At 42.8% G+C, this 141,126-nt stretch overlaps 1 protein-coding gene and 4 non-coding genes across 8 annotated transcripts; 1 reads left to right on the top strand and 4 right to left on the bottom strand.

The window, feature by feature from the left end:
• Positions 1 to 89,039: 89,039 nt before the first annotated feature.
• Positions 89,040 to 89,112, bottom strand: trnav-uac (transfer RNA valine (anticodon UAC)). Its single transcript has one exon. It is a non-coding gene; the product is annotated as a tRNA-Val (tRNA).
• A 770-nt stretch (positions 89,113 to 89,882) lies between these two features.
• trnav-uac (transfer RNA valine (anticodon UAC)) lies at positions 89,883 to 89,955 on the bottom strand. The gene has a single exon. It is a non-coding gene; the product is annotated as a tRNA-Val (tRNA).
• Positions 89,956 to 90,301: 346 nt separating this feature from the next.
• Positions 90,302 to 90,374, bottom strand: trnav-uac (transfer RNA valine (anticodon UAC)). The gene has a single exon. It is a non-coding gene; the product is annotated as a tRNA-Val (tRNA).
• Positions 90,375 to 91,463: 1,089 nt separating this feature from the next.
• On the bottom strand, positions 91,464 to 91,536 carry trnav-uac (transfer RNA valine (anticodon UAC)). Its single transcript has one exon. It is a non-coding gene; the product is annotated as a tRNA-Val (tRNA).
• Positions 91,537 to 107,951: 16,415 nt separating this feature from the next.
• Positions 107,952 to 140,852, top strand: nsd1b (nuclear receptor binding SET domain protein 1b). 4 transcript variants are annotated; one of them, XM_030746138.1, is made up of 25 exons: positions 107,952 to 107,980; positions 108,076 to 108,166; positions 109,947 to 110,857; positions 114,992 to 115,136; positions 117,445 to 117,617; positions 117,763 to 120,778; positions 124,382 to 124,494; positions 124,620 to 124,875; positions 126,783 to 126,883; positions 128,969 to 129,011; positions 129,232 to 129,485; positions 129,573 to 129,710; positions 129,934 to 130,057; positions 131,485 to 131,685; positions 131,769 to 131,948; positions 132,060 to 132,216; positions 132,320 to 132,525; positions 132,609 to 132,721; positions 133,048 to 133,194; positions 133,874 to 133,996; positions 134,101 to 134,217; positions 136,759 to 136,900; positions 137,026 to 137,132; positions 137,215 to 137,416; positions 139,839 to 140,852. In XM_030746138.1, the coding sequence occupies exons 3-25, from the start codon at positions 109,964 to 109,966 to the stop codon at positions 140,516 to 140,518; spliced, it is 7,632 nt and encodes a 2,543-aa protein (XP_030601998.1). In that variant the 5' UTR covers positions 107,952 to 107,980; positions 108,076 to 108,166; positions 109,947 to 109,963; the 3' UTR covers positions 140,519 to 140,852. The 4 variants fall into 4 exon arrangements, 3 of the variants coding, with proteins under 3 accessions (XP_030601998.1, XP_030601999.1, XP_030601997.1); XM_030746139.1 differs by lacking the exons at positions 107,952 to 107,980; positions 108,076 to 108,166 and adding an exon at positions 108,871 to 108,986 and having other exon boundaries at positions 114,995 to 115,136; XM_030746137.1 differs by lacking the exons at positions 107,952 to 107,980; positions 108,076 to 108,166 and adding an exon at positions 108,871 to 108,986.
• Positions 140,853 to 141,126: the final 274 nt, after the last annotated feature.

The following is a 141,126-nucleotide window of genomic DNA, read 5'->3' as shown; positions in this document are numbered from 1 at the left end:
TGATTGCTATTTTTCATCTTAATTTAACTCTCATAAGTGAGTAAGATGTTTCCCAAAATATTCTTTAACATACAGTTGTGGTTAGAAGTTTCCATCCACTCATCATGGGCATGAATGTTGTGGTAATTTTGGGCTTTTAATGATTTCTTTGAGCTGTCCTTTATCCAGGGTGGAATGATTGTACAGCACACATCTTTACTGAGTTTAAAAAAAATAGCAAGAGACAAGGATTGGGTGCACAAGTTTGAATTTTCTCTGATCTACATAGGGTCAAAAGTTTACATACAGGCTCAAATATATATACACACACCCTCACTAATATTAGTGAAATTAAATGGCTCTTAGCAGACCAGATGCTTTTGGTAGCCATCAACAAGCCTCTGGTATAATCCTGGCTGACGTTTGACCACTCTTCTGGTCAGAACTGGTAGGGTTCATTTAAACTGGTTGGTTTCCTGGCACAGACCCAGCTTTTAAGTATAGTCCACAAATTTTCAGTAGGGTTGAGGTCAGGGCTTTGGGAAGTCCATCCCAGAAGCTTAATGTTAGCCTGCTTTATCCATTCTAAAACCAGCTCTGATGTGTTTGTGTTTTGGGGATCTTTGTCCTGTCGGAACATCCAACTGTGTCCAAGTTTCAACCACCTAGCTGTTGATTTGAGGTGAAGTTGAAGGATTTAGAGGTTTGGTGGTTCCCAAATATCCTAATTTCCTCTCATCTGAGGGTGACAGTTTGGGTCTCTTCCAGACTTTGGGAAAGTGCTGACACATCTGAATAACTTGTACTTACTTACAGTTGTTTGAACGGATGATCTTGGAATCTGCAGTTGTTCAGAAATGGCTCAGAGATTTTCCCAACTTATATAAATCTACAATTTTCCTTCTTAGATCTTCACTGAGTTCCTCTGATTTTCCCATTGTTCTGCATATTGATGAGTCCAATGAATGCTGTCAAACAAATCCTTTTCCTGCTGGCAAAGAGAAACTACCAGCTCCAGTCAATCATAATCACTAACGAGAAGTTAACAGGACTTGGCCTTGTCACATTAGAAGACACGGTAGAACCTTTAGCACCACTTATTAAAAGATTTAGGTTAGTGTATGTATATGTTTGAGCCTGTATGTATACTTTTGACCACGTGTGGATCAGAGGAAAGCCAAAATAAATTCAAACTTGTGCACCCAGTTCTTGTTTTTTAAACTCATTACGGATGCGTGCGGTACAATTATTCCACCCTGGGAAAAGAACAGTTCAAAGAAATGATTAAGAGCCCAAAACTACCATTGAAATTCATGCCCATGATGGGTGGATGTAAACGTCTGACCACAGCTGTATGTGGCACATCCATACAGGACAACTTTGTCCTTATTTTCTGCAAAATCAGAATAGACATAAACCACTGTAATGTCACAGATTACTCTGAGTTTTTAGTATATAAATACAAATCAGCTGATAGAATCACCTCAGACTGAGACTCCATCCCCCTCCACCAGGACCCAGCCTCCCATATCACCTCTTTATCTGATGACATCAGTGATATGGCAGATCCCTCCTGACCCTCCTGGAGCCTCCAGGTCCAGATAACTTTGATAGCCTGCTGCCTGCAGATGTTAATCGGGAATACCAGGGCTGGTTGGTGCCTGACAGCTGATAACAGATTGGAAAGGAGGAGGGGCAATATTGGGGTGAATGCTAATCATTTGGGTTATGTTAGGTTAAGAGGGTGTGTGCATGGAGGGAAAGGGAGGTGGAACAGGGGTCAGGAAGAATGTGTGAGGTGTGGCTGGTGACCCATTAGTCTGTTTCACCTAACAGGAACTCATTATAGAAACATCAAGTCCCATTTATATTTAAATTTTGGCCTATTTAACTGATGCTTCTCTTAAAAATGACCATTTTAAAGAGATAGTTTAACATGTTTTTCCTTTATTTACATGTTGTAGCGCCCATTATCCATTTGAATTGTTTTGGAGTGAGTCGGCCAGCTTGGGCGATGAGAAACGTTTTCCTTCTCTTAAATATAACTGGGGTTAGACTGCACTCACCAAAAAATACATTTGAACTGGTCAGCAGGAATCATGACCTGTTACTGAAGGAAAAGAAGAATCCACAAATCTTCCTGTGAGCTTTCTCACGTAGGAACTGTTTTCTTTCTATGAAGCTATCCCCACCAAACATATCACAGTGATGAGCGTGGACAGTGTCAGGACGTAAACATCACCAAGCTACACTACGTGTCCCTGTACAGGTATATTTGACTCAGGGCTGAACTGCCTCTTTAAGTTGAAACCATTTTTTTTTTCTTCTGGCCCTGCATACAGATTAAAGGCTGAATCATCATAATATCAGGTTAAAAGTTGCTGCTTTGAGGGAAAAGTGGAGGTAGAAGCCAGCGGCAGAAGAAAGTTTTGGCCCCAAAGATAAATAGACTTGCCCACGTTTCTGGTCGCTGAAGGCTCAAACATGTGATTACAATGGAGGAAAACTCACAGATGCTTTGTTTTCTTTTCATTTAGATTATTTTATAACGACTTTGTGATATTTGGAAGTGCGTTAGCTCCTGAAGTTGCAAATATGGTGACTATCTAGTGATCAGCTGTTCACTCTGCCGCCATGATTATGTTTGAATCATAGCTGAGACTGCTAAACTGTTTTATAATCAATAACTCCTCTTGTTCTCTCCATGTGTCTTTTCTATTTGTTGACTGAAAACTCTGTGTGTTCAAAAACACTGAGAACAGAGGTAGAATCACAGGCTCGTGAACTACAGAGTGAGGATTTCATTTTTTTACTTCACATCCTTTAACAAAAAACTGAGTGAAACTGAACTGTTGGCTTGTGGCTTCAGCACAGGTCAGCAGACTCCCACACAGACTGGTGAAGCTTACATTGTTGTGTATTTTTGTTAATCATTACCTGCGATGTTTGCAACACAATGGGATGAGCTGAGAACATGGGCTTTGTGATTCAGAGGGGCGCTGCTTCCAAAACACTGAGCTGAAAGAGACACAGAGCAGAGAGGCAGAGAGGGAGGGAGAAGAAGAAGAAGAAGAAGAAGAAGAAGAAGAAGAAGGGGGTAGGGAGGAGGTTCCACAGAGATCTACAGCTTCAACATGCTGTCTGGTATCTTGGCAGTTTAAACATATCCTTTGCAGCAAAAGTTTAAGTTGAAAGTGAAGATCACAACTTTTCTAAAAACACAAAAATGTGTTGATTTGGGGAAATCATATATAAACTGTACACCCCTCATTTCTTTGTGCTTTGCTTCCAGGGAGAAGCTCCAGCAAAGACCTGACAGGACCTGACAGATGCATCTACTGTTCACTGAAGCCTCAGCAGAGATGCTCTCAGTGGAAGGGCCTCTGGCAGGAAGCTTTTCCTAAGGAAGGGAAACAGGAAGGAAAGGCTGAGGTATGTCACATTATCCAAGACCTAGGCTGAAAATCAGTGGCAGCAGGTCTGATTTTTGGTTAAAATTGTCATCAGTATGCACAGAAGAGGTCGGGAGAGGTTCAACAGTGGGTGCAGCCATGTGTAGAACACAGTGGAAGTTCGTGGGCTGCAGTTCAGCTGCTGGTTTGGGGGATCTTGTCAAAACTGATGGAATTATGAACACAGAAAAGAGCTGTCAGATTTTGATCCACCATGCAGTAACACCTGGAAAGCTTCTGGTTGGTGACAGAGTCACTTTTCAGCATGACAATGATCCCAAACACACTGCCAAAGCAGTAAAACACACTATCATAGATCGGCCTCCTCAGTGTGGGATCATCCTCAGTGTGCCTGGAGGAAGGAAGCCTGGAGAGCCATTCCTGAAGACAGCTTAAAGAAAGCTGCCTCAGAGAGTTCAGGCCATTGTGGTCACACCAAGTATGGACTTTCAAGCTTGTTAGAACTGTACAAACTCTGTATTTGCCTCATATTCTGTATTTACACGCATGTTTTCATCACAAGTTGTTGCACCCGTTTCTCATTTTTTCTAGCAAAGTATGAAGAAATGAGGGGTGGCTCAAGACTTTTGCACAATACTATGAAATAATGCAAAAATGTCCAGAATATTTATACCAGTAACAATAATGATTTTATAGGCATAATTAAACCACTTAAAGGAAAATAAAAGCAGTTAAAATTTCAATAAATTTTAAAAGTTAATAGAGGCTCAAGACTTGCAAACGTTCATCATGCAGTCTTGTTCATACAATTACATATTTTATTTTATTAAAATGTTTTTAAACTAATGACAGAGTGCAGGAAATATTTGTGGCAGGATGAGATGAAACATTATTTCATTTGAAAGATTTGTTTCTACGGCAGTGCAAGAACGGGACAGATATACATAAATACACAGTTAGAAAACAATTTACATTTACACAACAATGATGCCATTATCTGTGTGTTTTTTGTACTGAATGAGACACCATTATGAATTCACACACAGTCACAGGTCTGACATTAACCTCTTCACCTTACTCTTATTTGAAGCTCAATAGAAGGCTTCTCAATGGAGAGTTTTCCTCTTACTCCCCAACGCAGCACCTACATACACCCAGCTGTTTCCATGAAGATGGATATCTCCGACAGCCACTGTTTTCCCTCGCTTCTTCTCCCTTTCTTCTTTGGTTCCCTAATCGCATCCAGCAGGGAACTTCTGCCCCCCCTTCCCCACACACACACACACACACACACACATACACAGAAGGCTGAACCCTGCCTGAACCCTGCTGCTTTAATTAATCTCACTGACTTTGTTAATTATTTGTTTGGCTGACTCACTGCCTCTCTCTTTCTGTGTGTGTGTGTGTGTGTGTGTGTGTATACGTCCCTCTTTGAAGTATTTGGGATGTATGCCACGGCTGAGAATAGCCTCACCCCGCCGGCCCAGCAGTGATAACCTCGAGCAGAGGAGGACGAGTTCCACTTTCTCTTCCCTGTGCTAAGGGCCAAAACGAAACAGGAATTCCAATTCAGGCTGGGAATTGAATTCCATCCCAGGCTGCCAGAGTCCTAAATTTGTGTTGATGTAAGGGGTCCCAGAGTGTTTCATCTGGGAGGAACATTATCTAAATCACAAAATATAATAATCTGGACCAGAAAGCGTGTCTGATTCCAAAGTTTTCATGGAATCCTACCCCAGCAAAAACTCACAATGAGTAATACACCAATCATAGCATCAAAACTGGCTCATTTACTAATGGTACCTGGACAAAATACTAAGCATCAGGTTACCACCACTGCACCTGCAGTCACACAACTTGTAGTGCTGCACTTACTCATGTACACGTCCATGACTACAGCCAATTTAGAATCACCAATTAATCCAAAATGTGTTTGTGCTGCGGGAGGAAGCCAGAGTACCCTAGAAACTCCTCACAGAAAGGTGCCATTAAAAGTACCCCCCCCCCCCCCAAAAAAAGAAAATTCACTGCATTTAATCCCCCCCCCCCCCCCCTCCCCCCCTCTGCTCCACCTTTCGTTCCACGGAACCACAGTCCACAGAATCCACAGTCACCTGCAGAGATCCACAGAAGCGCTGTGCTGTGCCTGGCACATGGATGGAAACCTGTCAGCTCATTCCTGCTGGTTACATCACTGCTGGTTTAGCGCCTTGGAGCCGTCATGACGTCATGTGACTGGGGTCTCGTGATCTCACAGCATGCATTATTCTGTTAGGTGTAAATTTTGGCACACTGCGGGTGAGTCAGGCGACTAAAGAAGCTCATTAAAGCCACTCTTTGTTGTTCCTGTGTTAAAGCGCTCGTTCTCACATCAGGTTGTGACGCCGTGAACTTTATAAACACTTCACAGCTCAGCTAATAAGAAAAGAACATACAGGATTCTTCAGGAACTTGTTTGATTTTCCAGTATTAGAAATATTGACTTCGTTCATCATTTGGCCTATTAGCGGTCAGCCTTTGTGGATCTCTTTTCAAGCTGTGATTGGACCTTGTTGTTTATTATTGGTGGAAAGCTGCATTATTGAATATATATTTCTATATCACGGTGCATTATCACAAACTCTTCTGTCTTCTCAGGAGTGTTTCAGCCTCTTTCAGCTCATCGTCGTTGTTTTACAGGATTTGACTGTTATGTTCTCATTACTCCAGCATTTTAGGATCTTTAAAGGAGGCCTTTGGAAATAATGCCGTTTCCATTTTGAAACCTCCAGATGGCACACACACACACACACACACACACTCAGCTTTGCTGCCGCCTGATCCATTTTGTTTTAAAATGAACATGTGTGATTGTTGCCTCACCATCAACAGAAATCAATCATACCCACAGTGACACGGAGAGACAATCAAGGAAATCAGTTCTTTTGTGGAGCTTTTTTTTGATCACTCTTTGTCTTCAGGCCTACAATGTGCTGGTTTACTCATTCACCCAACAAGCAAACAGCTGACAGGTCAGTTCTGGGAGGAGACACAAATCCCTCGGGGGGGTACCTCAAGGAACGGCACTGGGTATTAAAAACAAAATGTGGCTGTATTCAGTTGAATTGATTTTGCCTTCAGCATAAAGCGTTTAATAAATATTTCTGAAGAGACCAAATTTTTGTACAGTTCATATTGTGCATCATATTTCTATAAGGACTGAGGGCAATATCTGCTTAATCAAAGTAAAGTGTGATTAACTTTTTGTCAACCTGCTTGGTTAGTATTATATAACCCACAACCAACTGTATTACCTTACAACAAGTGCAGTTCAGGACAGCATACCTACACAAAAGGCAAGAAATTCTCTCCTCCAGAAAGATATCAGATCTGGAAAAGTCCATATGACATGAAATGTTAAATTAATTGTCTTATTACCACCTTCATCCTCTTCTATCCCCCAGCTCAAAGATATCAAATTATACACTCACATCTCTGTTCCCCTCCACACTGAGCTGGTGGAGAGCCAGTACTGACATTTCCCACATTTCCGCAGGAAGAAAATCCCAGTGAGCCGGAACCTCCAGGATACACCAGCAAATCATCTGTGAATTTCTGCCTTTCTCATTTCCACGACTCTGAGCCCGTCAGCACTGCGGTGCCATTCTGGTATCACCGGTCACCGCCACACATCTTATTTCAGCAGGTAACGGATCCATGTTGGTGGAAAAGGGTTCAACACACTGACGTGAACTGATATCCAGGCACGACCTCTTAAAGGCTGCTGGTTATCGAAATTTCCTGCACGTTTCATTCCCATCATCCAAAACAACCATCTCCCTAAAGCCTTCATAAGGAACAGGTGTGATTCACTTTAACAGTTTTCTGCTGTACATACAGAACTGTTTGTTCCATGCAAACTGCTGTTGCACTCACTGTATACGGCTTACTTTGTAAAGAGAAATGTGCGCGTGTATAAAGACATATTTTTATGTTATTAATGGACTTGTGCGTTGTTACTAATGTTTGGCTGGCGATGGAGGGATTACTGTCGCCCAGATACACAGCGTGTGACATTCCCAGGATACGTGCAGAGACATGTTTGGTTAACCTCAACACTCGGGCTGAGTGAACGCAGACCCCCGGCTGCTGTATTCTGGAGGAAATCCGGTAACGTGTTACATATGGAAGGTATTATTCATGATTACAGTTCAATAAACAGAAAGAGAGGATGGAAAGGGTTCTGTGGTCTGGCTCTTCCTCCTGACCTCACTTAACTGGAAATCATTTACTGTCTCTTCTCCCTCTTTCTGACATCTTAAAGACCTCTGTCTGAGGATATTTGAGCAGCTATTTCTCAAAGATATCAGATCATTTTCATGTCTTCAGGGCTCAACTTGAATATGTCGGAATGATGTCAGCTTTACTGAAACAGTAAAGTTAATAAAGCTGATGCATTAAGTGGCATTAAACTTCCTTTTTGAACCTTTTTGTCATGCAGGAGCTCAGAATTCCCTGTTTTCTGACAGATAATGCAGTGAATTGGGGACACACCGGGTCTCCTCTTTGAAACCTCGCAGGTCTTTTCTCCTGCACCACCGCAGCCTGCTGCTATGAAGACATCAAAGGTGTTGAACACTCAGTGTCACAGTAGCTTTTGCTAATGGATCCGCCCTCTCCATTGGACCAAGAAGCGAGAAATTCCCCCCCCCGTTTCACATTAAGAGGCACGCTCTCCAGCCCTCCAATGAATGACCCTCACACACCATGTAGTCCCTGTTGGCCTCCATTGATCTAAAGCCTCATTTTAAAACCCAGGGTTCATTATTCCAGGAATTTATCAGTATTTATATAGAAGGTGTCAAACATGAGAAAGTTATCTTTAAAATGATCTGTGCTGATAAATCAATAGCAGAAAAAACAGATTCACTTATATTTCACTGGTTAGAAAAACATATCATTATCTCTCAGATTAATGCTTCCCCTTTACAACAGAAGCTGCATGGGTTCAGTGATCCTTTTACATATTTGGAGTAACTTTTTTAAATGTCTAAGTTAAAGCATGCTGGAGCGCTGTTCCATCTACTGCAGGTTTGTTAAGTTGAGCATCTTTTGCTACACACCTCCATCTCCAACAGGGAGCTAAGAATGACAACAACAACAACAACAACAAGAAAAGCATTTACTTTGATTAATCCGATGTTTTGTTTGTTTTTTTGTTTTTCTTTTTTGCTTAGTTTGGATTTGTTTTATGGTTTTATATATATATTTTTCCCAGCTATACTGGGGCAGCAGAAGGGATTTAAGATTGAAAAAGAGGGATGGTGGAACGGGGGTTAAGAGGCAGCTTTAAGCAGGGGATGAAGGAAGGGATTGGGACTGAGAGGCTAGACCTCTGTAACTCTTCGGACTCTTTTTGTTCACTCTTGTTATGAAACCAAATGAAGATGCTTCATGCTTGGCTGGCATGCTTCACCCTTTGCTCAGTACTCAGGGGCCAAAGTATGCAAAGCAGAGATTTTGCAATTTTTTGCAATTGTATATTTCAGATTTTAATGTGTGGATAAAATCCATCCACACACACGTGAACAATTCAATTCAATTCAATTTTATTTATATAGCACCAAATCACAACAAACAGTCACCTCAAGGCGCTTTGTATTGCGAATAAGACCCGACAATAATACAGAGAAAACCCAACAGTCAAACACCTGCTGAAGCACTTAAAACGGCCTTTGCTCTGTAGCACTTTCTGCCACAGTAGGTTTTTCTCAGGAACCACATTTTGTCCTCATGAAACATACACATAGACACACACTGACTCACAAGGTGAAGACAATACTAGTCACGCAGTCACAGCCTATAAAAAGCATTATAGAGGTCACTAATGGTGTTCTTTGAATACAGTAATTATTCTAATGTCTCAAAAGGAAAATGACTGTAATTATTATTTTTTAGGGTTGCACATCCAACCACAGCAGCAACAAAAACTCTGCATGCGTCCTCATCGGCTTCACGTTACTCTTCACCTTTCTCCTATACGCCCACCTTCATGCACAATTTAATGACCTCCTGATTAACCTCACACTGAAGCAGGAGCCCTGAAATGGCTCCTTCAGCATCAGGTTTGGCAGCTGGTCATTTCTACATCTTACTATTCATCATTAATTGAAGAAAATAAGAAGAACTCCAGGTTTGTTTTCAGCACCGTAGCCAGGCTGACAAAGAGTCAGAGCTCTGTAGAGCCGAGTATTCCTTTCACTTTAACTAGTAGTGACTTCATGAATAAAATTTTAGACATTAGAGAAAAAATCATTCATAACCATCTTAAAGATCTTCATGTTCGGCTGCTTTCAGCACTGCTGGTATTTGTTTAGACTCTTTTGCTCCAGTTGATTTTTCAGAGTTAACTTCAATAGTTACTTCCTCCAAACCAGCAACATGTCTGTTAGATCCCATTCCTACTAGACTGTTCAAAGAAGTCTTTCCAATTATTGATTCTTGAATCTTAAAAATGATCAATCAGTCTTTATTAGTTGGCTATGTACCACAGACCTTCAAGGTGGCTGTAATTAAACCTCTACTTAAAAAGCCATCACTGACCCAGCTGTCTTAGCTAATTATAGGCCAATCTCCAACCTTCCTTTTCTCTCAAAGATTCTTGAAAGAGAAGTTGTAAAACAGCTAACTGATCATCTGCAGAGGAACGGTTTATTTGAAGAGTTTCAGTCAGGTTTCAGAATTCATCCCAGTACAGAAACAGCATTAGTGAAGGTTACCAATGATCTTCTTACAGCCTCTGACAGTGGACTCATCTCTGTACTTGTCCTGTTGGACCTCAGTGCAGCTTTTGATACTGTTGACCATAACATTTTGTTACAGAGTGGTTTGAATCATATTTATCTCATAGACTCCAATTTGTTCATGTAAATGGGGAGTCTTCTTCACACACTAAGGTTAATTATGGAGTTCCACAGGGTTCTGTGCTAGGACCAATTCTATTTACATTATACATGCTTCCCTTAGGCAGTATTATTAGAAAGCACTGCATCAATTTTCATTGTTATGCAGATGATACTCAGCTTTACCTATCAATGAAGCCAGATGACACACATCAATTAGTCAAACTGCAGGAATGTCTTAAAGACATTAAGGCCTGGATGACCTCTAATTTCCTGCTTCTAAATTCAGATAAAACTGAAATTCTTGTTCTCGGCCCCACAAATCTTAGAAACATGGTGTCTAACCAGATACTTACTCTGGATGGCATTACTTTGGCCTCCAGTAACACTGTGAGAAATCTTGGAGTCATTTTTGACCAGGATATGTCCTTCAATGCACATATTAAACAAATATGCAGGACCGCTTTTTTGCATTTGCGCAATATTTCAAAAATTAGAAACATCCTTTCTCAGAGTGATGCTGAAAAACTCATTCATGCATTTATTACTTCTAGGCTGGACTATTGTAATTCATTATTATCAGGCTGTCCTAAAAGCTTCCTGAAAAGCCTTCAGCTGATCCAAAATGCTGCAGCTAGAGTACTGACAGGGACTAGAACGAGAGAGCAGATTTCTCCCATATTGGCTTCTCTTCATTGGCTCCCTGTTAAATCTAGAATAGAATTTAAAATCCTTCTCCTCACATACAAGGTCTTGAATAATCAGGCCCCGTCTTATCTCAAAGACCTCATAGTACCATATCACCCCAACAGAGCACTTCGCTCTCAGACTGCTGGCTTACTTGTGGTTCCTAGGATACTTAAGAGTAGAATGGGAGGCAGAGCCTTCAGCTTTCAGGCGCCTCTTCTGTGGAACCAGCTTCCAGCTTGGATTCAGGAGACAGACACCCTCTCTATTTTTAAGATTAGGCTTAAAACTTTCCTTTATGATAAAGCTTATAGTTAGGGCTGGATCAGGTGACCCTGAACCATCCCTTAGTTATGCTGCTATAGGCCTAGTCTGCTGGGGGGTTCACATAATGCACTGTTTCTCATTCACCTTATTTACTCTGTTTATACTCCACTCTGCATTTAATCATTAATTGTTATTAATCTCTGGCTCTCTTCCACAGCATGTCTTTTCTCCCCCCTCAGCCCAACCAGTCTCAGCAGATGACCCCCCCTCCCTGAGCCTGGTTCTGCTGGAGGTTTCTTCCTGTTAAAAGGAGTTTTTCCTTCCCACTGTCACCAAGTGCTGCTCATAGGGGGTCGTTTTGACTGTTGAGTTTTCTCTGTATTATTGTAGGGTCTTTACCCACAATACAAAGCGCCTTGAGGCGACTGTTTGCTGTGATTTGGCGCTATATAAATAAAATTGAATTGAATTGAATTCTACTTCATGTATTTGATAAGTGAAGAAAACATATTATAAAGCAACCTTTATAATATTTGTTGTGCTCCAACACTACAGATTTACAGAGCACTAGAAATGAAACCTACAAATTACTGTTCTCTGTTCACACGAGTGTGTGCAGCTAAACGTCACTGGAAGGCCAAACCAATTTTAAACATTTTACATGTTGGTCTAATAGTTTAATGAGTGCCCCAAAAGTCACAGTGGGAATCATCTGAAGGCAGACCAGCTGCTGTTCCTGTAACACTGAATCTGATCAGAAATGCTGCAGAACAACAAAGTCAAATATAGACATAGATGAAATGTACATTTCATTTCACGATTGTGGGGACACTGTGTTTATTTTACAGCATAAACATAAGAAAAGTCAACAATGCTCAACAAAAGTATAAAACACTGCTGAGCATAATAACGTACGAGGTGCAGAAGAGCCAAAATGTCCCACATGAGGATGCAGAGTTTCAGCACATAGTTATGTCGTGTATATACAGCAGGTGTCCATAAAGTACTTATTCAGACATATAGATTGATCTACATCTGCTATATTGTGTTTTAAGCATTATTAATCTAGTCTGTGTTAATCTGCGAGCACACGTATAAAATATTAAATAAATTGATCTAAAAACCTTTTTAAGCAGATTTTTAAAGAATAGGAAATGAAAAATGGCAGAAAAGCTGCTGCAGTAAGAATGGATAACACAGTTAAAGGACTAATTCCAGAGAAACTCAGTCATTTACATAAACAGTGACCCCCGTTAGAGAAGAGTCGATGAACACGTTGCTGATTTTGTACCCACTGGTTTGATAAAACAGCTGTTTTGTGGAATAATTCTTGATTTTCTGCAACACAAACCCATCAGGGAAATTCACCAAACATGCACTCTCATTACAACCTCCATCACTCCTCCTCCTCCATCTTTCTCCACACCCCCAACACCCCCAGCCATCTCCTACACCATTCAGAGGCCCTCTCTCCAGCGTAGATCTCTCTCAGTAATCCCTTGGATCAGTCCATCCACCCCCCTCATCTCAACCCTCCTTTGCTTATTAGATCAGGCTCTCTGTCAAAAAGCAGGGATCTGGGGCCTCATTGTTTGGCCCCTGATTAAGAGCTTCACACAGTGGAGGATCAGGCTTTTGCACCGAGTGAAGGAGAAGGAGTTAAGAGTAAGAAAGAGAGAGGATCTTTGTTTCTTATCGTCTTGGGGCGGTCTTATGGGCCACATTGTCGCAGGGCTCAGAGAGGGCTTCTTTTAAAGGTAGGCTGGATTTAGAGGACAATGGGATGTTAGACGATGAGGGATTTAAAACTTAAGCTTATATTTTTTTGGCCTGACGCCTTACACTCGTGCACAGCTCAGAGACGTGCCCCGTTCATAGATGTGAAGTGAGCTGCTTTGGCAGAAACTGGGCGAAACATCTTAATTCAAACTGAGTGATGATGTCAAATCCTGCAAGCAGTGTTGTCGTGTGCAAAGGAGGAAGTTGAAAGCTGGCAGCTTTGTGTCGTATGGACCGTATGGATCAGTTTTATCTGATCGCGGTCATCGCTGATAAATAATCGCTGGCATGTCCAAATAAGGTGCAACAAATAATGAATAGCTTGTGTTCTTACGGAGGTAGAAGCAAACTTTGGGACTAAATCCCACACACTAATGAAAAGAAAGGCATTATTTTGAAATGACAGTGATGCAGCATTCCAGAGGGATCAGGAGGCCATGTGGGAAAAGTAAACCAAAGATTATTCTCAAGAAAGTTCTTCCCTTTGTGTTCCTTCCTTCTCCAGGAGGACATTGTTAATCCCACAGTCTCGTACTGAGCCTTCTTCACCACCATCACATGCACAAAGGGTTAATTATAGCTGCTCCGCGTGGAATGATTGTGGACGTCAGAGTTGCTCTTAAATGCTGATCAGTTTTTGTAGGAACAGCCTCACGCCGCAGCTGGACACTGAACGTGGAGGAGAGTGTGTTTATTTTAAAGTTATAAAGCTGGACTCAAGCCATACGTTACAATCTCTGGTAAAGAAGGCAGCTCATATCCATATTTAACTCACTCAGTTTAAGTGGCTTTACATCCCTTCACACCTCTGTGTTTTCACTACAGACTTCAGACGCGTCGACTTCTGTGTCAAACCGACCGAACGTTCATGGTGAGGATCACATGTGATGAGTAGGGTTGGGTATCTGACCCCAATAGTTCAGTGAAGGAGTCCACAATACCAGTACACGTACATGATTCTCAATACCCCCATGTACTCAAACTTAAACTCCCAGCAGACTTTATTTAAAATACTAATATTGTATCTTGTTGACAGATGTAAATATTAGGATGGCTGCAGAGTAACCTGTAACAATCCTACAAGGTCGGTTACTTTATATTAGCTCAACATTTAAGCTGATTGTACAAAGGCAATGGTAACCTGTATTTCAGGAAAACAATGCCAAGTACTTACATTCTTACATACCAAACTTACTGATTTTCATATTAGTAAGATACATCATCCTGGAGCTCTACTGGCAGGTTCATAAGTTATTCTATTAAAATATGAAACAGTATTTTTCAGATAGTTCATTTTTTCTTCTGTTTTATCCCACAGTTTGATGCTTTGGCCTGACATGAGATGAGTTATTTGGGCTTATTTACATTGTTTCTCCTCCACGTTCCAAACAGATGAAGGACAACTGTGTGGTATGATGAGTGGGTAAATATCTGTATCTCTCTCTGTCTGTGTGGACACATTTTCATTCAGAATCATTGTAGTGAGAATATTCCTGCATTGTGAGGTCATTTTAGTTCATTGTCACAAGTTCAAACGGGCTGTTCCAGGTTTGTAATACCTGTAAGACTGAGGTTAGACCCAAGATCAGGTTAGCAGTAGGTCAGGTTAGAGAAAGGCATTGTTTTGGGAAAGTAACTGTTTTATGAAGGAGCTCGGGAATGCATCATATCAATGAATGTCCTCACAAGAGTAGAAGGCCTGTATGTGTGTGTAATTATATTTCTTACACACACACACACACACACACAACACACACACACACACACACACACACACACACACACACAGGTGGATTCCCGCTCAGTGACAGAGACAAAGAGTTGGTGACAGAGGCGGAAACGAGCCTTCCTCTGACTGTGTGAGTCTAGAAGACAAAGCTGGTGGTGACAAACATGGAGCAGGATTTCTGTGGATGTTTGGCTTCTGCTGCTCCTCCAAGCGTAGAAAAATAAAGTGCAGAAACAGCTGGGAGAGTATCAGAGCCCCCATCATGTCACCAGAAGCTACGCTCAGATTCACCTCATTCTCTCCCCATATAACCACACAGCAAGGTTGTAAATACGATGGTCAGATACTGTGAAGACTGAGAGCAGGAGAAACAGCGAGCCTCTCTGTGGCCCACATTTATGCTGATGGTGATCTTGTGACTGTATAGCAACTCAAAAGGTCATCCTTCTGTTTTCCTGAATACATGTGAGCTGCAATATGTGTTCGACTATCATATTGTGTGTCTGACTCCAGCTTGAAAGGGGCTTGGAGCACATCAGTTCATATATTTTCCATTTTCAGGCTTCTTCAGCACTGAAACCAAAAGGTGGAGAGTCCCAGGTATTTAAACCCTAGTGAGGTTTGTTTGGATGTGGCGGTTGACCCATTGTTATTCATGTGCGTCATCACACGAGCCGAGGTGTGAAACATTTTGGACCAAGGAGACAGATTGTTTGAACGGGGAGTAAACTCTGAACGACCATCACTGAACTGAGGAGGTGGCTTACGGCACCAACTTTTGCATTGCTTGAGGCAAGACTGTGTGAGCAAGCCTGCCTGTGCAGGCATTTACATGACACACACATGCAGGGATGGCACAGAACTCATGCAGGGAGGGAGATCCCTGCAACAGTGCTGAAGAAGACTGCAAATGGACCAAATGGATGCGGCCGTGTGACGGTGTCCAGCGAGCCAGCACCGTCTCCTGCCTCATCATTTCATGCCAGAACACAACATAGCCAACATCAGGTAAAACTCACATGCAGGTTACACAAGCATGCTAATGTGCCATGCAGCCTCAGAGAGCAGCTAGTCTTTAGGTCCATTTCACCCGTAAACATTAGCTATAGTAAAGTGTGAGTCATTTTTAACAGATACTCGCAGCACCGGACAGCATGACTGCAGTATTCCTGTATTTCTAGCTACAGAAAAGCTCCACATGAGCAACAGGGAGTAAAATGCTTTTCTCAAGGGCAGATTACTGGTAGCTCTCTCCCTCAAACTATTCTTCTCGTGGCTCACCAGAGTATCAAAGCTTGAGAATCATAATTTCTTTCCCATCCCTGACAAAGGAAACCCGTCGCTTCCCTCCACACTACCATCATAAATATCTCAGTTCAGAGGTTGACAGCTCAAGCTTGATTCATTTTCACGCATGTACATATTTGGACTGGATCCCTGTCAAAAACAATTATAATGGTCCCACCAGGATTTCAAACCCACCCCCTCCCTCCTGAGAGGCGTCTGCTGTCAAGACTGCTTGGATGATTTTCCGGAGTCGGGGTGTCCACATCTGTGCCTGATTAGCACAACAATAAGGCCCAGCACCCCCGACTTAATGAGAAGGCATCTTCGGCGTGGACTCGAGAACCCCTCTGACAAAGATGCCATGCAGCCACTACACACAAGTGTTTTCCTCCAGCTCCATTAGGCAGAAACCTGCCATCCCTGGAAAACAGACATTTAACCAAAGAAAAAATCCTCAAAGTTTGAGTCCGTAGTAATTCTCCAGAAAAAAAAGGCTCTTTGTGCTCTCACTGGACAATAAAGTAAACTGGAAAATAAAATTAGGGTAGACGTGGAACCGAGCGGAAAATGAAAACATCACCCACCGCCAAAATTAGAGGGGAAACCTGGCTCTGCATTGTCCTACCCTCCACCTTTTCATTTAAGCAGCAGCTTGTGATGCTTTGTTTCTCTAAAACCAAATTACCAGAAAACTTTCCCATCTGTGCAGCGTGTAGTTAACGTTCCCTGAAATGCTTTTTTGTGTAAATTGGAAATAAAATTACACAGGAGATGCTCACAAATATAAAGACACGTACTGTATGTTTAAACTCCTGGTGTTCCACCGAAGCTGTGAGAGCAGCTCGGTCAGTGGTAGACGCAGACAACAAAGGCCTCTGTGTGTGCGTGTTTGAGAGTGTAGCTGTATTACTCATGTTTGGGAGACATTAATCTTTTTATGGAGTAACAATGCCTTCCTTTTGGGGAAAAAGAAAACACCATTAAGCATTAGGATTTTGTTGAAGGCACAGTCTGTAATTTTTTTTAGGTTATTTAATAGAAAAAAGGATATTGTGCTCATAAATATGCACAGATTTGTGTGCAGTTATGTCTGAAGTAAGTAAAGTTTATTTATTAAGCGCTTTTCACAGACAGCAGTCAGAAAGTGTTGTACGTGGTAAATAACAAAAACAGTAATTAAATAACATAATCGCTAAAAACTAATAATTCAGTTCTTTCAATAAACTGATGCATTCTCATAAACTCAGCATTGATCAGTTAAAAACACATAGGAGCAGGCACCAGTTTGTGGAAGCCGCCATGGTCCCCCACCATATTTAAATACAGTGGTCAGGAAGGACCGGACTGGGCACATGTGTAGTACACAAAGAAGTAGTCGGGAAAACCTAGAGAGAAGACAATGGTACCAAACAGGCAGCTGTAGGCTGCGTCGATACAGCATCTAGTTACATTTCTAGGCAGATCTGCATCAGGTTATGGCAAAAGTTAGGTCATAGGGTTTCAGATGGGTTTGTGGCCTATGGTGTAGATTTATTGCAGGAACATACATCCCACTTAAGGACTGAGAACACCATTCTGCGAAGCATTCTTGTCAAGAAGCCGACTGACTTGGGGTTCCCATCCCTCACCTGTGACTGGATCTACAGCTTCCTGACAGACCGCCCACAGACACTGAGAGTGGGCTCCTCCAGCCCTCTCTGTGATTTGTGAAGCTGGATCTGGTGTACCACGGCCGCTGATGAACTTCCACCACTATCAGCGAACTGATTTGGCTAGGAGCTGGCATCTGGGCTCCACAATGCCCCCACCCTCTCGTCTCCGTCTGCATCCCCTCCTGACCCTGACCTTACCCACCATATTGCTATCCTGGCTTTAAATGTGCAAATATGCTTTTGCTGAGGTGTTTTTTGGAACTTCGTACGGTGTTTATAATGAATACAGTACGAGATGATTTTTTTGAACCTACCTATCCCAGTGTATCTCTTTCTGTTCTTCTGCTAAAGGTAGCGCTGGGAAGATGGCTGCATGACCTCAGACACCTGTCCCCCCATGTTTGTGTTTGTGTTTGTTGTATTCTTGGATGGGTGCTCTGTTAACTGCAATTTCCAATGTGTGAACCTGCTCACCCACATGGCAATAAAACCTTCATTCTTTCAAACACTCAGCACCGGCTCCCCCCAGGGCTGTGTGTAAACCCCCTTCCTCTATGCTCTATACATACATGACTGTGTCCCCCACCACATCATAGCTGAATTTGCAGATGATATAATGGTGGTGGGTCTCATGTCTGGTGGCGATGAGACAGAGTACAGGGAAGAGGTCAAGAGGCTGGTATCCTGGTGTTCAGCAAACAATCTTCTGCTGAACAACAGCAAAACCAAGGAAATGGTGATGGACTGGAGGAAGAAGAGAGTGGACCACGCCCCACTGCACATAGATGGTGTCTGTGTGGAGAGAGTCTTGTATTTCAAGTTTCTTGGGATGCATGTGGCTGACAACCTAACTTGGGCCCCGTTTACACGGCACCTTTTCAAAATGAAATCAGTGTAGTTCTGATGTGTTTCAGCCTCCCATTTACACGAGAACGGAGTGAAATTAATACTTTTTGGAGACGGCCTCCAGAGTGGTGCGTATCTGAAACGTTCCGGCCTCTGTCTCCATGTAAACAGACGAATACGATGCTTTTTGGCAATCAGAGTGCAAGTGCTCCCCCTCTACAACCCTGGAAACGTTGTTGTGTAAACAGGGCCTTGGTCTATATATATATATATATATATATATATATATATATATATATATATATATATATATATATACCAGCCCATTGCACTAACTCCAATCATGATGAAGTGCTTTGAGAGGCTGGTTAAGGAGCACATCACCTCCAGACTACCCACCACATTTGACCCCTTCCAGTTTTCCTACCGACCAAACCGCTCCACTGAGGACACCATCTCCTCTGCTCTTCACCTGAGCCTTGCACATCTGGAGGAGAAAAACACTCATGTGCGGATGCTGTTCCTAGACTTCAGCTCGGCGTTTAACACCATAATTCCACAGCATCTCGTGAACAAACTGGAATCCCTGGGCTTCAGCACCTCCCTGTGGAACTGGCTGCTAGACTTCCTCACTGGATGACCACAGTCGATAAGGGTTGGGCAGAACATCTCCCGTGCCATCACCCTCAGCACAGGATCCCCTCAAGGAAGTGTACTGAGCCCCCTGCTGTTCACCTTGATGACACACGACTGTGTCCCTAGGTCTGCCACCAACCACATCGTGAAGTACGCGGACGACACTACAGCGGTGGGCCTCATCAAGGATGACAATGACCTGGCATACAGAGAGGAAGTCGAGCTGTTGGTGGGTTGGTGCGGGTTGGTGCCAACAACTTGATCCTGAATGTGGATAAAACAAGAGATCGTCATCGACTTCAGAAAGAACCAACCCAGACGTGCTCCACTTTACATTAACACCAAGGCTGTGGAGGTGGTCAGCAGCGTAAAGTTCCTGGGGGTGCACATCACAGACAACCTCACCTGGTCTGTAAACACCACGTCACTGGTCAAGAGGGCACAGCGGCGTCTGCACTTCCTGCGTAGACTGAGGAGAGTCCACCTGCCCCCACCCATGCCCATCACATTTTACAGAAGCACCATAGAGAGGATTCTGACGAGCTGGATCTCTGTGTGGTGTGGAGGCTGCAGTGCCTCTGACTGGAAGAATGTGAGGAGAGTGGTGAGGACAGCGGAGGAAATCATCGGGTCTTCACTTTCCTCCATTCAGGACCTCACATCAATGTGCTGCTTACCCCGAGCACACAACATCATCAGTGACCCCTCGCATCCTCACTGTGGACTCTTTTCCCTGCTGGCTTCTGGTAAAAGATTCAGGAGTATTTGGTGCAGGACCACCAGGTTCTGTAACAGTTTTTTTCCCCCCCACGCCATTAGACTGCTGAACTCTTACCACGTTTTCAAGGATTACTGAGCCACATGCCATCTAATTATCTATAACTAATTATCTACCCCCTACAATATGTATATGAACAATTTTTAACTCCACTAGCCACTTAATTTATATTTATTCATGCTGTTATTTATAGGTGTGTGTGTATATTATATATATATATATATATATATATATATATATATATATATATATATATATATATATATATATATATATATATATATATATATATATATATATATACACTATATGTTCCTGCTGCTACATCTTTACATTTTTAAATATTTATATACTTTTTACTTATTGACAGAATTTGTCTCATTGCTGCACAATGACAATAAAGGATATTCTGATTCTGAGAAAGCCTTTACAAAGGTTCAGCTATGATGTATGGAGAGTTTGCATCTTCAGAAGTGTATATTTTACAAGTAGGGAGCCATAGAAAACCTCTTTTATGCATTATTAATTTTCCCAAGCTCTTCTGTCTCTTGTTAGTACTCGTTAGTACTGTCTCTTGTACTCAGTTGAGTACAACTACCACTGCAGTAATAAACAATAGCACCTCCACACCGTGAACAAGCCCTTACTTGGGTGAAAATCAAGGTTGGATCTAGCAACTGAATAATGTTATGGAAGGTTATTGTAAATGAAGCATGTGTCTCTTTTTTAATCCCAAGTTAATTGGCTAAATGAATTTGATTTCTTCATCAGGACAGTTTTGAGTTATTTCATTTGGCTAACGTCACATATCAGGCAGATTTTCTGTTTCCACCAAATGCCTCCCTAAAGTAATCCTTCAAAGCTGCAGAGCTTCTGCCTCCACATCTCCAACTCTACCAAAAATCACAGCAGCGACTGTTTAGAAAGTGATATAATATTTAATTCTGCATAATAGCACAAACTTCAAATTAGGCTTAAACAAAGATACCCTAAATGAAAAGGTGCAGAGTAGGTTTGTATGGTGGCATGTTTGTTTCTGAGGAAACGCACCAAAACATACCAACACATCGTTCCATGATGAATGCGAACGGCCTGCAGCAAATGTTTCTGAGGGAGAAAAATGTGTGAAGGCCAATCATGAAGAGCGGAGATGAGACAAAATGTAAACACGAGTATTATCCCATAAAACATTCACAAGAAGATGATACACGCAGGAGACTGCATTTCTGTATGGCGGCTTTCTCCATTCTCCTGTAACAGGACAGTGAATAAATGAATAAACCATCACATTTTTTTAAACTCACAATGAATGTTGGCAAGTCTAGGCTCAGTCTATTCTAGAAATATTAAGTTATAAAAGTATTTTTTACTGGCTCAAATCCTTTGACCTCTGTCCCTCTTGGCTTGTAGTATTTTGACAGGCAGCTTAAGTCATCCCAGCTGATTTGGTGAGCAGGGCTTACCCAGCCTGCCTCCTCCCTTGGTTGTAAATGGTTAATTAATCTAACTCTCTGTGTTTATTGGTCTCTGTTGGCTAAATGAGACTAGACTTCTCCTCCCTGTTCGGGGCTGTAAAATGAAAAAAATGGTGTTAAAAACAGAGACTTGCTGATTGGCACTGGCGCCCTGTGTGGCCATGGAGGAGTGAAGGGAGGTGGGAGGAGGTGGGCTTCCCTGTCATAGGGGATTTTTATGAGCCCCTGTAATCACCAGGCGTTAAACTCAACAATTAGGAGCTGCTATTTTGTCGCAGGTTTATGGCAAGAGGCTAGCTAGTGGCTCCGCCGGTTCGGCAGGGAGGTGGGAGGACTGTCTGAGCTGGAGTATGTGCAAGTATTGAAAACATTGCACTTAATCAAAACTCAGAATCTATTTTGTGGTCATATAAATACACCTAGTGTTTACTGAAAATAATCCAAGTTAAAGAGCTGTCATACATCATTTTCATCATTAGGGTCTGCTCAACTGATGGTAAAATCATCATTATTCCTTTTTATGCAAACACTCTTACACGCACTCACTTACTTTGTTCAGTACATCTTGCATGAACCACCTTTTTCCTTCAGAGCTGCCTTAATTCTTCATGACGTAGATTCAGCGTGGTGCTGAAAACATTCCTCAGAGATTTTGTTGCAGTTTCTGCAGATTTGTTGGCATCCATGATGTGAATCTCCCGTTTCACCACATCCCAAAGATGCTTCACTGGATTGAGATCTGGTGACTGTGGAGGCCATTTGCTTATAGTAAACTCATTATAATGTTCAAGAAACCAGTTTACAATGATTTGAGCTTTGTGGCATTTAAACGGTGCTCGGTTGGTACTGAGGGGCCCGATTAAATATCCCCCACACCATCACACCACCAGCAGCCTGAACTTTGACACAAGGAGTCTGGTCATTCTCCTCTGGCATCAGCAGAACTGCCGCTCACTATCAGCAGTTTCTGAAATACTCAGAGCAGCACACCTGGCACCAAAAACCATGCCATCAAAGTCACTTCAGCCACCTTACTTCCCTGATCTGGTGCTCAGTTTGAACTTCAGCTGCTCATCTTGACCATGTCTGCATGCCCAAATGTATTGAGTCGCTGCCGTGTGATCGGCTGTTTAGATATTTTTGTTAATAAGCAGCCGAACAGGTGTACCTAACAAAGTGGATGGAGAGTGTATGTTAGATGGGATTCATCAACCTAGTACAGAAGAAAATTGAGATGCTTCTAATATTTAGTTTTTTTGTTTGTTTCTGTTTTGTTTTGTTTTTTTCTTCTGATTGGCTGCGCCTCAAAAACAGAAGGGTTGAACAGCAGGTGGGTTGGACCTCAGTGTTCACAGCATGAACATGTTAGAGATATCCCCTTTCTCTGACATCACACATCTGAAAAGGAGCGGTAAAAGTTTTTGGCTAATACGGATCACTCACACTCGCATCATTATTTGAAACTTTTCTTACTGTTAGCCTGCACTAAGAAAATAAAGAAAAGCATAATAGACCCCCTTTAAAGATAAACCAGTGTCAGTCTGAACCTCACAGAACATGATGTCATTCAAAGGAACAATCCCCATTCAAACAGCTAATTACAGGTGCAGTTACCTGGGCTCACTGAGGCCTCGGAGGCAGGAATGTTGGATAATTAGGTGTGTCATTGTGATGAGAGGCAATTACGCTCAGCAGCTCATCACCGTCAGCTGATCGCCTTTTTACCTTACACAACTTTCAGATCAGCTGACTTACTCTCAGGAAGGTTCAAATAAAATTTGTAGCTGGCTTCAAACTTTCTGTAAATGCATCCAAAGCAGCAACATTTCAGTTTCTAAATGAAGTCTTGAATTATAGAATCTGAATTATACATAATGTGCCAGTGTGACATGCTTGTTTCTGTTGACATCTATCTCGGCTGTCGCCATTCTTCAAATAAAAGTCTTACCGCTGTCTGAACATGCAAAGTGCTGCCAAACAAAAGTAGCATCCAGTATGCAAATTATGTCCAACTTTAGTGGAGCACCAGCAAATAGGCAAACACGAGTAAGGTCCCTGTAACATATGTTGTTAGCCTGTAGCTATACAGGTGCAATATTTCTATACAGTGCCTGCAAACGTCTATCAAGAACTTAATGAGCAAATATTGTTGCCAGTGTTACCGTGCCAAATGATTCCAGACACGCTGATATCTGTTTTTCATACCTGTCAGATCTGTGAAAGGCGAGCTTCCATTATTTGACTAAAAACAGAGCACGGGTTAGCTTACACGTCTTAAATTATTGCTGTTGTTTTGTCTTTTGATATGGTAGTAACGCAATCCTGAAGAAACATTTTCCTACCTGACCTCTGCTTATCTAATGTGGCCTCACCCTGCCCTAACCTGCCCCAGCCCTGCTCACCTGCCTCCCTTGGGTGACACTGCTCATACATCTGTCACCAAAGGGTGCTCTGAGCTAAAACTGCCTCAGAACCACATCTTTCTTCCTTTGTTTCCCATATTCATGATGCAAGATCAGCAGCTTTAGGATTTGCATTTTTAAGGTTACTTTTTCAGTACAGGGTACCATGTTCGACACTGTAGGTTAGCTGCACCGCAGCAGCGCGTTCCTGTCATATTTTACGGTATGATTTTAGTAGCTTGAAAGCATTCTGAATTCATGTCTGCTTCTCATTTAAACCTTTAAATCTCACACAGTAACCAGCAGGTTAGTGTTACCCACTTTTTTAAATGTCTCTAAAACTATTAGTGTGCATTTATTATCCAACACTAAACTTCTTTTCACCAGGAAAACAGAAAAACACATGAAATAGAACAATTATGCTGTGAGTCACTATCAGTCTGGTATTGGTCTCCTGTCACTGGTCAATGTGTGTGTGTTTGCATGTGTGTTTTCTGAGTGTAGTTGATTGGCCAGAAATGGGAGGCAGGTGCTCCAGGCTGACCAGCTAAATTCTCCTAGGAGGCCCTCTGGTCAAAGAGGTCAGGGGTCAGTGTGCTCTTGTTTGCACATGTGCACTATTCCACGTATTTTAGGCTATAGGTAGATCTGTGTGGATAAGTGACATGTTGTCATCAGTGTGCACAGACCCACAGCTGCAGTGCGGCTGATTGGTCCTCTGGGAGAACAACAGAGGAACTTTTTGTTCGGTCAAACAGAGCACACACTTGTACGCTCCCCATCCAAAAAAAAGGTCACACATTCTAATATTGTGCTGGACCACCTTTAGCTGTGATGATGGCACGCATTCATCAATAAGCTCATGCAATGTCGCAACATTTGTTTCCATCCTGAGTTGCGATACTTTTTCAGTAAGTTCTTGTATTGATGATAGGAGAGATGAAGACTTCAGCAGATCCCAGAGATTCTCAGTGGAGATAAGATCTGGACTCCTCCCTGAACCACTCTTTCACACTTTGAGCCTGATGAATCCTGCCACTGTCTCCTTGGACTCTGCCTGAAATTCAATTCAATTCAGATCTATTTATAGAACACCAAATCACAACAACAGTTGCCTCAAGTTGCTTTATATTGTGAGGTAAATACAATAATATAATACAGAAAAAAAAAACAGCAATCCCTTGTGAGTGAGCACTTGGCAGCAGTGGGAAGGAAGAAAGTTTTAAGCCTAATCTTAAAAATAGAGAGGGTGTCTGTCTCCTGAATCCAAACTGGGAGCTGGTTCCACAGAAGAGGGGCCTGAAAGCTGAAGGCTCTGCCTCCCATTCTACTCTTAAGTATCCTAGGAACCACAAGAAAGCCAGCAGTCTGAGAGTGAAGTGCTCTGTTGGGGTGATACGGTACTATGAGGTCTTTGAGATAAGATGGGGCCTGATTATTGAAGGTGAGGAGAAGGATTTTAAATTCTATTCTAGATTTAACAGGGAGCCAATGAAGAGAAGCCAATATGGGAGAAATATGCTCTCTCTTTCTAGTCCCTGTCAGGACTCTAGCTGCAGCATTTTGGATCAGCTGAAGGCTTTTCAGGGAGCAACAAGATGTTTATAATTTTAGAAATAATGCAAAAAATAATGCAAAAAAGCCATCCTACACCATCAGGTGTGAATTTTTGTCTTTGAAATAAACAACATGTTGACTGCAGTTGGAAAGTGAGTAGCAGGATCCTTTTCAGAGACAGGAAGCAACAGGATTTATGGGAAATGTGGTTTTGGTTTGGAAACATCTGTCAGCCAAGAAACTATTTTTGTATCAGTGTCTAAAGATAGACAATGATTGACACTGAACAGGGACAGCAAACCCATGTTGTTTTATATATTAATATCAGCAGAGATCTCTTACAGAAGAGAATGATGCTCAAAGAATCCTGAATATAAATCTGTGGGAGAATTCAGTAACAGCAAAGATCTGCGACTCTCGGAGCTTCCAGTGTCACTGGGGCACCTATGGAGCTGTAGCACAAAAACATCCTGGATAATACACATACTTGCATTTTTAAACCTTTGTACAGGTTTTAGGGATGTCACAGCACCAGAAGCCACTTTACAGCATTTGGATTTCACACCTAAATTAAGCAATAGTAGAGAATTTCTAGCAGCGGTCCCCTGAGACCTATGACCTTCAACCTCCTCAATACAGGAACCAAAAGAGAGGTTAAAACCATTGTAACCTCTCTTTTGGTTCCTGTATTGAGATGGGTGACATCATGGGTGGATGCCCTGTTATAAATCCTTAGCCAAACAGTCAGTCTTGATTAGCAGAATGCTAATGCTATCATTTTCTGGTTTCATTGGCTTTATAAGGCTACAGACACACTAGGGAAAACAGTGATTGGAGACTGCAGCCATCTTCAGAGAAACTTTGGTATGTCAAGACTGTGATAAAAATGGCAATAAGATGGAGTCAGTCTGCTGTCAGATTGAAATAAATGGGTCAAGTTGGCAGTTATATGTAATCTGTTTGTGATTCAAATGTGATAAATCGGCAAAAAACCAAAAACATTCACATGAAGCAGAGATTCATATTAACTACTCACATTCAGAGTCCAACCAGAACCTCATAGATTTGAAACAGAAATTTAAAAATTTCTCCATAATTTGTGGCATAGTTGCTGCAGGGTGATTATATAAGAGTATAACAAGAATACAACCAGTTGACAGCTAATTGAGTTGAGTCTCATCACGGATGAGTTGCGCTCATTGGTGCAGACGGACTCAGACTGATTGCTTCGTGTTGTCAGTCTTTCTGCATTTATAAATTGAATGCCAATCATTTGCAAACCTTCCCCAATCTGTCTAAGAGTGATTGCAGTCAGCCCGAGTTGGACTGTGATTGTTTGGAGACTGGTTGCCTCCCACCAGATGACTTGCACAATTGCCTTGCTATCAAAAGTTGTCACCAGAGGTTAACGGTTTTGCACCGTCAATCTCTACGCACTGGCAAAAACTTCAGTGCAATCACCAGGCAAACAAGAAGTCACAAGAAGTCTCCAGCCCAGTTTTACTTTAATGTGACTGAGCCACAAACAAATTTAAATGCCAATGTGTTTCAGGTATGGCCAACTATTAATACATGCAAAACCATGAAACATGTGTAAATAATGATTTTTAACCATTTGCCTCCATTTGGTGCTCAGTTTCACTGAAATGTATGCAGCTTCCATCCAGTGGAGTTATTAGGAACAGGAGTGGCTCCCCTAAATTGGCTCTGGTAACATTAAAGTTGGTGGTGGTCCCGCCCCTGCCTCTCAGATGTAATTATAACAGCCACATTGGTAAGTATTTGAGCCAGTAGTGCTTTCGCACTGATGCATGTGCATACTACAGTTTCAAAACAGTTTTGGCTGTTCAGGTGCTCTGAGCCTTTAATGAAGCCATAATGATGTGAAACTTTGCGCAAGCTTAGTAGACGTTTATGTTTTAAACTTTAATTTGGAGCAAAGTCACTAAAGTTTTTAAGAAGTTTTTATCAGATTTGACATGTAATTCTATAACTGCACCTTTGATGGCTTAATAACAACTAAAGCTATAGTTACAGGATCATTCTTACATTTTTATGATCTTCAAATGTGTATAGACTACTGATAACAGAAGCTTTTTAATACAAAAAAAAGTTAAAGGTCAAACAAGAAGCCTCGAGGGCATCTGTGTTGAGGGGATTTTAACATTACAGGTGACATGAAGTCTCAAAGGTAGATTTCATTCTTCATATATACTGCAGATGAAGTAAAGGTAACAGCAAACAGCATGCAGCATAATCTGACAGTTTAAAAGCCTCTGACTGAGCTGATTTCAGTATGGAAGCAGTTTGAGCTCTTGGCCTGAGTGCTGAACCGTGTAGTTTTGTGGTGCCACGCGTCTTTCCTGTGTTGGTTTATGGATGTGTGGTAACATAAGTGATTCCAGGTCTGTGTGGTAGTGCCATGACGCAGATGCAGCCAAGGAAAACCCTTCAGACAGACAGTGTGTGTGTGTGTGTGTGTGTGTGTGTGTGTGTGTGTGTGTGTGTGTGTGTGTGTGTGTGTAGTGCAAAAAAGAAAACACTGTAGTCAGTGTTCCATATTGTGAAAGTGAGAACAGTTTGGTTGTGTATTAGCGTTTAAATAAGGAGAATTTTGTAAGGGGATCTATTTTTAAAGTCTTAATATTTGTTTTTTGGGTGTTTTCTTATTTTTTCACAATTTAAGAACTGTAAAAGCTACATTTTGGTCAGATGTGCAGAATGATATCACTGCAGAGTGGCAAGATAACTGAAAATCATATCCTGGCTTTATCCGTGCCTTTGTGTGTGGATCACTATGTTTGTGCATTTACAAGAGCAACCCACACTCTCCTTTTCCCCCTGGAATTGTAGTCATTATGTCCATTAATTACCTGTGAAATGGCTCTCAGGCAGAGGCAGGCCCTCTGCATTCAGGCTGCCAGCAGGCGATTTGGGTTGGCATTGAGCCACTAGGCCAGATATCCAGGGCAACACATGCATTCACATTAAGATTTTAAATTTCAGCCTGGTACCACATAACCCACACTGATATACTGTGACAGCAAGACAGGAAAAGCTGCTTTGACCAGGGTGGCTCAGAATATGTATCAAGTAAACAAAAAGTGAAAATAAAAGAGCTGCTTAATTTTCATTAAAATGCTCAACGGTTGAATAAGTTTATCATAATTTTTTCTATTGTTTTAGGTTTTGTCCAGCTGTGAGCGCTGTTCCTTATGAGGACAATTTCTTAATAATACTGAGCTTTACTCTGCTCCATACCGCATGCTTGGTGCAGAATTGGCATGAATCCTTTTTTAGCAGAAAACGCTAACAGTTCAAGATTGGCTCACTACTGGAAATATAACATTATTTTATAACATTAATGCAAACGGAGAACGTAACATTGCATTCTCAGGGGGATGATGAACATAACATACAGGAAATTCAAAAGAATTGGGATTTATAATGAATCTTTTTTTAAAAAACAGCATATAGATGATAATAATTGCTGTATGTGTGACAATGTTCATGCAAAGTTGCATTCAGACTGGCTCACCTGTTAAGGAGGAGATGGGGTACATACAGACATATGTTATAGTACGACGCTGACTGTTATCAAATTATCCATCCATCCATCCTCTTCTGCTGTCCTAGCTGATACAGGGCGAGGTACACCCTGTACAGGTCACCAGCCTGTCACAGGGCTAACACAGAGAGACAACCATTCACACCTGTGGGAAATTTAGAATCACCAGTTAACCTAACCCCATTAACTGCATGTCTTTGGACTGTGGGAGGAAATCGGAGTACCTGGAGAAAACCCACAGGGAGAAAGGCCCAGCCCAAGGTGGATTTGAACCTTGCTGTGAGGCAGCAGTGATAACCATCATATGTCGTGAACTGGATGGAGGAAGCACTCACTTGTGGGACACAGAATCCAGAGAAAGCAGACAATTTATTGTGGGGGCAGATTAAAAACGGGAGAAAGCAAACAAAGTTTCCCTCCAAAGTCTCCTCTTGTACTGGTTTGGAGGATTCGTGGGCACACACAGACACACACTAAAAGTTTCCTCAACTTGAATGTCTCCTGAAATGGGCTGGGTCTGCACAGACATAATGGTTATAGCAGGGAATCGGACCTGAATTCAAAATCACTGAGCTAGAGTACTGCACCTTGCAGCCACAACAATCTGACAGTGAATGAAGAGCTTCTCCCATCATGAATAGGCTACCCCCTGACGAGCCTTCATCTGCGGCAGGTGTGCGAGTCAGGTGAGCTCCCACAGGTGAAGCACCAGCTACAGGGAGGACATCTTCCACAGCTGCATGCAACCAAGACACGCCCACAAACACACAAACACAGGATGGGATGTGGAGCAGGATAAGAAAGAAAAAAAAAAAATTGTGGCCAGCCAGGGAGAGCTCCAGGGGCCATGACACCACGCCTCCATGCTGCCCTCAGGAAAACTTTTGTATTGCTGATGGTTGATGTGTTTAACCCTTCACTGTCAGTCTAGAAAAATGATTTACCCCTTCTCTATATGTGCTGAGCATGGCCTGGAAGTTCAAGGTCAAAATGGGATACACACCAAGGGTGGTTGAGAATTACTAAGCTAAGATCCTGTTGGACTAAGCTTGATAAATACCAAAAGGCTCAGGCAAGAGCTAGAGAGGATGTGGAAGGTGAAGCTAACAGTGGTGCCCGTGGTAATCGTAACTCTTGGGGCAGTGACCCCCAAACTGGGAGAATGACTCCAGCCTATTCCAGGAATGACATCTGAGATCTCTGTCCCGAAGAGCGCAGTCCTGGGAACAACTAAGATACTGTGCAGGACCCTCAAACTCCCAGGCCTCTGGTAGAGGACACGAGCTTGGAGGACAAAGACCGTCCAAGAGGGTGGGGAATTTTTTTTTGTATACACTGTATATAAACCAATCAAGTGTAACCGCTGACCACTGACAGTTGAAGGGAATAACACTGACTATCTCATCATCATGGCACCTGTTAGGGGGTTGGATATATTAGGGAGCAAGTGAACATTTTGTCCTCAAAGCTGATGTGTTAGGAGCAGGAAAAAATAAGCGAGTGTAAGGATTTGAGCGAGTTTGACAAAGGCCCAAGGGTGGCTAGACAACTGGGTCAGAGCACTTCAAAACTGCTGCTCTTGTGGGGTGTTCCCAGTCTGCAGTGGTCAGTATGTATCCTCTGACATCAACGAGGCACCTTCACCCAGAGAACTGTCACTCGCTGGATGATTTCTCTTTTTCATTTCTCTGCAAACCTTAGAGATGGCTGTGTGGGAAAATCCCAGTAGGTCAAGAGTTTCTGAAATACTCAGATCAGCCTGTCTGGCACCAACAAGCATTTTACATTCAAAGTCACTTAAATCACCTTTAATTCTGATGCTCACTTTGAACTTATGGAGGTCGTCTTGACCGCGTCTACACAACCTCCATAAATGCACTGAATAGCTGCCATGTTATTGGCTGACTAGAGGGAAAAATTAACTTTAAAAACCGCTCAGCCATAGGTACTGTATACACTACAAATGCTATTAGCTTTGAATCACACACACACGAAACACACGTGTAGCTCATATTCATGAGTTGGTTGAAAACAACTTTACTTGGCAGGCACAAACACACACATACGGATGCACATGTACACAACACAGACTACATGATGACCACAAGTGTTGACTCATTTCTACACAGTAGCCAGCAGCAAATATGTCTGTGATATTGTGACCACACATGGAGAAACACTGTGGCCTGAGCCACTTGTGTTTGAAGTATCGCACACAAGCTCCACACAGAGACTCAGAGTTTCACCGAAACGCAGTTCAAGCCACCTTAATATAACTGCAGTTCAAATACGCTGGCCATTCTCAGTAGGTGCTCTTGTTTCCGTTTGTGTCTGAAAAGTGTTTTGTGCCTGAGTGTTGTGGGGCCGATTGTTGTCATCCCGGAGGATAGAGTTTGGTCCCAGACTGTGGAGATATGGGATTGTCACTGGTTGCAGAACCACATCTTGATATCTTTCTGCACTCAGATTGCCTCCAGTGATGGCAAGTCTTTGCCAACAGCGTGAGATTTAAGAAGAATTGTTACAACAAAGAAATAATCGATTAAACATAAATTAAAATAGAGAGGGTGTCTGTCTCCTGAATCCAAGCTGGGAGCTGGTTCCACAGAAGAGGGGCCTGAAAGCTGAAGGCTCTGCCTCCCATTCTACTCTTAAGTATCCGAGGAACCACAAGAAAGCCAGCAGTCTGAGAGCAAAGTGCTCTGTTGGGGTGATATGGGACTATGAGGTCTCTGAGATAAGATGGGGCCTAATTATTCAAGACTTTGTATGTGAAAAGAATTTTGAATTATATTCTGGATTTAACAGGGAGCCACTGAAGAGGGCAGAATAGGGGAAATATGATCTCCCTTCCTAATCTGTACTTTTGCTGCAGCATTTTTGAAACAATTGAAGACTTCCATCCTCCCATCCATTTATCCATTTTCTGTCACCTATCTGGGTCCAGGTCATAGCAGAGGACAGCGAAGCATCCTCAAGGCCAGATTGCTCTGTATCTGCCCCAGTATCTCCTCCCCCTTAAACATATCTGAAACACCACATCTCATATATGTGTATAGAGTTTTTGATATCTGTATATAGTGTTTTGATGTATATATATATGTGTGTGTGTCTGTGTGCTGATATATTTTTTTATGTATATAGTGTTTCCTATTTTATTTTAATTAATCCCCCTTCTCTGTACTTGAGCTGCTGTAATGTGCAAATCTATCTTATCTTATTTTATATGTATTCGGGGGGGGCTCCCGAGACAGATGCACTACCTTACCCAGCCACGAACAACACTGCGAGGTACTTGTGAGGGAAACACCTCCTTTTCCTTCATAAACGCCTCTCAGGTCAGATGTAATTTCTAACTACAACTATAATGACAACAACAGATTCAAATACCATGAAGCTATAAAGAAAGAGATGCTCAAGTTTTTTTTTAAAAAGTACATTTAAATAGTGCACTGACATTTAGACTGATTTTCTGCCCTTTACAGAGCTGGTATCATAAGTTACGCATTAGTTTGCCCAAATTCTCATTAAATGTAAACTGGAGTGTACTTTTGTTTCAGCGGCTGTCTGTGGCCAAACCCCTCCCAGCATGCAGTGCAAGGAGGCCCCCAACAGCATGCATCCTCTCACTGAAAGAGCAGCCAGGTGGAGGGGCCTATTCACAGCAAACTGACCTTGACAGGGTTTGATTGAATCCCGCTTCCTCTGGCAGCTTCTCTCACTGCTGCACAGACGGCAGGAGTTTCTCAGTCCCCTTCTCCCCTCCTCCACCTTTCATTCACCTCCACTGACATGTCCGATCAATGCGCTTTTTGTTCCGGGCTGAGAAGCCTCTGTCTCTCGGTTTCATTTGCTTCTCTGTCTATCTTGTTTATCTCCTTTCTCAGCCCCCCCCCCCCCTTCCCTCTCCCTCTCACTACTTTCTCTTCCACAACAGGACGAAGATATTTATCGCGCTCCACTGATTCCTGTCTGTTTCTTCTTTCTCTCCCCATCCGTGTATCTCTGTTTCCTGTCTGTTTCTTCTTTCTCTCCCCATCCGTGTATCTCTGTTTCCTGTCTGTTTCTTTCTCTGCCTCTCCCTCTTCTGACAGATGAAGATATCTGTGGCATCAACTGTTTCTGCTTCTTTTTTTTAATTTTATTCCTCTGTTATAATCTTTTTCTCTTTTTTTATGTTTTTTTTTTTTTAGTAACAGATAATTTTTAAAATGAGTCTTAGTAAAAGAAACAAAAAAAAAAAACTCTCATATCTTTTATAAAGTATGTCTGGCATATTTGTTGACTGGTCAACTTTATCAATAAAATATCACTCAAACATGAAAACACTGCAGTCATAGACGGACAGGACAAGCATGTGCGCAAAGGAGGACACCAGTGCAGGAGATTTTGATGGTTTTGAACACATTTGTGTACCAAGATGGACAGAATTAAAGGAACAGCATTGCATAAGCACAAATACCTACACAAATGGACACAAACTGAGTACCATAAATAGCTGAATGAAAACTGATCTCAAGAGCAGCAGTATACTGCAGCTGTTTTTGTCCTTTGACCTTTGTAACACAAGTAGCAAAATAATTGTAGCTGCAATTACTGAATTTACTAGAGTAATGCGTTACATTACTGTGTTACATAAAAATGTAATGTGATTATGCATCACTGTAATTACAGAGGAACGCGTTACACCCGACGCTGCGCACTGTGCCTAAACTGTGATTTGGGACCAAGTCTTCTGTGAGTGTATCTGTGGAGAAGATACAGTTGTAACAACAAACTGTTGTTTTTTAGCAGCGTTGAAGCTTTACAAACGCTCTTACACCACTTTACATATGAAGTGGGTTAAAACCTGAAGAGTGTAATTTGCAGTGTTTCCCCTTTACCGGTTGTTGTTGGGTCATAACCCATTTTCACACGTGCACTGCAGCCCTGAACCTTTCTACTCATTGCATGTGAGAGCGTAAATGTACCATGTAGTCAGATGAAACATTAGCTGGTTTTAATCCTGCCAGCTCTCTATTATACAGTCTGTGAGATGTCAGATTGCACCACTGTGAAAATAGTGCAGCTGACTGTCTGGTGCATTTACTGCTTGCACATGGGTGACATGTAAATGGTAAATGGACTGGTTCTTATGTAGCACTTTTTTTACTCTATTTGAGCACTCAAAGCTTTATACACCATGCCTCATTTACCCATTCACACAGGCACTTTTTCTACACCTAAGTGCTTTCTATCTGCACACACTCTGATGGACACAACGGAGAGCAACTTCATGTTCAGTATCTTGCCCAATGACGCTTTGGCATGCAGACTGGAGTGGCCAGGGATTGAACTACCAACCTAGTAGATGACATGCTGTACCTCCTGAGCTACAGCCTCCCCATCTGTGCTGCCATGTTCAGGCTCCATCAGGGCAGTTCCTTTACCTGCACAACCAAATATTTAACTAGTTCCTGCTACAAGTGAGACCAGAAATCAGGGTAAAATACTCACAGGCCACCATGTATACACACAGCTTATATCCTACTTTAAAACAGCATGCATGTTCTATTTCATCAATGTTCAGGGCACTTTATTTTCAGCGCTTCAGGATTAGAAAACTCAGACCCTAAAACTGTTCACTTGGTAATGGGAAGGATTTTTAGTTGTCTGTAGAAAACTTAAAGAAAACTGACAGCTTGTTCAAAATATTTCAGCCCTGCCAGGATAAACCCACAAATACTGCTTTCTTTAGATGGGTCAGTGTTTGGAAAAATCACATGATCTACCAACATCAGGTTGTTGCTTCTCATGATGTAAGCAGACCAAAAGGCCAGTCTCCCAACAACATGCTGTATTTCACATGGACAGTGGGAAAGTTTGGGTTCTTTATGCCTCCCTGCAGGCCTCTCTGCAGTATCTGTGTTATCACTCTAAGGAAGTCTTAACGTTAGACTTTCATTACGTTTATCTGTGATACTCAGTATCTGCAGTCATGACACAGGGAATGATAACCAGCACTGTACCTCATGGCTGCTTGTGCTGGTTACAGGTGATGTCACTGATTTGCTTTTTGGGCCAAGATAAATGTATTACACAGTGAACAAACAGGGATGGATGGCTATTTCCAGTACTGAAAAACAAAGTTTGTGAATATTGTTAAAGTTCCAAAATAAACATATATATTCCTGTTTTTGCATAGTTTATGCTACATGTCAGCTTTCTCACGGGCAATTTGTATGCATTAATGATTGCTCTAGCTCTTTCTGGCCTAATATGGATCCAAACACAACAACTGAATATCTGGAGCTACATGTCAAAGTGAAAGGACTTACACAGAGGGGTGTAACTGAGCACTGCGTATCAGGAGCTGAATCTGCTTCTCACTCACACATTCTGTGTTTGCATGGAAGGAAAATCCCGTAAAACAAGTGACAACATTTATTTATTTTTTTATCCTCAGAGAAATTTCATTTTCAGTTAAATATATCATATAGCAGATGAACACAGTGATATTTGAGAAGTGAAATGAAGTTTATAGGATTTACAGAAAGTGTGCAATAAGGATTTAAACAAAATTAGGCAAGTGCATAATTTTGGGCACCCTTGTGGTTTTATTGATTTGAATACCTTTAGCACTAATTATTGGAACACAAAATTTGTTTTGTAAGCTCATTGACCTTTGACCTACATACACAAGTGAATCCAATTATGAGAAAAGGTTAAGGTGGCCAGTTGCAAGTGTTTCTCCTCTTTGCATCTTCTCTGAAGAGTGGCAACATGGGAGCCTCAAAACAACTCTCAAAACAAAGATTGTCCAACATCATGGTTTAGGGGAAGGATCCAAAAAGCTCTGTCAGAGATTTCAGCTGTCAGTTTCCACTGTGAAGAACATAGTGAGGAAATGGAAGAGCACAGGCACAGTTCTAGTTAAGGCCCGAAGTGGCAGGCCAAGAAAAACCTCAGATAGGCAGAGGAGAAGGATGGTGAGAACAGTCACAGTCAACCCACAGAGCAGCTCCAAAGACCTACAACATCATCTTGCTGCAGATGGTGTCACTGTGCATCATTCAACTATTCAGCGCACTTTGCACAAGGCTGTATGGGAGAGTAATGCAGAAGAAGCCTTTTCTGCACACACACCACAAACAGAGTGTCTGAGGTCTGCTAAAGCACATTTGGAGAAGCCAGCTTCATTTTGGAATAAGGTGCTGTGGACTGATGAAACTAAGATTGAGTTATTTGGACATAACAAGGGGCGGTATGCACGGCAGAAAAAGAACACAGCATTCCAAGACAAACACTTGGTACCCACAGTAACATTTGGTGGTGGTCCCATCATGCTGTGGGGCTGTGGGGCCAGTGCAGGTACTGGGAATCTTGTTAAAGTTGAGGGTCGCATGGATTCCAGTCAATATCAGCAGATTCTTGAGAACAATGTTCAAGAATCAGTGACAAAGTTGAAGTTGCTCCGGGGCTGGATACTTCAACAAGACAACGACCCTAAACACTGCTCAGAATCTACTGAGGCGTTCATGCAGAGGAACAAGTACAACGTTCTGGAACGGCCATCTCAGTCCCAGACCTGAATATTATTGAACATCTGTGGTGGGATTTATTGTCCGTGCTCAGAAACCATCAAACCTGACTGAACTGGAGATGTTTTGGAAAGCAGAACGGTCCAAAATACCTTCAACCAGAAGCCAGACTCTCATTGGAAGCTATAGGAAGCATTTAGAGGCTGTTATTTGTGCAAAAGGAGGCTCTACTAAATATTGATGTAATTTTTCTGTTGGGGTGTCCAAACTTATGCACCTTCCTAATTTTGTTTAAATAATTATTGCACACTTTCTGTAAATCCTATAAACTTCATTTCACTTCTCAAATATCCCTGTGTTCATCTGCTATATGATCTATTTAACTGAAACTGCTGATCTGAACAACCAATGATTTATAAAGGAAAATCATCATCAAACTTTTTCATACCACTGTACATATTTAAATTCGAACCCATTAGTGTTGCATTTGACCTTTGATGTTATTTTTGTAGCATGCAGACTTAATGTTGTGAAGGAGCAAATTTAATTCAAATCACAATCTTTTCCTAAATCCAGCCAAATATGTCTAAAACCTCAGTCACACAGACCAAGAGACCAGTTGGCAACCAGTTGTGAGAGGTTGCCAGAGGTTAGTGACAGTCACAGTGAAATCAATTGCTGAAGCACCAGTTACACAGTCATAGAGACTCATGAGGGACAAACGTGCCTTCCCTAACCAGCTGGCATGTAGTTTCTGGCAGTCACAAGGTGAAACTGGTCACAGAGAGGCATATGGTGCAGCACTTATGATTTCTTTGGGTGCTGGCAGTTTGGTTTGCATGGAAGACATTGACTTGTCTGCAAACACCAACTACTCGCTGAGCAATAGTGAAACTGAACAGTGTGACTCTAACCAGAAACAGAGAACGTCAACCTTCAGAGTAAAACTTGTGCCATTTCCAGCTGCATCACACGTGTTTGAGTTTTACCACCACTCAGCTAGTAGTTAGCAAGTGTTTCCAGACTACAGGCAACCACAGCAATCTGCTAGGGACCAACATGACAGCCAGCAACCTGCAGCAATCGCTCGGGGGATACACATTGTTCCGTAGCAACTGGAGGTTGCCAGGGGGTCACCAACCGGTCTCTAGGCCTGTGTGACTGAGGCCTAAATGTAACCAAACAGAGAGCACAACAAAGTAAATCTGGAGCCAAATCAAATCAAAACTACAGTGATAACAAATCTAAAAGCAACAAGACATAAACAACAGTGTCCTGGTTTGCAGTCGTATATAATTTGTGGCATCTTCATTCCTCCAGCTTCCTTTCCTGGTCTCTGTTGAGCTTTCAAACTTGACCATTTCCTGCAGCAGATTTGTCAATGCGCGGACAACAAACAGTGTCTTGGGTGTACTTCTGTTACTGACAAAACACAAGAAAAATAGTGAGTTTTGACTGGTAACGAACAGGAAATGAACAGGAAATGTTTTAAAGGCGTTTTGTTGACCTTCCTTCCACTTTTATCTCCTCCCTCTCTGGACTTCTTAGCCTTATAATAATGTCAGCTGACTTCTTATTTTTTCTCCTGATAACAAAATATTGTTTTGGAGCATTCTTCATTTTTTTTCACTTCATTGTTTGTCATGCATGTGTGTGAGTGTTAAAATAATTTAATCCCCACCATCACAGGCATGTTAGTATCAGAGAGTCGCCAAGTTTGGCATTAATTAGATGAATAGTTGCTAAAATATGTGGAGAACAAATAAATAAAAAGGCGTGGTCAAATAGAGTAGACACAAAAATTATTTCTCTTATAGTGAAAGCAAAAAAAAGAAAAATTAATTAATTAATTACATCACTGTCATTTGATCTGAAAAATGTTTTTTAAAGCTCAGCGTGGGAAAAAAAAAACCTTCTGATGCATTAGATTTCTTTGCCTCAGTGTAAAGCTCCAGAGGGGGGCAAGTTAGAAGAGTGCAGACAGCAAAGTGAAAGTGGAAAGTGTGAGGGTTGAACCCTGATGACAGATGTCTGTCAACTGCAGCTTGTTGCTAGAGGACAAAAACTGGAACAGACAGAAAGACCAATAAAAAACAGACAGAAAGGAGGCAGAGACAGAGCGACTGAGTGCTGGTTAATGATACAGATAATGCTGATGTTTCTCTGAGTCAAGGCCTGAAATATAACTATGCTGCAGTTTTGTGCTTACGTACTGACCACAGGGCTCCTGTGCTCATTCATATAAATCTTAATCCAAAGTGTGGAACCATGCAGACATTGGTCAAACTTATTTCACATTTTTATGCAACGTGCAGTTCAACACAGGTGGCCGTCTGGAGCAAATGTGTAACAACTTACATTGTTGTAACTTGCATCAGTAAAAAGCGCTACACTGTGTCTAATATTTTAGATACATCTGGGCAGTTTGGCAAAACCAAATCTCAGCTCAGTTTGTTTCAGTGTACTCTAACGATGGAGTTTTCCCATTCATTTCACTAGAGAGGTCAGTCATCACGTTGGTCCTCTCTGCTGAGAACCTTGGTATTCTTTTTTGAACAGCACTTGAATTTTGAAGCTCATCCAGTCTTTTTAGAGCGACATCACTCCAGAGTTCTTTCCAGTAGTAAAGTCAGAAAAGATGAGAAAAAAATGGAATTTGTAAAAAGAGACAGTCGTGCATCACTAGTAAAACATTGCAATGCTTGGTTTTTTTGTGCTTAAACACATTCATGGATAGAGCCTGGTCAGTGCTCTGTGAGTGGCTTATTTAACAAATACACAACAGCGGTAGAACAGATCCAAACTTTTACCATTCTTTACGTTCACTGCTGCCATCTTGGATTAACTTGGGGTTGGTGTGGCTGCTCTGACTTTCCGTGTTGGAAATCCGAGTTGAGGAAAATCCAAATTGACTCGGAAATGACAACTTCTGACTTAATCTGGAACCCACTATCAGTTATATTATTGAAGTCCACTGTCAACAAGTGTGTGCGTGTTGTGTTTGGGTTCTCTCTCTGCTCTCCTGTTATTTTAAGAGAGCGCGTTTGTGGCCCAGCAGTTGTTATCAGCCCTGCCTGTGGTCACTGATGGTCTGCAGCTGCTTCAACAAGCCTGCTTATCAAAGAGGGCTCGTGTTCCTGTGATGTAGCCCTTCAGGCAGCTATCAGAAGAGCAGAGTCACCCCCCACCCCCCACCCGCCCACCTCCTGAGCCCCCAGTCAAGATGCCCTGGAGATGGGCAGCTTTATCAAGTAGAGTAGAGGTGTGGTTGGTGGGGAGTTGGAGGAGGGGTTCAGAGCTGCAGCCGAGGTGCTGCAAAAATTTGTTCTCTTGAGTAATTTGCAGAAACAGACTCTCATTTGAAAAAGTTTAAGGATACTCTAATAAATCAACATCAGAATCAATAAACTGCAGACATTTGATATCCTGAATGTTTGTTTTTGTCAGATTTTCTTTCCAGGAAATGGTTTTGCTGCATAACCTTCATGTTAAAGCATTTTTTGGTGTAAAGTTTCATTTTTGATTCAATGTCCTACAATCAGTGTATGTGCTCACTGTGTCACTGAAACTGACCTAATATTCTCCCTGTTCCCAGGGAAACTTTTAATATCTCATTATGCTTCTTAGTTTCATTTATAATACAAACCATTCTTCTGAATTTACAATAACAAATATCTTCTGAAGGAAACACGATGCTGGGCAGATTTTTCTTTTCTAAAGTGAATAAATGTTGATATTTTTTTATCTTCTTTTCCACTGAACTGAAAGAGTTTGCAGTACAATATCTGCTAGTATCCCCTGTAAAGACTGAGGTCCAGTTTAATACAGAAAAAGATCACGATGACAAAAGGAAATGCCATTATATTAGCATCATTATATATCCACGTCCACCATCTTACCTTAGCTTTTGTTGCCTAAATGTAACACAGATGGGACTCAGAATGATAATCTGAGTCTTTTAGGAAGCTGGAGGACAAACAGCCAATGGCATCATGGTACTTAGAGCCACACGCAGAAAAATCAGCTAAAAAATCATCTAAAAGAGCAGCAAACAAGAATTCAGTATGAATGTATCCAATATGTTAGCAAAACTTTTTTAAAACTACAATCATGAGAAAAAGGTTTTCACAGGAGTCATGCCAAAAACTACCTCATGATTCGATAGCTGTAAACACCAGCTTAACCTTCAATATCAGAGCCATGCTAATCAAAAACTTCAACCAGTAATTATCAATCTGTACATGAGCTACTTTTGGCTGTGTCCCCAGAGGAGCAGAGAAAAACACCACAGGAGGAAGATCGTGATATTCAGCACCAGCAGTGATTTAGATCTGATCTCTGTTGGGTTAGATGAGTTTTGTTCCGCTGTTGTTTCCCAGTGAAAAAAAAAAAAGGGTGACAGATAAACCAGGAAGAGGCCTGAGATAAGCTGTGGTGTGCCCAGCACACACACACACACATGCACACACACACATGCACACACACAGCACTGATAGCACTCTGCGCTTTGATGTGACTCCTGGAGGGAAGAAAGCGTTATTGAGAGGGAAAAGAGAAAAGGATGATTGAGTGGGAGGGAAATTGAGAGAGATTACAGGAATCGCTTCAGGGTCATTGTTTTGTCCCGTGTTACACACACACACACACACACACACACACACACACACACACACACACACACACACAGTTTTAATCCTTATCAGTCTCTTTTCCTTTCAGGTGGAAATGGACGAGGAGCTGCTTTAGACCAATTTTAATATCGATGGTGTTTGCTGGCCGGCGTCCTGCCCTGTGTACAAACAGGATAAATTAAGTAAACAGTAAAATGTTTCTGTAATCAGCAAAAATCTTGATTTATCCACTGTCTTCCCTCCTCCCTGTTTCTCTCTTTGTGTGCTGAAGTATAAATTTGAAACAGGAACTGTTGTATTTGTATGAACTTAATAACTAAAAGAAAAAGAAAGACCAACATTTTTCTTCGTTTTAGTTCACATTTACCATTTCAGAGGAGCCAAAAATTAAATTGATGGTTTTCTGCCTTTTTGTCTTTTTTCCTAGCAAACATAAATATGAGGGGAAAAAAATGATTTCACTGCAGCGTTTGAAAGCAGATAGGTGGGATGTTTCCTTGTATGTAACTCAGTGCAGTTTTCCCATCTCTAATCCGAGCCTCTCCTGAATGACTGAGCTCCTCACCCTGTCTCTAAAGAAGAGAGCAGACGCGCTTCAGAGGAAGCAACTTTCCAACATTTCTATCTGTAATCTTTTCCTTTCCCACAGCTCGTAGCCACAGGTGAGGGTGGGACCGCAGACTGACCAATAAATCAATAACCTCACTTCTGCCCTAAGCTCTCTCTTAACCACGATGGACCACTACAGTTTGTCTTTAAAGCGCTCTTGTGTGAAATACACTTTAATGATGATTTAAAGAACGCATTAAATCAAAGTCAAAACTTCACTCTGCAAGAGGAAAAATGTGATGGATGATGTGGAGTGTAAAACTGAGGCTCTTTTTTTTTTTTTGAAATTCTTGACCTTCCCTCAGCATCCCTGATTGATTACTGCACATGTCATAGATAACTTACCAATCAGTGTAATCTGTAATGCTGGGATCCCTGAATTACATACCTGAAGCTGAAATGTTTCAAATATTTGAAACATGCAGCTATTGTTGTAACCAGTTTCCGAATATCTACAAACTGTTGTTAAGTAATGAGGTGATGAAACACAGTGGGAAGGACTGTGACCCAGGCTCTCTGGAAACAGAGCTGTAGTTTAAAACTGTGATGGGCTACATTCCCATGAGTCTTCCTACAGGATGTTATGCTGTGAAACTTGAGCATAGACATGAGAAAAAAGGGGGAAAGGTGTGTGTGTGTGTGTGTGTGTGTGTGTTTACTTCCTGTAGGATGTTATACTGTGACCTCTGAGGATGAACCTGGGGTTAGGGTAGAGGCTACTCACAGCATCCTGACACTAATAAGATGCCTCCGTTTGTCTTGTGTGTGCATGGCTGAAAACACTAAGGCAAATCTGTCTGTGTGTGAGTGGAGTGTGTGTCAGAAGTATCCCAATAAACCTCTGAAACTCAAGGGCCTTTGTGCCTGAGTGGAGGGGAGTTCTTCAGGAGACCGATAGTGTCCATGTGCTTGTGTGTGTACAGAGGACAGTATGCCCTCAGCACTTGGTCCAGAGTTCAGACGTGAGGACATTTTAAAATTCTCATGTAATTTCCATGTTTTTCATCCATCACACAGATGCTTTTATTTAGTAGACTTGAATTTGATCTTTTTTGTATGGAAGCTCATTTCTGCCACTGAAAAATAAATTTGTCATACATAAGTCAAAAGTCAACTTACTAACTCATTGCTGAGAAAACTCAAACTTGAGCAAAAAAAAAAAAAAAAAAAAAAAAAAGCTCTTTAAATTTTCCAGTTATGAAGTCAAAATTTTGAGATAACCTGAAAATCTGACTTATGGAAAAAAATGTGGAAAAAAAAAAGAAGTTTTTTTTTCAGTGGTAGAAACAAAATTAAAGCTTATTAAAAACAAAATTAAGTGACAGAAACAAGTTTCCATATTTCTGCATAGAAACACCTCTGTGTTCAGATGTGCTCAGAGATTAGTGTTACCTTTTACTGACTATGCAGGAATCTACCACAACCACATGCACCAGGGGTATTCAACTCCAGGCCTCGAGGGCCGGTGTCCCGCAGGTTTTAGATGTGTCTCTGCTTCAACACACCTGAGTCAAATATAGAAGTCATTAGCAGGACTCTGGAGAACCTGACTGCAGGAGGTAATTCAGCCATTTGATTCAGGTGTGTTCGATCAGGGACACATCTAAAACCTACAGCACACCGGCCCCTCGAGGCCTGGAGTTGAATACCCCTGACATACACTTAAATGCTTGTACATGTTCCTGATAAGTACCAGAGGAAATACTGTGCTGCATTTGCCACCGTGCTAATGGCATCTGATGCAGGAAATTGTTCTGTTCTCATACTGCTTGACCTCAGTGCTGCCTTTGATACCATTGACCATATTTTCTTAAATAGGCTTAAAATTTTGGCTGGTATCTCTGGCTCAGTGTTAGACTGGTTTTCCTCCTATTTATCTGAGAGGACTTTCATTGTTAGGGCGGGCACGTTCTCCTCTAGTACTGCTTCTTTAACCTGTGGGGTTCCACAAGGTTCAATACTGGGTCCATTGTTACTCTCTGTTTGCATCTGTCCGTTAGCTGGTATCATTCAGTCTTTCTCTGGCATTTCTTACCATTTTTATGCTGATGACATTCAGCTGTACATGTCTTTTAAGCCTCATCAGTTGGATAGGCTGTTCACCCTAGTTGCCTGTTTATCCCGGATCAATGATTGGCTCTCCAGTAATTCCCTTGTATTAAACTCAGACAAGAACAAGGCCATGATTATATAGCGCCTCCCGATATTCATTCAAGTATCAGTCAGGTGATACTTTCTTTTGCTCACGTGCAAAAACCACTCTTTGTAATCTTGGTGTAGTATTTGAGTCCTCCTTGGGATTTGACTCACATATAAAATCTATCACATGTTCCTGTTTCTTTCACTTATGGAATATTTCTAAATTGAGAGCTATAGTCTCCTCCTCTAATCTGGAAAATATTGTTCATGCATTTGTGTCATTGCACCTAGATTGTTGTAATGCCCTTTTTTAACAGTTTAGCACCAGTTTAAATGCAGCAGCTAGACTCCTAACCCACTCTAGCAAATGAGCACACATTACCCCTATTTTATTCTCTTTACACTGGCTCCCAGTTTTATTCTTTTTAATATGGTAATGTTAATAAGTTTTATCTTGTGTTTTATCTATTTTTTTTATATTGTGTTTTAATTGTTGTACAGCGCTTTGTGTAACTTTTTGTCTGTGAAAAGCGCCATATAAATAAACTTTAATTACTTACGTTGCTTCTGTACTGTTGTACACCCATCTGAGCACAACTCAGACTGCTGATTGTCAAAGATCTGGAAATAATGTGCCTGAAAACAGTAATTAACCTAAACATTATCAAACACAGAGAACACAGAAGGACTGAATGCAGATGCTTCAAAAGTCTGAGTCAGCGTTCAGGAGTCTCGGACAGCAGCACGTGAGTCAGCTGTCAATCACAGCTGCTTCTGTTGCCTTCGGTACTTCTTAACTGAGCATTAACTTCTGAAATGATCACCCACACGCTTCAGAGGGGTTAACTAACTTTTTTATATATAAAACTATTGGCTTCATACAATTTCAGGACAACCAGGTTGTACTATCTCACATGCAGGACAAAGCCACCTCAGCATTCACATTCAGACCTGAACTCTTCTAGGCATTACCCAACAGAGCTGCATGTAAGAATGCAAAAATGTGCAGTAAGAAAAACATTAGCAAAACATCACCTCTTGACCTGTTTACTAAGCCATGGTAGTGATGGTGAATTGGTATAATTGACTTTACTTTTTAGATCTGTGCTTTTCCTACAGGGTTCGAGTCTGTTCTGTGGTGAAAAGAGTATTTTGAGGCAAAGGACCCTCACTTCTTAGAGGCTGAACTTCGATCTTCATCTTGTTTGCTTGATTTCAAATCCACTGGTGTGGTGTACAGAAAGAAAACCTAGCTGTAACTTTTATGAGCCTGAGCTATGGTCAAATCAAGCATATTCAAGCAAATTCATTTAAATATATAACCAAACCACAAGACATACACAATATAAAAAAACAATAATTAGAAAGTGACAAGAACATGACATCACGAGTATGTTAAGGAGATTGTACCAGTTAAATCTTATTTGTTTGACCCTCTTCCTTCCCTTTTCCTTTGCCGGAAAAAATAAACTTGATCCCTGCATCCCAGTGAGATGTGACCTCTCCACCTCAGCATCCCCTAAAAACACACAGCCACACACAGCAACACATAAACATCAGCTTCCCTTTCACTCCCCTTTATCGATTTCTTCATTTTGACCTCAACGTTCTGCCCTGTCAGCAGTCTCTGTCACCTTAATATTCATTTCATTTTTGGTTTTTATTTACTGGCCTCTCCCGAGGGAAAAGTGGAAAAGAAGGAGCCAGAATTTCTTAAGCCGTTTAATTCCAGGCATGTCCTTAAGACTTAATTGGCTGTCATGTGAGGTTTGAGCAGTTCCACAGTGTGGTTTCCCACATGGTTCAGTTATAACCTGTAGGAAGCTTGTTTTATTATTATTGCAGGAGTGTTTTGCATGCCGTGGCACTTATATTCAGAGTCCAGCCAGAACCTCATAGATTTGTAACAGAAACTGAGGAATACCTCCAGAAATACTGACGTGGTCACTGAGAGACGGTGACTTGACTGCAGAATGATGCAGGTGCTCAGCAACCCTCTTGTTTATTTAATAGGAATCTAACCAGAATACAACAAGATGAGTTGAGTCCCCTGTTGCAAAGATTATACGGTATTATCTGCAAACCTTCAACAATCTATCTGAGAGTGATTGCAGTCATTCTAAGTTGGACTGCAACTGTTTGGAGACTGGTTGCCACCCACTGGACAACCCGTGCAATCGACTTGTGAGTGAAAGTGGTCACCCAAGCCGCTTTTCCACTGATGGGGTTCCGGTGCCAGTATTTGAATCATTCAACGGTTTTTCCACCACGAACGCACTCGGTGCTCGGCCGAAAAACGGGTTCAACTCGGGCCCTGCAAACTAGCTGGTCTGGAACCAAGAATGCGTGACGAAAGCAGCAGAGGGGCGTGACTCTGCCGTCTCAACATACAGTTTTCTACCATATTACATGTGTATTACATGAGAAAAGCGAAGCGATTTTCACGGCTGTGAATTAGGTTGGGCTCTAAGGCTGAACTTGCTGCTTTGTATCAGTTCATATCACAGATAAAAGGACACAAAGTGTGTACTTGTCGTCTTGCTCTAATCGCTGTCTGTGTTTCCCTCTGTGCTGCACACAGATGCTGCAGTAGTTTGGTTTGGACCCTAAAACGTATTTGCAGCACAGAAAGGGGAGCGTGTTCTCCCACGTTTGCGCGCTTCGGTTTCCGTGTCCAGACGAGGACCCACCCACGCTCATACATAAAGGAACGGTTCACAAGCACGGTGGAAACGCAGGCCCGTTCCTAAGCTTTTCGCCAGTTCTTTTGGGAACAGCACCGGCACCAGCACCGGCACCGGAACCCCGGCCCTCTGGGTCACCAGTTGTTCACCACAGCTACTTGCAATTGCTAAAAAAAAAATCACAGATTTTTCCTAGTCACACAGAGGTTCTATTTTTTACTCTAATGTGACTGTGCCATTGAAAAAAATTGATTCTGCTCATGTTTTTGAGGGCATGGCCATCTTATTTTCTATTATTTATTATTTATTTCAAATTATTCATACAGTGCGTGCAAAAAGGTTGCCATTTCACTTTTGGCTTTGTAGAAAAGTCCATTATGCCCACATCATACAAGTTAGGTGTGTGGAGGTTAAAAAGTATTCAAAACACCATGACTGTTCACAAGGGGAGACTGTGGAATATAAAGAAAAACTGAATTATAGTACCCGTGTTTTGTGCAGTTGATAAGGGGGGTATTTAGGATGAGGAGTGTAGAAAGAAGAAGAGAAGAAGGAGGACTACAGCAGCAACACATGGTCCCAATTTCACAGTTGTGGACGGAGGAGTGCCGGCGGATGCGGGGGCAGGAACAAGGTTTGCAATCTGGAGACATTAAAAGCTCAGTAATAGTCACATTCACTTCCACAACCAGGAAACTACTGCTCTGCTCCTTCTATACACGCATGTGTGTAAAAATAGACCTCTGCCTTTGTGAGGACCAATTAGAGCTCTAAGACTTGTAACGAAGGGCATTTTGACTGGTGGTCACTTCGAGGGTTAGAATTCGGTTTAAGTTTGTTTGGGGGGGGGGTCGGATTTAGCTGTGATTGTTAAGTTTAGAGTGTGTGTGTCTTCTCTCATGCATTCACTCTCCTTCAGTTTCTGCACACACACACACACACACACACACACACACACACACACACACACACACACACACACACACACACACACACACAAAGCTGAGAAAGACCAGACCACAACAGGGTAGTAAAAGGCATGCCACAGGGCAGAGCAGGACACTAGATTCCTGAGTTCCTGATGCCTTGCGTTCTTCCAGAGCCACAATCTCCACTTTCAGTTTATCTGATCACTCATACCCACGAGCCCTCCTCTCCTCTCTTGCTTGTGATCATACTGAGGTTCTGCAATTTATAGAATTGAGTTGACAACTTTTAAGTTTGCTGTTGTTCCAGCTTTTTATTAAATCCATAAGATGATTATTAGAAAAATGCTAAAGGGCAAACAGAAATACAGCACCCTCCTCTAAAAGTCAGACAATCAGACTGTTATTCCAAATATATAAAAAGCATTAAATTGCATTTGGCAGCTACCTGGAAAAATGTTTTCTCCCAATGTAAGTGTGGATTCAAAGTTTCATGCATCAAATAGGTCCCTGTTTGCCAAGCGACGTTTGAAAAACTACTTAGTCATAAACACAGAGACACACACATAGACTCATGGTCTCAGTCAGCACTCTCACCGCGGTGTGTTTAACTAAAGCTCCTGGACTCTACCGGAGGTGTTTCATCAATGTCAGGGCTGGTTTGAAAACGTCCTCTGTCAGGCCACACTCGCTGGAGATGCAGGCTGCTAAAAAAGAGCCTCAGACATGAAGGCATGCTAAAAGAGGCCCTTGGTATGTCAATGGGCCGCTCACTGGGAGAGAGAGGGGGGGGGGTGTTTAGGCTGAGCGAAGGAAGCAAGGAGAGAACTGTCTGTAAACAGGGAGAGACGTCAGTGGACTGAATTGATAACAACAGAAAACAGGGTCTGTTCCATTTTCTGCTGCACTTCTCTGAATTTCTGGTGTTTTCATTTACATGATCTCAACAAAAAATTTGATATATCCATCCATCCACCTTTCTTCATGTATCCAATTCAGGGTCACGGGGTGGGGGTGATGGTGGTGGTGGTGGTGGTGTGTGTGTGTGTGTGTGTGGGGGGGTGCTGGAGCATATCCCAGCTGTTGAGAGGCAGGAACACCCTGTGCAGGTCGCCAGTCTGTCACAGGGCTTGATGCAACCATGTGGTGGAAAATTATTTGAACACATTTTTAAACAGATTTAAGGTTCAAACTATTTGCTGGACAACGAAAGAGTCGCTTTGAGGCTTTGATTTTGTTTTCCCTTTTTTCCTAAATTCTGATCAAATCAAATGATCACATGAAAAATAATCACAACAATGCATTATTCATTCAAGTTTGATTCAACCTGGTGCATTTCTAATAATGTGGCGACTGAGGGTCATACTTTGCAGGACGTATAGATATTGCCGGGTAGTTCAAGATACTCCATCCATTCATCCATCCATCCATCCATCCATCCATCCATCCATCCATCCATCCATCCATCCATCCATTCTCTTCTGCTTATCCTGTTCAGGGTGTACCTGCCTCTCACCCTATGTCAGCTGGGATAGCAACCCTGAACAGGATAAGCAGAAGAGAATGAATGGATGGATGAATGAATGAATGAATGAATGGATGGATGGATGGATGGATTGATTGACGTGTCTTTGGACTGTGGAGGGAAGCCAGAGTACCTGGAGGGGAGAACACACAGAAAGGCTCCAGCCGGGGTTCAAACCCATGCTGACCACTTTATAATGTGGCTAAACACACTTTTCTTGACAAACAAGATTTATTTACTCTCTTCCTGTGATTGTTGACATGAGGGGCAAGCATAAAATTCTGTGACTGAGCCCAAAAATAAAATGCACACTTGCATAATACATGCCGAATCTCATCCAGTGTGTCAAAATTGTGGATGGTCTGGTATTTATATAGCAGTTTTTTACACTTACTGAGCACTCAAAGTACTTTTGCAAGTTGCACAGGGTTTTATTATATGTCTTTAAACACTTTAACCTACCACACACACACACACACACACTGGCACACTGTTGGCTGTATCACAGGGAATCTGGGTTTCAGTATCTTACTCAATGGGACTGTGTGACTCAGGGATCAAACCTCCAGCTAGAGGACCCGCTCTACCTCCTGAGCCACAGCTGCGCCTAACGGTGACCCTTTAAGTTGAGTTTTATTTGGGAGAAGTCGACCAAGCCTAGGCCAGGTCTGGCCACTGAAATAAAAGCTGAGCATGTTCCTGATCATGCTCCTGGCCTGATAGACACCATTCGACCACAGCAGACACGCAGCAATAGAAAACTGTGAAGGAAAGACAGTTTAAGGTTTTTAGGGCTGAAGTCACAGAACTTTATGTTCACACCCCATTTGTAATACTAAATAAAATGCTTTCAAAGCATTACTGTGTCTCTGGGTCAGTGTGGGTTAATCCCGACGTGCCAGAAGTTTTGGGTCAAATTTTCCTGTAGCCAAACAGACGAAGCATTTGATACAAAGGACAGAGAGGGAGTCTCTTTGGCTTTACTTTGAGTTGTGTCCAACACAGACCCTTGACCATGCCGGTCAGGTCTCCATCCCAGTGAGAACAGTTAAATTAAGAATTTGGATTAGGGTTAATCTGCGTACAATAACATGATGCTTTAGCATGCCCTTCCCCACCCACTGCTTCTCCGTCCGCTCCCCCCCTCCCCACACCCACCCAATAACCACATGGCTTAGATCTTAGTGTGGTGCAGCTGTGTCAGCCCAGGCCCGTATGGCGTCCTGCATACTGTTAGTTCAGACCACAAAACCATGCTCTTCAATGGCATCCCTTCAATCAGAGCACCCACACAGACTCCCACAGCACTCCTAAGCCTTTAATGATTAAAATAGCCTCTGAACACTGAGAGAAGAGGCCGGTGGTGGAAGAGGAGCTCTGAAGGTTTGTTTTCACTGTCTACTTTGGTCTATCAAAACATTTGCCTTTTTTTTTTTTAATATGGGTTTGATTTTAGCATTAACAAACAAGCCAATCAGCACAGATGAAACAAAAAAAAAGGGTAAAGTAGTACATTAAAATCACATCAACACTAATCAACGTGTTTAAATCAAGAACGATAGAAGAAGAAGAAGATAAGAGTCATCAGACAGCAGCTCCAGACACGGCGGCAACGTCGAGGACTGAAAAATGAGGCCAGAGTAAAATTGTGGATCTTCTAACGGCCTTTTTGTAGTCTGTCTTCAAAAAACCTCATAAAATACTTCAGAGTGGAAATAAAGACATTTACAGCCGAGCAGAAAAACAAAAACCCTTCTGGCCTCCATCGCTAATTAACCTCTTCATAACAACTGTACAGGGGCTGAATTCATTTTATATGCTGCAAATGAAGGTCAATAAAGTTACCATGTGAGACACTTATGGATATTGTTAGGGCTGGGGGTTAGGATTAGATGACATAATGACAGTATCTGTGGTTTGGCTGATCTTTGCTGATTGGCTGGAAGAAATCCATTCAGTTCTGTTCGCCCAGTTCAGTTACCAAATACAGTTTCTGGCTCGATCAGCTGTTAATGTGAGGGCCACTTTGGGTGATTAAAAAGGCTTCAGCTAATCCGAGTCACTGAGAACTGGACCTTTCAACATTTTTAATGCAATTATCTGCCACAAAGCTTAATATGGCTCACTGCTAATTCTACTAACAATCAACTCACTTAGCTCTACTATATGTTAGCAGTCATTAGCACTCATAGTCTTTACAATGGTTTCGTGAGGCACAGGCCAGGCATTCAATGAGGTGAGCAGCAGGCAAGAGGCAAAGTCCAAATAACTGTATAAAAGGTCACAAATGAGAGGAAACTGACAAAAACCAGGAGGAAAACTAGGAGCAAAAGAAAACGGGGAGAACACCAACCAGGAAAGTGGCTCGACTGAGAAGTACACAGTGGAGTATTTGCATCTTTCCTGATTTTTTTTTTTTTAAGTTTTTTGCATATTTGTCACACTTACATGTTTCAGATCATCAAACCAATTTTAATATTAAACAAAGAATAATCCGATTAAATACAAAACGCAGCTTTTTGGATTTAGGTAACTTCATTTCTCTTAATAAACAAAATCGTTATTTAAAGGCTGAATTTTGTATTTACTCGGGTTATCTTTGTCTAATATGACTTCAAGCAAATAAACGTGAATTTAAACAATGCAGGTTGGAAACTTTTTAGGAAAAAAAAATCCATTTTACAGATATTATATTAAGGGAGGAAACGCATGCAAAAATATTTGTCAGGCTGCAAGCATGAAATGATGTTCAATGAGCAGCAGTAACTGGAAGCAGAAACTTGCTTCAAAGCATCTGAGCCTATAGATCATTTTGTTAATTTTTTTGATTTCATTCAACCAAACGTGTTGCAGTCAGATCTCATCAGACCCGGATATTTACACACAAAAGCCTCACGGGCACTGCACAGAATTATGGGACAAAAACATTCATCCATCCCCAAAAATCTGCAGAAACTAAGAAGTAAGCTTAGGTCTGCATCAAGTTCAAGTTAGGTATCTTTACCCTGCACTCTGCAGCTGAAGGAGGACCTCTGTACTAACTGACTGACATCCCTGTTTCCACTTAAAGCAAAGAGGCGTCAGGGGTCCTTAAGGACAGTTCGGAGTACAGTTGAACCTCTGTGGAGCTGACATGCTCACAAACATCAGAGGAAGATTTGTGTGGCTTTTACAGTGAGGTAACAGTTTTTTAAACCATCTATCTATTTATTGATGCATGAATATTACACGAAAGACCCATTTTAAAAAAGAGGAGGTGTCACAGAGGAAGGGATGTCGGGAAGGAGGTCTGGGTTTGATTTATGGCCCTAATAAATCCCCACTCTTTACCCTCTAACCCCTGAACCAGCCAGGCAGCTCCCTAAAATCTTAATTACTCCCCTGCCGACCCCCTCTATATCCTCATGGAGCACGAGAGAAAGGAAAGAGAGTGAACAGTGGCCATATTATTCCGCTGTAAAACCAAATGGCGTCCTTGTAATCACCTGACTGTCTCATCAGCCAGAAAGCCAGTGCGGCAGTTGGCCAGTGAGACAGTTCGTTATTCAGTGACTTCTATGGCCGGTGGCCTGGCTGGATGAATTAGAGAGGCCCTTCTAGCTTCACCACACAAACACACACTGGTTTATTCTTGGTCCAAACTTAATGGGAGGAATCTGAAGTCTTTTCTTTTTTTTTCTTCTGTTTTTACTTTTACAACCAAAAACTGAACTTTTTCTCAGGGATAAATTGGGCTTCATTGTGAAGACAGACACTGAGTCGTTGTCTTTCTTCAGATTTTTCCAGGTCATTTTCTGCCCTTTCGCACGGCTTTATGTTTGATTTCAAAGGGGTTTAAAAAGTTAGCGTATAGTCAAATAACCCATCTTCTCTAATAAATATAGACATAAATGGCTGATTATCTAGTTAAAAATTTAAAAAACAGATCAACAAATGTCTCACGTGTCATTTTTTTTTTCTTTACACATAAATTACTAATTTGTTTGTTGTTCTTCCTCACAACTGCTCACAAGGAATGATTTTTCAAGGAACCCTGTCGAGAAATTTGACAGATTGACTGATTTGCAGCAGAGCTACTCAGGCCTCAAAGATGGATCAACCAAAAACACAGCAGAGCAGCATTAGATTCATGCTCATTGTTCCCAGATATGGTAGAAATACTTACCACATTCAGCCTGATCAATTCAAGAAGTCATTAATGTGGTCTGAGAGAAAGTAAATGAATTGTCTTTTTAATATGACATTAAATCTGTTTCACTTATAAGTATGTTTTGTGCCATAATCACATGTTGTTGAGACTCTAATAGGACATAGAAAAAGGAGATTTGTGCAGATTTCTTACCTCAACAGCTGTTTAGGATTAACAGCAGAATTAACCTATCTTTGAGTGAAAGTTTAAAACGATTTAATTTAATCAATAAATTAAATCAAGAAATCACTTAAATAGAAGTGGACAAAGCTCAAAGACCTGAAAGAGCAACTCATCATGCCCCAATCTACAGAAACAGCTGAGAAACAAAGTCACTGACATCTATCAGTCTGGACAGGGTTACAAAGTCATTTCTGAGGCTTTGGGACTCCAGTGAACCACAGTTATTATCCACAAACAGTGGTGAACCTTCCCAGGAGCAGCCGGCCTACCAAAATTACTCCAAGAGCGCATCGATGACTCATCCAGGAGGTCACAGAAGAACCCAGAACAACATCTGAAGAACTGATTCAACAGTGAGAGATTAGGCGAAAATAAAAAAATGGCTTCCATGGGAGAGTTCCAAAGAGAAACCCACTGCTGACCAACAACACAAACGATCGTCTCACGTTCACCAAAAACCATCTTGATGATCTCCAAGACTTTTGGGGAAATATTCTGTGGACTGATGAGACAAAGGTTCAGCTTCTTGGAAGGTTTGAGTTCTGCCACATCTGCATAAACTAACTCGTAAAAAAGATCATCACACCAACAAACGGGGTGGTGGTAGCGTGATGGTCTGCGGCTGCTTTGCTGCTTAACCCTTCAAAGTGACATTTTGGAGGGGCCTAGTCAAAGTCTGGACTTTAATCTGATCGAGATGCTTTGACGTGACCTTAAACAGGCCGTTCATGCTGGAAAACCCTCCAATGTGGCTGAATTAAAATAATTCTACAAAGACGAGTGGGCCAGAATTCCTCCACAGGAAAGACTCACTGACAGTTATCACAAATGCCTGATTGCAGTTCTTCCTGCCAAGAGCAGCACAACCAGTTTTTAAGTTTAAGGGGCAGGAAATTTTTCACACAGGGCACGTAGGTTTGGATAACCTTTCTCCCTTAAATGAAATCATCTTTTAAAAGCTGCATATTGTATTTACTCAGGTTTTCTTTGTCTAATATTAAAATGTATCTGATGAGCTGAAACATTTAAGTGTGACAAATATGCAAAAAATTAAGAACTCAGCAAGGGTGCGAATACTTTTTCATGGCTCCGCACTTGCAACCTATAGTATTTAGATTTTTTTGTTCCCTGCACTGCTGCTGTTGACAGTGTGAAATAACTGAATCGCTAACATTACTCCTTCAGCGCTTGCTGGCAGCAGTTCTAACTCAGCCAGTGTCCCGAATCCCGCTCGTCCGGCCGCCCAGTCGGCCAATCAGTCCATTCGGCTGTCGGCTTTGGACGCACTCACTGACTGATTTGTTTCCTGGCTGGCAGAGTCATGTCAGAGTAGATTTATGTCTGTGGTGATAACTCATTTCAGACGTACTGAGTTCCCCATGGGGGAGCAATAAAACCATTCACTGTGCTAACCTGTTTTCCCCTGAATTCAGTGGAAACACTGAGGCTTTGTTGGTGTTTACATTTTCATTTTTGGGCCCCAGCTTCTGTTTACTGACTACAACATTCCAATAATCCCAAATTAATCTTTGCTGTCGGTGCAGCAGATATCAGATTCTTATAAGGAGATGTGATTCAGCAGATCCAAGCATTACTGAGTTTTAAATATTGACACTGAATTCAGAAGAGAGCACTTTTTACTACTGATATCCAAGATACAAAATCAGCGATTGCTTAAGCAGAAATATATCTTGGAATATTATATAACACTGTGTAAATTCTAATATCTCTGCAACATTGTTATCCAGCTCTCATTAGAATTAGAACAAGCAGGTACTCATCTTCTCAACTCTATTAAATTTGACAGTTGAGTCCAGAAACAGTTCAAGAATTTGTTGCACTTTTTCCAGGATCGGTAAGCCCGAGTCCTCGGCTTTAACGCACAGAAAGACAAAGGATGAAGCCTTTCAAGTGTCTAAGAGACACTCAGTCGAGACGAAACCACAGCTGTAAAGACAAAAAAGGGAACCCAGAGTTCTCATAAATCACTTTTTAAAAAATGCAGCACTCACACCCACTTTCAGCAACAATGACAACCACTTCCTTCAACCACATGAACCAATAACAAGCTAGAAGGAGGCTTCTTTAAAAGAAAGACACAGATGTTTGTGTCAGTTGTCCACAGAGGGTAAACCAAGGCGTGAACACTGGAAAAGTTGAAAGTGTCAAAGGGTCCAAAATCATTATCCCTACATGCACAGACACAGATAGAGTCCCTGTGATCAGCTCTTCCTGTTGGCTTTAATTGCTTAACTAATTAAAATGCATACCGGTGGTTTGGTTTGCATTGACGTGTCCACAGATCATCAGATTTTTTTTTAAATAAGCTTTTTAGTAGTAGTCGCACAGAGGCTTATATAGAAAATCTGCAGTCACAAGCATGGATTTTTTTTCCCCCCCAAAAATCATGTGCTTTCTCTCAAATATCTGACATATATTAAAAACTCATCCATCTCTATAAATGTACATATTATATAGGGCTGCAGTCTTCTAAAATTTAACTAAATGAAGAGTTAGAGTAACAATAAAGGACTAAATGTGACTGAAACAGAACTAAATAAAAATGTCTTCATTGTCTCAATTTTGCTATATTTAGGCCCCATTTACAAGTTTTGATGCGTTTAAGATCCCCTGTCCTGCAGGTTTTAGATGTGTCCCTGATCCAACACGCCTGAATCAAATGGCTGAATTACCTCCTCAGTATGCAGTCACGTTCTCCAGAGTCCTGCTAAAGGTGTGTTGAAGCAGAGACACATCTAAAACCTGCAGGACAGGGGCTCTCGAGGCCTGGAGTTGAAGAGCCCTGGTTTACACGATAGCGTTTCAGAAACGATCTGCGTTTACACGGTAACATGTGAAACGATGGAAACGATGTAGTTCCCATGCCAGGCCACAAGTTGGCGTTGGTTTTTTCTTTGCAAAGCTTGTTTACGGAAGAAGCGCATGCGTGGAGGGGCACAGTAGGTAGTGCGGCAAATTGTTCATTACTTACAAAACGGCCAATGTGAGAGGTTTTGTGTGGACTGATGATGAGGTTGGATCGCTGCTGCACACAACGCTGAATTACAAAATGGTAAAAACACAAGAAAAGCACAAGAAGCACTCGTGAATCCACGAGTACTGTTTATCAATTTGGGCATGCGTGGAAAACTGTGGCCGTCGCAACCATAGCGCGCATGTGCGAGTCACCCGTTTTCAAATCACCCCGGTTTCAAGCAAGCCGGTGCGTTTCTGAAACGCTCCACTCTGGACCCCGTTTCCAAAACACATCATTTTCACTCCGTTGTCACGTAAACAGAAGGGCGAAACAATGCCGTTTTCATTTTAAAACGACGTAAACGGGGCCTTAGTCCCATTCATTGACTCACTATAGCTACTTCCCCTCCACTAACAGACTTTCTTGCTTTTCTGGTCACCTGACTCCAAGTGTTCTCTCCTCCCCCTCATTACTCTACACTACCATAAGCAATCAATCAGGAGAGCACCTGAACACCACCTAATGTGTCCAATCACCTGTCAGCAGCACTCTGCATGATTTCCCACCACTTCTGGCCAAGAACTTCAGTAAATGTTTACATCAAATATCAGAAAACTGTGACTGCAGTTACTTTGCCCTGTGCCAGGATTGTTGAACATACCGAACAGTACTTCATACTCCCCCGGTGTCATTCTTGTAGTCTTTATATAAGCTGTGAATCTCTGAACTTCTGTACTGATAGATCATTAAAATGATGCTAAAAACCGACTCGATCGTAGACACGTGTCTTCAACCCAGCGGCAGGAGCACAACCTGGTACAGGTTACAAAATTCGAGAGATGGCAGAAACGCTGGTTTGCAACAGCGGATCCAACGTCAGTTTGACGTCATCTTTGTTGTACGTCAGACACTGACTTCCATTATTTTCAACATCTTAAATATATTGTTTCATGATGTCACTGTTGTGTTTAGGAACAAATGACTTAAGCTGTTACTGACTGTTGGCATTAACTCAGTGACAGAAGGCTTTATTTACTTTATTTTTTGTTTTTAATATAGATCATGTTTTACTTTGAAACCTAACCATGTTTCTGAGTTATTACATTTTGTAGAAATATCTGTGAGGGGAACTTTGTTTCTGGGACAATTAACACATTTATATGTGGGTCACTTTCCACCATATATGTTCTCCACACTCTCAGGACAGCATACATTATAAATTAGTGTTTTTAAAGGAAAACTAAAAAAAAAAAGAAAAAGGTAACTTAAAAGTGTGCATTTGTGTCAGTGTGGGTTTTTAAGTTTAACCACATGAAGAATTAAGATACAGTCACCATAATTGGGAGCATATCCTTGTGAATTAAAGACTAAATGATATAAGAAGGCTTCAATGGGTAAAACTGAACTAATATTAATATCTCATAAATACTTGAAGTTTAAGAAACCAAAAGAAAGCTTTGGTAATTTGCTTTATCTGGTCTTTGTGGATGCATACTAGGTTTATATGATATGATTTATATGATTCAAGGTTAGGATGAGATATGAGAAACTGTGTTGTTCTAACAGACTCTGACCCACCCATAAAAAACAGGACAGTAAGATAAACAAAGCTAACTTGATCACAGTCAGAAGCTGATTGAGGAAAATGGTTTTCAGGCCTCTGAATGCAACTTGATTTTCATATCAGCAAGTTAATGTGCATGCACTAATTGTACAGTAAATTGTGCAGAAAAAAATATAAAGCTGTGTTTGCTGGAAGCATACACCTAGTTTTAAAGCAGGCACTTCCTTTAATAATCTGAAAACTGTCATTTGATAACAGGTTGTTGAGGCTTTTTACAGAGTCATTACTCAGCTGATGTGAATGATTACCATTGAATGCAGCCAAGCAGGCCTCTAATTGTTCGTGTATGGAGCCCCGAGGATGTGACTGATGGATGTCATTAAGTCGAATTTACGTCAGCGGACGTGTAGCAAGCGTATTACAGTCCGTCGCTCTCAACCCCACGCTTTCTCCTCAGAAGGCAGCTAATGGCCCAGAAGGTCCAGGTAGCAATTTAGACCCCTTAAGATTTAAATGCTTCCTACTTTAAGGCTCAAGTACACACACACACAAACACACACACACAAACACAGACACACACACACACAAACACACACACACACAGACACACACACAAACACAGACACACACACAGACACACACACACACACACACACACACAAACACACACACACAAACACAGACACACACACACACAAACACACACACACACAGACACACACACAAACACAGACACACACACAGACACACACACACACAGACACACACACACACACACACACAAACACAGACACACACACACACACACACACACACACACACAGACACACACACAAACACAGACACACACACAGACACACACACACACAGACACACACACACACACACAAACACAGACACACACACAGACACACACACACACACACACACACACACAGACACACACACAAAGACACACACACAAACACAGACACACACACAGACACACACACACACACACACACACACACACAGACACACACACACAGACACACAGACACACACACACAAACACAGACACACACACAGACACACACAGACACACACACACACACAGACACACACACACAGACACACAGACACACACACACACACACACACACACAAACACACACACACACACACAGACACACACACACAAACACAGACACACACACACCCACACACAAACACACACACACACACACACACACACACACACACAGACAGGCTTTTATGCTCTCTGGATTAAATTTTGACTCAAAAAAAAAGAGGAAAATTGGAAGCACAGATAATTTTTCAGGATTTTTTTCCTTTCAGTTGCTGATACACATTTATCGATTTAGCACTTTTTAAAGATTTTTTTTTTCAAATCAGCAGCTATGCAGTTAAAATAAATGAATACAAACATGCATATTACATTTTTCATTCACTGTCTTTTGTAATGCTACTTTTGGTTGCTCCCTTGCCACTAGGGGTCGCCACAGCAGGTAGGTCCACATGTTTGATTTGGCAGTTTTACGCTGGATGCCGTTCGCAACCTCAAAGGTTGGGAAAACAGTACCAACTAAATAAATCGAGCTTCCACAGTTTAAATTTTTAATATTTAATATTATACTGTTTTAATGGTGGAAAACGTTTGACAGTAAGGGGTCGGCATATACTCAAGTAACCCCTGTGAGCATGCCAAGTTACAGACCCCTGGGCACATGTGTCTGGTTATTGTTTTGATGATCAGGCTTTTTTTTTTTTTTTTCAATAATTAGAAATAATTTAGCATCTAGGAGAGGCTGTACTTACTTAAAGCAACCATCACAAGAAATTCTGAAGTGTCTGATATTAAATGGAAACTATAATACTGTGTTTTTTCACCTTCCTGTTACTCTGTGTCTGTTCTCCTCTTTTTCCTTTATCCTGCACCACTTCTGTCCCTCCATCTGTTGCACTTTCCCCACATTTTTGGGATGTGTTCATTTAGAAAAGGAATAAACACAAATTTATTTTTTTTTTAATAAAAATAATGCAGGCAACGCAGAAATATTCCCTGGATCATCACTTCTTCAGCTGTGAAGGCCCTCCACTGTGACTGTGATTACTGCTACAGCTAACCTCCAGATTAGCTGAACAACTTTAAAGTTAACTGCAGTCTTTTTATCCTAAACAAAAAAAAAATGGCAATTTTCATAAAAGTTGTGCATCCCTGTTTTTCCCATTTTCCTCTGTTATCTGGTAACCCCACTGTTGCCCATTTCATTAATTTTGGATACAGATCATTAATCTGTAACTGCAATATCTAGATAAGTCTGGGAGAGACTGCTAACTTCAGCAGTGTAAGATGGAAATGGACCAGTGAAATATGGACTACTGTTTTGTACAATTACATCATTTTGTCATTTAACAAATATACATCCATGTTTTGATAATATTTGGTTTTAAGATCTCTCTCTTGAATGGGCTCCAGCCATGAGGGGTTCCTCAAGACATGCCCAGAATGCCCAGTGGGTGATCCAGCCGAGCCTATGAGCCAAACGCTCAGACTTCAGGCTGTTCCTAATAGCTGATAGATATAATCCCTCCAGCTTGTCCTGGGTCTACCCCAGGGCCTCCTCCCAGTAGGACATCCCCAGAACATCTCTGAACCTCGCACACTAGCTCAGGCCCCCTTCCCCGTGGTGGGCCTACACCCGCTTGAGGCATCGTAACCCCACGGGCTAAAGCCCAGCCACCAGGCACTCTCTCTTGAGCTCCCTCCCCAGGCCTGGCTCCAGGACGGGGCCCGGTAACCCTATCGCAGGCAGGGTAAACTCTTCCATAAGAGTTGTTAGACTTGCTCTTTTTTATTTATTAGGAGGTTTCATTATTAAAAAACAACAATGAAATTGTGATATAAGGCTCAGTTACGTCACACTACAGAGCTCCAAGTCAGAAATAGAGGTCATAAAGATATGAGATGGATGGTATCACAGCCTACTGAGGCTGATTCTTCTTCAACCAAGGACCACAAATTATCTTAAAAACGGATCTGTTCATATGAGTGTTTCTTATACATACAGATAAGAAAGGAGGACTTTGAAACTTGTGCACTGGACCGAAGAAGCCAACTGAAGCAGAAATCATGAACAGGTCATTTGGTTCACAAACAGTTTTACCACCAAGAGCATTCTGGAAAATATATAACATTTTTTTCTTGATAGCTGCTGGAAATAAGTCTGTAATTGTCTTTAATAACCGGCATTGAGCTGCATCTGTGCGCCTTCAGCTGTTCAGAAATGTGTCAGATAAAATCTCAGCCATGAGCCTCAGTGAGTATCAGACCCATTTGATGATTTTCTGAAAGATTGTGGCTGCAGGTTTCATGCAGTCCTGCATCCAGGTGCTGTGGTGCATGGAGAGTTCTCACTGACCTGAAAGACTTCGCTTTCAACAAAAATGTCCCATAGACCAGAAAAATGACTGTGTGGCTCCAAACATAAATGATCCATGTAAGTCTTAAAATGCTCAAAATACTCAGGAGAATTACAGCAATATTTGATTGTTTTATGGTGTAATTTAGCTAAGTATTATTTAATGCTTATTAATTTGTAAATCCCAGAATTCCAAAATTCCAGAGGTGCAGTTTTGCTTCTTCAAACCCTTTTGTCCCACATATAAAAATGGGCTACCCTTCTTACTTGTGGAATTTGTTTGGAAAACCCCGTTAAACTAACTCCACCTCAGAGGCATTGTGTGTCTGTGTGGGATTCGCGGGCGCGGTCATGTTTGCGGGTTATCTCTCATGTATTTGAATTAAATACACGTTCAAAGACAACTGACTTCTGCAGAGTTTTATAGCACTGTGATTGCATGAGATGGGTTTTATGAGTGAATTTTACAACATGAACAGAACACAACAAAGAGCGATGAGTGCTGCTGCCAGTGAGCACTTTGTTTCTTATGAAAGACAAGATTAACCAGCTTTTATCATCATAACAAGACAAAGTGTGTGTAACCACACTAGCAGCTCTGTGAAAATTTAATGCTCTGCGCTTGTGCTTTAATCAAAATACTGACTGCTGCATGCTCTGTAAGCTCTGTTCAAACTCCAGCTGTGGTGTGAATGCGTATATGGATCGTTCAAATCACAAAGTGGCCTGCTGGAGGGGATTTCTCATTCAATTATGGAGCAGATAGCAGCACATGAAGTAAAATTTACTTCCTATAACAACTCAGCATGGAGAAGAGTGCCTGAAGGCCAGATTCCAAAGTACAATTTAAAAAATAAAAAGTCTGTAAGTATGTTTCAAGTTAGGTTCAAACATAAAGACCAAAATTTAAGGCATTAAATCTAGTAGATTAGGCAAAAGCAAAGTCCAAAAATCAGGCAAAGTTCATAAATAGATATAATAAAAAAAAAAAACTAACAAGCCAAAACTAGAAGTCACAGCAAATTCACAATAAATGGCTCAAAGTCTTGAGTAGCAGGATCATCTGGAAAAACAAACACAAGGAAACTACATACACATACAGGTGAGTGATGGTTGAGCACAGGTGTCATGGTCTTTGACTCAGTCTTATGGGTTTGTGGGATTTTAATTCTTGTTCATTATTTGATGTTTTTGGTTGTTTATAGTTATATTTGATTTTCATGTATCTTGAGCCTTTAGTTCTCTGTCTTGGTTCTCCATTTGAATTCTGTTTGGAGTTTATTTGGTGCGATTGATAGCTTTCTCCCCCATTCTTCTTCTATGTCAATTTTGAGTGTGTTAGCCTAAGTGTTAGTGATGTCTTTTTTTATTTTGCTTTGTATTTAGTTTTATTGTCTCATGTAGATTCAGTTCACTTGTGCCTCATTTCCCCCAGCTGTGTTCACTTCCCCTAATATATATATATATATATATATATATATATATATATATATATATATATATGTGGGGAAGGAAAACGGTAATCGTTATCTCATGATAACGAGATAAATAACTCGTTAGCTCGAGAAAACCATCAGAAAAAAGTTTATACGTACCATGGCCGCTCTCGGCTTCCATAAAAAATAGTAACAAAATACTACAACAGTATTACAGCAATAATACAACAATGCTGTCATGTAAACACTTTGTGTGGCAGGTTTAGGACCCCAGTGCAGGAATCGAGACAGGACTTAACTTAAACTTTATCTTTATTGCTAGAAAATAGGATTTACAGAGCCGGATAGGAGCCAGCAGAACACATTAGGAATAGGAGCATACACAGCAGGCAGGAAGCCATAGATGACAACGCGACAGTGAACTGAAGAAAAGACAGACAATTATACACATGTGAGGTAATCAGGGAAATAGGACACACTAGGGAGCACAGCTGAACAGAATCTAACAGGACAGAGGAAGCAAAACTGAATATACAGCAGACACCAGCTAACAAAGTAAAAACAGGAAATGACTAAACAGGAAAGACAGAAACGCAGACTTGACAAGCAGGGAGGCGCACAAAGCTTCAAACACTGGAACAGAATCCAAACTGGAACACTAAGGAAACCTTAAAAGCTGCAAAACCTACAATAAACTAAGGATCCAAATCATGAGCAGCCTAAGAAACATGACTGAAGGATTTCAACAATAACACAACTTCAACCCCAAAAACACAAAACACTTGGCAAAAGGCCCGGGACCATAACTGTGCAGCGGTTGGTATGAAAACAGAATAAAGAAGCTTTCACAGGTGTGCAGCTCTCTAAGAAAAGTCCCAACAGGTATATATCGTCAAAGACTCCCCATAATTATTTGTTCCTGTTATTTTTCTCATTTTTGCGAGAGTACACACTGATCCCCGTCACCTCATATACCGAGCTGTGAGGCACAGAAACGGCTGAATCTCACAAGCAGGAAGAAAAAAACACTCACCATAAAAATGGATATCAAAATCCCCTGAGAGTGTTTTAGTATAATTACCATGAGAACAAACCATAATTATGGTGAACTAAAAATAGAGTAAAACAAACTAAGGAATGGCAACTGTCTGTAGAAAATGAGTTGCTCCCTTCACTGGCAAATGACAACAATAGATGCATCAAATCAACGTGCATGCATCTCACCAATGAATGAGTGGTCTTCCAGTCATGGCTCCAAACATAATAAATAATATTTCTATGATTTTCAACATGGCCACCCACAGAGAAGAAGTGAATTTGGTTAATTAGTTATTATATCACATCATAATGAGGAAAAAAAATCCACTGACTTAGTTTCATTGGAGAATTTGGAGACACATTATTGCACTTTTCTCCACCACAGTCTGTACTTGGAACTGTGCTTCCATGTGTTTACATTTATTCTGGTGCAGGATGGTCTTTGGTAATGATTTTAGAATCCTTCAACCACATTGGCACGTTGGATTTTGCAGTTGAAAAGATTTACAGCTATTAATTAAACACAAAAGTGTCAACATTGTTTGTGCAGTCATTTTGAAGGCAACACTGACAATATATTACAAAGCACAGTGTATGATTACAGTTTCAAGTTAATTAAACACCCGGGAGACTTGAATTTAAAGCAAAATATAACAATCAAGCCTCCAAATGCAGATGGATTTTTTTATTTTTATTTTTTTAAATTTACAATGCAAGTTGGGACGGTTAAGAAGAGTTACTGCATGAGTGAAATGCTCCTTAAATCCCCAAGAGTGTCTGTGGGCATGTGGATTACATGGAAAAATAAGAAAGAATGTAATGGAAAAGCAGAGAAGAAGAATAAGGCTGTCATCACACTCTTTTCATCCATCGTTGGTAAACTATGTAATTATCGGTCCGGAAGAGCAGCCCTCCTCCTCCTAGTCTCCTCTTTCCTCTGTGAATGTGTGTGTGTTTGTTTTCTCAGCCACCTTAAAACCTCTCTCTTTCACACACACACAGACACAAGTTCATAAACAGACACCTCTGATCCTCGGATCTTCTGCTGAGCTCCGTGCTTTGTCAGAGGCACTTTATTTATGGGAAAGAAAAAAAAAAACAGTGGCATCAAGAAGTCTCATAACCAAGCTGCGTCATCTCTTCCATCTCCCACAATATCCCAAATACAGTTTTCATTTTTTCCTCCCACATTTAACCCTTCTGTGTGTTTGTGAAGCAGGCAGATTTTCCCCTCTGACCTTGTTGGGAATCCCTCATATAGAAGTGTTTAAAGCCACAGTAAGCACAGGCAGGTTTTCTTGTACTGAAAGCGTGATGTTATCATGAGCTTTTTTTGCTGTTCATAAATCATTTCAGACCATCTCATCTTTGAGTTTCCAGGATTTCCTTTTGATGGCATTAAATAAAATGAAAACCTTAAAAATATGCTTAAAGATAAATTTTGTTATTATAGAAGGTGTGTGTGTGTGTGTGTGCGTATACATTTTGTATAGAGTAGAAAAGCACTATATAAGAACCGGTCCATTTACCATCCGTGTGGTCTTCTGCTGCTGTGGCTCATCTGCTTCAAGGCTCCATGTGTTATGCATGCTCTTCTGCATGCCTTGGTTGTAACGAGTGGTTATCTGAGTTACTGTTGCCTTCTTATCAGCTCAAGGACATCAAACACATCTCCTCTGACATCAACAAGGTATTTTCACCCAGAGAACTGCTGCTCACTGGATATTTTCTTTTTTCAGACCGTTCTCTGTAAATCGCGGAGATGGTTCTTCAGAAAAATCCCAGCAGATCAGCAGATTCTGAAATACTCAGACCATCAGGCACCAACAACCATGACATGCTCAAAGTCACTTCAGTCGCCTTTCTTCCCCATTCTGATGCTCAGTTTGAACTTCAGCAGGTCTTCTCGACCATGTCTACGTGCACTGAGTTGCTGCCATGTGATTGGCTGATTACAGTTCTGTGTTAACAAGCAGTTGAACAGATACACCTAATAAAGTGGCTGTGATTGCATTTGTCCATTACTTTTATTTATGGGCAAATACCATAACAGTTATTAATGTACAAATATTGTCAAGTTAAAATGCTGAAATAAAAGGTTAAGATGGTAAGTTATACCTGCTGTTTTGAGTTATTTGCATGTTTGTGTGCTCCAGTGTCCCACATACACCTGGTATCTTTATCTGGATACACAGCCTGAGTAATGATTTCCAGTCCATGCACCATCAGATTCCAGTATGCCAATTCATCACCAAAGCCAATGCAGGTCACAGGAAGTAATGGCGACTTCAAAAGTTCAAAACTGAGTCAGTCTGTTACTTAGCAGTCAAAATTATTACAATAAGGCTTCAAAATATGGAATACAGAAACCAACAGCAGCCAAGTCTAGCTATGGAAGACTAGTTACTGTGACTACTTGTTGTTTTTACCTGGGTTATTTTAGCATCTTCCTCCTTCAAACACATTCAAAAACAGTGATGTTAAATCCATGTTCAGCTTTCTTTTGCTTCCAACCAAAAATAAATATATACATTACCAATACTAGGCTGTTTGAAGGATTTCTGTAAACAGGTGGAGGATGCTGGCAGTGTTTCAGAAGTGCTGTGAACTTGCTAACCAAACATCAACTGATCCAAATCTTCCAACATGATGGAAAACTCCTCGGAAACTTTGTTTACTAAAGAGATAAACAAGTTAAGTTAACATCTAGACATTGTCGATTCAAAAGCCTTCAAACCAACATTTTGTTTACACGCCCTCAGTAAGTTAAACACATTGTAACAGAGTCACCTGTGCTCCAGCAGCCACGAGATAAGGATTTCCCCGGGTGGCCAAACTCCTGCCGGGAACTGAGGCCAGAGTTAATCCATCAAGAGGAACAGCAGCATTTTGTAAATAGGGAACAATGTATGAAAATGGCTGCAATTCTGAAACAATGCAAAAAAATTTTGTAAAATCCCTTCAATTAAAGCTGAATGTCTACACTTCAGTCACACACTGATTGATCTGAAGTCCACTTTAGTGGCAAAACTACAAAAACTGTGTTTTGTCCAACAAATCACGGACCAAACTGTGATGTGTCAGCATGTCCGTGTTTATCAGGGCAGAGGTAGAGGACATTTTCCTTTTTGAAACAAGGATCCAGACTGCTTCAACCCCCTGAGCAGACAGCAGCCTAACATTTGAGAGTACAGAGGTTCACAGTAGGAGGTTAATTAAAACAAACTGGCAGCACTGTTGTACACACAGATGTAGGTGAAATAACTGGAGCCGCTAAGTCTCCCAGACTAAATCAACTGGTGCCACCAATAAGACCGTGTCCAGACAAAAGTGAAGAAAACACTTGAAATCACTGTTTAAGTGGTTTGTTATAGAATATGTGAAATATGCTCATTTTCTCTCTGTCTGAAATGCACAAACAGTCATCAACACCTCTAAATCTCATTAATATTTTGTTTGTTTAATCCTAAGGGCTTAAGGGCAGCACGGTGGCGCAGTGGTTAGCACTGTTGCCTCACAGTTAGAATACCATCTGGAAGGCCTGGGTTCGATTCCACCTTGGCCCAGGCCTCTCCCTCTCTCTGTGTGGAGTTTGCATGTTCTCCCCGTGCTTGCGTGGGTTTCCTCTGGGTACTCCGGTTTCCTCCCACATTCCAAAGACATGCACTTACTGGGGTTAGGTTAATTGGCTATTCTAAATTGCCCATAGGTGTGAATGTGAGTGTGAAAGGTTGTTCGTCTCTCTGCGTTGGCCCTGTGACAGGCTGGCGACCTGTTCAGGGTGTACCCTGCCTCTCGCCCTATGACAGCTGGGATAGGCTCCAGCCCCCCCGCGACCCTGACCAGGATTAGCGGAAGCGAATGGATGGATGGATGGATGGATTGTTTAATCCTTAAAAAGAGTGAAACAACTATTTGTGGGTTTGTATGACCAAATCTTGAATACACCCTCATTCCTACCCTCGATACTGAGCCAAGCTAATTAACCAGATGGCTCTAAAGTTGTGCATGTTGGATGAATTGGTGATTCTAAACTGGAATAAAGAATAAAGCCCTATGAATGTGTGGTTAGATGTGGCTTGTAGTGATTTATTGGTCAGTGCGACTAGAAAAGCACTGAATAAATGCCAATCTATTAGTCAGGCCCCAGTCATACAGGCCAAGAGACTGGTGGGCGACCCCACCCAGCAGTCAGCAGGGAAAAATGGTTATTCGACAACCAGTTAGTGAGTCGCTGCTTGATGTTTGCAGGTAGTCTCTGAGAGAAATTGGAAATCTCCTTTTGATTGCCGATTATCAGTTTGCATAGTTGTGCAGTATGTATGAAAGATGCCGATGACTTCCAGCACTCACACAATCAACACGTTTCAAAAGGCACAACTTTTACTCTGAAGAGCAAACAGCCGCACGCTGTTTCCCCCAGTAACCACTCGCCAACCTGTTCCTAGCAACCAGAGGTTGCCCGAAGGTCACCGACCTGTGTCTAGGTCTGTGTGACTGAGGCGGTTTCAAGCTTCAAACCTCTGAAGAGAAATTTGGACTATTTAACCACTAAATGTTCCAGAGTCTTCACTGCCGATCTGCTGCGTTTGTGTAGCTGTAGAGTGTGCCGTGGGTTTGTTAGAAATGTGCAGGTGAAAGTAGTATTTAATAGAGGAAACAAAATAAAATAAAAATAAGCTAAAATAGAATAAACTGCAAAGTAAATATGAGGGAAACTTCATTTTTTTCCCCCAGGCCTCCCTTGAAAAAGAGATTTTAATCCTAAGGAACTTCCTGGTAAAATTATAATAATTTGTAGACTTTCAGTTTTTACGACACCCTTTACGTTAGACATGCTAATCTGAGCCTGTCTTTTAAGTAGTAAGAGTAACAGTGTTTTCTCCTGTCCAAAATTTAGTATAGAAATCAAACGGGATAGAAGATGATGCGGCGCAGTCAGGAGTTACGCTGTGGATGTCGCGGATGTCCCGGTCCCATTCCAGCATTTTAAGGCACGTTAAACATCACAGAGATCGACTCTGGAAGGTGTTGCTAAAAACACACACACACACACACACCAGTTAAGAGAAGAGAAGCACAACACTGAGAGGAGCAGACTTTAAATTCATCACTGTAAGAGTAAACATGCACTGACTGTGATAACATACAGTAGATGTTTGACTCTGATCTCTCTGGTATGTCAGTGAATGCTGTGTTTGTGGCAGTGATGACAAATCTGTGCTCCTCCCTCTGTTTGTTTGGCTTGGTTTTGCTTTCATCTGCAGAACAAGACAAGGGCCAGCTGTTCTGACCAGAGGAAGAGGACGAGGACGAGGAGGAGGAGGGCAGAGAAAGTGACCTCCTGCTCTCACCCAGAGGTCGGCGGGGAGGTTGTGTTTGTCCCAGAGTGATTGGAAAGTTTCAGTTTGTTTATGAAAATCAGACAGAATAAAATTTCTAACATCAATACTTAAAAATAAGCAGAGATGTTTGCTAATTATTTCAAATGCACCTTTTGATGAAGGTAAGAGAAATGCACTTTTTATGCACAAGAGTTTAAACAGCAACACTTTAGCAGCATTGAACATGTTTAACATTGCAAGAACCGGCTGGAGTAGTTTTAACCGCTTCAGCTCAGTAAATCACTTTTGGAAGTTTGATTTTATATTAAAGAAAAGAAAAATATTTAATCCAAATGCAATATTTCCTAAACCTGAAGAAGCTTAAAGGTGGTCACAAGTGCAACACAAAAACAAACCAGGATTCTGGGAGAAATAATAAGAATTATGAATGATAATATCAGCATAAAGGAACAGTTCGTCCCACTTTTCTCTGGACTGTAACGGTGTTGATTCATCTGGATTATTTTGGCATGAGTTGCCCAGTTTTGAGGATACTGGCTGCAGAAACGTCTGCATTTAATGACTCTTGCTTTGTTGCACTCACAGTCCACAAAAGGAACACCGGGAAAACTCGGTGACGCTGTCTCTTTTTGGGAAAAACTTGTCCCAGTGCCTTAAGAAAAGCCCTGAAACTAGTGAGCAGTGTTATGTGGATACTTTTTTTTATTATTATAATTCCTACCAACCACATCATAAAGAAGACTGAATCCAACAATGGTCCTAGTATGGATGTATGCTAGACTCGTTATTGTGGCGGCAGCAGCATCCTCACCTCCTCACCTGACACAGATGAAATTACAGCATCACTAATATAACACTGTCTTCGTTTTATATGTCATAACGTGTGTTTTTTATGTTTCTGTATCATCAAAATTTATGCCTACAGATTTACATGAAAAAATAGCAGTATTTTTGGTGAGCTCACAGACTTTCAGAGCCCTCTGCATTTGAGAAAACCTCTTAATATGTTGTTGTATATTGCTGTACAATAAGCACAAAAGCAGTGCCTTTTATATTTAAATCTTACTACATCCAAACGTGAGTTTCTGCTCTGTGAGCTGCAGGAACGCCCCGTCTCCAAGCTGTGGCAAGCGCCGTGGGGTGAGAGACAGTCTGGCGAGAGCCCCGATGACCGGGAGGCTCAAACTGTGACCAACGTCTGACCACACAGCTACGGGTCAGTCTACACGGAGACAGACGGGGAGACGACGGCCAGGGTTTCCTCCAGAAGACGTTAATGATCCAGAGACAAAGAAAACATGAAGAGAAACGCACACTGTGCGCTGTTAGAGGCACCGGTGTTCATTCCTTTTAAAATGATCCCAATAACACACAATGCAAACACACTATCACTCAATCAGTTATCACCTGCTGAGTCGAATTACACAGATTACAACATAGCTTGTCTCATAGACAAAAGCTATAAGACAATATTGGTATTACTTACATTGCTTTTTGTTGTGTCATATACACATTCACCTGATTTTTCATTGTTTATAGAATTTTGCTTCTCTTGGACTTAATGAAGGCTTAATTAAGCCTCAGATTCTCATACACAAAGATAAGGTATTCTTAAAGATATTATTTTTCAGAGGCAGGTGTGGAGAAAAGTTAGCAGCCTTTTCTTAATGTCTCATTGATAGGTAATAGTGAAGTATTTCCTTAATTCCTGCAGCCTCGGCTAGATTAGGGGGGGTGTCAAACTGTGCACTGGAGCTAAAATTAGACACTTTTAGCCAGCGCCCACATTTACAAACCCATAACTCACAATAGAAATAAGCAGAACAGGTAAGCTCCTGCTCGCTGCTGCTAAGCATGGAAACGGAGGCAGACAGAGGCCTTTCTGTCTGAACAGAGGAGGAAACGCTGGCGTCACGCAGCGCCGGGACGTCCTGACAGGCAGGCGGCCGCTCTGACCAATTAAAAGGTGAGAGCAGAGGAAGAGCAGGCTGTCAGGAGCTGTGCCTGAGCTTCCCTCTAACACTGGGCTTACTGTAACACTCTGTTTTACTCAGCTCTACTGTAGCTCATGTTGAACTTCAAGAAATTCAATTAGAGATAGAACTTCAGGATACTTATTTCAGCTGCTCGAGCTTTTCCTCGGCCACTTTCAAATGCAAACCTTCACTCAGCACGAAATCCAAAGTGTTTCATAAAAAGTCATGAAATGGAAAGTGCGAGAGACACTTTGAGCCACATAAATTCAATTCAATGCACCAAATCACAGCATACAGTTGCCTCAAGGTGCTTTATACTGAAAGGTAAAGATCCAACAATAATACAACATGAAGTATCAGTGCCTATAATATACATCACCTTGGGGGAAAATGCAGTGATCCTGCAGTTTTCTACCGTTACTTTCTATTTAACTCTACTTTTAACCAAAAAAAATCTTGGAAACTGGGAAGAATTTGTGCATTCCTCAGCTGCTCCAACTCTGGAAAAAAAACAAAAACTGAATACAATATACACTGAGAAACACACTTTATGCACGCTGAAAAAAAACAGCAATCAGGTGGTTGTTAAATTTGCATATTGAGGTTCTGCAGACACATGACTACCCATGTGACCACCAACCAATTGTTGGCCATTTTGGACGTGTGGTGGTGGTTCGAGTGAATGAGGTTTGGTCACACAGGCCCAGAGCCTGGTCCGTGACCATCAGGCAACTGGAAAAATAAGAATTACTAGTTGCTGGAAGTTGATGGGAAAATGACAGCTAATGTCTCAGTTACACAGGCCTACAGATCTGTTAAATCTAGAATTTAAAAAGTGATCACTGAGTGTAAATAAATAATAAAGCTGGCCCGAATTGAGAGTAAAAGACCTCTAATGCAAATATGTCCTCTGAGCAGACATACATGACCAGATTTGTTATTTTCAATAGCCAGTCCATGACATAATTAAACGTGGAGTAAGACTATTAAGGATGTGACACAGATTGGAACATATTGAACACAGATCAGCGGCAGGAAAGTGGATTATGCAACTTATTAAAAACTCTCCTTTCTGCGGCCGTTTAGTGTGGCAGTGGACTTCAAACAGTGTGGTGCTGTGAGGTCTGGCATGTCCAGCAGTAATCTCAGTGTTGATGGTGTGCGTTTTTTAGACAGAGGAGACAACAGAGAGGCTCACGGCCGTCTTTTGATGAGGCCAGATGAGACCTTCAGCCACATTCCTCGTCAGTCTCCCGGGCTGCCGCTCGCCACATTACTGTCTGCTGTCCAAACAAACAAGGCCAGCCTCGGAGGGCCTCCTGAGCCGTGCCAAGCCCAGCCAGGACAAACCGCCCACCTCTGACAGTCTGAAAATATAGACTCTCCGTTTTTAACTCCAGCGACAAAAAGCTTCCACAGTAAACAACAAAGTCGTTCCACATGACGTGCCACAAACTGTTGTCACTCATGATGTCTGGACATCATGAGTGTCACTGGTAATGTGTGTGTTCTTGAAAAACCTGATAGTTAAATGTTGCCAGTCAGTAATTATTAGTTTTTGTTTTGAACTACATAAATTGCTAAAACCTTTACCAACCATCATCTCTGAAGCAGTGCAAATACTGGAGTTTTCCAAGCTGTGATTAAAAAAAACATATGAAGAATGGATCATGAGGTCATGTTCATCTCCTCCAAGTTATGCAACATTTGTTAGCATGGCTGGCTAACTAGTTCACTGCTGTTATTCCAGGCTTGTATTAATGCAGTTTGCACTACTTTCTTGGATGTCAGTCTTAATATTACTCTTCTTTACCTACATTTATTTATATTTTATTTATTTTACTTTATCATTGCTGTATATGTATAATTTTGCACTCTTAGTTTAATAGTACACTGTGCGTGTGGCACTTTTACTCTCACTTTATTGTCTATATATTGTAGACTGTACAGTTTTCTTGCTGCTGTAACACAATGATTTCCCTTGTGGGATCAATAAAGTATCTATCTCTCTATCTATGCGTCAGCCTAACCCGTCTATGCAGATTGATAAGCGCGCTTGCTAGCATTAGCTCAAATAACTTAGCGCTCCATCCTCTCATCCAAATGTGGTAACAATAAAATTGAAAACAACAGCATGGTGAAACAAACCATTTTTTTGACCATGTTTTGTGCAGCTGTGCTATTGTGCACCACTGGAAAAATTTATTTATGGAACCGGATACTTTGGTTTTGAGTGAAGTTTTATTTAGCTACAATATGGACGCTTTGCCTCATACATGTAAATAACCAGAGCTTGAAAGCAGCCACTACATAAGAGACCTAAAAGAAAATAAAACTTAAATTCACTCATGAGGTCCATATATAAATATATATATATATATATATATATATATATATATAAATATATATATATATATATATATATATATATATATATATATATATATATATATATATATATATATATATATATATATATATATATATATATATATATATATATGAAAACGTGTTTTTGCATGCAGGTCTGTGTGTGGGCTGTTGCTTCATAGTGTACGTCTAACAGAGACTGAGCTCACCACAGGATCCTGATTCAACACAAAACTTCACTCAAGCTGTTTCCATGGTTTGCAGTCAGCAGTTTCTTTAAAAAGCAACTGTAAAGTCAGATCTGAGAAGTGAAAATGTAAAATTCATTATGAGCTGTTAGGATGTGATCGTGCTTCCATTTTACTTCCAGAAGCTTTAAGAAATCCGCTGCTGGAGCTGAAGTATAAAGAAATGTGTCCATAGCAGAAGTCACCTGATTGTTGTTGACTCTACCTTTTACAGCGCGAACTGTATCCTTCCTCATGCAAATGATTTCTCTTTAGCCAACTTTGAATCTCAAATGATTGAATTTTACATGTTATACAAATTATAATATTTACATGAAACCAGGCACAGGCTGGACAGATGTATGCATTAAGTCAGTGTCCTCCTGAAAAAGAAACCATACAGCTATGGGGTAAAATATACTTTATGTTATCAGAGCCGAGATTTGATCTAATAATAATAATATGTCTAAAAAGCATCATCAGTGCAAATGTGAACACAGCGGTTGAGGAAGAGCTGATTTACGTCAGTGTTACATTTGTGGAAAGAAAAAAATTAACAATTTGTTGTTTTTTAAATTGGATTTTTTTTTCAGGTTCTTTATTCTCGGCCGTTTCTTCGAGTTAATGGTTAATTTAGTCCAACACTGATGAAATGCTGTGCTTTAACTTTGTTAAGTTAACATAGTAACGGTCAGCCACGTAAATAGAAGCATTACAACTTGACATAGTGTTGATGATGAAGTGCAGCCCACATGCTGCTGCCTGCCTCGTCAGGAGGAGGCAGCTGGGGCGTAAGTTAATAATGATGTAATAAGTTATATTTATATTTGTTTCCCATGCAGAGTGGACACTAAGAACAAATGCGTTCAGCTCCTGGCAGGAGGACACGATGCTGTTTCACAACATTCATCTGAATCTGAAAGTCTTTATCATGGATGTCAAAGGAGATTGACACATAACCTTTAAAGGAATCTGTCAGAACGCCGGGCTGCGACCGCTGTATGCTGCTGTGTGTGCGCGCCTTTGTATTTGCATCCCTGTGACAGACAGAGACGTCAAGTCATCAAAGAGGACAATGCATCTGGTGCAGAGCTGAACTCTGGGAGATGGAGACAAAGAGATGGTGTGACAGGTTGGAGGAGGTGACGGAGAACTAAAGGCCAATGGGTGAATCTGTTTATGTCGCCACTTGCCCCCTCGCTGTCTGAAAAACTGAACGTTAACCGAAGGGAATTCCTGAAGATGCGGACTTTCCTCTTTGCCTTCATATTTATTCTTTGATTTTCATTAAACCGTGACCTGCACTGCACACTGAGATGGTCTGAAACACTTAATCTCAACTATTATGGAGCCAGAAGGCACAGACACAGATACCTGCTGATCAGTGTAGCATACATCTAAAATATCACAACACTCACCAGGACTTATTAGGCAAACTGTTAATCCCAAAACTTCCTAAAAATTTTCCAGAAGGCACCAACAGCAGTAACACAGAGACTCTGATTAGCCTGCCATTCACAGCATCCCTTCATTGTTCCCAACTTTAAGTCTTAACAGCATTTAAATGGCCACGTTATAGAAAATTAGGGCTCCTGTACAGTTCTCATGAAGGGTGGCATTAGCTAAACAGAGCAAGTTGTAAACAGGTTTATTTCTGTTTCATATTTGGGTTTTTTTAAATCTCCAGAACATCGTTATTAGTCGCTAATCAACCTTGAATGAGCCACATGTCTCTCTTGACTGTCTTCCAGTGCTTTGTCCTGCCCGTCATCCAGCGATCCAGTGTCCAGCCCTGACTGGTCTCGTCCGTCTCCACTGCGCCACGGGGGTTGCATTATGGGCCGGTGGGGGTGTCACTCCACCCTCTATGAGGAGAAAAGGGAGGGAGGTGATTTAGTATTAGGTCATCCCTACCCCTCCTGCTCTCTCTCCCAGTCTCTGAGGCTCTCTGACAGGTCTCATCATACAGGGGACCTGCCGGGCAGATTGACAACTCAATGAGCCGACCAGCGCGAGGCTTTCACAAGCACCATTTCATAGCCTCTGCCTTTGTTTAATAAACCCCCTACACCACCCAGTATACCCTCCGCTACTGCCCCCAATCTTTGCTTTTCTCTTTCTCCCTGTCCTGCATCTGCTTTGCAGCTCCGCTCAGCTTAATCACTAGTGACAGTGATTAGTGGCAAATGATCGATCAGGGGCTTCAGAAATTGATGTGAAAAACCACACTGAAAAAAGAAAAGATCAAAATGTGATGAAATTTTTTAATCTTTGAGGGAAAGTGGAGGGTGCAGAATAAGCACCAATCTTACTCTAATACACAAAATCTCTGCAAACTCCTCCTAAAATATCACTCCAGTACATCTCAGGCCCCTCAAGGTTCTAATCTATATCAGAGGGTATTAGATATATCATGTTGCCTAGCAACCACCTACCAACATGCTAAAATGACCGACTTATAGCACCTCTGCACCAATAACACCTTATTAAAACATACAAATTTTAATTTCACGACAGCAACATCTAAACTTTAATTATGCACGATATATAAGTACGTCACCACGCTGCCTAGCAACCATCTAACAACAACAGACTAAAATCACAGACCAAACAACACTGTTGGTGTGTACCACTCTGCAAAAAGAAGGCAAGATTTAGTTGCTGCCACAATGAGATATTATTCAAAATTCAGATACTGTAAAAAAAACACAAGTAAAAAAATATCAAGAAATGAAAGCCTCGTTTTTATCAGCTTTTTCACTTTTAGCACTTTTAAAAACCTCAGTTTGTTCATGTCCTACACTTAAAGCGGGACAGAGACACTGCGATGTCACCCGCTGGTTTGTGGACTGAAGAACAAGCCCGGGTTGGAGCTGACACTGAAGCCAGGGACACTGCACGCCCTAAAGCATTCTCTGCTTTATTGCCTATTTACTAAGATAGGATCATAATTTATAAAATGAATGCCATGTTGTATTCCATAAGACTTGAAACTAGGGTTTGAGACCATTAACTTACAAGGAAGTGGTTAATTTAAGTAAGCAGTTGGACTGACAGAGGAGTCGCCCCCTGTTGGACATCTCAGGAACTATAATGAATGCCAACTTCTGCAGGTTTTCTGTAAATTATATTATATTATATTTAGAGAATTAATGACTGAAAATGAGAGCACAGATATTCCTACCTGCTAGGCATAAATGTCTCAATTCACATCCACCCACTGCCCTGTGCTTCCTGCTAAATGCTGAGAACTGACTGAAGTAAGCGTGATTCTTCAGGACACCGGGCTGAAATGAGCAAAGAGACAGAAGGATGCAAGGTGAGAGAGCGCACAGGAAGCAAGCAAGGAGAAGAGGGAGTGAAGAAAGGAGGGAAAGTGGGAGGCATGGAGGGGAGGGGATACCGTTCCGCTTTGGTGCCTTTCAATATACCAGCCACAAAAACCGGCTCGCTCTATATACCTCATCTTTGCATGTGAAAGGACGGCTCCATTGTTCAGGCCTAACTGCACATTTAACCTGTCTGGAATAAAAGAAAAGGGAAATTTCTCCCCCTCTCTCTCCCCTCACACCCACTCTCATCTTAACAAACCAATTAGCCGGACATTTCTCCCGCAAAGACAACTTATTTACACTTGTGCTAAATACTGAGTGAACAAGGAACTCGCGGATGTTTCCTTTTTAGCCGGAGGGAAGAAGCAAAACCACTTTCTTCTTCTCTTTTTTGGGCCTAATTTGGGCCTTGAGGATCTCAAACGAGTGCAGGTTTGATGTCTGTATCCTGGACTCACCATCAGGCATCCAGAGTTGGACAGTGATGTCTGTTTTCATCAGATTTGGTCTTTCAGATTTGGCAGAAAGTTGTTTTTCAGCTCGATTAAAGAAAAATAAATATAGTGTGATTTCTTTTTTTTTTTGCAACACTTAACACTTTAACACTTCTTGAAGCTAAAAATCACTAAGACAAAACCCAACTCTGACATTAAATCTCACATTTACTAACCACTGAAAACCAGACGTTATGGTTCATTGTGGTGTAATGGCACATTTGTTGATGTAACAGACATGCTCATAAACCCTCAGACTTTCATAAGTGTAATCCAAACAATGGCGTGATAAATTTATCTATTTCTGTCCTTACATAGAGACTCCGTTTTGTTTCGTTTTTTTTCTCACCAGAGGAGGCAAAATGATCCCAAGCTGCTCTGCAGCCATGTCCACAGAGAGTCTCAGCTCATGCTGGGAGGCAGAGTGGAGATCATTTTTTCTGCCAAAGCCCCTGACTGTGCTTTCAGTTTAAAAAGGAGGGCTGTTTGGCTCTGAAAGTGCACTGACGCAGTCCGACTCAAAGCCAAGCCGGCCCTGTGCGTCTTACAGGTGCCACATCAAGTAGTTATTAAGGAGCTGCTGTTTTATCATTGAATTCATTAAATCCTCTGTTGATGCTTTATAGATCGGTATTGTCAGGATGGAAAAAAACCTAGGTGATGTATTAATGCATTATTCCATTATTATTATTGGATGTTCTAAACTAATTTATTTCAGCCACAGTTATGATAACTTTATAGATCACGTTCCTCCTGGGGCTGGATGTCTGGCATCTATGCAACAGCTATGTGCATAGTTATTAAAGTGCACACGCTATTATATAAAATTAAAATATCACAAAAAGTGATTTTCTTTCTTTCTTTTTTTCTTTATTTATTTACAAACCTTTAAGACGGATACATGTGCACAACACCACGCCTGTAAGATTTGTAAAAGGGGGGAACTCCCAAGAAGCTGCTTTAGCTTTTACAGGGACCCCAGGAACAAAAAACATTACAAGAACAGTACAGTAATCCATACCCCCACACTGAGATCAAGTCAAAACATTATTGTTATTTCACATCCTCCACATACGTTCGTACATTCCATTATCTGGTATCACACATTGTTAATGTTTGAATATGATATTATCAAACCTTATCACATTGATTGTTTTCATACTTCTTACAGCCGTATTCACAAAAAAAAAAACATCAGTGTAGTCAAGGTGACAAATTCATCCTTATACTTTCTACCCAGATATTATTAGGAAATTAAATTAGACATAATAATTAGATGATAATAGATTTACATAAGTTTATAAATATATACTGATTTTTATATCTCGTTTTACTGTTTGTTATGTAGCCATTTGAGTTTGTTTAAGTATAATGTTGCAACAGTTCATCTTTCAAAAGTTTCTTAAATATCTTTAGAGAAGATGATGTTTGTATTGTGCTGTTAATTTCATTCCAGATCTCCAAACCTTTGCATGTGATGCTAAAACTTGTACATTTCAGTTTGCTTTTTCCCTTCAGCTGATTTTTCCTTCTAGTATTGTGTTTGTGGGTCGGATAGATTATTGGAATAAGTTGGCAAAGTCTTTCATTTAGTCTGTGCACTACATTAAATATCATGCATGCATTATGAAAAGTGTTGCTCTCAGTGAGCTTCAGAAGCTTAAGCTTCTGTGTCAGTTGGTGTCATCTGCAAAAATAATTTTATGTAGTATATCTGATGAATTTATAAAGTCATTAAATAATAAATAATAAAAAGAAGAGGACCTAATATAGATCCTTGTGGTACACCACATTTAATTGTTTTTGATTGTGATTTGCTGCTGTGTATTTGTACCTAGTGCTCCCTTTCAAATAGATAGCTTCTGAACCAGTTAAGCGCAATGCCTCTGACACCATAATGTAAAGTTTTCCCAACAAAATTTCAAAATCTATAGTATCAAATGCTTTCGATAAATCAAGGAAAATACCCACTCCACATTCATCATTTTCGACAGCATCATTTATTTTCTCAGTGAGATCAAGAATTGCCATGCACGTTGTTTTCCTCTTTTTCCTGAAGCCATACTGTGATGGAGTAAGTATGTCCAGCTTATCCAAGTACCCATACAGCCTAATATAAACAATTTTCTCAAATACTTTGGAGAGAGTAGGCAGTATAGATACTGGACAGTAATTTTGCATGTTATTTTTATCCCCAGTTTTAAATATTGGAATGATTTTTGCAGTCCTTATTTTTTTAGGCACAACACCATGTATTATAGAAAGATTTATACAATAGGCAAGTGGTTCATTAATTTCGAGCGCAATAAATTTTATTATTTTACTGCAAATACCATCCACCCCTTCTGTACAGGAGCTTTTCATACCCAATATGGTTTTAAGCACTTCCGCTCCATCAGATTTAAAAAGTGCATCCAGCCTCAGTGATGCACTTCTTTGTTGCTGAGTAACAGAACGTGAAGGTAACTTTGTTCAAAGGAAACTTTACAAACCAACATTTTGATAAATGTATCCAGTTACCTGCTCTCTCACACACACACACACACACACACACACACACACACACACACACACACACACACACACACACACACACACACACACCGTACAGCCTTCAGACCTATTCAAGGCCAATTCACGAGAACTTTACAGGCATAATTTTTGCTCTGGTGGCTTTCACCATCACCAAATTGTAATACTGGAATTCTAAAAGTTAAGGTACTTTAAAGTAGGTCGTCATATATTCTAGTAGTCCACCAAACCAGAGGTCAGTCAAGGTTAAAACACTGTAAGTGGCCGTGGACGTGACTGTCACTGAATGTCAAAGATGTGAATGCAGTCCTGAATGGGGAAGCGGCTTCCTGAAGAGGCCTGGTGAGAGGACGCCGTCTCTGTACCTGTGAAGCCGTCAAGCACCCAACTGGGGTTTGTTTGTGTCTTCAGTTGAGTCGAACCTCAGCAAGGGTTCTCCCAACACAATGTCCAGTACTGCGGCCCTCTGGCTCTGAAGCTCAGCCGAGGGGCCAGCTGTAGGAGCGTCTCAGCCGGGGTCCCGGGGCCAGAGCGGGTCCAAAGGCCTGGTGCTGGGAGGCTCTGACAGGGGCAGCTGCCTCCCAGCAGCCCCTCAACGCCCCGCTCATTCTTTTAATAAGACACTTGGAGAATTAACTCCCGCGTAGGCGAGCTCAGCCTCCACTCCCCTGCAGCCTGAGCAGAGGGGACTGGAAGGAAAATAATGTACACTCGATAAGCTCTTCAGCATTCACAGCTTGAAACTGTTCATTTCAATTAAAAGCGGTGGTGAGTGGTTTTAACTAGTCTTAGTTTTTGTTTGCAGCCGATGTGATCAGAGCAGCACATTTGAACAGGTTTTGATTTGTAGTTTGTTTAGCAGCGCCTGCATTTGTCGAATTATCGACACAGATGGTCTGAAAATTAGGAATTGATTCTCTCTTCCATGTCCAATAAGAGCAAAGGGCTGCGATCCTCTATGTGTTTCCGGCGTTCAGACCTCACCTGACTGAACTCACCTGGTAAAGCCCAATTCCAATAATTTACCTGCCTCATCAATAAGTAGATTACTTTGCTCCTCTCTGTACTGAGCTGCTGTAATGCGCAAATTTCCCTGTCGTGGGATCATTAAAGTTTTATCTTATCTTATCTTATCTTATCTTATCTTATCTTATCTTATCTTATCTTATCTTATCTTATCTTATCTTATCTTATCTTATCTTAACATGTGACGGGTGAGTTAAGACCACAGATGTGACCCTTTCTTTAAAAAAAAGGACGTAACCATTGGAGCTTAAACGCAACGTGCTTAAACTTAAATCTGCATTCTTACTCATGGCCAGCAGGAGGCGACTCCTATGAAAAAATAAAATCTGATTTTATAGATGTCTATGGGAAAATTTCTCTGCTCATCACTTGATTTTTTTAACAGTTAATAGCCTCAGTCGCTACTTGTGAATGTTCTTCATTCTTTTAAATTAAGGTAAAAGAGAAGTTGAAGGAGAGTGTGTGTGATTGATAAACATCAGCCGATAAGCATGCACTCTTCCTAGGTTCTCAGTCAGATCCTGTCTTTACTCATGATGTTTATCAAAATGTTTAACTTCAGGCTTTACATGCAAGTGTCAGAGCTTCAGCCTCCTTCAGTGCAGAAAGAGAATGTGCAGTGGGTACCAGGCAGGGATTTTGTAATAAATATTTGGAGCATGCATTTTTTTTTCTTTTGTTTTCTTTTAGTTAATATAATATACTAATATACAAAATCTCTGCCTGCATGTTTGTGTGTTTTTACCCACCACCTCCTCCTACACAATCAGAAGTCAAACAAACTCGGCACACAGGTACACCTCAGGCCCCTGAAGGTTCTTATCCACAGCAGACATTATCATTTTAGCCTATTGCTACTACCTAGCAATAGGCTAAAATGACCTGTTTTACCATTTATGCACCTACAAGACAGCGAGCAGCATGACAATCAGTACTGTAGCACGAGCATGCACCAGAAGTATTCACTTAAGAATTATTAACCTTTTTAAATCCAGGTACTTCTACTATATTTTTATTTTGTCCCAATACTTGCTTGTTTGTTAGTGTTTATATGTTAATTATTATGTGTATGCACTTGAAAAAAGATATAATTTTGAAAAATATTTGCATGCTGTATTATAATCATGTTGGCCAAGTAATGTAAATTTCTTGTGTGTTTTTTTTTTTCAGACTTATTGTGTGTGAAAATTTTATCCACGGCTGTTCCCGCCTCACAGTCACCGCTGTGAATACAGCATCTTAATTAGCAGAGACAGGATGCTGCTCAGGAGGGCAGGTGCAGCTTTTAAATGACTTGACATTTTTTGCAGTGTGCAGAAGGTGGCAGGTTGTGATCTTGCAACCCACATCTCATATACATAATCCAGCAGGCAGGCAGGGCCTGCTCGTGTTGAATGGGGGGATTCTCCATTCCTCTGGGGATGTTTCAGGGCTGAAAGAGAAACCTCGCCACCCGGCTACTGGGGGACCGTGGGCGCAGTGAGAAAATGAAGACCTCTGCGCCCCTCTAAATCCCCAGGAATTTCTCATTAAGCATAGGTCCCGGTCTGCTGAGGGCCCTCTGGGCCCTCAGCCACCCCCCGCGAGGGGTCTCCCTCTCTGGCTCGGAGAATGGAGCTCTCCACTCCACTTTGTGCTGGCTGCCGGCTACCAGGGCCTGTTATTCACCTTTTCTATTCTAACCAGCACAAGAGCTTTCTCCCAATCATGCTTTCAAAGCCCTCAGGACTTCCTCTTCCTTTCATTCGGTTTTTACATAAGTGTGTGTGTGTGTGTGTGTGTGTGTGTGTGTGTGTGTGTGTGTGTGTGTGTGTGTGTGTGTGTGTGTGTGTGTGTGTGTGTGTGTGTGTGGTGTCCCAAAAGACAGAAACGCATAATTGAATTTGACATTTTTTAATGGTCTCCTGAGATATTTTTGTCTGGAGGCACCAAAGCTGGAATGAAGCGGACTCTCATTTCAAAGAGGTTTTTTTTTCTTCTTTTTCACACGTTGTTCATGAGTACAAGTAGGATTAATGAGGATTATGTATATGAGGAGAGGTAATGAGTTTTGATGAGAGTAGAGAGGATATTTAGTGTAAGATTTCAAAACATCCCAGTGAGTCGGGATTTGGCAGCATTAGCTCATGACTTCTCCTGTTTTTGTTTTGAAGTGATTTTATCCTGATATTTTTCAGGGAATACTGGCCTGAAGATTCCAAAATAATGGGCTGTCTGGAATGACAGTGCCATGTTTATCACATCATAAAAAAGCACAAATAAGTTTAAGAAAGGGAAAAAAAAAACAAACGCTGCTTCTTAAAGAGATGCTGTTGCCTCCCCTGTGTGGAGAACAGCTGCTGCTACAACCTCAATTCATCCCAAAAGCACACACAGTGTACACTCACCAGCCGCTTCATTAGGTACACCGTTCTAGTACCGGGTTGGTTAATTCTTCCTGGCATAGATTCAGCAAGGTGCTGGAAGCATTCCTCTGATTTTGGTCCATGTTGACATCATGTTGGTAGCATCACACACTTGCTGCAGATTTATTGGTTGTACAGCCGTGATCTGAATCTTCTGTTCCACCACATCCCACGGCTCAGACCAGGCAATGTTTTTCCAATCTTCTGTCATTTTTGGTGAGCCTGTGCGAACTGTAGCCTCAGTTTCCTGTTCTTAGCTGGCCGGAGTGGCAGCCAGTGTGGTCTTCTGCTGCTTCAAGGTTCTAAATGTTGTGCATTCAGAGATGCTCTTCTGCATACCTTGTTTGTAACAAGTGGTTGTTTGAGTTACTGCATTCTGGCCATTCTGCTTCGAACTCTGGCATCACCACGACATTTTCACCCAGATCATGTTTATTGTTTGGGGTTTGAACCCTACCAACAACAATCCCACTTTCAATGTCTCTTAACCCCATGTTCATTCTGAACTTGGCTATGTCACGTCTAAATGCACTGATTTGCTTCCATGTGATTGGCTGATCTTTGTGTAAACAACATTTGTGTAAACAATTGATTGAAAAGGTGTACCTAATAAAGTGGTTGGTGAGTGCATGCTGTGTCATCTCTTTATTTGGTTAGCCTCATCAAAGTGTATAACTTAAATAAGATTCCAATAAACATAACTGCAGTAAACGTCACCTAAGTCGGATTGAAATGGCCCGTGGAATTTTATCCGACTTGTAAAAAATGTTGTAATCTTGTCTTTTTACTCATAAGTGTGAGTTTGTAGCTTCGGCTCGCCTCCTGCGGTTGCCATGATTGTCTCTGGTGAAATGAACTGCCAATCCAGACGTCACGTGACTGTATAAACACTCACGCGATCTCCAGGTGTTGTTATTGTTGATATCGGAAGTGGGCGTGGCGGGAGCTGAGGAGGGCTTTAGTGCTAAACTCATCCGGCTTATGCGATCACATAGGGACGATTCACAATTTTCAACATTTTCCAAAGCGTACTCTTTTTCAGAACCCCCCCCCCCAAAAAAAAAGTGTACAAAGAAAATGTTGATCTTTTTGCATGACATTTAATTATGCATTAAATACATTAAATACGCCAAACTGATTTGAATTTTAATATGAATGTGTACTGCACTGTATGTACGCAAAATGTACATGCTGCCACACTGTACACAGTGGCAGTGGAGCGGTCTTGTGCCAAAAAGTGATTTCCAGTATTTGCCCAAAAAATTATTGCTGGTATTTATATTGTTGTAAATGACTTGTGAACCTGTAATCTGTCAAGCACATCTCAAACAGTTTTTGGCAAAGTGACTTTCATATTGTAGCGATTCTGTTAAAGTTAGATGCCGGTCTGTGCAGATGTTCTGTGATTTCCCACTGTTTTGTTGGTACTTGAACATGTGTTTGCGCGCATGGAGGGAGAGTGAGAGTCAGAGCTGGAGTCCTGTTTTGTTGTTTCTGGCGTGGTTGCGGCACACAGCAACCATTTAATAGTTAATAAAAGGGCAACTTTTGCTGGCAATCTCTCGCCATCTTCTTCAACGTCTTAACAGACACTACAATATATTCTTTATTAATGAGGGTAAAAATAAGTAATTTCTTCATTATATATATAAGCCCTTCATAAATCCTGTGCACCTGTGTATTTACAGATATAAGCAAAGAAAAAACATTTTTAAAAATGTAAAAACAAAAAGGAAATCCCTTTTTGACACAACACTGGAAACCTGAAAACTCTGCTGTCGCCGTGTTTTGTGTACATACAGCACTCGTACTGCATCCCCTCGTGCTCTGTGGCATCGCCTGGACCACTCTTCAGGGGACAGCACACCCCCCCACCCCGGACCTCGATTTGTTCTAGCGATTTTTGATACAGCCGACAGCAAGTTTTGTTGCACAAAAGTTGGCAACAATGCCGTGTGCCGATCACCAGATTTCACACAAATATACAGGCCAGCATAGATGAAAATAGGCCAGGAACATGTACAATAAAATCCATCACAGTTTTTAAGATCATTTTCTCTTCTATAGTTTGTGAAGTACATTTATGGAGTGCCATCTGTTCCCAATTTAATCCTTTAATAGTAACTGGTCTGCATTTATAATATTATTGACCAATCAGAATTCACTCTGCTCTTCCTTCTGAGGCACTAATTTTGTGTCTGTGTGTTGTTGATGCTGACAGTGGATTGGTTCCATCATATCTTTATTTTTTATGAGTTTTTTCTATATAAAATAAAAACTTGTGTTATTTTATGTAAGAATATTGAAAGCCTAAGCTGTCTTTTCCACATTTCATTTTAAAACACCGTGAAACAGCCCACTAATGCTTCCTGTTGAACAACAGTGAGCAGCTCCTCCGGTCACTGCAGTTCATCCATCAGCTGTGCGTGTTTGTGAGTCTGTGGGGAGGTGTTGGAACGATCGGCTGAGACTCATTACCTCGACTCTGTCAACATGTGTGGCAGGAGAGAAACTCCACATGGCTCCCTCGCTGACGGGGAATCTGTGAACCTTCAGACGAGATGATGGACTTGAAGCGTGACCCTTCATGTCTGTGGTGAAAAGATGACTCAGCACATGGAGTTGTTGACAGTGATGGTATAGTTACCTTCAAAAAGTAATCCGATTACTGATTACTAATTACTCCTTTAAAAAGTAACTTAGTTACTTTACTGATTGTTTAATTTTAGAAGTAACTAAGTTAGATTACAAGTTACTTTATTAGTTACTTTCTACAGCAGCTGGTGTTGTGCCAAAAAGTGATCGTCTGTCATAAAGTGATCCTGATGTTTCTGTGTGTTTTTATGTGTAATGTCTTTGCTTATATTGGTAAACAGAGTGCAGTCAACATGATTTATGAAGGGCTTTTATATAAAATGCAGAAATAACCTGTTTTTCAATAATCTTTAGGAGTCTGTGTTATTGTACCTACATTATAATCAATCCAGAGCTTTTTGGCCACTTCAAATATCTTTATAGATCTGTGATGTTATACTTGTTGTGAATTCTGCAGCCTTCTGAGTCAGATTTCTTTTTAAAAAGACATTTTAATGTCAGACAGTTTTTGCCTTGATAAAAAATGAATATATAAAAGTCAATTTGCCAAAAACTGAGTGCGGCTTCAACCTTGTGATAGAAATGCTGTTTCTCACTCAAAATGACCTGATATCATTCATGAGAGATATGTTTGACACACGTTTCACAGATTATAGGTCAACAAGTCATTTACAGCCGTTTAAATACAGGCAATCGTTTTTTGACAAACACTGAAAATCACTTTTTGGACAACACCGGCAGCTCATCCTGCTGCCTCAATGCACAAATGACAACCACGAAACAAGGGCAAGTCAACCGTGTTTAAGGGCAGCATTTCCTCTACTACATACTGTACGACCAACTTTTTCAGCTCTCCCCCACTTCCTGGTTTTATACCAAAGTCCAGCTTTTGTTGTTTGGGTGCTGGGGGGGCTCCTGCATCAGCCACAGCTCTGCTTTGCTCCACCTGATGGGACTCGCTCTGTAAGTGTGACTGTGCCGTGCTGCGACTCCAGATGTTTCTTCAAATTTGATGTAGTGTTTTTGAAGCTAGATAGCACTTTGTCGCCCGCACAGAGTGCACAGCTAACCTTGATGTTGTCATCTTTCGCTGACCCAAACTCAAGATAGTGCCTGTATTTCAGCTAGAAAACGTGCATCTCTCTCCTCCCTCCATTGTGCTGTTATTGTCCTCAAGCTGAAAACGGGACTTAATTGTTGCATCGGCCAGACGTCACTCCCCGAGATGCAAGAAGAAAGCAAAAATATATCTTTGTACTAAGAAAATGACAAAAATGTAACACAAAGTAACTTTAATCTGATTACTGGACTGCAAATACTAACGCGTTAGATTACTCGTTACAGAGAAAAGGCAGTCAGATTAGAGTAACATGTCACTAGTTGTTGATCTGCAGTGACTCAATTCCAGGAGCTCTAATATACTCTCATTTCTGTGTGGAGTTTCCTCCATATTGGACACAAAGTATTATAGATTTTCATAGAAACCTTCTACTTGGCTTGGAACCTCACATCATCTGGTAACTCATCCAGACTGGAGTTCAGAGATGCTTTTTTGCCAAACTCTGGAGCACCATAATGAACAATTGGTTCCACTGGGGATTGAACGTCCGAGCTTCAGCGCATAAAGTCAAAGTGACACCCACTACACTATGCAACCACGACAGCAGCATCCACTGTAGCCTCCACTGAATGAATGAGCTAGAAAATGCCTATAGTGGGCATGGAAACGTGCATGCAATGGGAAAAGGTCTCATGACTCATGTGTGAAGCTGGCAGCAGGATGCGCTTTGCTGGGTACTCCTGGGTCTCTAAATAAGTAAAGTAGAAGTAAGCCCTCTCCTTTCTCCAGTAGAAACAGAAAGAGGGAGAACTTATTTAACAAATGGTTCTACTGGGGATTGAACCGAGGACCTCCTGCATGTAAAGCAGAGTTGAGAACCACTACAATGCAACAAACAAATGTTCATTGGTCAGTGTGATGTAACAGTGATGCTACAGTAACTACAGTAAATGTTTCAGAGGAACAGCTGCAGCTGCCTCATTATAAATCCGTGACATCATCGTCGTCTCCATTCTTACAGTCTGTTGACGAGTGAACGACTGTAAAAGCTTCATGTTACGTACAAAAATAATGAACTAACGTCTAACTGGGATTTCAGAGCTTGTAGAAACATAAACGTCTGCAGATGAATTCACTCCTCTGACGCTCTGACAGCCACTTTATGAAGGAGGAAATGAATCGGCGCATCAGACAGGTGATTCAGGTGCAGCAGGAGGGGAGGAGTCAGAGACACTCAGAGTTTGTTGGATAAAACCTGCCAGCGAGCAGGTTCACAGAGTCTGTTACCCTGGTAACTGACTCAGAGTTGAAGTTAACGCTCTTTCTGGAACAGTTTCCTCATTTTAGGGTTACAAACCCAGAGTTTTTAGCTAAACTTGCTTCCTGGTAGCCAAAGTGATCTGATACCATAGAGCAGGGATCCCCAAATCCAGGCCTCGAGGGCCAGTGTCCTGCAACTTTTAGATGTGTCTCTGCTTCAACACACCTGAGTCAAATATAGAAGTCATTAGCAGGACTCTGGAGAACTTGACTGCATACTGAGGAGGTAATTCAGCCATTTGAATCAGGTGTGTTGGATCAGGGACACATCTAAAACCTGCAGGACACCGGCCCTCGAGGCCTGGACTTGAGGATCCCTGCCATAGAGGTTCCAACACAACCCATGTACTCTCCCACTTTGTTACAAGTGTGACTTCATGTGGAGTCACCTTGGAGCTCCTGGATTTATTACTGTTCTAATATAACCTCATGGAACTCATTTCTGAGGGGAGCTTCCTCCATATTGGATATAATATGTGTTTTTGGAAAACACATGATCTGGTAGACCATGTACACCATCCAGACTGGAGTTGGGAAGCTGTGTTACCAAATTCTGAAGAAATATACTAAATAACTGGCTCCACTGGGGATTGAACCCAGGACCTTCTGCGTGTAAAGCAGACGTGATGACCACTACACTATGGAACCGCAACGGCAGGTACCACCCAGTGGGAAAAGGTGGCCTCATCTCGTGACTCACATGCACATGTGTTGTGCAGAGATGGCAGCAGAATGCACTTTGCTGGGTCCTCCTGGGTCTCTAAATAAACAGTATGGAAAGCTCTAGGACAGGGGTGGCCAACTCCAGGCCTCAAGAGCCGGTGTCCTGCAGGTCTTAGATGTGTCCCTGATCCAACACACCTGAATCAAATGGCTGAATTACCTCCTCAGTATGCAGTCAAGTTCTCCAGAGTCCTGCTAATGACTTCTATATTTGACTCAGGAGTGTTGGACACATCTAAAACCTGCAGGACACCGGCTCTCGATGCCTGGAGTTGGCCACCCCTGCTCTAGGATGTCTTCTCCTTTTTCCAGTGGAAACAGTAACTTCTAATCAGCATCATTTTATGCTACCATCATATCAGACACAAAACACTTAGGTCTAGTTGTTTTGAAATTACATTTCACCTGGCCATCAGACGGGTTGCATGTGGAAATTCTGAGGGCTCATCTGACAACTTCGTGAACACCATTTTAAGTGGAACCACTGGGCATTGAACCCAGGACCTTCTATATGAAACACAGATGTGATGACCACTATGCTAGGAAGCCACAAGAGCAGCATAGAGCACATCCTCCACCACCAGATCATAACAGACAAAAAAAAAATTGTACTGAGACACTTCTGAAAAAAAGCTCAGCTGCACAGGAACCAGAATAGCTTATTTAACAACTTCTTGAACACCATATTGAACAACTGGTTCCACTGGGGATTAAACCCAGGCCCTTCTGCGTGTAAAGCAGATGTGATAACCACTACACTATGGAACCACAACAGTATGCTGCAGCATAGCCTCTAAACTCTCCATGTACTAGCCTTTTAAACTTGCACTTTTTGTAACAGCCACCAGGGGGCAATAGCTGTGGTTGTAAAAAGACTTCAGGTCCTAAAGCAGGAAAACAGTCCTCAGCCTGGACCTATGTAAACACTTAACTGCTTGGTTTATGGGCTCAGTAACTTATTTTGGGTCATATTGAATAAATGATCAAATTCTTTTTTTTTTTTTTTGGGGGGGGGGGGTCGTCATTCAAAGTGTCAATAGCAATAATTAGATCTTGGGCCAGATTCAAGATGTGTAGATGTTTGTAATGCCATGTACAACTATAAGACTAGATTTGGTTCCACTGGGGATTGAACCCAGGACCTTCTGCGTGTAAAGCAGATGTGATGCCCACTACACTATGGAACCACATGTTCCCTCAAGCATAGCCTCCACTGAATGAATGAGCTAAATAAGCAGTGAAGCAAGTAAGCTCTAGGACAGGGCACATAAACTGGTGGCCTGCGGGCCACATCCGGCCCACCAGAGCTTTCCATCCAGCTCCCCGAATAGTACTGCCACAGGTACTATACACCAGTCAATCGTCATAACCCGTTAAATACCTTCTCTGACTAGTCTGAATTATGAAAAGCCTCCAAACGCAACTTCCCATTGGCTCGTAAATGTCTCTGTGTCCCTAGAACCAATCAGAATGCAAGATCAGACCACGTGACTTCAAGTGCTGCACTGAGGAGCCGGCTTTTGTTGGTGGTGATCAGATGTAAACACAGCTGAAGGAGAGTCTGACCTTGTTTTGTGTAGAAAAAATGTTCAGCGATCAAATGTGTCTAACTAAAGGAAATAAAAGTCGTAACGAGATTTCTGTCGGTGAACCTGCGGAAGCATCGTTACCGGCTGCCGAGCGTACTCCCCGGCCTGCGCGGGGCTCCTGTCTCTTGCTTTGGGGGTCTGCTCGCTGCGGGACCGGATGGGTAGGTGGCCCGGCGTGTACCCACGTGCGGTCACAGCCCCCCCCGTATGCGTCCATCCTGTCTGTTATTGTTAAAATAAATGTGCTGCCATTGTGGTTGTACTGTGTGAATCTATGTAGAAATCTTTTTATCATAGTCTGATGTTTGGGCCTATTGGCTTCATTCACACTGGGCAGAAGACGGACTGAATATTTTACTGGTTTTGCCTCAAAACAAAATATTATTTATCAAAAAGTAGGTAAATTACTATATTTTAAAAAAAAGGCTCCTCACCATTACCTATGAAATGAAATTACAGAACTTCACCATGAAATCCAGATTAAAAAAAAAAGCTCTTTTAAAAGAAAAGTGTCCAGGCAGATTTAGAAGCTTTTGCATCTGAACTCTTCATGTTTCTATATTCATTTTAAAACAACAAAAACAGCTTCTGAAAAGTAGATCATACAGAGCTGAACTTCACTTTCATGCACAGCTGCTCAAACCAGAATGGAATCAGGAAAGCTTATTCAACAACTTCTTGAACACCTGGTTCCACTGGGGATTGAACCCAGGACTTTCAGCGTGTAAAGCAGATGTGATAACCACTACACTATGGAACCACAACAGTATGCTGCGGCGTAGCCTCCAAACTCTCCATGTACTAGCCTTTTAAACTTGCACTTTTTGTAACAGCCACCAGGGGGCAATAGCTGTGGTTGCATAAAGACTTCAGGACCTGAAGCAGGAAAACAGTCCTCAGCCTGGACCTATGTAAACACTTTCCTGCTTGGTTTATGGGCTCAGTCACTTATTTTTGGGTCATATTGAATAAATGATCAAATCCTTGGTTTTTTTGGGTCATTCTTGGGTCAGATTACTACACTATGGAACCACAACTACAGCCTCCTTTGTAGCCTCCGCTGAATAAATGAGCTAGAAAATGCCTACAGTGGACATGGAAACGTGCATGCAATGGAAAAGGGTGGCCTTGTATCACGTGCATGTGTTTTGAATCTTGAACAGGAGATGGCCAATTTTTTCATGTTCACATCTTGTGTTGTTGTAGGCCACATACACCCCTTCATGGAAACAACAGTTCCTGATTGCACTGGTTTTTTCCGCAGGAAAAATCATCCTGCCACTAGAAGCCTGAGCCATGGAGCATCCACTCAAAAACAGGACACCTTCAGAGGTTTGGTGGATGTTTGCCTCAGTGGGTCTGAGCTGCTTTGGCTTAACAGAGGAGACCTTGATCAGGCTTTGATCAGCATATTTTCTTATTATATTCTGCAAGTTAATGTTGCATGAGGATCATATGATTCTGTGAGCATTTCTCTAAAAGAAACAGAGATCTGATTTCTGCAAGTGACCTGCCCTTTTTTTTTTTTTGGCCCCTGGGACAAATTAGCAGCCAGGCCGAGTGGAGGAGCCGCGTCTCACCTTCTTATTAGATCCATGAGATAGATAGCTGTCCCACACAGGCCAGGACAGCTGACAGCTGGGTTCAGCCGGGGTCGGAGGTCATGGATTGGCAGCAGTGGGGGAGTGAAGTGGAATCTGAAACAACAGGAAGAAAACGCGCGCACACATACACACACACACAAACACAGTTCCGGGGTGGAGATAGTCGTGGGCCTCCGGATCTCTCTCTCTTTCATAGACAGTTGACCAAAACCTTCCTCTGTGTGTGTGTGTGTGTGTGTGTGTGTGTGTGTGTGTGTGTGTGTGTGTGTGTGTGTGTGTGTGTGTGTGTGTGTGTGTGTGTGTGTGTGTGTGTGTGTGTGTGCGTTTTCAGTCTGGTTAGTAAACTTTAGGGGAGAGCTGTTAATAGTGTGATTTTGCTGATAGGCTTGTTTCATCTGCACCTGTGTGTAGTTATTCTGTCTGTATGTCAATGAGGATTTCGCTCCTACTGAGGGAATCATTTGTGGAGAACATCTACTGGGTATTGAACTCAGGTAGATCTCCAATTATGGGCATAAAGCTTTAATTTATATTACATGACATTATACTTTTAAGGGCTAACTGTGTAAATAATGTAACACACAAATGACTTTTTAAAGCAACTACATTTTGTATTCGGTTCCTGACATTATCAGGGAGATGTGTAAGTTGTGTAATTTTGCTTAAAAATGTAACAGCACATAGGTCTTAGTCTTAAATCTGAAGCCAGTGTATAGATAGTATAGTGATATTACAGTTATTAAGCCTTGGATAAAGGTTTGTGAATAACAGGGAGAGGGCAGGAAGGGCTAAACATGTTTCATAGTCCAAATTCTAAGAAGATGTAGTAAAAATGAAGCTGTTTGGCTTTATTCTGTGCAAAAGTAAAAATCCCTCATACAGAGGTGATCTGGGACCTGTTTGTTTACTCACTTCAGTCACTCAAACCTGCAGTTTTGCGCCTCTGCAGTACAGAAAAGCACAAGCTTCTCTTTTGTTGGTTGTGGTCAAAATTGGGCGCTGTGTTGCTGCCCCCTGGTGGATATATGAAGTCTCTACACTGTTTGTTTTGAGATAAAGAAATTTGTTCTGAGGTGATCATGTGCGCGCACACACACACGCACACACATGCAGTATGATATATAATAAGCTCAAGATATTCATGTCCAGTTATTTACAAATCAGTCCCTGTTACCCATGACCTGCTCCCACGTGATGTTTGTGTAAGTAAACATCTGTCCTGCTGCCCTTGTCTGAGTTTTACTGCACTAAGTAAGTAATGAGTTAGAACAAAGAACACAGAAACCTAAATTAATATAAATTAAAAATAAAAAACTATTCTCTTAAAAATCAGTTCAGAAAGTGAGGTTTGTGATCTTGGAGTGCTTCTTGTTGCCTCAGTGGAATTGGGATCAATATGTTGTATCTATTTACACCATAAATACAGCAGAAATACAGAAGAAATACAGAAGAAAGCAGGGGCGGGCTGGGATTGAAATTCAGCCCGGGAGCTTGGTTTGCAGAGGGCTTTTATTCGATCGTACAACGGAGCAGCAAAAGGGAAAAAAAGATCGTCAAACCCCCCCTTAGCTGGTGTCTTGCCCTTCACCTCTCCTAATGGTGTGCTAGCTGGGCTGCAGTGTTAATTTTGACAGCAAATTTTGATTAGTTAGATTTGATAGTTTTAGTCATAGTCTTTTGACGAAAATGTAATTTAGTTTTAGTCATAATTTAGTCATCGGAATAGTTTTAGTTTAGTTTTAGCCGACGAAATTATGGTAAGAATATAGTCGACTAAATCTACAGTCGATTTAGTCGACTATAATATAAAGGGTGTAAAATGTAAATGCTTTTTCTTCAGCTCCCTTGAATTAGTCATTATACAAACTTACACAAACTTAAACATTTATTCAAAGTTATGGAATATTATTAATAATATTAACATTAGCGTTTCACCTGCTTTCCACACACCTGATCATTAACACCACCTCACTGAGATAATCCGAGCGTTTTACAGCTGGACGCTCTGGAAGGTACAGGGCAGTGTTCAGGACTAAGATTATAAAGGCTAATCCACCGCGGTGTGGAGGTTTTCTCTAAACACAAACTGGGAAAAACACTTTACCCTGCATGACATTAAAATGCTGACCTTTGCATGGAGATCTGGGTGACTGGTTTGCAGATGTTTAAGATTTGTCGTGTTTTGGCCCGAGATAGTCGCCCCACATGGTTTACACATCGTTTTGTTTGTCACGGTAACAAAGGACAAATGTGTCCATACATCGGCTCTTCTCTTTTAGTTCTATCGGAAGGAACGACCAATCACAGGCTAGTTTGGTCTTCCTGGGTTTAGAGCAAATTTGTGCAACTGTGCGTTTGATTGGATGTTTTCCTAACTTGTCCCGCCCTGTCACAAAATTAAATCAGTTCTGATTGGATGTCCTCCCTGCCAAGCATTTTCGTCTCGTTTTCATTCGTTGACAAAAGTGTCAATTAATTTCGTCATCCTTTTTATCCTTAAGGTAGTTTTTATTTAGTTATCGTCTCGTTTTCGTCATGAAAAAAAGGGCCGTACGAAAACTAATATTTATTTTGAAAAAAAAAAACACTCAGCTGTCATTTTACCGATGAGAAAGAGAAGCGGAAATAACTGCAGTTGATAAGATATGTTACAGTCATCTTTAATAGTGAACAGTCATTGGTTATATGCCATTGCTGTTTATTTAGGAGCATTTGGACCCGGAAATGACGTCAGACTTAAAGACCTGCTGGGCTGTTGTGTTTGTAGCCCCTCCTGATGAAAAAAGAGGGCCGAAACGTTCGCGACCGACCATCACTGTCTGCACCTGCGGTCGCGCGAGCGCTGCTGTGCTTAATTGGGTAAAAAAAAAAAAAAAATCTGATCACAGGCCGGTTCGACCTGGAAACGACCAGCTGTTCGGAAAAGCTCCCGAACCTCCCGATGGCCACCACGACCCTGGCAGAAACACAGCAGAAACACAGCAGAAACACAGCAGAAACACACTATTTGCAGTCCAAACTATGAGAGTCGTGTTCCCCGCTGTAATGGCACTGTGGTGGTTCTGGTCAAGTTCTGGACTCGATTTCATCTAAACTCATTTATTTTGGTTTTATCTGAACAAAACATCTGCTGCCAAAATTCATTAGGCTTCCTTTTATGGGAAGGTTTAATCATGCCGTTTTGCACCATTATTGCTCTGAATTCCAGCCACCGTCCAGTTTCCACATTTGCAGTAAGTCAGAAGCACTTTGGTTGCAAATCTGTGTAATAAGTGAAGGGTGTGGCTCCTTTTTTCCAGTTCACATCCTGTTACTGAAATGGCTCTTCCTACATCTCCCAACCCGTTTTTATTCAGTAACTGACTGATGCTCTTGTGCCTTCTTACAGTCTGGTTTCTTACTGTTCGTGTAGAGCAGTGTTCAGGCCAAACCTGGAAGGGCCACTTTAGTTCTGCCTGTTAGCCTTAGTTAGCCTGTACTGGAAACCACATCACTGTTTGTTCACATTACTGAAGTTCTTTTTTTAAGCTCACTTTATCCAGAGAAATGGAAAAAAATTAAAAAATGAAGCCAACATGGGAATGGAAGTTCCTGCAGTTGCTATTTGAGGCTGGCACCGATGTGTTACACACCCATAACGGGTGAATCGTGGTGCCTAACCAGATACTAACTATGGATGGCATCACTTTGGCCTCCAGTAACACTTTTGGAGTCATTTTTGACCAGGATGTGTCCCTGAACACATACATTAAACAAATGCTGCTTTATTTCATCTGCACATTGTATTTAAAATGAGAAACCTCCCGTCTCAGAGTGACGCTAAACAACTAGTTCATTACTTCATAGTACCGTATCACCCTAGTAGAGCGCTTTGCTCTCAGGCTGCTGGCTTACTCCTGGATCCTGGGATATTTTAAAGCTTTCTGAGACACCCTCTCTACTTTTAAGATTGGACTCAAGCTTTCCTTATTGATAAAGGGTAAAGTTAGAGCTGGATCAGGTGAACCATCCCTTAGTGATGTTGCTATGGGCTCAGACTGCTGTGGGGCTTCCTGTGATACTGTCATGGCCGGGGAGGAAACGGACGAGGAAGGACTCACATGAAGGACTCCAGAAGCAAACATAACTAAAAAGGGGATTTATTTCAACGGGGAAACACAAATACAAAAACCTTGGAAGGGAGGCACAGGGAGACGAAGGGCAGGCACAGGGAACACAGGAACATGCGGGCACAAAACATCAACGACGCGACAGAGAACAAATGAAAACTGAGGGCTTAAATACACAATGGGTAATCAGGGCAAGAGGAAACAGCAGGGAACAACAGGTGAGGCAAATGAAACTAATTACACAGGGGAAGCAAAGCTAAACACAAAGCACAAGGAAATCACAATGGCAAAATAAAACAGGAAGTGATAAACCAAGGAACACGCAGACAAGTCACAACACTGGGAACATGACAAACATACAGGGAGGACAAACTCAGGAAATAAATTAACACAAAACGCTGGGCCAACGGCCCAGGACATGACAGTACCCCCCCCTCAAAGGCCGGCTCCCGACGGCCAAAACCAGAAACAAAACCAGACAAGGGCGGGAGGCGGGGGACCAGGAGGGAGGGCCCGAAACAAAAACAAAGACAGGGAGCAAAACAGAAATCACAGGGCGTGAACAAAACAAATCAAACCCGGACAGGAAGAAAACAAAAACACAGGACCAGAACAAAAGGCGACGGCACAAGGCCGGAGACAGTCCAACAGGGGGCATCAAAATGAGGCAGAGCAGAGGCAACACAGTCCAAACAAGAACAAAACACGGGGACGAGAAGCAAAAAAAAAAAAAAAACAACCGTATCAAACAAAACGCGACGGCACAAGGCCGGAGAGCTCCAATGTCCAAAACAGGGGGCCGAAACAAGGAACAGTCCAGGAGCTATGACAAAACAAAAAACAGCAGGGGAAAAAACAGTCCACAGTTCAGGGGAGTCAGTGGGAAATCCAAAAACAAAAAACACACAGTTCAGGAGGCCGCAGAGGCCAAGGGGCCACAAAGCAAAATCCCAACGAGGGAGGCCGACCGCGCTCCCAGCGGCGGCGGCGAAGAGGACGAGAAGGAATCACTGGAGGCCGACCGCGCTCCCAGCGGCGGCGGCGACGAGGACGAGAAGGAATCACTGGAGGCCGACCGCGCTCCCAGCGGCGGCGGCGACGAGGACGAGAAGGAATCACTGGAGGCCGACCCCGCTCCCAGCGGCGGCGGCGACGAGGACGAGAAGGAATCACTGGAGGCCGACCGCGCTCCCAGCGGCGGCGGCGACGAGGACGAGAAGGAATCACTGGAGGCCGACCGCGCTCCCAGCGGCGGCGGCGACGACGAGGGGGAGTCCCTGGAGGCCGACCGCGCTCCCAGCGGCGGCGGCGACGACGAGGGGGAGTCACTGGAGGCCGACCGCGCTCCCAGCGGCGGCGGCGACGAGGAGGGGTCACTGGAGGCCGACCGCGGGGCGTGCGGCGGCGGCGACGGGGAGCAGACACTGGAGGCCGACCGCGGGGCATGCGGCGGCGGAGAAGGGCGACCCCGGGCTCTGGTGGGGAACCCTCGGGTGACGTGGAGCGCTCGGACTGAGCGGAGACCCCCATCGGCTCGGACTGAGCGGGACCCTCTGGCGCGGAGCGCTCGGACTGAGCGGAGACCCCCATCGGCTCGGACTGAGCGGGACCCTCTGGCGCGGAGCGCTCGGACTGAGCGGAGACCCCCATCGGCTCGGACTGAGCGGGACCCTCTGGCGCGGAGCGCTCGGACTGAGCGGGACCCTCTGGCGCGGAGCGCTCGGACTGAGCGGAGACCCCCATCGGCTCGGACTGAGCGGGACCCCCTGGCTCGGACTGAGCGGAGACCCCCATCGGCTCGGACTGAGCGGGGCCCTCTGGCGCGGAGTGCTCGGACTGAGCGGGACCCCCTGGCTCGGACTGAGCGGAGACCCCCATCGGCTCGGACTGAGCGGGACCCTCTGGCGCGGAGCGCTCGGACTGAGCGGAGACCCCCCTCGGCTCGGACTGAGCGGAGACCCCCATCGGCTTGGAGTGAGCTGAGCCCATGGGCTGAACGGGGCCTACATAGTGAGGCACCGGATGCGTAGGCTGGGACCGCGGAACAGGGCACACTGCTGCTTTATTGAGCAGCAGGGGCTGCTCGAGGAATAGCAGAGGTGCAGGGGACTGCGTGGAAGCAGGCCGGGAGACGACTGGCTGCGTGGAAGCAGGCCGGGAGACGACTGGCTGCGTGGAAGCAGGCCGGGAGACGACTGGCTGCGTGGAAGCAGGCCGGGAGACGACTGGCTGCGTGGAAGCAGGCCGGGAGACGACTGGCTGCGTGGAAGCAGGCCGGGAGACGACTGGCTGCGTGGAAGCAGGCCGGGAGACGACTGGCTGCGTGGAAGCAGGCCGGGAGACGACTGGCTGCGTGGAAGCAGGCCGGGAGACGACTGGCTGCGTGGAAGCAGGCCGGGAGACGACTGGCTGCGTGGAAGCAGGCCGGGAGACGACTGGCTGCGTGGAAGCAGGCCGGGAGACGACTGGCTGCGTGGAAGCAGGCCGGGAGACGACTGGCTGCGTGGAAGCAGGCCGGGAGACGACTGGCTGCGTGGAAGCAGGCCGGGAGACGACTGGCTGCGTGGAAGCAGGCCGGGAGACGACTGGCTGCGTGGAAGCAGGCCGGGAGACGACTGGCTGCGTGGAAGCAGGCCGGGAGACGACTGGCTGCGTGGAAGCAGGCCGGGAGCCAGAGAGAGCGGGCTGTGAGCTAGGGAGATCTGGCTGCGTGGAAACAGACCGAGAGCTAGGGAGATCTGGCTGCGTGGAAACAGACCGAGAGCTAGGGAGATCTGGCTGCGTGGAAACAGACCGAGAGCTAGGGAGATCTGGCTGCGTGGAAACAGACCGAGAGCTAGGGAGATCTGGCTGCGTGGAGACAGACCGAGAGCTCGCTGACACTGGGGCCTGAGAGGGAGCTGACACTACTGGAGCTACAGAAGGAGCAGGAGCTGAGGGAACTGGGACCAAAACCGAAGGAACTAAGACAGGGGCTGAGGGAACTGACTGAGAGGGCACTGAAACAGCTGACACTGGGGACCGAGGAAGAGTTACTGGAGCTGACTGAAGGCGAGGGAGAGCGACTGGAGCTAGAGCTGACTGAGACCCTGCTGCTGCAGCTAACACAGAAAACCGATGCGAAGGCTTGGACCTGGTTGCCCCCACCCGCGGAACAGGAACGGGTGCAGAGGTCAGCCCGTCCGTGGCTGCCCCCACCCGCGGAACAGGTACGGGTGCAGAGGTCAGCCCGTCCGTGGCTGCCCCCACCCGCGGAACAGGTACGGGTGCAGGGGGAGCTGGAGCCAAGGGAGCGGGAGCAGGGTGAGCAGAGGGAGCTGGAGCTAACTGAGGGGTCTGAGACTGCGACTGAGGAGGAGCTGGAGCTACAGCTGACTGGGAACACTGCGACTGAGGAGGAGCTGGAGCTACAGCTGACTGGGAACACTGCGACTGAGGAGGAGCTGGAGCTACAGCTGACTGGGAACACTGCGACTGAGGAGGAGCTGGAGCTACAGCTGACTGGGAACACTGCGACTGAGGAGGAGCTGGAGCTACAGCTGACTGGGAACACTGCGACTGAGGAGGAGCTGGAGCTACAGCTGACTGGGAACACTGCGACTGAGGAGGAGCTGGAGCTACAGCTGACTGGGAACACTGCGACTGAGGAGGAGCTGGAGCTACAGCTGACTGGGAACACTGCGACTGAGGAGGAGCTGCAGCTACAGCTGACTGGGAACACTGCGACTGAGGAGGAGCTGGAGCTACAGCTGACTGGGAACACTGCGACTGAGGAGGAGCTGGAGCTACAGCTGACTGGGAACACTGCGACTGAGGAAGAGCTGGAGCTACAGCTGACTGGGAACACTGCGACTGAGGAAGAGCTGGAGCTACAGCTGACTGGGAACACTGCGACTGAGGAGGAGCTGGAGCTACAGCTGACTGGGAACACTGCGACTGAGGAGGAGCTGGAGCTACAGCTGACTGGGAACACTGCGACTGAGGAGGAGCTGACACTGGAGGAACTGACACTGGAGGAACTGACAGAGTGCTAGGGTGAACAGACATTAGGGAAACCGACTGAAGGCTAGAGGGGCCTGAGTACGTCAAAACTGGCCGCGTGGAAGCAGGCCGGGAGACAGAAAGAGCAGACTGCGAGCTAGAGAGAGCAGGAGCTAAGGGCGTTAGAGCTGACTGCGAGGAGACTGACTGCGAGGAGACTGACTGCGAGGAGACTGACTGCGAGCTAGGGAGAGGAGCTGACTGCGTGGAAGCAGCCTGAGGCACAGCTGACTGGGGAGACTGAGACACAGCTGACACCGGGCACTGAGAATGCGCTGACCCTGGGGACTGAGAATGAGCTGACACTGGGGACTGCTGTAGGTGAAGGGTGGAGGTTAAGAAATCCTGCACTAACCCATGCAGAGAGCCAAATAACCAAGGGTAATCATCGACTAGCCCTTGCAGCTGGGCCGTGAGCTGTTGCTGTTCCTGCTCACATGGGTCAGCCAGAAGGTCCATAACCAGTGAATCCACCCAACAGATAATGGTCTGCTTTGCCACCTCAGGGAGGGGAAAGGCAGGGGGGTGACGGGAATAATTGTCCGCAGGCATAGTAGCGTTGAAGCCAGTGTTACTCACGGAAACGGAGGATTGGGTGTGAAGTGGTGAAGCGGTCCGCGGCGTTATACCGCTCGGGTCTCGGGGTGCCTTCCGCCGTTGCTGCCGGGAACTCCCTCTCCTCCGCGGCTGCCGAGGAAGGGAGGGATCAGCGAAAGGGGAGGCAGGTGAGTGACGCTGACGGGGACTGTTCAAAGACGCCGGGCCCCCCAGCGCTAGACGAGTGCCGTCGAAAAAATTGGAGCCGGAGGGGGTTTTGTAATGGTCGCGTCGTTCTGTCATGGCCGGGGAGGAAACGGACGAGGAAGGACTCACATGAAGGACTCCAGAAGCAAACATAACTAAAAAGGGGATTTATTTCAACGGGGAAACACAAATACAAAAACCTTGGAAGGGAGGCACAGGGAGACGAAGGGCAGGCACAGGGAACACAGGAACATGCGGGCACAAAACATCAACGACGCGACAGAGAACAAATGAAAACTGAGGGCTTAAATACACAATGGGTAATCAGGGCAAGAGGAAACAGCAGGGAACAACAGGTGAGGCAAATGAAACTAATTACACAGGGGAAGCAAAGCTAAACACAAAGCACAAGGAAATCACATTGGCAAAATAAAACAGGAAGTGATAAACCAAGGAACACGCAGACAAGTCACAACACTGGGAACATGACAAACATACAGGGAGGACAAACTCAGGAAATAAATTAACACAAAACGCTGGGCCAACGGCCCAGGACATGACAGATACACTGAGCACTTCTTCTCTACCTGCTTCTTTTCACTCCCCAGATGTTTATGCACCGCTGCAGCGTGTCATTAAATTTTGTCTTCTCACCCTGATGCTTTGTGTTTTGTCCTGTCTCCCTCCCCTCACCCCTGGTTCTGCTGGAGCTTTCTTCCTGTTTAAAGGGAGTTTTTCCTTCCCACTGTCACCAAGTGCTTGTTCACTATTAAAGCTCAAAGGGGAAATATGCAAACAGTGGAACAAAATAAATCAAAGTGTTTTCTTAAATATGTGAAATACACACATTTTACTACCTAAAATTCTTATTATTTTTCCAATACTTTTTATTAAATTTGAACAAAGAGCATTCAAACAGGTTAACACACACACACAAAACAATAAACACCACACACACACACACACCCACCACTACACAGTCAGCAAAACCACAAAGGGTTAATTAGAGAGTTAAAAAACATAGTAATAACAAATAATAGTTATGGTAATGATAATAAGAAATCAAGTAAGACAGAAAAAAATAAAAGGGGCATGTTAACTGTCCCCATAATCTCAGTCTGCTACATTTATGTCTTTCCAGGGTAAGCAGTCATCAGCGGTCATCGAGGACAAGTCTGAAGGTGGAGACTGAAAAGAGTGACCAGACCCTCAGGAACCAGGAACAGCTCGCCACTTCATTTAATACCAGCGTGTCATCGTTCATGTGGGACATTTCCCAGCACCAAAGGGTAACACTAGGCAGGGAAACTTCCAACTGTGTGAGACACTTTCTGTGTTCTGTGATTAGAAGGACTGCAGGTCAGTGCAGCTCTCTGGAGGGTAGACCTAAGAGGAAAACACCAGGATCTTTTTTAACTGTTGTTTTAAATATTCCACTAAGTTCACTGAGATAAATGTCCAGAACCTGGAAATTAATTCACACTCCATGAAGCAGTGGAAATATGTTCCCCAGTCAGAATCTCATTTAATACAGAGAGGAGTAAAAAGAGCGAAACAGCGGGAGTGATCTGCAGCCTGTCACAAATCTTAGACCGAGTCTCTCTCAGCATGTAACTCCCTGCCAGTCGTCTTCTATATATTCCGTACCTAAATCCTTTTGCCTTTTATGGGTGATATTTGGCAGTTTGTTTGCATTAGAAGGACCAAGAAGAGAGCAGAATAATGAAGTTAACCTCTCTACGTCACTGTAAAGGAGGTTAACAGAAACAGAGGCGACATGGGAGCATAAATATTACAAATTCTGCTTGCAGTTGGTGGAAGGACAGTAAAATATTATCTTGAAGCATATCTCCAACATACAGGAATCCTTCTGTCTGCCATGAAGAAAACCCAGATGAGACGATATCAGTAGGAAAGTTGGGATTTTGAATCCTAAGAGACAGCAAGGATTTCACATCTGTCCTTCCTACAGCTGGGATGCTTTGACCTTAAACAGGCCGATCATCATGGAAAAACCCTCCAAGGGGCCATGTAGGCTTTTTTCCTTCATAAATGAAATCCTAATTTAAAAACTGCATTTGGTATTTACTCAGGTTTTCTTTGTCTAATATTAAAATGTGATCTGAAACATGCACGTGTGACAAATATGCAAAAGAAAGAAGATCTCAGGAAGGAGGCAGATACTTTTTCACAGCACTACTTTGTAACATCTCACCAGACTTTGATACTAAACATTGTTTTTTTTTTTATCAGGCATTAAAATAAATAAACTTTATAAACCTTTGAATCATTTCTTCGACCTGACAAGAGCGGGAGACAGCCTCCATTCGCAATGCAGCCAGTGAGCTGTCGGAGGATTGGTAAGGAGTAATGTCAGCAAAGGAAAGGATGGAAGGGGGGAAGGAAACAGCGAGCTCCCTGCCTCCTCCCTCTGCTCCACAGCAAGAACAAAGCCCTGTGCTCAGCCCTGCAGGAGAAAAGAGGCGAGGAAGGGCATCTGTTTGTTGTATATACACAATTTGTCAACATTACATCACGAGTCACGTGAAACTTCCTGAATCCTGAAACTTTTATTGTAGATCCAAGTTAAGAGCAGAAAACATCCACCAAACCCAATGAACAGAGTGGAGATAAACACATTTTTCACAAAATACTCTTCACATGAATTTTACTCGCGAAGAATCAAATATGAAGCTGCAGTTACTGGGGGTTAGCATAGCTTAGCACAAAGACTGCAAATGGAGGTGTAAAGTTAGCCTGGCCAAGTGTGACTGTTAGAAACATCGGCCCAAACCTGCACACGTGCAAAAGCCTCAAAACAAAAGGTGAAGCAGTCAAGTTGAGGTTTCAGATGGGGATTGTGGTGGACCATTTCTTTGTATGTATTAAATAAAATAAAAAATATGTTAATTATGAATCCAGCATCTCTCCCCCAAAAGTCACAACCAGCAGATGTTAAGGCCTGTAATGAAAGAAGTTAAGAAATCAAATCAAAATAAAGTCATTAGGGTCCGGAAAAAGCCACGATGATCGCGTGAACTCTCCGAGTGCTGCGTGAGCAGAACAGAAACCACAGTGTCTTTTAGCTGAGTCATGTGAGGGCAGGAGAAATGAATATCAGTACCAACCGAAATTACTCATCACCATTAATTTGCGTGTGTTGTAACTCGAAAACCAGAAGAAGCGCCCATTCTGAGGCACGGCTAACTGCAAATACTTTATATACACAGAAGGTCTGACACATTTAATAAGAAACAAACACCGAGGGGAAGGTCTAACGGTTAATCAAATTAAATAATATAAGAAGTTTAGTGGGAAACCATACTGTGACTCTCAGTTGCTCACACACACACACACACACGCACACACACACACACACGCACACAAAGATAAGCACTCATAGAGATCTAAATCTTCTGGTTTAATTCTTAACAGTGGATCCTAAATGTGCATAAACTGCATTTATAGTTCCAGCTCGTACTCATTTCTAGCATCAGTTTTAGTGGTCTGTTTTCCACTAAAGTAACCAACCAGCAGGCAGATGCAGTCTGAAAGTAGCTGATGAACACAGAGGAGTGGTTAGTTTTTATTAAGAAGGTGGTGCAGACCAGTAAATATTGGATTTCCTCAAGATTCAAACATTCCTCAAAGATTTTGATCCAGTTTGACATGACAGCATCACACAGCTGCTGCAGATTTGCCGGCTTCATCCATGACGTGAATCTCCTGATCTGTTTTGTGAGTTGGTGCGTTATCCTGCTGGAAGCAGCCATCAGACGATGGGCACACTGTGGTCATAAACGGATGGACGTGGTCAGCAACACGCTCAGGTACAGTAGGCTGTGACATTTAAATGATGCTCAGTTGGGACTATAAAGTCCAAAATGTGCCAAGAAAATATCCCCACACCATTACACCACCAGCAGCCTGAACCAGTGGTACAAGGCAGGATGGATCCATGATGTTTACACCAAATCCTGGCTCTGTGATCGGTCACGACTCATCAGACCAGGTAATGTTTTTCCAATCTTCTGTTAATGAGCATATGTGAATTGTAGCCTCAGTTTCCTGCTTTTAGCAGCAGAAGTGGCACCAGGTGTGGTCTTCTGCTGCTGTAGCCCATCTTCTTCAAGATTTGATGTACAATCAGAGACGCTCTTCTGCATACTTAGTTTGGAATAAGAGGTTATTTGACTTACTGTAGCCTTCTTCTCAGCTTGAAGCAGTCTGGCCATTCTCCTCTGACATGAACAAAATATCTTCAGCCAGAGAACTGCAGCTCGCTGGATATTTCCTCTTTTTCAGACCATTCTCTGGAAACCCCAGAGGAGAAAATCCCAGCACATCAGTGCATCCACGTCATGTTCAAAGTCACTTAAATCACCTTTCATCTGCATTTTTTTTAGCTCTGTTCAAACAGCAGGTTATCTTGACCTTGTCTGCATGCCTAAATGTATTGACCTGCTCCCATAAGATTGGCTGATTATACATACATTTGCATTGATGAGCAGCTGAATTGGTGTATCAAATGAAGTGGCTGGAGCGTTTACTGCATGGCTTCAAATGACTGATAACATTGCTGTGTAACTGTGTCACCTAGCAACAGTTTAACAAACTTTCTGTATTAAACTGGTCTCACTGACAGGCAGCTGACACACCCTCGAGGAAGACGCAGTGTGAGAATGAAATCACAGAGAGGGGGAAATGAACACACAGTAAATACTGAAATATAATCTTCCCTCTGCGTGTAAGCAATTCTAAATAATAGATAAAAAAAAATAATTAAATGTTAGTTACAATGTACACCACAGCGATCACGTAGCCTACAACACATATTAATGTTAAAGAATTTCCCAACTTTGGGAAAAATAAAGTTCTCATCTACTCTATCTCACATTGTTACATCATCGCGTTGCCTAGTAACCAACTACCAACGGGCTAAAATGACCTATTTGTAGCGTTTATGCACCTAAAACAGCTCATAAAAGCACTACAGTGTTTTAATTTCATCTAATTTATATGCACAAAAAAAAATGATGCGTTAGTATATCATGATGCCATCAAATTGCCTAGCAACCACCTAACAACAGACTAAAACGTCATATGCAAATGTAGAGGAGGGACTGAGCAACGCAGGGGACCCAGAAAAATGTCCCCTCATCACATTTTCTCAGTGTGCTGAAGGACATCAGATCACAGACCAGTGGGCACGTAATAATGTAGTGTTTCACAGACACACACCTCAGGAGTGGAAGTTGGCTACACTTTGAGAACATTAAGCAATAATATTCAGTAAGATATATCATCCCAAAAAGAGTACAACGGATACTTTTATGTTGCTGCTAATTTCCAATTTGATATTTAACATTTTAAATGCAGGACTGAGATTAATTAGAGAGGTGTTCCTCGCAGAATCTCTGTGACATGTAGATTAATATGATCATAAATAAACTTTTGGGTACAAACTGAAGACTTATTATTTTAAACTGCTTTACTTTCTTCCAATAAACTGGAAACTGTGTTTCTATGAATTCCAGGTTCAAATTTATAGTATTTCACAATTGCTTTGAATTATTTTTTGCATCTCATGTCGTATCACGTAATATTTCTACTGTGTTCATGGGCGTATTAAACGTGTATTAACACGTTTTCACACGTTAAATCATTTGCAAACTGAAGCTCGTAAAGCAGATGAACTTGGCGTGATGAAGCAACGGGAAGTCCGGGAGTTGCGTGACTGTGCCGATCCGCGGCGCTATTCTGCGCTGCGCAAACCCGCAGCAGGCCCTGTCCTGTCTGCCCGTCTCTCCACTCGCCTTTCTCCTGTCTCTCTCCGAACCTGTCTTCCTTTCTCAGCAGACCACTCCTGCTGAGGTCGAGGCTGAAAAGCAAAACGCATCCTAAATCCTCGGGGTTTCCCCCTCCCACTCAAACGGAAAGTGAGGAGCTCACACTAACTGTGTGTGTGTGGCGGCAGAAAGCGTACATAATTCTGACTATTCTTTATTCTGTTGGCTCAACGATGACCTTACCGAGCTCAAGGCTGCATTTATTTAGCATCATTAGTTCACCCACCCACTGTTTTTCACAGACGATGGGTTGGGGATGCTTATTTATTTATTTTTTTTTCATGTCGGTTATAAACGCCGTTTCCCACATCGCCACCCGGTGACTGTGGAGGAGTGTGTGTGTGTGCGTATGTGTGTGTCTGTGTGCTGGGGGTGTATTTTTACACCTGAAACAATCCTCCGTCCATCCTCTGTGTCCCCAGTCACACATCCTCCCACAAATCTTTAAATCTGGAGATTTCCTCACCCATAAAAACCAAACACACCAGAGCAGAAATCCCGCATGTCTCCCAGCTCAGCCGCCCCGGCCGAGAGCTGCAGTTGTTTTTCAGCTTTCACTCCTCCGTTTGAGAGAGAGAGAAGAAAAGCCAACCGTGTGCTTTCCCTTCAATGTGCACAAAAACTGGAAGCAAAGCAGCACGGTCGACGGTTAAAGTGCCATTAAATGTTGTGGTTTTTGCTGTCAAGACGTGCGTTTGGCACACACAGCAGAGGATAAGAGAGCCTCAGTCCCCCTCCTGTCGTGGCAGAAACGCTCATGAGACAGTGACTTTGGGAGGCATAACATGTAAAGGAAATGTTCCTGTCGTGGCAAGACTCAAAGCAGCCTCCAGAAACACCTTCAGAGCACAGCAGAGGTGCGCTTTGTGGCTCAGTTTCTCCGTGACTGGGTGAACTTTATATCGAACATATATTAACACTTTGTGGCCTGTTTTTTTTTTCCTCCTCTCAGGCTGGAGGACTCCATTTTGAAGGGACCGGGTGTGCAGCCAGAGACTACACAGCAACTCGTCTCAGGAAAGGAAACCCTTCTGTTTTTCCGGGTAGACTGCTGCACCATTTCACAGCTTATCAGACGGTGGTGGTGGACTTTTTTTTTTTTAATTACTACTCTTATTTGTTTTTCTCGTCTTATCTCCAGGCGCATGTGTGCTGCCCTGGATTGGTCTCGGGGGTGGTGGTGGTGGTTGTGAAGAAGATGCCAGTTGTTGGCACAAGTTTGACATGTAACATGTCATTGATGATTGCAGCCCCGTTTGGGTTAATAATTGATGCTTGTAATTAAGAAGAGGGGCGGGGCGATTTCTGAAGGTGTCGTTTGGTCGTCCAGCGCGTTTCTGGTGGCTGACAGCTTAGATTTTTTTCCCCCCTCTCTTTTCATTTTTTCTTGAGGAGAAATTTACGGCCCCCTTCTGTGCTCCATGCTTTGGACCGGCTGGGGAGGGAAGCAGTGGTGACGACTGGCAGTGCGCACAGCAGAGATACTGACTTTCAAGGGGCAAGGCAGAGTCTGCGGGCAGGAAATAACCATGCAACAGAGCAAACATCCATAGACGGGGAAATATAAAGTTGTAGTTATCACAAAGCAAAGGGGGAGTGTCGCTGGAGGAGCACAGCACGCCTGAATTTCTATTCCAGGGGCCGCTGGACCAGGCTTTAGCGCATGTTGAGAGGAGGAGGAGGGAGGAGGAGGAGGGAGGCTGTGGAGGGGGGGAGAGAGTGAGTACGTTTCACAGGATCCAGGCCTAGTAGTATTGCCGCTGGGACTCTCCTCATCCGCTTTCAAAAAATTGGAAATTGGCACATTTAAATACCAAAATGAACGGGGCGGGGGGCATTTTTGCGCTGGCCGACAGTGGAATGGTAAGATTCTCGCGACATATCCCGTGTCATGTGGCGTTTTCTGCGTGATTTTGCTGTTTGATGCACATAGCCTGCATCTGTCGGAGGGAAGCCTGTGGAAGTGTCTGTGTGTGTGTGTCTGTGAGTGTGTGTGTTCGTGAACTTGTTGTGTGCCCTGGTCTTTGCATGCTATGTATGTTGTGACTTGTCTCTTGTGCAATCACTGAGCCACTGGAAAGCAACGAACGGCACGAGACACACACACTCATGCAGCTGCACACAGCCATACAAACACACACACATATATATACATGCATACGCGCACACGCCTGTTGGGCACGCACACGCGCACGAACGGGTCCATTTTAATTCGTGTTTTCAGCGCCGGCGCGTGAACGCGGGCTTGATTTTATTTGATTTTTTTTATTTTCCAAGATGACGCGCTGTGATAATGTCACCGGGTTTATTGATACTGTAGCCATGTGTGCGAGTTTACAGGCTGACCTTATCGCGCTTGATGTCATTTTCATCATATCGCGATAACATTCCTAAAAGGATTTGCAGCTTGGCGGCGGTGTTTGCGCAGAATCCCTCGCACAATGACACATTATCTCGACCTTACCGTCGTCAGCGAGTCTGTTTACGTTGTCATTTTGACACCAGGAGGAGGCAGGTTGTGTTGTTTTAGCGGAACTCGTGTGTGAGCTGTGCCCTTCCTCTGTCATTTTTAAAAATATCTCATTACCAGCTGCTTGGGATAACTTTAGATAATCGCTTGTGGCATTTCTTTGATGAAAGATTGCATAAATGTGCCATGCAAAAAAAAAAAAAAAAAAGGTTATTTTAAAAGTGCCTCAAAAGCAAACAAAATGACAACCTTGAAGAATTATTACACGCCATCATAATGGATTTTAATGTAAGAAGTGTCGTCCAAATTCTTGAGTTTACTGAAACTCTGATTATTCTGTCTTCATGTTTCAGGGAGGAATCATGCCAGCATGAGTGGGCCTTACACAGGCCCTGGAAGGGAGACTCATCAGTCCAGCTGCCCTTTGACCCCTGGCCGTGACCTCACCGCCCACACCTGCCCCTCCAGACTGCAGGGTCACAGGCTTGGTCTAACCATGTCTGCGGCCACCTCCTCGCTCAAGCATGCATCCTCTGTCTATGGGTTCACCATGCAAAGGGACCACTCTTCCTCCTTGTCGTCCTCCTCTTCATCCTCATACAGTCCTCTCAGGAGGCTGCAGCATCTCACCACTATGGTGAGCCAGCCTGACCTGGTCCTGCCACTGCAGGAGCCAGGGAGGAGCTGGGAGTGGGGGACACGTAAGAAGGACAGGGGGAAGATGGAGAGGGACTCCTGGGCGGATTGTGCTAGCAGAGATTACTCTGGCACCCAGGTTACAAGCCAAGAGGAAAGCCTTGTTAACTCTGCTTCTAAACAGAAACAACCAGAAGTCCAGACGGGAAGTAGAGACACGCCGGCAGCCAATCATAGTGAAGCTGTTGCTTCGGAGAAAAAGACAGAAGGTTGTTTCTCAGGCCCAACCAGCCCGGCCTTCTCCCTCAACAGCAACAGCCCCTTTGCAAATGACTTACTCCACTTTGAATCCTCTTTGTTTGAGGATGACGACAATGATGTAGAGCGCAGGACCGCATCACCTGTCGGTGGCGTGCAGGACAAGCGGGAGAAGGTGGGGAATGTACATCAGTCCACTTCCGGTGGTGTAAACTTGCACCACAAAGACTCTTCTCTGCCGACAGCCAAAGTCGTCACCCGCTCCCAGTCCTCCGGTCAGCGCAGGAGATACTGGGACGGCTCAGAGGACGAGTGGGACAGCGACACAGAGTTGCTGCTGTTTGAGGACAGTCCCTCAAGGCATTCAATGGCAAGTTTTTCCCCTTATAAGTTAACTTGTTATAAAACAGCAGCTGTTCAGGGTGTTTCAGAAATAGCATCGGTTTTTGGGTCTGGCCAAATGATTGCTGGCGTTCACCTGGCCAGGAAATACTTTCTGTGGTGCTGAATTACAAAACTTTTTCCACACACAAACCTTGAGCTTGACATGCAACGCCTCACTGCTCGTAACCTGTCATAACAAATCACTGATTATTTTAAATACTGGCCCGACACAAAACCTCAGCTCCCTGCTGTTGCTCTGTCTTTAACGAACCACAGCCGTCCATTTTTAAAAAGAACCAAAGGAAAAATTTCACCTCCTCTATAGGTGTTCAGGCTGAGGGGAGAACTGAAGGGAGGGTGTGGAGGGTGAAATATGAAGCCAAGAGTGCCGATGGCTCGCTGACGGCCTGCAGTTTCAGCTGTAGCAGAGGGTATATTACAAAGCCTGTGGAGCCAGTAAAAATTACACTTTTTCCGTGTCATAATTCAGTAAATCGGGGAAAAATGCTCATAAATCTGCTTTTTAAAACTGCAGAACATTTCTAAGAATTGCCACATTTTTAAGTTTCCTTCACTATTACAGTAATCTAGTAGTACTCATCAGTGTCAGTGGGTACATTTCTAAGAGGAACTGCTAATTTTGCATACTTCTATAATGCCTGTTTCTAAAGCTCTAAACAAATATTGACTGAAGAAGCTTAAACTGTAGCTCACAGCTAACCCAGTGAACCCCTGGCAGCATTCTAACATCCTCCAAAGTACGATATTAATCGTGGTCGGTCCCCATTATCCCCTCAAAGAATGAATGAAAAATGTTATTAATATTAACTTTACTGTTTACAGAGTTTTACACAGTTTAGTGAATGCGTGCGTCTGTAAGCTGCCTTCTTTAAGACATTAGGAGGCTCAGAACAAATGCAATAAACACAGCAGATGTTTTAACTCGATATATGAGGACAAACATCAGTGTTGGTGTCTTTAAGTAGGATGCTTAGTGTTCAAACAGAGTCCATAGAAATACCATTTGTCCATTTGAAGGCAGCGTTTAACCATCAACCAGCATCTGGGCCCTAAAACTGAGCCATCATTCATTTTATCATTTATGCCTGTGCTTATCCTACATGTCAGAAAGTTTTAAAAACCCATTAAAGACCCCCCAACACACACATGGAGACATGATGGGGCGTTGATGGCATCCTCGGGAATGCCACATTAGTGCCACATTCCTCAATTCAAAGGAGGTACTTGAATTAATTATTATATAATGTGTACTTATCTTTAGAAGTGCTGGTAGCCAGATTAAAAAGCAAACCCACTTTGGACAGAGCTGGGCTAGCTGTTATCGCTAAGCCATCATCTCCTGGCTTTAGCTTCATATCGCTCTGAAACTGTGTCAGGCTCACGTCAGGAGCATTGCACATTTATTTAACTGTAATAAATCCGTGGGTGTTAGGCTAGTTGTGACTAAGGTATCTTAACCTCTTAGTAAACTGACAGTGTCAAAGGTTTGCATTTAAATAAATCTGTTATTAAATGAAGTAACACAATGGCGATTGAGCCTCTGAAGTTAAACCATACATTTCCAAATGCTTCAGCTTCAAATTCAAAGTGTTTCATGGTTGAAACCTGAGAGTTAAGCTTTAACGGTGATCATTTTCCTCATTTTGGAAGAAATAATGGAGTATTTTGAAATTGGGACGCTGTACCCGTCTGTTGTGGTAGACAGAGAGCTGAGGGTACCGGTCGATTGAAGGTCCCACCCTCACGTGGCCGTGAGCTCTGGGTAATGACTGAAAGAATGAGATCGCGGATACAAGTGTTGGAAATGAGTTTCCTCTGAAGGGCATCTGAGCTCGTGCTTGGAAATAGGCTGAGGAATTCGGTCATTTGGGTATGTCTCAGAGTAGAGCCGCAAGATCCCTCCTGGACACCTTCTATGTGAGGTGTTTAGCCATGTCCTACCGGGAGGAGGCCCCGAGTCACACCCAGGACACGCTGGAGAGATTGCGTCTCTTGGCTGGCCTTGCTTAACTCGTCTGTGACCCTGGTTGGAGGAGGTGGCTGAGCAGAGAGAGGTCTGAGCATCTCTGCTTATACTGCTGCTCCTGTGTCCAGGACCCAGAGAAGTGGTGGGAAATGGATGGATGGGCTTTGAAATATTACAGGGAGTAATAAACCAAGAAAAGAACAGCCACAGTGACCACAGCGTGGTTGGTTATATCCGCCAGGTAACAAAGTATTGCTTTCACGGTTCCCCGCTGTTCAGACTCATGCTGTGTGCAGCTTAAAATCAGGTTTCGGTTACGCACAGAATGATGGAAAAAGACCAGCTGCCTGACAACTTTGGTCAAATGACAGTCGTTTGTTTTGCTGCCCCCAGAAATCTGCGACCTGTAGCATAAAATCTGCATTCACTGTTCCCACCGTTAACCGCTGCAGCAATTCTCAAACTGTGAGGCATAGCACTACAGCTGGATGGATGGGGATGGCCAGGGGGGGGGTATGGGAAGATACTGATCCTTTTTTTTTATTGTCAGTGATTGGAAAAAAAAATTGTGGGGTTTGGATGTGAATTTTTCTCGTCTTCTGAGGGATGTCATGCCAGAAAAAGGCAGAGGAAAAATATCTAGTCTTCAAGATTGGCGGGTTAAGTAAACTTGTCTTTAGTACTAAGAGCCACAGAAGGCTTTATACTCCCTGTTACCCACATGCTGCTGTAGGATCAGTCATCTTAAATCATCCTGGGCCTTCTGCGTGACCATTTCCAATTTGCCTAAAAGTTTATGGTCCAAAGTTTGTGTGTGCATGTGTAAATGTATATAAAGGCAACTTGTGACTATTTCTGATTGGTATATATTTTTATTTTACAGTAATGCAAAATAAAAGTCAATACTTTCTAATATGAAATTCTTGGTCACAGCTTTCATGGCTTTCATTAAGCAAATATGACACGTTGTACCACTAAAAACAAAAATATCAGTAGATGGTAGCAACAATGTAACATTTTTAATAGATATTCCAGTTCCTGCAGCATTCATCCCAGTGGTCAGCGTGCCGATTGGCTGATCCCTGATTGCATGTAGCAGTCGTGGCGTGAAGGGGTTAAGGTTTTTTTTTAATCGGACTACCTGCAACTGGCTCTTGCAAGATGTGAAATAAGCCACTGACTCTTGTTTCATTATTACTCTTGTTTTGCTGTACCTATTTTTATGTGAGAAAAATCAGCATTTGTTGCATTTTTAATGCCTCTCAGCGTATTTTCAGCTTAACCTTAATTATCAAAGTATTCCAGCACTGTAGGTCTCAAAAAAAATTATAATTAGAGTACCACCTGGAAGTTCAATAAGGAGAGATCACTGGGAGAAACTGAAAAAGATTTGTTGATAAGTACAAATAGTTGTTTGGCGATTAGACTCTGATGGCCCAGTGAAGCTGGAGGGAATTTTTTGATGCATCTGTTTTTGAGATATTCATGCTCAAACATTGCCTCAGATTTAAAAATGTGAAAAAGTCCTCAAAGCAAACAAAACAAAAACAAAGTGTTTGTTAAATGAAGCTAAAATTTCACAGAAATCTTTTATGCTGAAATTTTAAAAACATAAAATTTTTAGGTCAATCAGGTGAAAATGTTCCAAAAACGTGATGATTTGCGATGATTTGCTGTTAGATTAAAGCGAGTGTAGTTCCTGGCAGTTTAAACACCCTTCACAGGGTTAAATCATAGCAGTTCCCAGTGTCGGCCCTCCGCCCAGTCCCGCTACATGCCGGTCATAGTTCAGGCCTGCTCATGTGTCATCCAGTTCACTCAGCCTGCCACACATTTGCACAAAGAATACAGCAGCTACAAGTGCTTCTGGGTTTTGGAGGTTTGTGTCATGGTTTGAAGAGACGACGACGACGAGCTAAAACTAGAGCACAAAAAACATCTTTAGAGGCCTGAAACAGAAACCTTTGACCAAATATGGGGAGAGTATAAAATTATAGTAAACCTCTTTGCTTCTGTTTGTGTAACAGACTTACTGAAGGCCTTGTTTTGTCTTTGCTCGTGTCTGTTACATTTTCTGTAATGTTCAAGTGAAAATCATTCTTTCTGTTTTCTTCTTCATTTTCCGGTTCTCAGCAGCAGAACAGCCTCAAGAAAAAGTCTTTGGCACCTGTGAAGTTTGTTGAGGGAGAAGTCGTTTGGGCGAAGTTCAACCGAAGACCGTGGTGGCCCTGTGAGGTGTTTGCTGACCCTGAACAAGGAGTCTATCACAGACTGAAAGGTGGGCCTGGAACATTGTTGACTTACTGTGATAACCCAGATGAGTGCTTTGTAAATGAGTAGCTTTTAAATGTTCTGTGGATTTGTTTGGTTACTATTTAATTGAACTTAAGTTGGTGGTTAGTACCGTTGGCTCACAGCTAGAAGGCCTGGGTTCGAATCCACCTTGGCCCGGGCCTTTCTGTGTGGAGTTTGCATGTTCTCCCCGTGTCTGCGTGGGTTTCCTCCCACAGTCCAAAGACATGCACTTACTGGGGTTAGGTTAACTGGTGATTCTAGATTGCCCATAGATGTGAATGCGAGTGTGAATGTTGTCTGTCTCTCTGTGTTGGTCCTGCGACAGGCTGTCGACCTGTACAGGGTGTATCCTGCCTCTTGCCCTATGACAGCTGGGATAGGCTCCAGCCAGGAGAAACGGAAGAGGATGATGGATGGATGGTGGTTACATAAAGAACAGTGTATACACAGCCTGATGCTGAGGCTGTTTGAGTATGTTTGATCATTTTACTTTCTTATACCAGAGTTGCCAGCTTTCAACTACAAGTACATGAGACTGTGGGGATTTTTGGAGAAAATTATGAGGTGCTGTAATTCGGGTAAACTGGCCTATTGAAGTAGCCCAGTGGGAGAGGTTCAGCAATAATCCCCCTAATAAACAATGAGTAATTATCAGCTTAAATTATCTGTTGGTGTTCTTGACACAACAGTTACATTAGTCTATGATTTAATGGCTTCCAAACACCATGTAGCTGGGTTCTCCAGCTGCCTCCCACAGTCCACAGACATACATGTTGGCCATAGGTGTGAATGTTTGTGTGTTTCTTTGTTACAGCCCATTTATACTCGCTGTTCTCAACTGTGCGAATGGCGCTGGACGGCAAAAGTGATGTCACAGCCGCTGGTGCGAGCCTCACTTTGATGTTGTTTTGATACACTCAATTTTTGTAACCTCGTGCGGGTGCTGCAGCCACTGCAGCTAGGTTGAAGGTAGAGGTGTACAACTGTGACTGTTTTTTACCATAATGATGTGAGCGTGGGAGCTCACATCATTATGTCTGCAATTGGTGCAGGTGGTGTTGTTGGAGCAAATCATTTTACGCACACCAGAAACCGAAGTTCACACATCACTTTAATTATGTTATTAATTAATTGCTGCTTATGCCGCTTAGGCATAAAAAAAGACTTGGTTAAGATTAACTATTAAATACTGCTGGGTTAAGTTGCACCCACACAGGAAGTGTTTCACAGAAGTTTCAAGTGAAAAAACCTCTGGTGATGTAAAGTGGGCCGGTCCTGAGGTAAGGCAAGGCAAGTGATTGACGCGACTGCCAATGGGAGCGCAGGATACCGTGGGACATACTACAGGGTAGTAAATACATTAGAGGGTTACCTACAGCAGTTGTCAGTTTGGGCCTGAATGTCATGGTAATCTGGGGTTTATAAGGATTTCTTTGAACTGTTTTTCCAGGGTGGAATGATTATACAGCCGACACCTTTAATGACTTTAAAAAACAAGAATTGGGTGCACAGGTTTGAATTATTTGTAGTTTCTCTGATCCATACAGGGTCAAAAGTATACAATACCTTACATTAATATTTGGTTGAATGTTCCTTAGCAAGTTGCACTTCAGCCAGATGCTTTTGGTAGCCATTAACAAACTTCTGGTATCATTCTGGCCAGATGTTTGACCGCTCTTCTTGGCAGAATTGGTAGATTTCATTTACACTGGTCAGTTTCCTGGCATAGACCCAACTTTTAAGCGTAGTCCACAAATTTTCAATAGGGTTGAGGTCGGGGTTTTGGGAAGAAGCTTAATGTTAGCCTGCTTTATCCACAACATTACTTAACATTACATTACATTAATACATTACTTAATACACAAATTGTCAATTTGTATCCACAAACATGAAAAAGTAGATTGCTTTTTCATGATTTGCTCTAAGCTACCTGTTTCTGTGTCAGTGGCATTCAGGTACACAATAATAATAATATATTAATAGTAACAACTGCTATGTTTGCTTACAGTAAAATAAAGATTTTACTTTAGTTTAGGTTTTACTTTAGAAAAACAGGTATGTGTTTAGAATTGGCCTCGGTGTTAGTATTATTCTCATAACATCCCGACAAGAACAATTTCAAACTGGAGCCATTTTTTTTCAGTGAATAATATTTTAGTCATATAACAATATGTCATGCTTGTAGTTCTGGCACAAATATATATAATTATGGTTTGTTGTGGACTGCTCCCATTTCTTCAGGTGATGCCGTGATCTGTCTAGACTCAGAGTAATTTTTGTTGTTGTGTCAGAGCCCAGCGACCGACCCTGTCGACTCTACCATGTCAGGACCTTTGGGGAGCCCCAGGAGCTGGTTTGGGTGGAGGACAAATCAACTCACACTTTCCATGGAGGCTTTGAATTTGAACAGCTCCTCCTACTACGGCGGAGGGGGAAGCAAAGGGAGCAGAACAGCAAATACACTGTAATTATTTTTTCAATAGCAGAACAGTGCTTGCATGTCTTGATTTTTTTTTTTTAAATCACAAAGGAAAGCTTGCACTCCCAAAAATAAGACTTGTTTCTGTAAGCTGAAAGATTGAAGAGTGTTTGTTTTTATCTTTCTTTAGATTGCTAAGCGGTTTAAGGAGTCCTGGAAGTCCAGTGTGGCACAAGCTGAATCTGTTCTTCCAGAGAGACCAAAAATGGCGTCCTCTGTGTCTGTGTCGTCCATAGACGATGCCTTCCATAATGATTCCCCTCTGGACAGAGCGAACAAGACCCATCAAAGCTTTCCTCCTGTCACTTTGCCTGTCTCCGCCCTTCCTGAGACACCGCACATCACCAATGGATCCATTTCATCCACAGTAATTTCATCCCCACTTACAACAACAACAAAGCCAAGCACTTTAAAGAAATCTTCTGGCAAGAAGAAACAGAATGATGTATCAAAGGATACAAGAAGTAAACACTCTAAAAAGGTGTCGCATAATAGCCCTGACCAATCAGATAGAGACACTGAAGAGTGCCCGTACGCTGACCTCGACTCAGTTCCTAAAATTTTGTGTCCTAAAGCACTCGAACGTCAGCCTAAGCTAGTTCCGACTCAGCCGTCTGTTGTGGTTGTGAAAGAGGTAAAGAAGCAGCCTGAGATTCAAAGCGGTCTTTGGTTTAGCAAATCAAGCAAAGACAGGCGACCTAAAACAACCAGTCCAATACCAGACCGCACTCTCTTCAGTAAGGTGCCCTGTAAGAAAAAGAACTCCTCTGTTGTTAGTAAAAAGACTCCAGCTTCTTGTGCCTCCTCCTCCATCAGCGCTGGGGCCAGTGAGCAGTTGGGTTTGTCGGACAAACAGAAGCCCACTGAAGCTAATCTGCCTCCTGAACGGTCAGGAAATCTGAAGTGTAAAAACACTGCTGCTGCATATAGGCACTTTGGAAAGGCTGGCGGCCCTGGTGACCAGAAGTCTCCAGTCTCTGAGAGTAATGGTTCATCAAAGGGTAGACAGTCAGTTGCCAGTTCAGGGGATACAGACAACACTGGCACATCTGGCCAGTTTAGTGGCTTAGACATTAAAAGGCCCTCAGAGCCCAGCGTGAAAGGTAGTTTCAGTGATCAATCCAGGTTTTCAGAGAGTGTGAAGAGTGTCAGTCAAACTGAACATTCTGACATGACAGCTACTAAAAAAAAATATATAACTGAGAAGATTGATGACCAGGAAAAAGAGAGCAAAAAGGCTTCAGCATCCTGTTTACAAGCTGAAACTACAGACTCATTAGGATGGCTCGAAACTCAAACAAGTCTGGTCTCTAAGTGTAAGCTACCCTTTGTCAAATTAATACGCAAGGAAATAAAGGATAAGAAGACCCTTAACTCCAATGCCGCTATTCATCCCAAAGACCAACCTGGAAGCACAAAGAAAGAGAAAACACCGGATATGAAGGTGTCTAAAATGTCCTCTAAACGATCAAACTGCATGGATGGTCGGGGACGAGCCCCAAAACACAAGGCAGTCACCTCCAAGTCCATAAAGGTCTCGGTTAAGAATTTGAAAGCAAGCAGCAAGTCTGGTATGGTCAATCTCTCATCAGAATCATCACATGAGAATAACAACTTGACCTCAGATGTGTCCACTGAGGAGTCAGGTAGGCCAGAAACAGAGAGGATACCAGTTTCAAATGGAAGCCTGAGTAATGTGGTTTACTCATCCTCTAACCAGTCGGATCCCTGTGAAGTTAAGAAGACTCGTGACTCTAATGTAACAAACAAGTCGTCTGAGCAGTTGGCCAGCTCAGACCAAAAAACCACACCTGTTACAGCACATAGCATGACAGCTTCACCTGCTCACCTGAATGTAAACTCTGTGTGTAGGAATGCTCTTGTTCCAGAAGGTCCTTCTTCTGAGAAGACCAAGAAAATGGCCCACAAATCAAAGCAGGTCCCAGATGATGTGAATAAAGTCACACATGAGCAGCCTGCCCACCTCCCAGCCAGCAGTCGGCTGATGACTAGAGCACTGAAGGCCATGAAGGAGGCCGAGGATAAAAAACGTAAAAAAGCCAGAAAGGAGGCTGAACAAAAACAACCCTTGAATCCTTTCAGAAAAGCTGAGGACAAAAAGTGGAGTCCCGTGGCCAAATTGGACTTTTGCACTAAAAAAAAATCTCCAAAGTCACATTATAATGACAGTGGTGAGTATGAGCCAGACACTTTATCTAGCTGTAGCAGCCCCCCTTTGATTTTTTCTGATTCAAATGACTGTGAGACTGATGTTAAGAGTGAAGATGAAGACCTCTCAATTTCCTCAACTCCACCAATGGACTTTATACCCCTTACTTCTAGAGCAAAGGCAAAGAGAGAGAATAGCCCCTCAGACATATGGTCATCACATTCACCTTCTTCACCGTTTTCTTTTATGAATGCCTTTAAGAATGTCGAGGAGGTCTCTTTTCAGTCCCTGACAAATGAAAGTGACGGGAAACCCATTTCTTTCAAGCCAGACACCAACTACAAGTTCAGCACTTTTCTCATGATGCTGAAGGATTTGCATGACACTAGAGAGCGAGACGGTGCACCCTTAGAACTAGAGATTGGGCCACCAAGTGCACATGTCAAGGAAGAACCCTTAGTGATGCCAGGAGAAGCTACACCTGCAGGACAAGATCAACAGTTAGAATATGTTCATAGCATCTCCAACTCACGTCCAGATAAAACTATAGTTGCACACAATGATGGTCGATATCAGATGTCCAAGAGGCCCTATAACCGAAGGGGTAGCTCATCCAGGTGGAAAAAGAAAGCCAATCGCAAAGTGCCTTGTCGTCCTGCCAGGTCTGGGCCTGGTTTCCCAGGACTTGAGTCAGTAATGACATCCATGCCAGCAAAGGGCTCTTTGTCAAGAGAGAATTGCTCATCAAAAGTGCCGGACATACAGCAGCAGGCTGGAGGTGGTGAAGGAGCAGCTGAGGTGGCACAGGAGGAGAGTTGGGGCAGAGTAAAAGAGAATCTACAGATCATGGTGCCTTTGGAGCAGAAGGGGTGTGACACTAAGCTGTCTTTGGAACACCCAAATGGACTTGTAGACTGCACTAAGACTAAAACAAGCTTGACGCACAACACTGGAGAAGGTGACAAAGATCCAACAGGTAAGGATAGTCTAGTTTACAGTTGGCACAGAGTACTGAAGGACACCAGATCACGCCAGATCCCCCACAAAGAGACTGATCTAATGAGTTTAGTACCCAGCAGCATTATCTGTGTTTTTGCAATCTAATCATACACTTAGGCTCCGTTTACATGACGTTTCCAGTGGAAACGGTGTTGTTGTAGACAGATCGCCGCCGTCATTTTTGAAAAGTGATGCATTTACACGGAGACGTTTTAGAAACAATCTGTTTACACGCAAACGCAAAACGCTGCAGTTCCCATTGCCAAGCCACCAGATGGCGGTGTGGATATAGGAGCCACAACCATAGTGCGCGTGTGCGAGTTCCCCCTTTTCCAAAAGCATCGTTTTCATCCGTTTACACGGAGACGGAGGCCGGAGCATTTCAGAAACGCTCCACTCTGGAGCCTGTTTCCCAAAAGCATCGTTTTCAGTCCGTTCACGTGTAAACGGGAGGCCGAAACGCATCAGAACATTTCAAAATGAAAACAGCTAAGTTTTGATGCGTTTCAGCCTCCTGTTTACATGAGAGATACTTATTGTAGACAGGGGCAGTTGCGCACCATGGTTGTGGCTCCTATAGCCACACCGCCAACTTGTGGCCTGGCAATAGGAACTGCAGTGTTTTTGTGTTTCCGTGTAAACGCGTCACTTTTCAGGAACGACAACTGCAAAACGACACCGTTTACGCTGGAAATGTTGTTGTGTAAACAGGGCCTTAGTCTACACGCCCCAGGTTTCTAACTGAGGCGAACTACCTGGGAGAGCTAAAAAAAAAAAAAGAGGTTTCACTGCCATACTAGCACCTGCTCTTTTTTGAGTCTATAAGTGCATATTAAGTAAATCTACATAAGGTGTACGACTAGAACAAGGATGGAGTACTCATATTTGTCGAAACGTTAAGTGAAATCTGCACATATCTCTGTCCCTTAGCGGTCGCTATCTTGGCTTAGTAGCAGAAACAAAAGGACAGCTAAACACTTTTCAGCCAGTTGGTGGCTACATCGTCAGTGCTAATGATGATTAGTGAACTACTGGATGACGACTCATAGGTGTGAAAGACTAGCTTTTACCTGGCACAGGTTGCACTGAACCTTGTTTTTGTTGTCTGTAGTTGTCTTTGGCTCGTTTACAGTATACAGTAGTATCCATTATAGTATTTTTAAGGGCCATACTGATATCTGGTGATTTAAAAATCCAATACTCCTGATACTTCCTTCTCTTTCAGATACAGAAAGCATAAACAGATTTCCCTAATGTTTGTCGTGTTTAGTTATTTGTTTACTTGTTTATCCTCTGCTCGGATCAGCTGATTGTTGTGTTTGTGGCATCCCAAACACGTGTTGCACACAGTGAAGTTCTGGTGGATAAACTTTGTCACATGAACTCTCATACAAGGGTAATTCTCCATCTTTGGTTTTCTTTTTTCTTTCTTTTTTTTTATCAGTTGTCATAAATGCAGATACCAATAGATCGGCTAATAGCTAATATCAGCTTGCCGATAAATCATTCAGGCGCTGCCCGCTTATTCAGCGTGTCATGAAAGTGTGTGTGTGTGTGTGTGTGTGTGTGTGTTAATTTGGTGACTCAGAAAATGTATAAAATGTTTTTATAATCTGCTGCTCAGTCTCTTTTACACTGCAGAATTCCTGTTCAGTCAGTAAAAGAAATTTCACTCTGATCAGCCTTTGATGTTTGAACGTGTCCAGTTTAAAGTTTCATAACTCTAATGCACAGTGGCTTATTTGCAGAAAAATGTATCAGTAAGAACAAAGGAGAATATGTAGTTTAGATATATATGTTTTATATAGTTTAGATATAAATGTTTTTCATGTGGTGTTGACGTAAATTGTCTTCAGTGTGTGTGTGTGTGTGTGTGTGTGTGTGTGTGTGTGTGTGTGTGTGTGTGTGTGTGTGTGTGTGTTGTGTTGGCGTCTGTGAAAGTTGTTGCCCAGCAACTGCATTTAATTTTTTTTTACATCACATTCAGCAACTAATTGCAGGTAGTTGTGGTGACCAACTGGTCACCCAGAACCTGAGCGTGCAGCACCCACAGGCCATCTGGTGGGAGGCGACACATTGCAATCAAATCAATCTGAGTCCGTCTGCACCAATGAGTGGACCCGACTCATGTGGTCATATTCTGATTATATTCCTATATAAAAGCAAGGTTGCCAGGCACCTGTGTCATTTTGCAGGTAAATCACCGTCCTCAGCAACCACGTCACTATTTGTGGAGGAATTTCACAATTGCTGTTTCAAACCTACGAGGTTCTTTCTGGACTGTGATTGTTAGCAGTTAATAAGAATTCCTGTGTATGTAGACAGCAACAGGTTTGCAACTTTCCTCATTTTTTCACTGTTCCTTGTCATTTTAGCACAAGCAGATTACATATAAATGCCAGCTTGACCCCATTCAATCATCTCCGTGTCATTGCTGATGTCTTGGTGCAGTAAATTCCCTTTGAAGATGGCACTGGTCTGCCTGTGCTCAGATCTGGCCCCTATATTTGAAGCAGTCGTTTTAAAGGCAGCAAGATCTGAAGTACTGAAGTAGTGCCGTGGTCTCCAGCCCCTGTTTTCCTTGCAGTGACTGTAGCTTCGGGGGATGGGGTGGGGGGTGGGGGGGCGTTTGTTTGCTTTTTTGGTGCCCAGTAATCTCTCTTTAACTAAATTTAGCTCTTGCAGTGTAGGAGTAACATCCTCTGTGGGTCTCTTACATCCTCCTAATGTAAAAACATACCGTCCCCTCGTGTGGTTCATTTGCGATCACAGAGCAATGTTGTCACATCGTCACCAGTTGGAAATTTTGTAACTTAAAAAATTACAACTAAATGCAACTTTAACATGTAAGTTTGGGGATTTCTATCCGCTCAGCAGTAAATGTTTACTTGGAAATCACGGAAACACTTTAACAGCTAGAGGACAGAGTCATAGGGATCCAGTGGCTGCTATATATACACCTGTAGATACATAACAAAAGGGAAATGCTAATGGGTAATTTGACGTACTTTGGGGGGAGGGGGGGTAAAGGTTGCTTCCATCTTGCTAAGCTGTGTAATTATGGCTCCTCATTATCCTTTGATCTGGATTACAAAAGTGCCTCATGCTGTCTAGATTAAAAATTAAGCAAATACCACCTTTACAAAATACTTGAGTGAGTTTAAACTTCGATTTAAGGGATCTATCCAGACCAAGTGAATCCTTTGCAATAATAGGAAACAACTCCAGGTCTGGAAGAGCAGGGTGAAGGCACAGAGATCCACTGAAACTGGGTTTGTACAGTGTGTATGAAATTAAAAATCTGTTTCTGAATGATCAATAGTTTAACCGCAGGTGCAAATCAGTGTGCACATTAAACTGCATGTATCAAAAGCAACAGTACTTTAAACTGTAGATAAGTTTAATTCTGAAACCATCTTTGGGCCTGATATAGGAAAGATGGCAGGTTGTAAAATTCTCTTTTTGCTTATAAAGTGTGCAGATTTGTACCTGAGTGAGTCGATCAACTATATAAATGCTGATGCTAGCAAAGGGCTGCGTAGGTTAGAGCGAGTGTAACTCTAGTCTCATTTCCCTTCAGTGCATAAACGAATAAGAAAACCAAGCAAGAGGCTGATTGAATGGACTGAAGAATACGACCAGATTTTCTCCGTGCGGAAGAAAACCAAAAAGCCTCTCCACTGGATTGGAAAGGTAAAAATCACACAGAGTAAGCTCTTTTTTAATTACACGTTGTTATACGAACATAACAGTTTGGTATTAAGCAGCCAGTATAACTTCATGCTGCTACACATCACTCATGAAATCTTTTCTCTCAGGCCTCTCAACCCATTTCCTCCATCTCTCAACCCTCGCACTCATACAAGAGCGCGCACGACCGCCCATCTTTGAACTTACTTCCCGAAATACAGACGCCTCCTCCTGAGGAAATCACTGCAGCGACGCCCTCTGAACTACAAATTCCCTGCACTGAAAACACATCTTCACCAGATGCACCGGTGCTTTCCATCGACACGTTAACCCCTCCTCCTGAAGCAGAGCCTTCGCTGCCAGAAAGCATCGTCAGAGAAAGTGGTAGGACTGTGTGTGCTTTTCTTTCTGGGGAAACTGTCCTGTGTCTGCCAAAGTAAAGCAGTCTTGGCAGATGTAAATCACTCCATGGCCAAAAGTATGTGGACCCCTGAACAAAGCTTGCGTCAAACCTGACACATATTTGAATGTTGGGCATTAATGCTGCAGTAGCACGAGCTAAAAAAGCATTAGTGAGGTCACCCATTGATGTTTGGTAATGTGGTCTTGCACACAGTCGGTATTCACATTCATCCCAAAGGTGCTGGATCAGGCTGAGGTCAAGTAGGTTCTGTGTAGACTTTGGCAGAAATATTGCATGCTCAGCTTTAAGATTTTCCTGCATTGCAACTGAGAAGCATGAACTATGACCAGAAATACGCAGATGTGTGGTAGACAGGGCTGGAAAATGTTTATCAACTCTTCCTTTGTCACTGCACTGGTGTCAATGTGCTCTCCTGCTGTTTTAGTACCTATACCTGCTGTACATGTAACTGGAACTGTTTCACTCTCTCTCCTGAATAGCTGAGAGCAGAAAAACCTCATAAACCAACGAGACTTTTAAGCTGTCCCTTTAATGCTTCTTTGGTCCCCCACGCGCTCGCTTGCCTTCTTCCAGTTCACCATAAAATTGTCTTTTAGAACAGTGACAATAATCTTCCTTTCTGGAGAGGTGACCGACCCAGCGGACTTGTGCCTTTTCAGTATGATGCTGCTGAGGTTGGACCATAAGAACACTTCAGTGTGGGCGATCTTATCGCGTCAGGAGACAGACAGCAGCTCATGCAGAAAGTTCACGTGGAACCCGTTTTCTTACTGTACTGTAATAGGATGCTTTTGTTGACACCAGTCAGTTTTTTAAAAAATTTAAAGTGGATACATTTAAGAACCACAGCAACTCATTGTCATGATCATGAGCACAAAACTTTGCACCTGGAGCTTCATGGTATGGGTTTCCATTTACTGAGTAGGTGCACCAATACTTTTGTCTATATACTGTATCTGACCCTGTGTGGATCAGAGGAAATCCAAACTAAATTCAAACTTGCACACCCAGTTTTGTTTTTTAAAGTCATTAAACATGTGTGCTGTACAATCTTTCCAGGATGGAAAAATAACAGTTCAAAAAAAATCATTAAAAGCCTAAAATTACAGTGACACTCGTGCCCCTGATGAGTGGATGTAAACTGTGTTTAAAGAAAGGCAAACAACAACTGTACAAGAACTGCATCCCAAAAATTCACAAGAATTTGCAAGAATATAGTTTGTGTTTGGTTTTAACAGGTTACAGTTCAGTAAATTAAGTGCTTCATTATATTACACTGTAAAATTAGATCAGCTTAAATCAGCTGGTTAAACTGGTTCAACCAAGCTTAGAATAAACATCATATTAGGCTCTGTGTCAGTGCTATAAACTGTCACATGGTATTAATAAAGTGCTTTTCTAGTCTTACTGGCCAAATAATGCCCATATTCATCCTTTTATGCACTTTAAGTGCTTTATCTCTCTCACACACACACAGATGCAGTCCCTTGGGTTCGTATAGACCAAGAGAACAAACCATCGAGGACCCGCTTTACTTCCTGAGCCACACACACAGCAGCTGTGAATGGCTTTTTAATGTAGGAACAACCTTGAGCGTGCTCCATAGTGAACAGATCACTTTGTGTTCTGCAGGAGGCTGATGCTAATCCAATATAGACTGAATCTACACTTCATTTTTAATCACAACAAATGACCACAATACAGCCTCAAACAATCACGTGAACATCGAGGCCCTTTCGAGTGCTTTTCCTGCTTGTTATTCCAGCCTTGCATGTCTCGCAGTCCCGCCACATAAAAATTTGATGTGGTGGTTTGATGAAGATTTTTGCTTTTTCGTGCTAATCCCGCTGTGATGTTTGATTTTCAGGAAGCGCTCCCGTGCTGGAGAAGAAGCGGAAAAGAAAACCCACTCAGAAGATCCTGGAGTACTGCCTGGAGGCCGAGGCATCAACGGGCCCCAAGAAGAAGGTACAACATGGATGTTTGAGCGTACAGCTATTCGTTTGGTGTGATGTGTGGTATTTATACTGTGAGCTACCAGTTTATTAGATAGAGCTGCGTCCAGTGTGTTAAACCTGTGAAGATATTTGATCAGATTGGATTTTAATGAGTTGTTTGGTATTAAAAAAACCCTTGATCTGATCCTCCCAGAGTATCAGTAGTACAGTGCCATGAAAAGGAATTTGGCCCCTTCCTGATTTCTTAGGTTTTTATTCATTTTATCCCCCCTTTGTTCAATGTTTTCATTCCAATGCTGCCGGCCAGATTTAGGAACCATCGACAAAACCCTCTTTGGACATTAAAAACTGCTGTTGGGTTCACCAAAGAGGTGCGGTTTGTTTTGTCAATGAAAGAAATACACCTGTGGGAGTGGAAAGTGTGGCAAATGAGAGCAGGCTGAAGGAGAATGAGGATGGTTTTTGATAACAGTGAACTCATTGTTGGGGACTGTGTGAGGTCCAGAGGACTGAGTCTCAGGTGGAGCACGGGATTTATCTGCACACCATACAGGGCTGCTGTAACCCAGATTTACACTGTGGGATAGTTTATCAAACAGCAGCCCTGCTCTGGATGAAGCCTGCCTCCACCTGAGCTGTCAGATATATCTCTGACGAGGGGGGAGCTGTGATGATGACGCCGGTCAGCCAGATGACTCGTGTTCTTCAATTTGGTCTCATATTTGATGTTTGCTCAGTTATTTTTTTGAATAATGTAAACTTGCCACTGTGGTGAAAACGTAAGAAGTCAAACGTGCGTGTGCACACGGGCACATGCATGACTGGTAGCATGACACCACTGGCCTCATGATATTATAAATACTGTAGTTCGAACGTAAAACATTTGAATCCTTTGTCAGAACAATAAAAACCAAACAGGTGGGTTTGAGTTCTTCTTGGATCCGCTGAGCGCTTTTTCCAGTCGTTCCAGCCTCTCAGAGATCATAGAGGGTTAATCATCCCACACGTGTTTATTTAAGAACAGCTAAGCTGGTAAGAGCTTCTTAAGGTTGGGTGCTTTAAAATAAAGTAGCCTATTTAATTGTCTGTAAGCTGTGCTTTAAGTTATAAATAAACAAACACGAGTGTAAATAATACAAATAAAGGATTTATGCTCTTAAACAGCCTACAGTCGGGTTACTTCCAATCATAATTTCTGTGTGGTCAAAAAAAAAAAAGACAGTTGAATGAAGGTGTTCATAGAACCAAAAAGTCAAAATTGTATAATTTTGTGATCGAGTCTTTGAAATTTTAAAGAAAGAGAGTGAAGAAAAAAACAAAACATCAGAAAATGTGGCATCAGATTTTTTTATTTAGCTTTTGATTTTAAATCTCACCCAGCAGAAGCTGTCGGTGATCTTTGAAGATACAAAAATTAGACAGTTTGTGGTTCCTCTTCATTCCTCTAAAGGAGCGTCAGTTCTCAGCCAGAGAAGGGCGGAGTGGCCGCTTGGGCTTGGGGATGAGTTTCTGCCTCAACTATTTCATGGTCTTGTGAAGTGAGAAAGGAGAGAGCGGGAGATTGACAGTTTGCTGTGATGAAGAGCGTGAAGATAAAGATCACAGACACAAGTGGCAGAAACGCAGCTTCTCAGACGGCTGTCGGGGCTCTCCTTTAGAGACGGGACTCATGCAGCAGGGGCTCAGAGGAGAGAGGCTACTCCTCCACATCGAAAGGAGCCAGGTGGCTCAGGGATGTGAATAAGATGCCTCCTGGACACCTTCTTTTTGGGCTTGTCCTGCCGGGAGGGTTTGAGAGATTATGACTCGACGGACTCGGGAATGTCTCTGAGTCCCCCGAGAAGAGCTGGAGGAGGTGTGGGCCTCTCTGCTCAGGGCGCTGCCCCCCTGACACAGACTGGATAAGCTGCAGAGGGAGGATGGATGGATGGATGGATGAGAGGATCCTAGCCTTAAGATGCTTTTAGAGTTGGAGATAAGTTCTCTAAACAAAGGGGAAAATAAACACTTTATTTTTTTTAGTTTTTTCTCGGGCTGACCAAAACAACACTGATTTAACTCCAATCATTTTTGATAATGTTCCTCTTTGTTCCAGGTCAAAGCACTGAAGACTAATCAACCTCCCACTCCTCAATCTGGTCAGTGACTTTCCTTAAAACCTTCTACATTACACTACAGTTAATAAGATAAATAAAAGCAGTATTATTTATTTATTTTAAAGCTGCTTGATTTGAGTGTTTTTGCTCATGTTTACATCCACTGTTCATCTGCACGGTTATAGTGATGCTGAGAGGAAATACTGTTACAAATTAAGAATCTTTAGTCTTTCTTTTTCTCACACGGCGTTCTTACACCCAGACTGCGCAGCACCGCTTCTAAAATCAAAGAGTAAGCCACTTCCAGCATCTGCCTCCACACCGACGCCAGCCTCTGAGCTCTGGGTGCCCACACCCTTGGTTCAGACAAGTCACAGCACTCCTGCGCCCTCCACTCCAGCGCAGGTCCCACCAGAACCCGTACAGGAGGACACGGCACCAGCTGATGTTGATGTTCCTCAACCGGACGATGGTAAAGCTGAGGAGCTCAAAAAGGATGGAGCAGAGGAGTCAGAGGTTGGCCATCTATAATTTTCTTTCTACACATAGTAATAGTTAAACTTGCTGTTATGTAACAGCAACGTTTCTCCTTTGTCTCCTCAGGGTGAACCGTCCAGCCTGGACCACAGTTTCTCCTCCATGAAGGACGACCTGTCGCTGTGTGACGACTCGCTTTTACCCATGAGGAAGATCATAGGGGACCGAGGGGGGCCGGCCTCCATGAAGGAGAACATATGTCAGGTGAGATTTCAGCAGTGATGAAAAAAGATCCTTAGAGACGTGTCCAGAAGCTCTAAGAAGAAGTTTCATTTTAGCAACATCCAAATTACAATGAGAAGTCCTGAGACTTTTTCTCTGTAAACTCAGCCTTCATTTCTCTGCTCTAGCCAGAAAACCATGCATGAAATTAAAGCTGTCTCTCTTCACTGCCATTCCTGTTATGTTGTCTTTGTTTCCTCCTCAGGTGTGTGAGAAGACCGGGGAGCTGCTGCTCTGTGAGGGTCAGTGTTGTGGAGCTTTCCACCTGCCCTGCATTTCTCTGGCTGAGGCACCAAAGGGGAAGTTTGTCTGTCCTGAGTGCAAATCAGGTAAATTTAACCGCTGCTCCCCAAGAGAGAAGCATATTAAAGGCAAATGTCGTTAGAACCAATAATCTAACAATTTAACAAAGGTCACGCTGCAAAGTTTAAAGATGTTCAGTCATGAGAAACGGGGAGATTCAGGTGCTCCTTTTTTCACGAGGGGTCTCCACATGTTTGATTTGTCAGGGTTTTTTTAAACCTGATTCCCTTCCTGACACAATCCCGAAGGGATTTGTTTCTCCTCCCAGGATCAGACCGGGAGTCTGTGTAAACCACTACATCATGGAAATGCATGCAGATTTCTTTACTGACTCACATTTAACAGTGTGCAGGATTTTTTTTTTTTTTTTTTTTAGTTCTCACAAAATTTTCTGTTTCAAAAAAACACAATCTGATTTCTTAAATTAGATTTTTGATATTAACTCAGCCAAGCAGGTCGTCTGTTTGGTAGCATTTGTGTCATTCTGTCTGTAAACGCGATAGCTCAGAAAGTTTTTAATGAATTCTGATAAAAGGTCAGAGGTCATGTTAACCATTCATTCAAATTTGGCTTATGTCCCCCGAGGTTTTCAAGACCAACTTAATGATTCACTGGTCAAAAATTGACAAAAAGCCTTTTAACTGAGAAAGTATGATGGGCAGCTTGGTTGTCAACATATACAGTAGAAAGTACCGTGTAACGATCACATTTGACCTCTAACCTCTTCTTCAAGGTCAAAGTTTCATAAAATGTCATTGATCTTTAAAACTCTGCTTAAAATTCTGCCGCCTTTGGTTGTATTGGCAGCATTTGGGAATGATGCTCATATATGGGGATCCTAAATATCAGATTATAGTCTGCATACAAACATCATGTCACATTTGACCTCTGACCTCACTTTTACATTTCACATCTGCCTTTCTCTCGAGTTGACTCCAAAATGTGTTTTATCTTTAAAAAAAGTTGAAAATTGTTTCGTCCGACGTGGGAAATAACCTGAAAACATCGTGTTTTTAGTTCTGAACCGAAATCATGTCCAACAAAGGAAGTTTTAAACAAACTGTTCATGATTTACAAACAACTAAATGTAAGAATCATTTTGTTATTGGTGATAAAGAACAACATTTACATATTTTTAGCTGTTTGGAAGAAAAAGTCGAGCTATCGTCACAGCCTCTGCGTCAGCGTCTGTTCCAAAGAACTTTAACGTTTCTCATAACTCGAGAACGATGTGACCCGGGATGCTCATCGCCACCCCATAGATACTGTTCATGCTAGACCCGTCCAACTTCACACACTTGTTCACTGCCTTTACTATAACAGCACTTCGACACCAACCCCCACCCCCACCCTTGCCCCGTTTTTAGAAATCCAAAACAGCCGAGGGTCGTTACCTGCTCCGCGGTGATCTTGTTCTTATTGTTTGTACTGATTAAGTTCTTTCTGTATCCAGGTATCCACACCTGCTTTGTGTGTAAAAAGCGCAGTGAGGATGTGCGACGCTGCATGATCCCTGTGTGCGGCAAGTTTTACCACGGCGAGTGCATCGCCAACTACGCCCCCACCGTACCTGTGAACAGAGGTTTCCGCTGCGCCATCCACGTTTGTCTCACCTGCTTCATCGCTAATCCCAACAGCTCCAACATCTGTAAAGGTGATCGGAGATCCTCAGGGAGCAGCTTCGCCACGGTTACCCGTGTGGCGCTGTGACATTAACTCTCCTGTGTTTGTCTGCAGGTCGTCTGGTGCGGTGTGTGCGCTGCCCGGTGGCCTATCACGCTACAGACCTCTGCATGGCAGCGGGCACCGTTGTGCTCTCCAACAACAGCATTGTCTGTCCCAATCACTTCACCCCCCGACGTGGCGTCAAGAATCATGAACACGTCAACGTCAGCTGGTGCTTCGTCTGCACTGAAGGTGTTTATTAAATATAAACATGTAAAACCAGACCAAACCTAACTGACTTTCCTTCAGCTCAGATTTATATTTTATTTTAATATGATGCTCTTCCCTCCTGCTGCGCTCCAGGGGGCAGCCTGCTGTGCTGTGAGTCCTGCCCCGCTGCATTTCATCGGGAGTGTCTGAACATCGAGATGCCTAAAGGCAGCTGGTACTGCAACGACTGCAAGGCCGGGAAGAAGCCTCGCTACAAAGACATCGTGTGGGTGAAGGTTGGACGCTACAGGTCAGCAACGACCGACAGAGATTTTAAATGGGAACACAAAGCAAAATGAAAAGTCAGACACAATTTATCGAATCCTTTATTTTCCCATTTTCTGTTCTATAAGGTGGTGGCCGGCAGAGGTCAGCCATCCCAAAACAATCCCAGAGAACATCCAGCGAATGAGGCATGATGTCGGCGAGTTCCCCGTTCACTTCTTCGGCTCCAATGACTACCTGTGGACCTACCAGGCCAGAGTCTTCCCTTACATGGACGTGGACGCCAACAGCAAAGAAAAGATGGGCAAAGGTGTCGATGCAACCTACAAGAAAGGTAGCAGAAAAGTCAAATTTATCCTTTGATCGGTTTGATGTCATGGTTTGTGTTTGAGATCACTTGATCACATCCTTCCTCAGCTTTGGAGGAGGCAGCCGTGCGGTTCCGTGAGCTGCAGGCGGAGAAGGAGCTTCGGCAGCTTCAGGAGGACAGGAAGAACGACAGGAAGCCGCCTCCATACAAGCATATTAAGGTAAAGACTTCATGCCTTTGTCCATAAACGCTTTTAAACTGCATGTTTCTTCTTCTTCAGAAGATGGCCAGTGTCAGCTTGATCTCCGAACTTTGCTCTTTAATTAAAGCGCTGAATACACGGAGCTGAAGCCTCTGTGTTCAAAGCTGAAATCTGTCCACACAAACAAATTGGCTGCATTCAAACTAGAACATCTGCAGCTGCTGTGATCCCAACAGTCACACATTGTGCCACAGAGCGTTAGTGTACTAAAAACAAAAGGAAAGGTTAAACTCTTCCTTCACATGTTCACTTAAATAAACAGTGTTTGATTGTGACCCATTCAGGTTAATCGACCAATAGGAAAGGTTCAGATCTTCACGGCCGACCTGTCAGAGATCCCGCGCTGTAACTGCAAGGCGACGGACGAGAGTCCGTGTGGGATGGACTCCGAGTGCATCAACCGTATGCTGCTGTACGAATGCCACCCACAGGTACCGAAACACCTCCGTCACTCTGACGCAGAGCTTCAGATACTGTAAAGGTTCAGAAATGTCTTTACTCATTATTGTACAGGTGTACAATGAAATTTGGAGCATCTCCCTGAGCAGTGAGTACAGTTAAGACACATCAAGTAAAAACTTGAGCTGTACATTAGAAACAAAGTCAGGAGTTCTTCACTGTATCACAGTTGACTAGCACTAGGACCTAGTGGCTCCAGTATTGCTCCAGATCTTCTAAAGCTGAATATGGGGTGGATTTTGTATTTGAATACAAAGTCAGTGCAAACTGAGCTCCACGTTGAACAAAGACTCAAGTCAACAAATTCTTCCAACTGACACATTACTATCATAATTACATTAAGATGGGCAGCTTGGTTGGCCTATAGTTGCACATTAAGAAGCTACAATAAACCATTTATTATCTCTCAGGTTGCTTAATGACTGTTATTTCAGCATTAATGCTCTACTGACTCACAAGGAAGATATTTCACATCTGAATGCAAGTAAACTCCTGATTACTGAGAGGTTGTTTTTTTGATAGTTTGTACTTGGAAAAACATCCAAATATTAACAGTGTAGATGTAATATATGCACAGTATGGTGTGAAGTGGTGTCCATGACTTCCAGCCAGCTGTCAAGGATCTGACTGAGGCTGCTCCTTTACGTGCAGGTTTGCCCGGCGGGTGACCGGTGCCTGAACCAGGCGTTCACCAAGCGTCAGTACAGCCAAGTAGAGATCTTTAGGACGCTGTCTCGAGGCTGGGGGCTCCGCTGTGTCCACGACATTAAGAAGGTACCTGCAGTGCCGCTGCTGTCGCTGCATTTGACTGCTGAGGCTGGGATTCCCATCAGAGGCTGGGGCTACATGATGCATGTTCCCTGTGTTTTTGCTCTCAGGGTCAGTTTGTGAGCGAGTACGTCGGGGAGGTGATTGATGAGGAGGAGTGCAGGTCGAGGATCAGACACGCTCAGGACAACAACATCTGTAACTTCTACATGTTAACTCTAGACAAGGTAAAGCTCGAGCCTCGTGTGTGTTTAATATGTGAAAAGCAACGTGGTCCCACACTACAGTGTGCACTGATTGAGGTTTTGCATATATGACTGGAACACTTTACAAACAGTTCATACTTGACTCTTGCTCATGCTGACCACCCCAATGTCCCCTCTTTTATCCAGTTGTCATGATTTACATGCATGCTCCATGTTAATCTCCGATTTATTGATTGATTGGTTGCTTTTTGGTATGTTTATATGTTTATGTTTATGTGTATCTATGTGTAGTGGACCTGATTCTGTTGGGGCCTCTTTGCCAGATCATGTTTATGAATGAGAACTGGTTCTCAAACATTTTACTTGGTTAAATAAAGGTTTTAAAAAAATGTAAACACAACCAAGTAACATTAACTTGTCAGCAGTTATAGATGTCTGACAATCATGGGGAAAATGTGATTAAGGCTCCAGTCACGTAGGCTTAAAGACTGGTCACTGACCAACTACTGCAAGTGGCTGCTGGAGGTTGATGCCAGTCGCTGGGAAAATAATTGCTAAAGCACACACACACACACACACACACACACACACACCTGAGCTGTACTGAAACTGAAAAGTGCAACACGGACTGGAAATGGGGACCGTTTCCCTTCCAAATAAAAGTTGCACCTTTTGAAACAGCAGCCTAAGCAGAAAAATCCAGACCTCCCTCTCCTCATCCACCTCCTCCAGCTTATCCGGAGGAACACAGAGGCGTTCCCAGGCCAGGTGAGAGATACAATCTCTTCAGTGTATCCTGGGTCTGACCCGGGGCCTCCTCCCAGTAGGACATGCCCGGAACACCTCACCCAGGAGGCACCCTGGTCAGATGCCTGAACAAAACAAGAAGCTGGGAATCTGGGCAGTTAAAAATGTACTTCATGTACTTCCAAATTACTTCCAGCTGGTGGTAATGTCAGTTTTCTTTTTGACTGTAATGCTTCTGATTGAAATGAAGTCATTCACCTCACATCCAGAGAGACAGTGTGCAAGCAAATCTATCGCTACAGGGTTTTCTATAATAAATAAATGCAGGAGCACAGAGAGTGCAAAAAATATCAGCAATCGCCTTGTTTCCTCTTTTGTTCATGATTCAAGATTCCTTTATTGCTATACAAGCATAGGCAATGAGATTCAGTTGCGCTACTCAAACAGTTGCTCTTGCAGTCAAATAAAGAAATAGAATAAATAAAAGAAAATAGAGTAAGTGCACACAAAGTAGTAAATAGTACAATAAATATTAAAATTGAATGCAAAAATCCACAATCAAATATCACCCACACACAAACACACACACATACACTGCCCACCGTCCTTTTGTTCATTTTGCTTGCTTTTACAAGTGATAAAGTCCTTGACTGAACACTTTACTGTGTTAAGGACGAGGACTTACATGAGCCTTAACAGGGACCAGAGGAGAGACAGAATAATTTCAACCAATCCAAATTATGGATGACTTAAAAAAAAGAAAGAAAAGGAAACGTGGTAACAAACTGACACACGGTTAGATGGAATCTAATTAAGATCTGAAATTGGTCACTTACACAGAACAGCTTTTGGGTTAAGACACTGACCATGAATGGCTTTCTCACAACGCTTCTTTCCTGCCGTGTCTCATTTCTTTATCCTCCCGGGAAAGTGGAGGATATTGTCATCATACCATCTGTCTGTGAGGGTTTTACCTGCTATAAAATGAAAATAAAATGAGCCATGAAATTTAGCATATGTGTTCTTTACATGCAACATATTCATATTCTTGGATGTTTAGTACCCTTTGTACACTTTGGCCGTATTTATCTCATGTGGAGGATTTCAGGCTGCTAATGATATGATAATATATGGTAATGATATGCAGCCTCATTCTAATGCCTGATTGGCTTAGCTTAATCATGTGATCATATTGTGCCAAGTGATTGGCTAGACCTACTTGACCATTATTGACTGAAATGGAGAAAGTGGGAATTCCACATATCTAGCAGCTGATCTCAGTCACTGAGCAGCTGGCATCAGCTGGCAGTGAGAAACTGGGGAATCCCAAATTTGTAGGTAAAGTCAGTCTGTTTACAGTAACATCAATTCTAGGCTGCAGCCTTATTGATTAGCCTGTGATGCCAGCTTCTGATTGGCTGAGCATTTTCTAACATGCTGCTCAAGGATGACTCATGGCCATAAATATTACACGACTATGACTCATCATTGAGAAATATTAAAGCCATACCTACTGCTCAGCAGTATTGCTTAAATGTAAAAAACATGGTTGCCTTATGATTATACTGATGATATACATAATGCATTGAAATCAGCAGATTATGTAGTATAGGTGCATTATGTAATAACTTCATGGCCAGGCTTGTTTGTGCAGGTTATAGCCACACCATCAAATTACAGCCCTTAAATATTAAAAATATGTTGCACTATTACTATTTGTATATACAGTAATTCAAGTAAAAATGCAAGAACAGCTTTGTGTTATGAAACTCTGCCTGCCAGAATTTCTTGCTGAATGTCTTTCTGTGCGTTTAGGATCGGATCATTGATGCTGGGCCAAAGGGGAATGAGGCGCGCTTCATGAACCACAGCTGTCAGCCAAACTGTGAGACACAGAAGTGGACGGTGAATGGTGACACCCGGGTGGGACTGTTCGCTCTCATCGATATTGCCGCAGGTTAACTGACTCTTTCAGACTTGAAGATAAAAACAAGCCCCTTAAATTGGTTGGTTTGCTAAATCAGCAGCATAAAGAGGTGATACCAGCAAGCCCCTCTCACTCGTTTGTGTTTATCCATTCAGGCACAGAGCTCACCTTCAACTACAATCTGGAGTGTTTGGGTAACAGGAAGACGGTCTGTAAATGTGGCGCACCAAACTGCAGTGGCTTTTTAGGCCTCAGGCCAAAGGTGAGAAGAGGGACAAACCACAATAAATAATAACCACAGCTGTTGGTTTGGGAATAATCTAACTCTCTCCTTTCCGAACCAGAACAACCCTCCACCTGATGACAAAGATCGCAAGCTGAAGAGGAGAGGTCATGGAAAGAAGAAGAAAAAGGTGGTGTTGACCAAAGAAAGAGAGGACGAGTGTTTCAGCTGTGGGGATGGAGGACAGATGGTGTCATGTAAAAAACCTGGATGTCCCAAAGTTTACCATGCAGACTGCTTAAACCTCACCAAGAGGCCTGCAGGTCGGTGACTTTAACCCCAGCTTCCTGTTTTTGTAGTTTGTTGTGGTTTAACATCAGAGAACAACTCCCCCATCACTGCAGCTGCTGACTGATTTGTGTTGTAGTTCATCAAAGTAAAGGTAGTTTGAAGAGCTTTTCGTACCTTTGGCTGGGTTTATTATAGCAGCAGCTGTGGTCAGACATTTACATCCACTCATCATGGGCATGAATGAATGAATGTTGTGGTAATTTGGGGCTTTTATTGAGTTCTTCGAATTGTTCTTTTTCCAGGGTGGAGTGATTGTACAGCGCATATGTTTAAGGACTGGATCAAGTTTGAATTTATTTTGGATTTTCTCTGATCCACATGGGGTGGAAAAGTATACATACACTCAAATCTATCAATAAGTGGTGCTGAAGGGTCTACAGTGGCCTTTAACTTGACAAGACTAAGGCCTATTAACTTCTCATTTGTGATCATGATTGACTACAACTAGTAGTTTCTCTTTGCCAGCATTAAAAAAAAAAATGTCACGAATGTCCAAGGAACTTAGTTGGGAAGTTGGGAAGGTCTTTTGGAGCCATTTCTAAAGAACTGCTCATTCCAAGATCATCAAATCAAACAATTATACGGGCGGTAGCCAATACAAAAAGGTCAACCCAAATGCAGACACGGAAGAGGCAGCAAAAACTATTTTTAGCATATTTACACCAGGCCAAACAATTTCAAAGCAGGAATCAACACAAAATAATCTTAAGAAGCAGTACATTCACAGCAGGTCCAGTTACTGCAGGTCACAAGGGAGACGAGCACCAGAAAGAGATGACACACTTAAGGGTCCTTCTATGGCAGAGGAGAGTGAAGTTAGTCCAATTGTCCAGGGACAGGTGAATCCAAAGAGAGAGAGGGAATTGAATCTTTGAGTGAAAAATCGAACAGGCTTACCTGGCAATGGCAGCGAAACAGTCCTTGGGAGGGGTAGCTGGTTTGTTGTCTGCAGATTAGTAGTCTCCAGGAGGGCAAGCAGGGAAGCTGGTTCAGAGAGCTGTCAATTGCAGTGGAGTAATGGAGAAAAGGTCAGTACCAAAACTGCAGACAAGTGAGGTGAGCGAAAGGTTTTCCTCAGAACCAGGCGAAACAGGCTGTACACAAAGAACACACAGGAGAGCCGTTACCGCAGGGTGTAGCAAACACTCCAGGGGAGACTGAAGGCTTGAACTGGCCCTTAAATAACAGAGGTAGGTGCAGCTTGATGAATCTCAGATGTGCCTGGTTGCAGAGCGACAATTCAGGTTCTGCCCCAAGAGGAGGAGACAGCAGGCGTAGAGAAAATGGCATAAATATGCACAGCCATGACAAGTACAAGTTGTTCAGATGTGTCACCCCTTTCTCCAAAATCGACCCCTTCAAGCTCAACTGAAATTTGCAGCTACCCACATGGACGAGCCTTCAGGAGAAAAGTTTGATGGTCAGACGAGACAAAGATTGAACTATTTGGCCACAATGACAGGAGGTGTGAGAAGTAAAGGTGAGGCTTTCAAACCTAAGAACACCTAACTGTCAAGCATGGTGGTGGCAGCATCATGCTCTGGGGCTGTTTTACTGCCAGTGGTTCTGGTACATTACTGTATATAAAATGGATGGATGAAGGACTACCTTCAAATTCTTCAACCTCGCATAAAATCAGCAGCTGGATGATGAAACTTGAACATAATTGAGTGTTCCAACAGGACAATGATCCCAAAACACATCAAAACTGGTTTTGGACTGGCTAAAGCAGGCTAGCATTAAGCTTCTGGAATGGCCTTCCCAAAGCCCCGACCTCAACCCTACTGAAAAATTGTGGACTATGCTTAAAAGCCCAGTCTGTGCCAGGAAACCGACCAGTTTAAATGAAACTCGACCAATTCTGCCAATTCTGTTCGGTCAAGCATCCAGCCAGACGTATACCAGAAGCTTGTTGATGGCTACCAAAAGCATCTGGTCAAGGTACAACTTGCTAAGGAACATTTAACCAAATATTAGTGGGAGTGTAATGTGTGTGTATATATATATGAGCCTGCATATATGCTGTGCTGTGCACCCAATTCTTATTTTTAAAGTCATTAAAGATGTATGCTGTACAATTCCACCCTGGAAAAGAGCAGTTCAATGAAATCTGTAGAAGTCCAAAATTACCATGACAGTCATGCCCGTGATGAGTGGATGTAAACTTCTGACCACAACTGTACAACTAAAATGGAAAAGAAAAAATAACAGGTAACAAAAGCCACAAGTCCAGTATTTCCCAGTTTTTATGAAAATAGAAATCTGGGAAGGTCCCAGAATGCAGCTATGCCACCAAATGTTAATTACAGCTGTTGGAAGTCTCCTTTTGGCTTTAGCAGTCCTGAGAGAAATGAAGATTCCTTGATTTTTCTTGTGTTTGTGTATCCATTGTAGGTCGGTGGGAATGTCCGTGGCACCAGTGTGACATATGCGGAAAGGAGGCAGCGTCCTTCTGCGAAATGTGCCCCAGTTCCTACTGCTGTCAGCACCGTGATGGCCTGCTCTTCATCTCCAAACTGGACGGCAAGTTGTGCTGCAGCGAACACGACCCGTGTGGGCCGGAGCCGCTAGAACCCGGGGAGATCCGAGAATACACACCTGAACCCAGTGCCCTCACCTCAGGGCTGGGTATGGCCGTCATTCCCCCCGCTGCCACTAACACTACCTGCAACCTGAACCCAACTGTCAGGAGGGTCCAAGAGATCAACACTGGCGCCGGCATGTGTGCTTCAGAGTCCTTTCCTGCTTTTTCCATCCCGGTACCTATCACAATTCCTGTCGCAGCTCCTGCAACATCACCTCCTCCATCACCTCCTCCCAGCAGTTCTGATGCACCCAGCAGCCCACACGTGTTCGACCTCCCCCACTACTCGCCCATCTCCTCATACGAGGAGGAGCGGGATGTCTTAGAGGAAGACGTGCTCCCTGAAGAAGAGGACGAGGAGTTAGTGGAAGAGGGTGACATAGAGAGGCATAAATCAGACAGTAGTGAAGAGGATGGAGAGACAGTAATGGAGGAGGAGGGGGTGGAATACCTGGAGCTCAAAGAGGAGGAGGAGGAAGAGGAAGAGTAGTGATGCACAGAGGAGTACTATTTACAAAGAGAACAGAGTCACTACAGCATGGAAGCACATGGAGGTTAATCAGTTACAGTGTGTCACTGTTCAGTATTCCGTTCGGATGTATGGAGCGTTTTACAAGAAAACTACATTCAAAAAACAAATTGTAAAGTTTAGAAATAAATAATATCATTTATGTATACACTGACATATCCAACAAATCCACAGTTTATTTATGCTTGCATTCTATGTAGTTTTATCCTGGTAATCACTCCCTACCTCCTTCCACACCTGCTACAAGTGCACAGAAATAATGTGGAACTGAGACATTAAACTTGAGTCCTGTAAACACATTTCACCTTTTTTATTTTCTCACGTTTGTGCAGTTGGAGGCAGATGTTTGATGCTAGAAAAGACTGAGAGAGTCTTGGCTGTGCTCAGCTTGTGGCTTCTACTGAGCTAAATCGGGGTTATGTTTACATCCGTGCAGTTTGAGGGCATATCAGAAACACATGTTGTATTTGTCTAGAATTAAACTAGCTGAAGTTCTCTGTATCCTTTTTGCTTGAGCTTTCAAACCTGAACACTGGTGAAACTCCACAACCCTCTGCTGGAAACTAAAC

This window comes from Archocentrus centrarchus, chromosome 14 (assembly GCF_007364275.1).
Source record: "Archocentrus centrarchus isolate MPI-CPG fArcCen1 chromosome 14, fArcCen1, whole genome shotgun sequence".
Taxonomy (NCBI): Eukaryota; Metazoa; Chordata; class Actinopteri; order Cichliformes; family Cichlidae; genus Archocentrus; species Archocentrus centrarchus.
Note: the sequence above shows the minus strand (reverse complement) of the source record. Positions and strands in the feature narration are given on the sequence as shown.

Bases quoted from the DNA above. Each gene is read 5' to 3' on its own strand.
- nsd1b (XM_030746138.1), top strand. From the start codon at position 109,964: ATGAGTGGGCCTTACACAGGCCCTGGAAGGGAGACTCATCAGTCCAGC. The intron at 117,618-117,762 runs GTAATTATTTTT...ATCTTTCTTTAG, and splicing joins AGCAGAACAGCAAATACACT to ATTGCTAAGCGGTTTAAGGA. The intron at 126,884-128,968 runs GTACAACATGGA...TCTTTGTTCCAG, and splicing joins CAACGGGCCCCAAGAAGAAG to GTCAAAGCACTGAAGACTAA.